The sequence below is a fragment of the Urocitellus parryii genome, unplaced genomic scaffold (genome assembly GCF_045843805.1).
Source record: "Urocitellus parryii isolate mUroPar1 unplaced genomic scaffold, mUroPar1.hap1 Scaffold_67, whole genome shotgun sequence".
Taxonomy (NCBI): domain Eukaryota; kingdom Metazoa; phylum Chordata; class Mammalia; order Rodentia; family Sciuridae; genus Urocitellus; species Urocitellus parryii.
Genome location: NW_027554122.1, coordinates 376,619 through 520,797, shown reverse-complemented (window position 1 = coordinate 520,797; position 144,179 = coordinate 376,619). Strand labels below are relative to the sequence as shown.

Sequence of the window (144,179 nt, the reverse complement as noted above, 5' to 3'; positions counted from 1 at the left end):
AGCCCCCTGCAAGCTAGGCGAACCTTTGACCCATCGGGAGGTTAGGCCCAGCAACCTGCGGAGTGATAGAGGTGCCCCTCGTGCCTGCTGGGTAGGCAGACCTTTGACCGACCAGCAGAGCAGACCTAGGGCCTGCCAGCGTGGTAGACGGATCACACCAATTGGAGGAGGATCACAGCCACTACATGCCCTGCAAGGGTGATTATTCAACTATACAAGAGCAATATAAACAAATAGAGGGAAAATTTCAAAACACAACAGTTTCAACAAGCAGAAAGAAACGCCAGCAGTATGAAAAGACAAGGAAAGAAAGGACCACAGGCAATGCAGGTCAACTCAACTTTAGAAGAGGTAATAGGTGCAACAGATGGAATGTCAGATAGAGAGATCAGGATATACATGCTTCAGATGATCTGGAGTCTCAAGGAAGACATGAGACAGCAAAATCAGATAATGAAAGATCACATTGACAAACAAATCCAGGAAGTAAAAGATCAATTTCACAGGGAGATAGAGGAAATAAAAAACAAACAAATAGAAATACTAGAATTGCAGGAAAAAATAAACCAACTTAAAAACTCAATTGAGAATACTACCAGCAGAGTAGATCACTTAGAAGAGAGAACATCAGACAATGAAGACAAAGTATTTCAACTGGAAAAGAACATAGACAGCTCAGCAAGTCTGCTAAGAAACCATGAACAGAACATCCAAGAAATATGGGACAATATCAAAAGACCAAATTTAAGAGTCATTGGGATACAGGAAGGCACAGAGCTCCAAACCAGAGGAATACACAGCCTATTCAATGAAATAATACGAGAAAACTTCCCAGACTTGAAGAATGAGACAGAATCCCAAATCCTAGAAGCCTACAGGACGTCGAATGTACAAAACCATAAGAGATCCACACCTAGACACATTATAGTGAAGATGTCCAACATACAGAATAAGGAAAGAATTTTAAAAGCTACAAGGGAAAGGAAGCAGATTACATTTAGGGGTAAACCAATCAGGATAACAGCTGATCTCTCAACACAGACTCTGAAAGCTAGAAGATCCTGGAATAACATATTTCAAACACTGAAAGAAAATGGGTTCCAACCAAGAATCGTGTATCCGGCAAAATTAAGCTTCAGGTTAGAAGATGAAATTAAAACCTTCCATGATAAACAAAAGTTAAAAGAATTCGCAGCTAGAAAACCATCTCTTCAAAAAATCCTTGGCAAAACATTGCAGGAAGAGGAAATGGAAAATAACATTGAAAACCAACAATGGGAGGTAGGACAGTAAAGGGGGGAAAGTAGTCAAAGAGGATAACAAATCAGGTTTAGTAACATCAACAAACAAATATGGATAGAAGTACAAACCATATCTCAATAATAACCCTAAATGTCAATGGCTTAAACTCACCAATTAAGAGACACAGGCTAGTAGAATGGATCACAAAACAAGACCCAACAATATGATGTCTACAGGAGACGCATCTGATAGAAAAAGATATCCATAGACTGAAGGTGAAAGGTTGGGAAAAATCATACCACTCATATGGACAGCGGAAACAAGCAGGCGTGTCCATACTCATATCTAATAAAATAGATTTCAAGCCAAAGCTAATCAAAAGGGATAAAGAAGGACACTTCATACTGCTCAAGGGAACCATAAACCAACAAGACATAACAATCATAAATATATATGCCCCAAATAATGGTGCAGCGGTGTTCATCAAGCAAACTCTTCTCAAGTTAAAGAGTCTGATAGACCACCATACAATCATCATGGGAGACTTCAACACACCTCTCTCACCACTGGACAGATCTTCCAAACAAAAGTTAAACAAGGAAACTATAGAACTCAACAACACAATTAATAACCTAGACTTAATTGACATATATAGACTTTACCACCCAACATCAAGTAGTTACACTTTTTTTTCAGCAGCACATGGAACCTTCTCAAAAATAGACCATATATTATGTCACAGGGCAACTCTTAGACAATATAAAGGGGTAGAGATAATACCATGCATCTTATCTGATCATAATGGAATGAAACTGAAAATCAATGATAAAAGAAGAAAGGAAAAATCAAGCATCACTTGGAGAATGAACAACAGGTTGCTGAGTGACATTTGGGTTATTGAAGACATCAAGGAGGAAATTAAAAAATTCCTAGAGTTAAATGAAAACACGGACACAACATATCGGAATCTATGGGACACATTGAAAGCAGTCCTAAGAGGAAAATTCATTGCTTGGAGTTCATTCCTCAAAAAAAGAAAAAACCAACAAATAAATGATCTCATACTTCATCTCAAAATCCTAGAAAAAGAGGAGCAAAACAACAGCAAAAGAAGTAGAAGGCAAGAAATAATCAAAATCAGAGCTGAAATTAATGAAATTGAAACAAAAGAAACAATTGAAAAAATTGACAAAACTAAAAGCTGGTTCTTTGAAAAAATAAATAAAATTGACAGACCCTTAGCCATGCTAACGAAGAGAAGAAGAGAGAGAACCCAGATTACTAGCATACGGGATGAAAAAGGCAATATCACACAGAAATACAGAAGATAATCAGAGACTATTTTGAAGCCTTATACTCCAATAAAATAGAAGATAGTGAAGGCATAGATAAATTCCTTAAGTCTTACGATCTGCCCAGATTGAACCAGGAGGATATAGACAACCTAAACAGACCAATAACAATAGAAGAAATAGAAGAAACCATCAAAAGACTACCAACTAAGAAAAGCCCAGGCCCGGATGGGTATACAGCAGAGTTTTACAAAACCTTTAAAGAGGAACTAACACCAATACTTTTCAAGATATTTCAGGAAATAGAAAAAGAGGGAGAACTTCCAAATTCATTCTACGAGGCCAACATCACCCTGATTCCGAAACCAGACAAAGACACTTCAAAGAAAGAAAACTACAGACCAATATCTCTAAGGAACCTTGACGCAAAAATCCTCAATAAAATTCTGGCGAACCGGATTCAAATACATATCAAAAAAATTATACACCATGATCAAGGAGGATTCATCCATGGGATACAAGGCTGGTTCAATATACGGAAATCAATAAATGTTATCCACCACATCAATAGACTAAAAAATAAGAACCATATGATAGTCTCGATAGACGCAAAAAAAGCATTCGACAAAGTACAGCATCCCTTTATGTTCAAAACTCTAGAAAAATTAGGGATAACAGGATCATACCTCAACATTGTAAAAGCAATATATGATAAGCCACAGGCCAGCATCATTCTGAATGGAGAAAAATTGAAGGCATTCCCTCTAAGATCTGGTACAAGACAGGGATGCCCTCTCTCACCACTTCTGTTCAACATAGTCCTCGAAACACTGGCAAGAGCAATTAGACAGAGGAAAGAAATTAAAGGGATAAAAATTGGAAAAGAAGAACTTAAATTATCACTATTTGCAGATGATATGATTCTATACCTAGCAGACCCAAAAGGGTCTACAGAGAAGCTATTAGAGCTAATAAATGAATTCAGCAAAGTGGCAGGATATAAGATCAACACGCATAAATCAAAGGCATTCCTGTATATCAGCGACAAATCCTCTGAAACGGAAATGAGGACAACTACTCCATTCACAATATCCCCCCAAAAAATAAAATACTTGGGAATCAACCTAACAAAAGAGGTGAAAGATTTATACAATGAAAATTACAAAACCCTAAAGAAAGACATAGAAGAAGACCTTAGAAGATGGAAAAATATACCCTGCTCATGGATAGGCAGATCCAACATCATCAAAATGGCGATATTACCAAAAGTTCTCTATAAGTTCAATGCAATGCCAATCAAAATCCCAGCTGCATTTCTTGTAGAAATAGATAAAAGAATCATGAAATTCATATGGAATAATAAAAGACCCAGAATAGCAAAAACAATACTAAGCAGGAAGTGTGAATCAGGCGGTATAGCGATACCAGACTTCAAACTATACTACAGAGCAATAGTAACGAAAACAGCATGGTACTGGTACCAAAACAGGCGGGTGGACCAATGGTACAGAATAGAGGACACAGTAACCAATCCACAAAACTACAACTATCTTATATTTGATAAAGGGGCTAAAAGCATGCAATGGAGGAAGGATAGCATCTTCAACAAATGGTGCTGGGAAAACTGGAAATCCATTTGCATCAAAATGAATCTGAATCCCTATCTCTCGCCTTGCACAAAAGTTAACTCAAAATGGATCAAGGAGCTTGATATTAAATCAGAGACACGGCATCTGATAGAAGAAAAAGTTGGTTATGATCTACATACTGTGGGAGCAGGCTCCAAATTCCTCAATAGGACACCCATAGCGCAAGAGTTAACAACTAGAATCAACAAATGGGACTTACTCAAACTAAAAAGTTTTTTCTCAGCAAAAGAAACAATAAGAGAGATAAACAGGGAGCCTACATCCTGGGAACAAATCTTTACTCCACACACTTCAGATAGAGCCCTAATAACCAGATTATATAAAGAACTCAAAAAATTAGACAATTAGACAACAAGTAACCCAATCAATAAATGGGCAAAGGACCTGAACAGACACTTCTCAGAAGAGGACATACAATCAATCAATAAGTACATGAAAAAATGCTCACCATCGCTAGCAGTCAGAGAAATGCAAATCAAAACTACCCTAAGATACCATCTCACTCCAGTAAGATTGGCAGCCATTAGGAAGTCAAACAACAATAAGTGCTGGAGAGGATGTGGGGAAAACGGCACTCTTGTTCATTGCTGGTGGGACTGCAAATTGGTGCAGCCAATTTGGAAAGCAGTATGGAGATTTCTTGGAAAGCTGGGAATGGAACCACCATTTGACCCAGCTATTCCCCTTCTCGGTCTATTCCCTAAAGACCTAATAAGAGCATGCTACAGGGACACTGCTACATCGATGTTCATAGCAGCACAATTCACGATAGCAAGATTGTGGAATCAGCCTAGATGCCCTTCAATAGATGAATGGATTAAAAAAATGTGGCATTTATACACAATGGAGTATTACTCTGCATTTAAAAATGACAAAATCATAGAATTTGGAGGGAAATGGATGGCATTAGAGCAGATTATGCTAAGTGAAGCTAGTCAATCTTTAAAAAACAAATACCAAATGACTCCTCTGATATAAGGGGAGGAAACAAGGACAGGGTAGGGACGAAGAGCTTGAGACGAAGATTTTCATTAACAGGGTTGAGAGGTGGGAGGGAAGGGAAACGAGAAGGGGAATCGCATGGAAATGGAAGGCGATCCTCAGGGTTATACAAAATGTCATATAAGAGGAAAGGAGGGGTAAGACAAGATAATTCAAATGGAAGAAGTGATTTACAGTAGAAGGGGTAGAGAGAGAAAAGGGGAGGGGAGGGGAGGGGAGGGGGGATAGTAGAGAATAATATAGACAGCAGAATACATCAGACACTAGAAAGGCAATATGTCAATCAATGGAAGGGTAACTGATGTGATACAGCAATCTGTATACGGGATAAAATTGGGAGTTCATAACTCATTTGAATCAAACTGTGAAATATGATGTATGAGGAACTATGTAATGTTTTGAACGACCAACAATAAAAAAAAAAGAACTCAAAAAGCTAAACACCAAAAAAAAAACAAAAAACAAAAAACAAATAACCCAATCAAATAAATGGGCCAAGGACCTGAACAGACACTTCTCAGAAGATGATATACAATCAATCAACAAATATATGAAAAAATGTTCATCATCTCTAGCAATTAGAAAAATACAAATTAAAACTATTCTAAGATTTCATCTCACTCCTGTCGGAATGGCAGCTTATTATGCATACAAACAGCAAGAAACATTGGCAAAGATGTGGAAAAAAAGGTACACTCATACACTGCTGGTGGGACTGCAAAATGGTGCAGCCAATATGGAAAGCAGTATGGAGAATCTTTGGAAAACTGGAAATGGAACCATCATTTGACCCAGCTATCCCTCTCCTCAGTCTATACCTAAAGGATTTAAAAACAGTGTACTACAGGGACACAGCCACATCAATGTTTATAGCAGCACAATTCACAATAGCTAAACTGTGGAACCAACCTAGATGCCAGTTAGTAGAGAAATGGATTAAAAAAAATGTAGCATATATACACAATGGAATATTACTCAGCAATAAAAGAGAATAAAATCATGGCATTTGCAGGTAAATGAATGGAGTTGGAAAAGATAGCCAAACCCCTCCCCACCCCCCCAAAAAGCCAAATGCCAAATGTTTTCTCTGATATAAGGAGGCTGATTCATATTGGGGTAGGGAGCGGGAGCATGGTAGGAATACACAAACTCTAGATAGGGCAGAGGATTGGGAGGGGGAGGGATGGGACAAGGGGTTAGAAATGATGGTAGAATGTGATGGACATCATTATCCAAAGTACATGTACAAAGACATGAATTGGTGTGAATATACTTTGTATACAACCAGAGATATGAAAATTGTGCTCTATATGTGTAATAGGAATTGTAATGCATTCTGCTGACATATATTAAAAAAAACAATAAAAAATAAATTCAAAAAAAAATAAATAAAACGTACATACTATTAAAAGATGTCAATAGATCAAATAATGAAGAATGATCCAAAAATGAGGGAGATCTGGAAGCCAGAAAGCAGGGAATCTAATATTACAGAAATGTGGGGATGACCCCTAGGATGAAAATAAGTCCCCAGACTTCCCTTTTACCATCATTCTTTGTATATAATAGGGAGCCAAGCTGCAATCCTGGAGCCCCAACAGCAGCAGAAAAAGGATCATGGAGAATTTTAGAAGAGATACTTCCAAGAAAAAATGCTAGGACATATTGAGATGAGGTTTACTTTTCTGGCAGACAGTTTGGGGGTGAATTAGTTATAGGTACACAGAAGACGAAGCAGGCACAAAATATTGGAGAACATAAAGGGTATTCAAAAAGGGCATATAATCATAGGAACTTCATATTTTTATTGGTACTTTTTATTTATACGTGACAGTAGAATCCTCTTGATATAATTATACAAGCATGCGATATATCTTATTCCAATTAGGATCTCAGTGTTGTGGGTGTACATGATGGTGAGATTCACTGTGGTGTATTAAATTCTATGCATATATAGGAAGGAATTCCATATAAATAGAGCTATATCAGGATGATGGGAAGAAGGGAAGACTTGTATGACTTTAGGTGGATAAAGGGAGATGTTCTTTTAGAACAAGAAGTCAGTAGATAATATATAAAACTGAAAATCCAGTATATATCAATATATAATTTAGAAATGTAGAGGAAAATATCAGTAAAATATTTTCCATCTAAAAGTGCTGAAACCAGGCATGATGGTGCATACCTGTAATCGCAACATCTGGTGAGGCTAAGGCAGGAGGATTGAAGATTCAAAACCATCCTCAGCAACTTAGCAAGGCCCTAAGCATATGGCTCAGTGGTTAAGCACCCCTGGATTCAATCTCTGGTACTAAAAAATAAACAAGAAAATGAATCAACAAATAAATAGACTAAAAATATTAGACTCTAAGGTGTTGGAATTAGGTATAGAAAGGTTAAGGCAGGGACACTCTGCTTTTTGCCATAAACAGTACAAACTATGTACATTATTTTTTTTGAATTTTATTTTCCTACTTAATTGTGAATCTGAATATCTCTTAACATGTCCAATGACTAGTTCTCTTTCTGCATATACCCTATTGGTAACATTTAGCCTATTTTTTGGAATGGTATGCCTTATTTTTAGGAGTCTATTATAATTTATAAATTTGTACATTAATTCATTTAACGAATATTCATTGAGCATCTGTTGTATGCCATGCACTGTGGAAGGCACTGGGGATACAGAACATACAGAAAATAAGAGAACAAGTCTGTTTAATGGGCCTGACAGAGAAGCAGTAAACAAATATAGACTCACTTTCTTTTTTCTTTCTCTTTTCTCTCTCATTTATTTATTTTTGTACTGGAGATTGAACCAGGGGCCCTTTACCAATGAGCCACATCCCCAGTCCTTTTTAGTTGTAATCTGGAGATGGAGGCCTTGCTAAATTGCAGAGGCTAGTTTTGAATTTGAAATCCTCCTGCCTCAGCTTCCCAAGTGGCTGGGATTACAGGCAGGTGCTACCATACTCCTGACCAGCCTCACTTTCTGGAACAGTTAGTGTTCTGAGGAGAATAAAAAGGAGTGTCAGGGTAGATTATGAAAGGTGGGGAATGGCTGCTTGTATTGGACTGTTAGGGAATGCATCTATGAAGAGATGAAATGCAAATCATTTACATCTCATGAGAATTAAAGTACAGATTCAGCATTTCAGACACTAGGAATAGAAATTTTACATGTGCTAAAGCAAAAATAAAATAAAATAAAGGGGGTGTTAGAGAAATGGAAGACCACCTGGATAAAAGTTGCCAATCATGTCTCCCAATCTGTCCTTTGTGTTTTAATTTTGTTTATGGTGATTATTGTTATACAGACATTTCAGAGTTTTGATGGCATCAAATGTATCAGTCTTTTCATTGAGATCTTTTTCACTTTCTATGGTTTCTTTAAAAGAAGGTTTTTCCCCCTACATCAATATTATAACCATACTTTTCAATATTTTCTTATCATAGATTCATACTTTATATTTTATATCTTCTGCTTTTAATTTGTCTGTAATTTCACTTTTAAATGGTGTGAAGAAAGGATCTAAATTTTTTCCCAAATGGATAGCCAATTGCCTCAATACTATTTATTGAATAGACCATTCTTTCTCTGCTTATTTGAAAAGCCGCCTTCATTAAACACCAGATTACCACATACACATGGATGTGTTTCTGGTCTCTATTCAGTGCCATTGTTCCCCATCTCTATCCCTGTGCTAGGTCTGATTATTAGGCCAGTAATCCTGCCTCAGGCCAAATTGGCTATTTAGGGCCCTTGTCCATTCTGATTGGTCTGAATTTATGGCATACCCATTGTTATCTCCTTTGAATAGAGCTCTAGCACACAGTTTTTATTCCTAGAAATGTATGAAATATTTGGATGTCTGGTCAAGCAAGTCTCCCTTTCCATTGTTCTTACCTTTCGAAATTGTCTTAGCTATTCTTGTGCATTTTCTCTCACACATGAATTTTCTAATCAATTTGTCAAGTTCTGTGAAAACTCCTGCTGGGAATTTGACTGTGAGAGAATTAAATTTATAGATTAGCTTGGAAAGAATTGATGTCTTTACATTATTGAGTTTCCCATCCAGGAACATGAGTGTATCTCCATATATTTAGATCTCATCAAGTGTTCTTTTGTAAAATTGTAGATTCTTCTTTTTATAAGCCTCTCACACTCCTTATTTTATTTTTCCTTAGCTATTTTATACTTCTGTTTAGCAACAGAAGTTTTTGGGGGAAAGAAACTCCTTTACCCGATTTACTTTCTAATTGCTCATTGCTGGTTTATCTTGATTTCTTTTACAAAAAACTTCATTTTGTAATAGTTTTAGATTTATAGGAAAAAATCCAAAGAAGGATACGGATGTAGCTCAGTGGTACAGTGCTTGCCTAGTGTGTGTGATTCGGTGGATTCAATCCCCAGCACCATTAAAACAAAAAATAAGAAGAAAAAGAAAGAAGAATTCATTTCAAAGACAATATAAAGATTTCTCATAATCCATGACTCATTTTAAAAAGTTTATAGTTGTAGATGGACAGCATGCCTTTATTTTATTTATTTATTTTTATATGGTGCTGAGGATTGAACCCAGTGCTCACATGTGCAAGGCAAGTGCTCTACCACTGAGCTACAGCCCCAGCCCTCTATGCCTAATTTTTATATTATGAACAACTTACATTACTATACACACTTAATGAATGAATCAATGCATTATTATTAACTAAGGTACATTGTTTATTCGTATTTCCTTAGTTTTTACCTAATGTCGTTTTTTCTGTTCCAGGATACCATTCAGGATACCACATTCCATTTAATTATCACATTTCCTTAGGCTCCTCTCAGCTGTGACAGTTTCTCAGACTTTCCTTGTTACTCATGACCTTGATCATTTTGAGGAGTACTGCTCAGGTACTTCCTGGAATCTGCCTTAACAGAGATTTTTCTGATATTTTTCTCATGATTTGACTGAGTTACAAATCTGGGGAAGGGAGATCACAGAGGTAAATGCCATTTCCATCACATGATAGGAATATATGATCAACATGACTTGTCACTGTTGATTTTTCTGTAATCAATCAGCTGAGGCAAAATTTGTCATAAAGCTCCTCCATTATAAAATTACTTTTTTCCACCTTCTATAGTGTACTCCTTAGGAAGAGTTACTATGGGCAGGTCACACTAATTGTTGTGGGTAGAATATTTTCATAAATTACCTGAAATTCTCATGCCCTGGAGATTTATCCATTCTGCTTGATTTGTGTCAGTATTGACTCATAAACATCTATTTTTATATTTCGGTTAGAATATAATACTCTTTTAGATTTGCTCAGGTCACTGGGAGCTCTTTCAAATAGATCCTATGTTCTTCATATCCCAAAAATGTGTTTTTTATTTTTATTTAATCATGTGTTTGGGTTTAGGTTGGAGGGGGTACTCCCATACTTTCTGAAACGATAGTATATTCCAGTCCTATTTTGTGCATTTCCTGCTCCAGTTGTCAAACCAGCCACTTCTTCAAGGATCCATGTTTCCTTTTATTGGAGAATGGTATGAGACACCAAGATCTAGGTACCAAGAGTGCTCACTGCTATCACGATGTACTTGCTTTTAGGCCTTAACAGCCAAAAGTACCAAAATGTTTGTGTGTATTGTAATCTATGTATATCTATAAATATTTCTGTATGTAACTATCTGTATCTATATAGTAAGCTAAACATGATGATGACTTCAACTCTAATCTGTAATCACGTGGATGATTCTAGTCTACTTCTCTTGCTTATCTATAAACTACAACAATAATGAATCAGGCTCCAACTATTGAACATCCATTAACTTAATTGTATTCTTCCAGTATACATGTATGGTGGTATAAGAATTGTTAACCATACCCCTGCAAAAAATAAATGTCTCACAATAAATCTCACTTTCTTTTACTTTCAGGTTTACAGATTGCAGGTTTTCAAAGTTACTTAGGTTAATCCCTCCTTCCTCTCACCACCCTACAATTTGATTCTTTGGTCACATTCTGCATTCCATCCTGGAATCCCCAATCTCCTAAAAGATTTTTTAAAATTTGCTTCATTAAGATTACTTCTTTATGCTGTAAAGTTCTGTGGCTTTTGAATAATGCTGTGTCATGCAGCCACAATTTCAATATTATACAGAATGGTTTCACCACCTTTAAGTCCCCTTTGCTTCACCTACCCATCTCTTACCCTCCTCACCTGGAGCCCCTGTGACCACTGCTATTTTTATTATATGGTCATCACTATAGTTTTGCCTTTTCCAGAATGTCATTTCCAGATGGTTTGGAATCATATAATATGTAGCCTTTCGGAATGACCTCTTTTGCTTAGTTCACACATATTGTTCTGTTTCTTTTTTTGTGGGGGTGAGGGATGGGTACTGGGGATTGAACTCAGAGACAATGAACCACTGATCCACATCCCCAGCCCTATTTTGTATTTTTTATTTAGAGACATGGTCTCACTGAGTTGGCTTAGTGCCTCACTTTTGCTGAGGCTGGCTCTGAACTTGCAATCCTCCTGCCTCAGCCTCCTGACTGCTGGTATTACAGGTGTGCACCTCCTCACCTGGCTTGTTTTGTTACTTAATAGCTCATTTATTTGTAGCATTGAATAATATTCCATTGTATGGGTGTTTTTTTTTATTTCTATTCACCTACTGATAAGTAGGTGAATGTATAATTGCTTACTAGTTTGAGCAATTATGAATAGGTAAATCAAGAACAGGTGGATCTATTGTTGCTTCTACTTTAGGGCAATTATGAGTACAGCTGCTATAACATCTGTGAGGAAGTTTTTGTGTGGGCACAAATTTTCAAATCACTTGACTAAGTACCTAGGAATACAATTACTGGATTGTATGTTCAGACAACACCTAACTTTGTACAAAATCACCAAACTGTCTTCTAAAGTTGTTGTACAATTTTGCATAAGCAATAGCCATGAATTAACATTCCCATTGTTCCACATCTTCACCATCGATTGATAGTATCAGTTGTTGGACTTCAGCCATCCTATACACATATGTGGTATTATTTAAATTTGCAATACCCTAATGGTAAATGATGTTGAGCATCTTTTCATGTGCTTGTTTGCCATCCATATATCATCTTTAATGAGCATCTGTTCTGATTTTTCACCTATTTTAATTGTGTTATTTGTCTTGTTATTTTTGTATTTTAAGTGTTCTTTCTATATTTTGGATATAAGTTTTCTACTGTATGTGTTTTGTAAATATTTTCCTCCTATCTTAAATGGCGTATTTTGCAGAGTAGATGTCTTCAATTTTAATTAAATGTAACATCATTTTTTTCCTTTTATGTATTGTGCTCTAGGTGTTATGTTAAAAATTAACTACAAACCCAAGATCACCTTGGCTTTCTCTTGTGTTTTATACAATTTTTACTCTTTTATGCTTTACATGTAGGTATATAACTCATTTTGAATAAATTTGGGGGAAAGGTGTAATGACTTTGTTTAGCTTTTATGAGTTTTGTTTTGGTTTTGCTTCTGGGCATCTATAAGCAAATGTTGCTAAATTATCCTTTTCCCACTGAATGATCTTAGTTACTGTATCAAGGAACAACTGACTATATTTGCATGGGTCCACTTCTGGACTCTGCACTGTGTTTTGTTGATCTTTGTGTCTATTTGCATAGATGTGTGTGCTATTTCACTAACACCACATTGTCTTTCACTACAGTTGCTTAAGAGTCAGTCATGAAATTTGGTCATGTGAGTTTCCCAACTTTGATTTTTCAGCATTGTGCTGGCCACTCTAGGTCTTTTGCCTTTCTATTTAAGTTTAAGTGTCAACTTATCTATACAGAATAGCTTGCTGGGATTTGGTTTAAGATTGTATTAAACTGGGTGCAGTGACACATGCCTGTAATTCTAGAAGCTCAGCAGGCTAAGGCAGAAGGATCATAAGTTCAAACCAGTGTCTGCAATTTAGTGATGTTCTAAGCAACTCAGCAAGACCCTGTCTCTAAATAAATTTTTAAAAAGGACTTGGGATGTGGCTCAGTGGCTAAGTGCCCCTGGGTTCAATCCCTGGTACCAAAAAAAAAATGAAATCTATATATGAAGTTGGAGAAGATCTGACATCTTAACAGTATTGAGCCTTCTAATCAAAGAACAAATTTGTACGTCATTTAGATCTTTGATTTCTTTCACCAGTTTTATGTTTTTCCACATATAGAAGCTATTTTGTCAGATTTGTATTTAAGATTTTATTTTTGTAACTATTTTGAATGGCATATTTTATTTCTAATTTCAGTTATTTATTTTCTTGCATATAGGAAATCAATTGACACTTGTATATTAACTTTGTATCCTACTACCTTTTAAAACTTATTAGTTTCAGGAGGATCATTTGTGGTACTAAGGATTGAACTAGGGCCTTATGAGTGCTCAGCAAGTGCTCTATCACTGAGCAACATCCCCATTCCTTCTTTTGGTCAATTATTTGGTGATTTTTACATAAATGATCACATCATCTGTGAACAAAGACAGTCTTATTTCTTATTTCCCAATCTCTCTACTTCTCATTTATTTTTATGTGTTACTGAAGTAGCCAAGACTTGCAGTATGGCATTGAATACAAGTGGAGGGAGAGGACATCCTTGTTTCCAATCTTAGGGAGGGAGCATCTAATTTTTCACCATTAAATGTAATGTGAATATAGGTTGGTGTATATTTTCTTTATCATGTTGAGTAAGTTCTCTGCTCTTCCAGGTTTACTGACAGTTTTTATCATGAAGGAGTGTTACATTTTGTCAAACATTTTTTTTCTGCATCAATTGATGTACTCATGTGATTTTTCTTTAACTTGTTGATGTGGTAGGTTACATTGCTTTTCAAATTTTGGACTAGCCTTGTGTACCTGGAAGAAATCCCAGTTGCTCACTGCATTAGCTTTTCATTGCTGTGACCAAAATACATGACAAGAACAATTTGGAGTGCAAAAATTTCATATTGAGCACATGATTTCGGAAGTCTCAGTCCATGGTGGGCCAACTCCACTGCTCTGGGCTTGAGATGGGGCAGAACATCATGGCAGGAGGGCACAGGAGAGGAAAGCTGCTCAGCTCATGGAAGCTATGAAGCAGAGAGAGAGAGTGTGTGTGTGAAAGGCCAGGAACAAAATATAAAACCTAAAGTCATGCCCCCAGTGGCCTACCTCCTCCACCACAGTCTACCTTCCTACACTTACCTGCCAACCTGGTACAGTAGTCCTTTCAAGTTATTAATCTATTAAATGAATTAATGAAATGATCAGGTTCCAGGTCTCCTCATCTAATCATGAACTTTTATGTCTACACCTCCTATCCTAACCCAAACACTCATGGTGCACAATTCCGTTTAAACATTATTGGCTTCAGTTTGTTAATATTTTACACAGAATTTTTGCATAAGAGATATCAGTCCATAGTGTCCCTTTCTTGTGACGTCTTTGTTTTTGGAAACACTGTAATGCTGGCCTCCCAAAATGAGCTAGGACATGTACTTTCTATTTCTTTTTCTGGAAGACACTGGAGAAAATGTGTATCATCTCTTACTTAAGGATTTAAAGTTTTTTTTTTTTTTTTTGGTAGCACTAGGATTTATTAGGATGTGCCTTAATACAGGTGCTGGGGCTTGCCCATGGTGCTCTTGATGTATAAAGCCCGGACATTCTGCCAATTCTTCTTGAGCAATGACACCAGGAAGTTGACAGCCAGGTGGATGTTATACACAAGCTCATCATCTGTCATCTTCACATGACCAACAGCAACAGCCAGACATAGCACCTTCTTCATCTGAAACTTGATTGTGGATTTCACCTCATCAACTTTGGCCACCATGTCTTCATTGTGTGTCAGCAGGGAAGGGAATTTGCCAGCCTTATTTAGGCCTGGACCCAGGATTCGTGGAATCTGCATTATCAAGGACTCTGAGGCCAAAAAGGCATCATACTTCTTGGCTAGCTTCTTGACCAACTTCTTATTCCTGTTGAGCTTCTTCAATGCCTCGATGTCCATGTGGGGGATATCCACAGCCTTGGCCTCGTCACAGTGTTGCTGGTCACCCAGGACGCACACAGAAAACTTAGGGCGTGGAGTGGACTTAAGCCTGACGGTGCCCGAGAAGCGCTTGTCCTTCTGGGGATCATAGTTCTTCAAGCTGATCTGCAGCTCCACTGTTTCCAGAAACTTGCGGAGCTTGCGCTGGTTCCCGTGCAGGACTTGTCGCGAGAGACTTTGCTGCTCATTGTTCCTCACGCCGCAGTACCAGAAAGAGAGGGATTTAAAGTTTTGAGAGCATTAACCAGTGAAACCACCTGGGCGTGGTGCTTTCTATTTTGGAAGGTTATAATGGTTTCATTTCTTTAATAGATATCAATTTGTTCAGATTATCTGTTTGGATTTCATAGTTTGTGTTTCTCAAGGCATTGGCCCATTTAATCTAGTTTATCAAATTTACAGGCATATAATTGGTCATAATATTTATTATAATGTCTAAGAGATCCGTAGTGATCATTCTTCTTTCACTTCCAATACGAATCATTTGTGTTTTCTTTTTTCTTCTTCTTTTTCTTCTTTTTTACCTGCCAATCATTAATTTCAAAGAACCAGTTGCTGAATTGGCTGATTTTTCTCTTTGGTTTTCCCTTTATTAATTTCATTGGTTTCTATTCTGTTTTTTTTTTCTTTTCTGCTGCTTTCTTTAGGCTTCAATTATATATTTTCCTATGCACCAAGGTGGAATTTTAGACTCTAGATTTTAGACCATTTGCCCTTTCTCCTGTATACATCCAATACTCTAAATTTCCCTCTACATTTCCTTTTTATTTAATTCAAAATACTTTCACATTTCTCTGAGACTTCTTTGATCAATATGTGTTATTTAGAAGTATGTTTTTTGAGGTCTAAATATTTGGGGACTTCACATTGATTTTTAATCCTGATATCTTGTCTCTTCAGTAGAGCTGAATTTTCCCTATTCTTGATAATGGCTTTTCTTGAATTCTTTGAGTAGACATTAATTCCATCTGCATATAATAATGATTTATATCTTATTTTTGAATACTTACAATAGTAGCATATTTCTCACTATATTCCCTTGATCAGAATCTTCAGTACAATGGAGAAGAAACATGGTGATGATGGGTACTCTCATCTTATTCTTGAGTTTGGTAAATAAGGCTTCTAATAATTAACCACTAAGTTTGATGTTTGCTGTAAATCTCTGATATTTTACAGTTTTCTAAGAGTCTATTTAAATGAGAAATGGGTATTTAATTTCTCATATTTTTTTTAAAAAAAATCTATTAAAATGATGGTGTAATTATCTCTTAAAGGCAATATAGTGAATTAATTGATAGATTTTCTTAATGGCAAATCAGCATAGTGAAATGGGTTCAAATCGCAGTTCTTCATCCATTTTTTTAACTGTGGACTTGTGTAACCTCTACTCTCCTCAGTTTTTAAACAATAAGAACTATCTCATGAGGTTGTTGTGCAAGTTTATATATATATATATGTATATATATATATATATTACATATATAACATATATGATTAATCTAGAACTTAGAGCAGAACATGACAAGTATGAAATAATTTTTTAAGTCGTTGCATTCTTGGAGGTGAAATATATTTGGTTTTGATTCCTTTAGTATGTCAGTAGATTTCATCTGTTAAATGTTTACTCATGCCTTTTACATCAGTGTCATTAGATTGTAATATTCTTTATGTAACCTGTTGCTTTCTGTCATCAGAGTTATGAAACTTTCTAAAGTGAGTTGGATATTTTCTCTTTTGGTATGCTCAGGAACTATTTATGTGACAAAGAAAATCTGAACTTGTTGCCTATATTTATATTAGTTACATATTGCTGTATAACAAATTACCCTAAAACTTAGTGAATTAAAACAACAGACATTTTTAAAAATACTTTTTATTTGTAGAGGGACACAATATCTTTATTTTACTTATTTATTTACTTATGTGGTGCTGAGAATGGAATCCAGTGCTTCACATTACTGAGCCACAACCCCAGCCCCAACAATAGAAACATTTCTGACCTCACAGTTTCTATAGTCAAGCCACCAGGCACAGCTCAGGGCTTATTTCTGGCTCAGGGTCTCTCATAGGCTGTGATCAAGGTGTTGACTGTGGCTGCTGTCCTCATGAGGTACAACTGGGAGCAAAGCCACCTCTTTGCTCACTCACGTGGCTGTTAGCATGATTCAGTTCCTGGTGAGTTTTTGAATTGAGGTCATCAATTTTTCACTGGATATTATCCAGAGGACTCTCTGAAGTTCATGTCATCTTGACCATTACATAAGTCAGCTCATGATATACAGTAATGTGCTTCATCAATGCCAACAAGGGAAAACCAGAATGCCACCAAGCTGGAAGTCAGTCTTTTTGTAACCTAATTTTGGAATGGATCCACAATTACTTTTGTTGCATTCAACTCACTCGAAGCAAGACACAGGATCCAGTCCACGTTCAAGGCAATAAAATTGAGGAAAGATGTGAATATGAAGAGGTAAAAACTATTGTGGGCCATTTTAGAAGCTGTATATCACCATTTTAAGGGTAGATATTTGATTAGGCTTCCAATTCCTTCTGTGGTTACTGGGCTAACCAGTTTTATACTAATTCTTTACCAGTTTTGGTATTTTATGATTTTCTAGAAAATAATTTTATTTAAGTTTTCAAATTTATTTGCCAAATGAAAAAATCTCCTCCAGGGCTATTAGTCTTATTATTAATTATGTCTTCTCTTCCTTTATCAGAAAGAACATTCATTTATTTCATTGTCATTTCAAAGTACCATTTTCACTTATTGATTAATTTTATTTTTATTCCTTTTATTGGTTTATGTTTTTTCTTTATTAACTCCTTTCTTTTATTTTCCTTTGTGTTTATAGTTTTTTCCTAGCTCTTGAAGTTTGATTTTTTTTGGCACTGGATCTAGAACTCAGGGGTACTCTACCCCTGTGTTATATCCCATGTCCATTTTTATTTTAGTTGGAGACAGGGTCTCACTAAGTTGCCTGGGAATTTATGACAGCCTTCTGAATAGATGGGGTTACAGGCACACATCACTGTGCCTGGTTTTCATGTTTGTATAAGTGCACTTAAGGCCATGAATTTTTCTCTGAGTGGTTATTTTGTTACATCCTACTAGTTTTGTTATATAGAGATTTGATTGCTTTTCATTTTTCATTGGTTTATACTTTCCATTTTAATCTTTCTTTTTTTATTTATGCATGACAGTGGAATGCATTACAATTCTTATTACACATATAGAGCAGAATTTTTTATATCTCTGGTTGTATACATAGTATATTCACACCAATTCATGTTAATTCTTCTTTCACCATATTACAAGTGTGCTTTTCCCCCTCTTTTTTCTGGGGGCATAGATTTCAAAGCATTATTTTATTTTTAAACCATTATATTATTGACCCAATGGTTACTATGTGACCATATGTGATATTATTATTTCAAATTTATTGAGCTTTCTATTTTGACTTAACATATCATTAATTTCATGAGTATTCAATATGTATTTAAAAAGTGTATGACTTTTCTGTTCATACAAACATACAAATGTTCAACTTTGCTAATTTGATCACTTTAATACTGATGTCTTTATGTAGTTAGCAGATTAGTAAGTTAGTACCTGATGTGTTGATTTCTGAATAAAGAATATTTTTGCCCTATGATTATAATTTTCTGTTATCTATGTTAAACCGTGCTGTAAAGGTTCATTGCTGTTTTATCTTTGTCATGGACTATTCCTATAAGGAACTAAATATTCTTTATTTATTATTTAAATCTTCTTCTGTCAGGCATGGGTATTACTACATTTCCTTCTTTTTAGTTAACACTGAGTATATTTTCAACCTTTTTGTGTTATTTTGTTTTATGTATGTCTCATAAATGGCAAAAGCCTAAGAGTCTTTATCTTTTAACAGGGTAATTTTAGCATTTACATTTACTATGATTGCTTATGCACTTAGACTAATTTCTGACATCTCATTTTGCATTTTTTAAATTTGCCTTCTTTCTCACTGTTTCCAACCCCTTTGCTGTCTTTGTTAAATGGAGAAAATTCTCTTCTTTCCATTTCATTTTCAGTAATGATTTCAAAAGTATACCTTTTAATTTAAAGCTTCAAAAATTTGCCCATACATTACACATATGCATTCTCTACCAGCTTTTAACATTAATCTGCATGTATTCTCTCTCCAAACAAAGCAAGAAGCTTGGTATATGGTTTTTTACCTCTGCTCCCTCTTTACTATACTACAGTCCACCCCTTGCCCTATGCTTCCACCCCATCACATCCTGTGTTGATACATTCTCTTATACTTCACTCATTTCTTTTTAAATTTTTTCCCCAATTTCTTTTGTAGTTGTAGATGGATAGAATGCCTTTGTTTTATTTATTTATTTTATGTGGTGCTGAGGATCAAACCCAGTGCCTCACATATGCTAGGCAAGTGCTCTGCCACTGAGCTACAATCCCAGCCCTCATTTCTTTTCCATTATTCTAATATCCCTCTTCTTGTGCTTGAATTAATCATTTTGTTTCTTAGTGTGATATATTTCTATCAGTTATGTCAGAAAGAATCTGTAACTAATAACATTTCTGAATGCTTGAATGTCTTAAAAATGCCTTTCATTCACCCTCTCTATTTTCTTTAATTGGTCACTAAGTGTATTCCACAATGGCTATTATTTAAAATGGAATTTTAAATGATATTTTACTATCTATCATTTGTACAGATTTGAGGTAAGAAAAAGGAGTCTATTTCATCTGGTAAGCCCATCATATTACTCCCATTATACCTGCATCTTAATGCAGGGCTCACTACCTATGAGTTGAGTTTGGAAAACTTCCTTTTATCACCCCTTTCTTTGCTCCCCTGTTCCCATCAGAAAGAGATGTCAAGTATCAGGACATTGATGGAACTACCTTCAATTAGCAAGTAAAGTCACTATGCATCAGCTGTCATAAAAAGGGTGTGAATTGCTTCTTTTTTTTATTTTGCCCATATGACCAGAGCTCTATGCAGAATTAGGGACAGATTTTCACTACCTATATACTTTCTTTTTTGTCTTTGTCTTCCATAAAGATGCTAGGAGGGAGACAGTATCCAGTATTGTGTTTAATCTTGTGATGGGAAGAAATATCTCAAGGCTCATGGCTAGGCTAAACTATCCTAGCGAGTATGAAAGAGCTCACATTGAGGTGTGAGGTCCAAAGTCCAGATAAGTGTGAAGGGAACCGTTGCTTTTCTTTGCTGTTGTTCTATGTGCATATCTGTCCCTTGGGAACCTTGGGGGAAGAGCTGGCTTTGGTCTAGAGCAATATTTTGGTACACCCAGGTCCCTTGGCCACCATAAAATACTCATTACACCAGATTTCCAACAATAGCTTCATGGTAATATTCTTGCAATTCCAATTCTGTAAAGGTAAAAAGATTAAAGATGAATGTGCCTTCAGTGATGAAGAATGACAAGAGTATCAATTGCAATGTGCTTCAGCCATAGATCAGCCATATAAGTTTGCAGAGGTTAAGGACTATGCAGCTAAAGGGAACTCACTTCTCAACATACACTTTGCCAATGGTACCCTTGGATTGGTGCAGAATCTGTACAATTCTATAAGGTGTCTCTACCTAGCCCTACCCTAGCTGCCCCTAAGGATGTCAGACTATCCCTTTGCCCTTAGCAAATGATGTGTAAATGTCTGTTGTCCTAATATTCAAAGGTGTATCCTGGTGCCTTATCCCATCTCTTGAGTTAGACATTAGCTTTTGTAATACTTCTTGGGTTAAACCTGAGGCTTTAGAAAGGAAGGTTTCCCATGAATGTGTGGGTGCTCACCTGTAATCCCAGCTACTAATGAGGCTGAGGCAGGAGAAACACAAATTTTAGGTCAGCTTGTCAACCTAGTGAGACCCTGTCTCAAAATCAAAAATAAATAAATCAGTTAGAGATGTGGCTCAGGGGTAGAGCACCCCTGGGTTTAATCTCTAGTACAAATGTTAGACCAGGATGCAAGAAAAGACCACTGACTCCAATTAAAATCAAATTAAAGCAAGCTTATTATTTCGACCAGCTGGGCTGCCTCTCCCTCCTAAAACAACGGGAACAAGACAGCACCCCAACTTTCCTTCAGCCCAGCTTTATAGCCCAGAAAGTTACACAAAGGGGGGTTACAGATTACAGAACTCTGACAAGCATCACACTAATGGTAGTTTACATTTTTTGCTGGCCCCAACATCAGAATTTATGAGGACCATTAGAGCCTCAGAGGGGGTCATTGTCTGGCCAGGGAAGGCCAAGATTTGTGAGGTGTCACTAAAGTTTCAGAGAGGGCTGCTATCTGGTCAGAGAGCCAGGCATGGGTGAGTTAAGGCACGGGAAGGCATTCCAAGCAGGTTCAGAATTTTCAGTAATTTATAGTAAAGCCAAAATTATCTTTTCATGGCTTTGTGGAGAGATGCCAAATTTTAAGAAAAGATCAGGTTGGGTCTATCACTAAGAAATAAATAAGGTTTTCTTAGATGATATAGATGGTAGATGCAAAAAACAATGTTCAAAGCAAGGTCTAAGCTTATACACTCTCTACTACAGGCAAGCCAGCTGGAAGCATTCAGCAGGCAAATGTCTGAGGTTTAGTGCCAGACCATGAAAAGCATGGTTATCTCAGACACTCATTTATTTATTCCTCACATTTTTCCTAAGTCTCTACAGGACAGTCACCCTAAGGTACCATCCAACTCTGCCATTCATGATATAGGATATCTCCAGTCTCTGTTATATCAGGGGGGCCTCTTTCAATTGAAAATGGCAGGACTCCAACTCAAACTGATATAAGCCAAAAGGGTATCTTCTTAGTTAACATAAATGAGAAGTAAAATCATGTGCCACATAACATTTTGGTGAATGACAGGCTGCATATACAATGGTATGTCCCATGAGATTACATCTCCTAGTGAGGGAGTTGTCATCTTAGTGTGGGTAAGCACACTATATGATGCTTGCACAACAAAAAAATCATCTTGTTAAGAGCCACAGCCAAGTCAGAATGACACCTGGCATTTTGCCAGACAGAATGGTTGAAAGATGAGGCCAGGGAATCATTGAGATGATTATTTTAGTTAAACTGTATATAATTGTTGTGATGCTGGATTGATTGAGTTGTATATGGACCCTGCTCTGGGGAATAGGGTGGCTCCGGGAATCTGCCTGGGCATTAAGCAATGTGTGACTGTGCAACGGTCACACTGGATCCTGGGCTTAAATGGGGTCTATTCATCTCCTGAATGCCTGCTGCTCTCGCAGGCTGGTTCTTCTCACAGAGCTCTTGAAACTCTAGGCTTAGGTCTTCTACTGATGAGTCTTCAATGACTCTTTTTTTTATGCCTTTATCAAAAGTTCCAAGGAGGGGGGCCCTGTGAGGTGGTACAAACCTGTAATCCCAGTGGTTCTGGAGACTGAGGCAGAAGGATTGCCTCAGCAATTTATTTAAAGCCAGCCTCAGCAATTCAGTAAGTCCGTAAGCAACTCAGTGAGACCCTGTCTCTAAATAAAATGTTTTTTTTTTTTTAATAGGGCTGGGGATGCGGCTTAGTACTTCAGTGCCCCTCAGCTCAATTCCCAGTACCAAAAGAGAAAGAAGTTCCAGAGAGGGCTTGTATTGGCCCAGCGAGGGTCACATGACTACACAAATCAATATCTCTATCTACTATGATCAAATGCTATGGTGGGCAAGAGTTGAGTCTTCATCTGTCAGCTCTTGGAGCTGACTCATATGGACTCACAGTGAGGGAGACGTGATTTCCTGAGAAAATTTTGGCAGCTGTTATAAAAAAAAAAAAGCAGTGGATGCTGAGCAAATGGAAACAATGATCTCTTGCATTTCTCATTTCACAGATGAAGAAACTGAGACTCAGAGAAGAATAGCCCATGATTACATGGCCCTTCTATCTGGCAACTTTTATGCAGTACTAGGGATTGAACCTAGGGGGACTCTACCAGCAAACTACATCTTCAGCCCATTGCATTTTTTGAGACAGTGGCTCATTAGGTTGCTGAGACTGGCCTCAAACTTGCAATCTTCCTGCCTCAGCCTCTGAAGCAGCTGGGATTACAAGTGTGCACCATTGTGCCCAGGTTATATCAAGCAATATTAAATGATTTATGTACACTGTACATTAAGAGAAGCCACCTCTGGCTTTTGTCCCAGCATCCACAGATGGTAGGCCATCTGTGGAGGCAATTTGACGATTTTAAGGCCAATGCTGCAGATGGGTGCTGTGACAAAAACACTGTAGAATGACAATCAGGACACTTGGGCCTTCATCCTGACTCTGCCATTAACTTGCTGAATGAATTTAGGCAAGACCATTCTTCTCCTATGCCTCAGTGTCCTCATGTAGAAGCAGAGAGTATTGGAGTAAATGGTCTGAAAACATGTTCTAAGTTGGTGCTTTAGTTTCACTCTTGGGGAAAGAGGGAAGGAGAGAGTCGGCAGACTGAGGGAGCCCCTCCTCTGTATCTGGACCCATGTGGAATTTCTGCAGTGGAGACATTTAACCTGACTTTAATTGGAGTTGAGACGCCTGATATTTCTGATAGTAATAACATGCCCTGGGTGGGGGCCAGGGGGAGCAAGGCCCCCTGAAAAAAACACTCAAAAGCCCTCTCTGTTCCTTCTCTTGAAGCACAGCCCCCAGCAGGCGGGGGTCCCAGCACCAAGGCCCAGGGAATTGGGGGTTCCTGAGAAGCCGGGGCTTTAGGAATCCATCTCAGGCTGGCAGGCGGCCATGCTGGCTGCATCGCGGGCTTCTGCACCTCCTTCTTCCTTCGGCCTGCCCCATCTTGCCCTGATAGGCCTGGGGGCTGCTTCAGGATGGGCCAGGGGCTATGGAACACCAGGGAGAAAGCCAGACAGTGGGTGGCATGTGAGGTCCTACCTGCAATGTTGCACAAGTGGCTTGGCTGAGCAAAGAGGCTTGGTGTCAGGGTGTGTGTGGTGGTGGGAGTTATGGGGTTGGCAGGACACTGCTGTGGTGGCCACGGCTGGGTGTGTTTGTCCCTCCCTAGATATCCATCACCCTCATTTTCCTCCCCCCACTGAGTCCATCTTTCCACACAAGCATCTCCTCCTCTGTGGGAGGTCCCTTGGCTGCCACCCCAGCTTCTCCTGCTGTGACACAGATGTTTCATCTTAACCCTCCCTTTGTCACAAAGTAAATCCTAGCCTAGATAGGTATGGGGGAGCAGGGTCACTCATTCAATAGGGATCCAGCTAAAACTTCTTAACTCTTTTCCCTAGCAGGCCGAGCACACTATGTGTTAGACAGTGAACTTAGATGTCCTGCCTGGTGTCTAGCCCCTCATACTGTATTTATTCTATGCAGGAGTTGGTGAACTGCTGGCCAACCACCACTATATAAACAGCGCCTGGAGTCAGTGACTAAGTGGTGCCCTTGCCACCACTCCTTTAGTTTCCCATCCCACCCCTGGCCTGTTTTCCCACCTTAATGATCCCTCTGTGATGGGGCAATGAGTGGGCAATGGAGAGCCCATGCTGACCACTAGCCCAGAGCAGGCAGCCCTCCCATTACCCACAAAGCTCAGGGGAGGGCCGGGGGTGGGTCGGGAGCTAGTGCTTTCCTCCCCACTTTAAATATATGTATATTCAAGCAAGGAAACAGACTTCACTTTCAATCTTCTCTCCAAGAGATTGTCATGAACAAAAGCAGGTCTGGGGCAGGAGGAGGAGGGGAAGAGAGGAAAGTGATTTGGGAGATGAAGGAGGTGGCCCTACAACGTCCCCTTTTAAACCTCAATCAGGTTGTTTTTCTTGGTCATTTTTCCCCTCCTTGTCCCTCCAGCCAGCATTACTTAAAGGAACATTATGTTATCCCAAATCAGATTTCCAAACATCACCTCCAGGTCACTGTGAACACTCAGCAATCTGGCTGCAGGTTCCTGGAGAAGGAGTCCCCTTTAAACTCCAACTCAGGAGGGAGCGGCCCCTATCACCAACGCTGTGGAAGCCCTCCCAGTTGGGCTGGGACAGAGAGCAGCCTGCGGGGGAGGGGGGTGCAGGGCAGGAACCGCTGTGCTGGGGTGGAGCCCATGCCACCCCAACTCCACTGTGTCCTGAGGGGCTGCTGGGGCTCCCACTGCCCACTGGAGGACACCCCTGGCTCTGCCGGATGGGAGCTGGACCCTGGTGGGGTGATGTGGGTTTCATTTTTCCGCTGCCATAAACTTGGGCTTGTCAATGTCACAGAGCTGCCAGGGGAGACTAGAGTCAGGGCTGGCGCCCAGGTGGCAGTGCACAGTGAGAGACCACACTATTCCAGCTGGGTTGGTGAGGCCTGCAAGTGATGAGAGTGAGGCTGAGGGTGTGGAACAGCTGACGGCTTCTGGAAGTATAATGCTCCCCCTATTCTGTTCCATCTGTCCAAGTGAAAGGCCACCCTTTGCCCTCCCCTCCTCCTTCCTCTGAGGACAGAGCAGGAGGTGAGGGAGAAGAGGAAAGAGAATACTGGTTAGGGGGTGGCAAGTTAGTACACATCTGAGTAGGAACCTCAGCAGAAGGACCTGGGCTAGACACAAAGCATTTCCAAACTGGAGATTCAGGTCCCATGGGGCAGTTTTCTCTCACAGAGAATTGGGAACAGAAAAGAGTTGGGGTATCTTGGCGTCTCACCAAATGGAAAAAGCTAAGTGACAGCATTTGGAACTGGGGTGCCTGAACATTTGGTGTGTCCTGTGTTGATGCAGAACTGAGCGCTGCCAAAACATTAAATTTCAGGTCCTCAAGCTGAAACATTCTTTCTAGGACCCTATTGCCATGAATTTTTGTGCACTTCCCAGTAGCCCCAAGGTGCAAGGATTTAAAAGTCCATTTTAGAGACTGGAAAACAGAGGTCCAAAGAGGACTTGAAAAGAGTCCATGAGGAGTAAATTGAGGAGTTGGATCTAGACATGAGGTCTTCTGACACAGGGGTCACCACGGAAGGTGCCCAGCAGCAGCACCCATGTCACCCTCAGTTTAGGGAGTTCTGGAACTTTGGTCATCTAGGTTTCTTACTCCAGGGGCCTTCAGATTCTCTGACCTCAGGAAGTGGACCCAGGAGCCCAGCAGACCAGAGATGGAAAATTGGGGAGCTGGGGGATAGGGATGGGGAGAGTCTCCTACCACTCCCCTCATCTCCACACTCCTCCCTCCTCCTAGGCTCCCTAGCAGTCCCTCCAGAGCACCCAAGAAAGGAGACACTGAGGAGGGATTCAACATTTTTCTCATGCTACTCGTTCCTGGGCACCTGGCCCAGGCACCCTCCCTTCCACGTTCCTCTGGGAGGAGGGTGGCACAGCACCCACTGCAACCTTGGGCAGACGGACACTCGGCACGCCACTCCCTCCACCAACAGGGGCCGATTCAGACATCAGCTCGGAGCATGCAGAGGCCTCTCCCTCACTTGTTTTATTTATCTTGGCCCAAGGACGACGAAGCCCGGATGGGGGGGGCAGGATGATGAGGCCATTTCCAATACTTCCTCCCGGCCTCTCCATGCCCCTTGGTACCTGGGAGGAGAGGGCAGAGGTCTATGGTCTGAAAACCATGACTTGAAACTGTAGGGGTGCAGGGATGAAGGGAGAGAGAGAACTCAGAGCCCACAGCTCTGTGGTGGACTTGCAGGTAGTGCACCACACCCCAGGGGGGCTGTGATCCCTGATGGGCCTCAGCCCCCCAGCAGGGCCCACCCCAGGCCCAGCCTCAGACAGCTGTGGATACATGGGGTAGACACTGGCCTGGTTCCCTCTGCCTTCAGGGTCAGGCCTGCACCAAAGTGTCAGCACCCCCAGGAAGCCAGGCCGAGAGCCCTCTGTTCAGGCCAGTGAGCAGAGGGCTGGCAGGCCTGTCTCCGTGTCCAGGGAGCTCCAGGTCTGTATCCCCAGAGCCCAACAGCCTCAGGAGAGCTCCCCCACCCTAGAGCTCAATGTCTCCCCCTCTTCAGCTTGTCTGCATAGCTGGAATCCCTATCTCCAGTCACCATGTCCCCATCACACCCAGCGCTGTCCTTCAGCCAAGCCACACACATGGTACTGCTTCCATCTCCCTCCTCAGCTAAGCCTGCCCTTCTCAAGGGCTCAGGGACTTGGCTCCTCTGAATTCCCTCCAATTTGTCTCCATCACTCCCATGCCCAGGGACGTTCAGCTGCACTGTGACCTGGACCTCAGAAGACAGGCAGGAGGCATGGGGGTGTGAAGACAGGCAGGAGGCATAGGGGTGGCAATGAGCTGGCTTGCTCCTGATAGATATCAAGGAGGGGAGGACATTTTTTTTCTTTCGCAGCCTCCCTCCTTTCTTCTGGATTCTGTAGGGCCAGGAGGTGTCAGGGGGTGGGTAGCCTTAGGCTCCATCAGCAAATGTGTCTGGACATCTCCAGGGTGGGTGATGAAAGGGGTCAGACTTGGTTCCTGCCCAGGAGGATTTGTCAGACCAGTTGCTATGGTTCCAATGTGTTCCTCAGAATTCATGTGTTGGCCCTAATATGGCAGTATTGGGAGGGGAACCCAGAGGGAGGTGTTTGGGTCCATGGGACAGAGCTGTCATGAACAGAAGAATGGGGTATCGTGGGAGGGAGGAGTTCTCACTTTCGAGGGTCTGGATTAGTTACCACAACGGGGGGTTGTTATAAAGAAGCCTGCTTCTTGTATTCTCCCCATCTGTCGTGTGCCTGCTTGCCCTTTCACTTTCTGCCATGAGCTGAAACAGCACAAGACCCTCATGGGTGCCATGCTCTTACACTTCCCAGCCTCCAAAACCATGAGCCAAAATAAAACTCTTTTCTTTACAAATTACCCAGTCTCAAGTGTTCTGTTATAGCAACAGAAAATGAATCCATAAAAGAGGCCATATTAGTAATAACAGCACTGATAAGAGTAATATGGTACTTTCCCCATGGCAGATACTATCCTAAGTATTGTACACAGATTAATCTTTTCATTTTCACAAGGGCCCTATGGGGTGGTAATTATACTTATCTTCAATTTACAGGCAAGGAAACTGGGGTTCTTGCTCAAAGGTATTCTGTAACTTTCCCTAGGAACTGGATAATGTTCCAGCTGGGATTCTGCACCCAGGGAGGCTGCCTCCAGAGCCTATGCTCCAAACCACTACATTCGACCTGATGGGAGCTAGGCCTGGTGGCACAGGCTTATAGACTGAGCTGCTCAGGAGGTTGAGACAGGAGCATTGCATATTTGAGGCCAGCATCAGCAATGTAGTGAGACTGTTCTCAAAAGAAAATCAAGGGGGCTGGGGATATAGGTTAATGTTGCACCCCCACTATTGCAAAAAGAAAACAAAACAAATAAACCAAAACCCCCAGCCAGGAAAGCTGGCAGAATGTTTGGAGGAGAGACCTATTCTTTCCAACAGGAGACTCGGTGAAGGCTTGCTGGAGGAAGCAGCCCTTGTGATGAGCCTTGCAGGCAGCTGGACCAGGCAGAGAGCTGGGAGAGAACATTCCAGGTGAAGGCAAGAGGAAAAGCCATCACCAGGGAACAGGGCATTGAAAGTCAGGTCCTAAGATCGTAGGGAGCTCAGAGGAAGGAGGAGTTCAAGGGCAGCCTTGCAAGTCAAGGCTGGAAGACAGAGGCTCCTGCAGGTCAGGCAGCAAGAGATGAGCTGGTTCTGTTCTGGAAGGGTGGCAGTGGAGATAGAGTGGTGTCAGGAGATGGCACAGATGACAGTTTGATATAATCTAGTCCCCAAATGGATGTCAGGTGTGAGGGAGAGTGAGGTGCTCAGCAAGGAAGACATGAATGCTGGCACTGGAGCACTGTGGAAGAGGGAAAGGTGGGTGGAATGGGGTGGTTTGTCGTGGATGTGGAGAAGTCGAGGTGCTTGTGGGCCATTCAGAAAGGCTCCCATTTTGGCAAACAAGGAGAGCCCTGTGTGCCCTGAGTGTGGGATTCCTGCATTTCCATAGTGGGAGATGTTTCTGGAAAGGAAGCTGGAGCCTTGAATAACAAGTGAATTAGGACTTGATTCAGCAGGCCACAGGGAGCCCATAAGGGCCCTTGAGGAGGGGAGTGGTGTAATCTGATCTGCCTTTCAGGAAGGTCGCTGTGGTGACACTGTGGGAGACAGGCTGCTCAGGAACAGAGAGTGAAGGGAGATGGTGGGGATGGGTATGAAGGGACACACAAGAGAGACATTTTAATGACAGAAAGGGCAGGACCCAGAGAGGGGAAGAGAGGTTAAAAATAATGAGTGATATGCCCTCTGTGGAGAAGGAGCAGGTATACTGGTCAGGGGGGAAATAGAGTGGCTGGCAGTGGGGACAGGGACCATTGAGGTCTGTGGCTTTCTCCCTACTTGTTTGCTCCCCTGGCCACAGGTTTTCATTTGAGGACAGAAGAAATGCTTCCAAAGATAGCACTCCCTCCTGCCAGAGGTTAGAGATCTCCAGAGCCAGGACACTGACACACACCTGCTGCAGGCCTGGGCTCCATAGCTGGGAAGACAGGGTTGGGGCCAGCACTTCCCAAAATATGGGACCATTGCCAGGTTCTGTTTCCAAAGGAATTCCTGGCTGGGGAAACACCAGAAAGCAGTGACTGTGAGGAGGGGAAAGAGCCCACCCATCCCTAAACAGGTCTCAGCATTTACAGAGGGGTGGAAGGGGCGTGTTTCAGGCAGCTTTTCACTGCTGTGACTAAAAGGATCCAACCAGAACAACTGTAGGGAGGAAAAGTTTATCTTGAGGCTCACAGTTTGAGGTCTCAGTCTACATACAGCCAGCAACATCATGGTGGAAGAGTATGGTGGAGGGAAGCAGCTAACATGATGTTCAGGAAGCTGACTCTACCTGCCCAATACAATATGTACCCCAAAGCCACACCTGCCATGCCTCCCCACCTCCTGATACCACTCAGTGAATCCCATCAGGGTATTAATCACTGATTGAGTTAAATCTCTCACAACCCAATCATTCCTTCTTTGAACTTCCTTGCATTGTCTCACTCATAAGCTTTTGGAGGACATCTCACATCCAAACCATCACATGGGGTCTTTCCCTAGGAATTAAGCCAGCCAGACTTAGATGTACCACTGTCAGTTACTGTCAAGTCTGGGGCCACACCCCCTCCATGCACACACATACTGAGACGGTCTCAGAGCAGGAAGGACCCTGGCAAATGCTTGAGTCTAGTACCAAAGTCGACCTTTGGGGAAGCAGATAATTCAGAGACAAGGCACAGGGATGAAGTGACAGAGCTGAGCCTTTATCTCCTGGTTTAGGACTTGCTAGCACAAAGCTCCACCTTCTACAGGGAGGACATAACAAGAGAGATGAAGAAAACGTGGGATGCATCTGTCACCACCTGGAGAGAAGTCATTTCTTCCCTCCTTTTCTGGAGATAGGACTGAGGACTAACTGCAGTCACTGTCATTGCCAGAGCAATTAGACTTTGGCAATCCTTGAGAAATTGAATTTGGCAAAAGTGAAGCAAGATTGAAGGCCAAGAGATAATTCTGAAGAGGCTGAAAGAAAGTGGTGGAACCCACTTAGAGAAACTGGGGTGCCAAATTGGAAGATTGCAGGACCTTGGCTGAGGGTGGAAGGGCTTCTGGGAATGGCTATTAGCTGGAGAAGACAGGAGACAGCAGAGAAATGGAGGGTTGGGGAGGGTGTGGTCCTTGTCTTGCTCTGATTTGGCTTCAGCCCTCAGCTTACCCCCTGGGTCCTATCTCTGTCTGTAGAGATTTCCCTTATATGTTCTAGTTCTAAAGCACTTTGTTCCTCCCAGGACAGCATCCCCTTTCTGATATCCCAATGCATGCAATGCGCACTCCATGGAAACTTGTTGATGCTATAACAGAAATTGACAAGACTGAGGAGCTCCTGATCCTAGGACCTCGACTCCTCCATCAGAAGTTTCCCTAGGGTCCAAGAACACACCCCCACCATGACCTGGCCTGGAATCCCTGAGAGAAGTTGTTGTTGGGCCAGATCCAGAGGATGAGGGCAGGTTGGAGAGCGCAAGGAAGGAACGAGTCACAGAGCAGCTTGCCATCTCCTGTTGAGCAGTAGGAGCCAAGGCAGAACCTCTTCCAACACTGACACTCTGTTTCCAGGTTGTCAACTCCAGCCCAAGGTTATACTCACAGATAGAGGCAACCACAAGCCCAGCCCGTCATCTTGCTTTGCAGTGTCAGACATTCTTTTGAGAGAGGTGACAATGCAGCCTTTGTCTTTCTCCTTCCTCTCTTATTCTCACTTTCCCTGTCCGCTAGCTCTTTAAGTGGTCATTTCCTGGCTTTCCTCCAAAAGGGGAGAAAAAAAGAAAAAAATAATAATAGGCCACCAAGAGAGGCCACAGAGAGCATTAGGTCAGACCTGTCCTTCTTGTGAACTGGCTCTCCTCTGGGGCCCTGAAGGGAGCAGAGGTGGTGGATATAGTTCCTCTCCTGCTCTCTCCTAGAGGAAGCGGGGGAAAACGGGTTCCCTTTCCAGTGCCCCAGGGCGTTGCATTTGCAGTAGACAACACCTGGACCCTGGGAAGTGTATTAAGGGTAAGTGAACATTGAGCTGGATTTTTGAAGGTGTCTACCTGCCCAGAAGCAGAAGGATGGATTTGGTGGCAACCCAGGTCACCTGTGAGGTCCAGACTATGGCAGGGGATTTTGAGTAGCAATTTCAAGAACTTAAGGTTCTTCCCTGGGACTCTGAACCAAAAATTCTGCAGAAGCTGTTACCCCATCCCATTCTATTACCCTAAGCTTTTAGTCAAATGTTCCTGTGCCTTTGAGGTTCTCCAAAGGTCACTTTATCCATCCCCCAGCCTCCAGGCTGTAAGCCATTTTTCTCCAGCCTGGCTAACTAATCCCTCCCTTGTAAGCTCAGGCATTCTGGTCTCCAAAAAATTTTAGTGGGTGACCATGGCATTGGCCTTGGGCCCTGGAAGCCATGTGTGCCTGCTTCTGAGTGCAGGGTTGGGGTGTTCCAGAGAAGGGGAACAAGGAGCTGCCTGGTAGAGTCAGCTGGGCAGCAGGGCCTTTGGGGAGCAAGTCCCCTCTCCTGTTGAGGATCACTTTATAGGAGAGCCTTTAAGTCTCCTTGGACTTTCCCTGCCTTCCTGGCTGCCTGCCTGCATCTCAATTTCTAAGCTGAGCCCAGGGTCTGGCCTCAGGAGCAACCTGAGTCCCAGCCCAAGGCCTTCTGAGAGCAGCAGAGTCAAATAGCTCCAATCAGCCTTTGGCTGCCTTGCTTCCTGCAGGTGGAAAAACCATCCTATTTAAATGGATTCATCTACTCGAACAACAGACAGACACAGAGACACACAAGGAGTTGTAGACATATGTGTAAGACAGTTCCATAGATGCACAGCCTCTCTCTCTCTCTCTCTCTCTCTCTCTCTCTCTCATCTCTCTCTCCCTGTCTCTCCCTCCTTTCCTCCAACTGTCACTGCCTCTCTCCATCTGTCTTTGTCTCTCCCCCACCCTCTGTTTCTCCTCTTTCTCTCCCTCCCCCTTTCCCAAGGCCCCCTCTGTCTTTCATTACAGTATTTATCAAAGTGGCCTGACCTCATGTTGTAAAAATATACAGCGTGTAACAAAATCAACCTTAAACTCTCTTCTAAATATATTAAAATAATAGGAATTTTCATCTTCCTGATTGAATTTGCTGCTTGATATTAGAAGCATGCCAGGCCTTTCTGGGCCCAGTCTGGGGCAGGGAGGGGTGGATATTCCCTGCCTGAATCCTCTCTGTTGGTCAAGGGATCAGCTTCCTTGGGTGGTGGGGTCCCAGGGAGGCAGTGAGGCTGTGTTCTAGCCAAGGGACCTTGGGCAGTCACCTCAGTCTGCAGCCTGCACAGTCCACTGAGCATGTGTAGACAAATATCAGGGCTTCTCTGGTCCACATAGCACCTCATCTTAGCCTGGAAATGGTGAACCTTTGTTTCCCATTCCCATCAGCACCAGGGTTCATAAGCCATACTGTGGTAGCTCTCATGCTTTCAAACATCCAATTTCTTGGCCTGTGGGATTACAAGCTTCTTGAGGGCAGGGGCCGTATCTTGTTCTTTCTGTCACCAGGATTCAAAATGGCCTGGTACAGAACAGAGGCTTGGGCGAACATGGGTGGAATGAGCAATTTTGTTCACTAATTTATTCAAGGGGAATTAATGAACACTTAGTATGTTCCAAGTGCTGGGAACCCAACCCAAACCAAAATAGATGTTGAATTCTGCCCTCCTATAGCTGTTATTGTAATGAATAAATAAATGGGCCCACTCAGCTGGTGAGAGGGAGTAATTGTTGCCCTAGATTGGGTTTCCCCTCAAAACCTCCTACTCCCTAGAAAAGCAAATGACAGAACTTGCTAAATATTAGACTCTGCTCCACAGAACTACTGTGTCTGCCTCATTGTGGCTTGCTTAGGCTTGCATAGGAGGCTGATGTCTTCTTGGGGCAACACTGTACAGGCAGAGATGAAGAAAGGACAGGGTTCTGACATAAGACTCCATACTCATTTAGGATTGCAGCTAGGAAATAGGCCTGGCAAGCAGTGAAGGATCATTTCCTAATGGGCAAAGTTCAGTGTCAAAGGGCAGGGACCTGATCAACAGTGGGCCCTGAGCTTCCAAAGAGATATAAATGAGACAGGACAATCCTGTGGCAGGAAGGCAGCTACAGGTGGATTTTGTGTCTTGAAGAAGCAATGGTTATCTAAGGAAGAGCCCTAGAGTGTCACATGGAGGTATGAATCCATTGGTGTAAGCAATGGTGTGCTGGGAAATGTTTAGTAAATTGCTCACTGAGAGAATAAAAAGCCCTAATTTGCAGTGTTTGCCAATTACTATAATATAAATACTCCCAAGATATCTGACTTCAACTTCTGAACATGACATCACTAAATGCCAATTTGGGAAGATCTATGCACAAAGGCCTTGCCCTGGGCTGGGGATTGGGATCAGGAATACCATTCTTAGGGAGGGACTTACACTAGGATGGGGATGAGTGTTTGACTGAGGTCATTAATGTCATAGAGTCTGTGCCAGCACTGGCTTGATCTATTGGCTGATTTAGCATTTATAGAGGCAGTAGGACATCAATGCAGTGGTTGGGTCCTAGGGATCAAGGATAGTTGCTGATGTCTGATCCTGAAAATTAAAGCATGCCATGATATGGTGCTTCCTCATGTAGCTGTATGAAATTTTCATGTATTCATTCTTTTGACCTCAAATATACCCTATAACATAACATAGGCAATTCTTATTATCACAATTTTAAGATGAAGATAATGAGGGCTGGGGATGTGGCTCAAGCGGTAGCACGCTCGCCTGGCATGCGTCCGGCCCGGGTTCGATCCTTAGCACCACATGCAGGCAAACATGTTCTCCCTGCCGAAAACTGAAAAAAAAAATGAATATTGAAAAAAATTTAAAAAAATATGAAGATAATGAGACCCAGATGGATTAAATAACTGTCTCATGTCGCTGACTCCATTCTGTTCTCAACCTCCATACTCTACACCTCTAGCCATGATTCTCCGATGTAATCTTCTTGAAATAGATCACTTGCTTTGGCCCAGAGTACCCAACTGAGCATTATGGCCTTGCCTGCTGCTGCTAAATACTTCTTCCAATTCTTTTTCTAGAACCCACCTCCCAGGGGCTATTCCTGGCCTCTTGAAATCTGTAGCCACCCACACCCCCAGAAAACTCAGTTCTAATCTTTATTTTATTTTGTGACTGTGAGATCTGGGATGATGATATGTGTGTTTTGAGGTAAGGGGTAGCTAAGCCTGGGTGGTCTTTAGGAAGAGGGAAGAACTTTCTAGAAGGGGGAAGAAAAGGAGGAGGGTGACAGCTCAAGTCCCACAATTGTCCTCTGCTGCTATTAGCATTGCTGTGACCCCTGCACACAATCAGAGCAGAGTGAGCTGTGACCTGCTGAAGTGTCAACAGGATAAGAGACTCTGAGCTCCTGGGAGTCGCTGCTGGAAAAGCTCATCACCTACAACATGTGTTCATGTGTGCGTGTGCACAGACATGCTTCCATACCCGGACTCAAATGAGAAACTGTATCTGAGTGTGGTGATTGGTTCATGGGGGAGATGCTATGATTGTGTGAGTGAGTGAGAAACATGGACATCCTGGACTCCTGGAATTTACCTGACCTTCTGGAAAACCCCCAGCAGAGGAGGCTTGGCAAGGTCTCCAGGGAAGCCCTGAGAGGGTTCCTTGGGGGGCATGCTGGCTCCAGGAGGGGCTTTCTTGTGACCCAAGGTCACTGGCCCTCTTGTGTCCCCTACTAGACATAAGTCATCAGTCTCCAGCAAATGCCTGGAGAGAGGGGAGGCATTTCCTCTGAATTTTTCTCCACAAAAGGAAGAGACATACAAATGAGGAAAAGCTTGTAAGGAAGCACCAGGGGTGGGCACCTGTCTCGGCCTGCCCTTGGTTGTCCCTGTGGTTGCCTGTGACAACATGATCAATCCCAGGGTCTCAGCTTTGTCACAGAAGCACAGTATAGAGGGAGGAGCATGGCTTAATGTTGGAGTAGGTAGCTTAAGTAGGCATAAGCAATGAGGATTAGGTAGAGGATATTCAGGCTTTGTCCCAGGGCCACACACAATGGACCAATGCACCACCTGGGGACCACCTTCATGCAGTCAGACATGTCCATGACAGTCTGGAGAAAATGGATATGGTATATGCTGAACAATTTCCAAGATGGCGAAATCTGCACACGTACATTAAGTCATCATGGGAAACTCAGGAACCACCCCAAATACATAATACATGAAAAGGGAGGTTCCCACTCCAAATACCAAAACTCTCCCCATGGGGACCCCAGGTCCTTTCCTCTTATGGAGATCATCCCCTCCACACACCCTGGAGCATTATTTCTATTTCATTGTCATAAAATCATTGTTGTTCGTGGCTGAGTAATATTCCATTGTGTATATTCACCACATTTTCTTTATCCATTTGTCTGTTGAAGGGCACCTAGGTTGGTTTCATAGCTTGGCTGTTGTGAAATGAGCTGCTATAAACATTGATGAAGCTGCATCCATCCTTGCTCCATTGAGTACCTACTCTAGTACTTCAGATGAACTCCCACATACTACTAAGCTTTGGTTTCCTCATCTATAAAAATGGAAATGATTTCCACCCTACAGAACTAAAGGATATGCAAACATCCTGCTCAGTCCTTATTTGTTCCCCTAATTTCCCCTCTGTATAGTCAGACACTAAAAGCAACCTTCTCCAAGGCAAAAATCCAGAGGTCCAGCTGTTCTTCCTCTCCCTAAGCAAGGAGGATGGGGAGGAGCCCTCTATTCAGACTTGAGTCTTTGTTGGTCTCTCCTTCCTTTACGTATCAGCAGATAGTTCACAGGCCCCAAACCCAATGTCTGAAATCCAGCCCTCCTTATTCATACCATACAGCTCAGATGAACTCAGCAGTTTCTTGTCCACAGGCCTGGAAAGATCTCTAGGGACTCAGGTAATCCCCTCTTCCGACATTTTTGCAATACAGGGATTTTTAAAGATACAATCTGTATATCCCACAAAGAAAGCTTAAGACATTTCATCATATATGTGTAGATGCTAGATGTAATCAAGTAGGAGTCCCAAGAAAGGGTGCTTTAGCTGGGCATGGTGGTGTGCACTTGTAATTCCATTGACTCAGGAGGCTGAAGCAAGAGGATCACAAGCTTGAAGGCATCTTCAGCAATTTAGTGAGGCCCTAAGAAACTTAAGGAGGCCCTGTCTCAAAATAAAAATTGAAAGAGGGCTGGGGATATAGCTCAGTGGTTAAACACCCTGGGTTCAATCCCCAGTACAGCCTCCCCCCACCAAAAAATGAAACAAAAAAAAAAACAGGGTATTTGTCTATTGTGAATTGGTTCTTCCTTTAAGCTTGCTGACATGAGGGACATTTTGTCCTATAGCTCATGTGAAATTTGATGAATTTATAAAAATGAAGCTAGGTCTAGCACAGTGGCACACACATGTAATCTCAGCAATTTGGGGAGCTGAGGCAGGAGGATCACAAGTTTGATGCCAGCCTAGGCAATAAGCAAGACTCAGTCACAAAGTAAAATATAAAAAGGGCTGGGAATGCAGCTCAGTGCTAAAGTCCCTGGGTTCTGTTCCCAGTATAGAAACAAATAGGACCTGGGAGGGGTCAGGTGGCTGGCTGGGAGTCTTGGGGGACTGTTGACATAGATAAGGCTGAAGGGTCCAGGACTGTACCTACAGAGAGTGTAGTAGACTGATGGAGGGTAGGGAGAATTGGAGGGCCTCAGTGGAAAGAGCTCCCATGAGCACCAAGGGGCCTGCAGCCTGCCACTCACCATCTGTACAACTTTGGGCAAGGTATAGAATATTTGGGGGCCTCCATTTCCCCACCTGCAACATGAAGGGTCTGGACTACTGTGTCAGACCGTCTGGGGCTATTGTGAATATGACATGACATGATGCATGGAAAGTGTTCCATGGACCATAAACACTGCACATGCGGAGACAGAGCTAGGCGCCCAGGATGCCTGGGCCTCTGCTCTGGGCCACCTCTTGTGCTGGGAGTGCAGTTCCACACAAGAGCTCCCCCTGGACTGCTGCACTGGGAATGCTTTGGCATCAGGGAGTGGATCTCCTACTTCTCTGTGTGCCCTTCAGTTGCCCTGCACTGGGCTTGGCCGTGCAGACATAGTCTAGCTACAGTCATTAGCCAAATATACAATCTCATCTGAATCCACACAGCACAAAATGGGACAGTCAGAATTAGGATCTTTTTTTTTTTTTTGGTCTGTGACTCAAATCCATTCTTGCTTCAAGACACACATCTGCTTTTCTCACTTCTGTATAACTCTCTGTGATGCCTTCGTGACCCACTCTCTGGCTTGGTGGGAAGGACATTGGGTCAAACAGAGAACTCAGAAAGCAGGTTGAAGCCAGGTGTGGTGGTACGCACCTATAATCCTAGCAGATCAGGAGGAGGATCATGAGTTCAAAACCAGCCTCGGCAAATTAGCAAGGCCCTAAGCAACTCAATGAGACCCTGTCTCTAAATAAGATATAAAAAATGGGGCTGGGGATGTAGCTCAGTGTTTAAGTGTGCCTAGGTTCAATCCCCAGTACCACCCTTACCAAAAGAGAGGGGTAGGTGAAAAAAGTTCTGGCCATCCCTGGCTCAAGCTGGATCCCAAATATTCTGTTGGTCACAGGTGACTTTATGTTTCAGATACTGCTAGTGGTAGGAAGGAATGCCTTAGGGGTGATAGGGTATTGAAAGAGGAAAAGGGCAAGTGTTGAGAATATCAGAGAGAGGCACTCACTCGGACCTCCCTTGGTTACCCATTGTACCTAAAAAGCCTTATTCTGAGGAAGTTCTTCCTAATGCTATCCCAAATCCTTCTTGCTGCTATCTAAAACTCCTTTTTTTTAAAAAAAAAATGTTATACTTGTTGATGGACAGAATGCCTTTATTTTATTTATTTTTATGCAGTGCTAAGGATTGAACCTAGTGCCTCACACAGGCTAGGCAAGCGCCCCAACACTGAGCTACAGCCCCAGCTCCTACAACTCATTTTTGTCTCATTTTCTTGCCTCTAGGTTTTCATACAAACAATTTCTCACAATCCTTCAGATAACTTCTTTTCAGGGGCCCTTACTAGCAAAGCTTTTATACTCAAGAGTGAGGAGAGTTTACCATCAACTCTACCCAAGGGAGTTAAGAGGGACCTGGGAACAAGAACCCCGGAGTCAGTTTCTGGCTCCAGCTGAAGTCTGTATCCTCTGGACATACTCCCTGTGCTTCAGTTCCCCCCATGGAAAGTGTTCCTCAGGGCCTAGCAAAAGGTTGGTGCTCAAAAAACAGAAGTATAGTCTAGTGATAACATTAACTGCAATTTTTGTTTCTTATAAGTACACAGTAGCTCATTCTGGACCCCCCACCTCAGCCAATTCCACTACAGTTCTTGCCCGCTGCACTTCTGCTGTCCTGCAAATTCTCAGAAACAACTGGTAGTTTCATTATCTGGGCAAACATCAGAAAGATGTTTTCTACAAAAACCGTTAACTTGTACTCTTGTTTATTTCTCTCATACTTAGTAATAAATAGGAGAAAATCTGGAAATAGCTCAAGCAAAAAGCAAATGGTCTTCTATAAACCAGAGAGGGATTGCTTTTCTATATGTGAAATGTAAATATTGGCTGTACCTGACATGTGCATTGGGACTGGTAGCATTCTAAGCTTTCTCAGATTTCTTTCTGTTTAATTTTCACAAAATACCCCTGTGAAGTAAGTAGAAATTGTTATTACTTTAACACTGAAAAAAATTAAATGATTTCATAGAAAAAACACAGCTAGTAAGTGAAGAATTCCAAATTGGAATCCAGAATATATTCAACATAAATATACAATATTAAATATTGTTTTTATTTCAAAATCATAAACTTAAGACACAAAATATTAATCATTTTTGTGCAGACGTACTTCTGAGCTTTTAATTTCTGCTTTCACATAATCATTAATACGAACCCTTCCTGAGCTCATGGGGTGTGGCAGAACCTGGAAAGTGATGTGTTTGTGGGCATGAACCTGAGCAATGCAAGGCCTGCTGCCTCTGGCAGGCCTAGTAGCTCTAGTCACACTGCACAGCTGGGCTGCTGTGGGCTAGGAATTTTCTACACCATGCACAGTGGCCACAGGACTGGTGTCATCCTCACCTGAGCAAAAAAATACAGACGTCCAGGAGTCACAGGTGAAAGTCACCAAGCATCTCAGAGAGCCCTTAGATGACTACGAAGAAGAAGTCTCAGAGCTGAGTACGATGTATGTGTGAAAAAACCTAGAGCTAGGCCCTGCCCTTGGCAAGGATACATTTTCTTATATGGGAGACTCTGTAGTTGGCTACACCGATGGATGCTGCTCCAGTAATGGACAGAGGAGAGCATGAGCAGCAATTGGCATCTACTGGGGTCCAGGCCATCCTTTAAACATAGGCATTAGACTCCCTGGATAACAGAAAAACTAAGAGCAGAAATCCATGCAGCCCACAAAGCCATGGAACAAGCAAGGCTCAGAACATCAGTAAATTGGTTCTATATATGGACAGTATGTTCACTATAAATAGGATTACTAACTGGGTCCAAGGCTGGAAGAAGAACAGGTGGAAGAGGAGTACAAGGAAGAAGGTGATCAACAAAGAGGAATTTGTGCAGCTGGAGGAGCTCACCCATGGCAGGGATATTCAGTAGATGCATGTTCCTGTTCATTCTGGATTTGTGGGCAATGAAGAGGTCGATAGGTTGGCCAGAGAAGGGGCTCAGTAGTCTCAAGACTGAGTGGAGTCACTTGGGTGCTCTGGAGAAGACTAGCAATGGCTTTTGTTGCTGTCATTTCCTGGATATGCATCAAGACCTTGCAGCAGGAGTGGCTGCAGGAGACAGAGCTGAGCCAGGAGTCACTGTGTCCTATGACGTCTTGGTAAAAAGCACTCCAGGAAGTGTCAGGAAGTGGATATCTTTGATTTCTGGTAATTCTGAGATCCACTGCTTACTGGGCTTAGTATATTTTCATGTGTTTTATTGCAGTTTGGCCCAAAGTGCTTGGGTGTTGCTTTTATAAGAAATCAATGAAACACTGGTTAAAAGATACAGACAGGAACTCAAAAATAATTGTGGAATAGTTCGTTGACCTTCTGATTTTCAAGGTGGAGTCACCTGCCCTTGTAGTCACTCTGTGCATGTGGCTCACAGGAAGAACTTCAGGTGCCTGATGCTGTGTACACAGGAGACCGTGGCTATGGAAGAATGGCCTCAACTCTTTCAAATGTGTGTGTGTGTGTGTGTGTGTGTGTGTGTGTGTGTGTGTGTGCAGGGCTGGGGATAGAACCCAGTACCTCACACATGCTCCACAATTACAATTTTGTGCATGTATATGTGTGGTGGGCACTTGGGATTGAACCCAGGGATGCTCTACCCTGAGATATTCCCCCAGACCTTTTTATTTTTTCATTTTGAGAGGTCTTGGTGAGTAGCTAAAATTGACCTTAAACTTGTGATCTTCCCTCAGCATGCTAAGTGCTGGGATTATAGGTATGTGTCACCACTCTTGGCTCAGTTACACCTTTTTTGGTACCAGGGATTGAATCTAGGGCACTTAATCACTGAGCCACATCCCCAGCCTAATTTTATATTTCATTTAGGGACAAGGTCTCACTCAGTTTCTAAGTGCCTTGCTAATCTTCTGAGTCTGGCTTTGAACTAGGGATTCTCCTGCCTCATCCTCCCATATTGCTAGGGTTACAGGTGTGCATCACTATGCCCGGCTCAGTTACAGATTTTAAAGACCAAGATGCATATATCTTTGAAAAGTTTCTTTGGATTTTTTCCTTAAAAATACTGTGTGGGTGCAGGTTAACTCTTCTGTATCTATTGATTTTCTATGTGAATGATCTGTACATGAACAAAAGCGGGGTGTTGAAGTCCCCAGCTGTTATTGGCCTGAAGTCCAGCCCCCTAGACCAAATGGACGTAACAGACATCTATAGAAAGTTCCATCCAACAACTGCCAGATACACATTTGTCTCAATAGTGTGAGGAACATTTTCCAGGATGATCTCATGATAGGCCACAAACAAGTCTCAATAAATTTTAAAAAATTAAAATAAAAATACTGTGTGGGTTTAAAACTAATGTTTGGCATGATCTTTTATTTTTAAATTTTATTTTCCATAAAATAAGAATACAGAAAATCATACACACACACACACACACACACACACACACACACACACACATACACATGAACCCTTACTCAATAACTCTCTTGGGTAAAAGATTCTAACAGGTAACAGATAGGAAAAGGACACAAATGTCCAAGATTTAGTCATGAGATAAATGTCTAGCATATATCCATGCCCATTAATTTGCTCAACTTGCTTAGTGTTTGTCCTTAAGATTTCAAAAGCTCAAACTATATTTTAATCTCTGAGATATTATGTTAAAGTAGTATTTCACTATTTAGCAGCTCAAAATATGAATAATTTGCAATAATCAAGAAATAATTAAAATATATGTTTCCACTTTTCTGCAATTTTTTGAATTTTTCTGAGCCTGTACTGATGTATCTATAAACAGTACCGAATTCTATCATTTTGCTTAATTTTATTAAAATTCTACAATGGAAAAAGATAAGAATAGTTCCTAACAAAATATCCAAAAGTATTTGTGTGTGTGTAGGGGGGGTAGGGATTGAACACAGGGCCTTGTGCATGTAAGTCTAGGACTCTACCAACTGAGCTATATCTCCAACCCCTTCAAAAGTATTTCTACCAATTTTAAATTTTAAATAGTGCAAGAAATGAATGGTTAAACATTTTTCTTACATTAAAACTGTAACAGAGAAATGAAAGAATTTTTAGGTAAAAGCTGTTATTAAGTTGCACAGAGATAATGTGTCCTTCTACTTTGACTAATATAAGTAAAAGAATAATGGGATGAGGTTGTGGCTCACTGGTAGAGTGCTAACCTAGCATGTATAATGCCCTAGGTTCAATCCTCAGCACCACATATAAATAAATAAAGTAAAGCTAGAAAAAAGGAAAAAAATAAGATTGCACATAGGCTAGAACTAAATGACCCTGACTTCCTTTCCTGAGGCTCTCAGAAATCCATGTTAGTGAGCATCAGAGACAGTGAGAAAGTAAGTACAGTACATATCCAAATGACAGAGTGTACAGGATTCCAAAGTGGAACCTTTCTGTGAAAGTGGTATACATTTCACTTTTTTATTCAAAAACATGTTAATACACAACCTTCAGATCCTTTAACACTACAGCATTCAGTCTTTCAGTATAGTGCAACTGTCTACTGTTTACCTTAAGTTGCAAAAGTTTGACTAAGTCACCACTCACCCACTGAAATGACAGAATTCAGGTTTAAGCTGTCAATATGCTTCTACCTACTGCAACCACTACCTAAAAGAACCCCTTCCCCCTTTTGTGTGAATTGTACTTGGGGTCCTATAAATATTGGTTCTAGAAACTATATCTTTAATAAGAAATCCAGCTCTAAATCAAAGAAATTTCAAATAATGATTATAAGATATTGCTAGTTACTTTATTGTAAAGTTTGATTAGCCATTAATAATTTTTTAATGTTTTGGTATAAATTATTGACACATAATAATGAGCTTCATTTTGACATATTCACAAATGCACACAACAGTTTTCTCCATTTTAATCATTAGTACTTCCTCCCTTCCTGCCTCCCCCTGATTCCCTTCCTCTACTGGTCTTTAATAAGTCAATTTTTCTTGTTTTAATAAAATATATCTTCCTTAAAATATTGTTTTATAAATTTTATGGCATTAAAATATACAGAGCACAGTTGCTAACCCCCTAAAACACAAATCAAATTAGAAGAGAGTAGAAAAAAACAAAATTCATTTCCAAAATTTGTGCTGTTAGCAAACTGTTTTTTAAGGTATGACTACACTAAATAGTGATCATCAAGGGCCGGTAAAATATGTGACACTACTGGAACAGGATTAGCACCTTAGAGCTGCTACCGACAAAAAAAAAAATTGTACACAGTTAATGAAAAATTCCTTGAGTTCAAAGAGGCTGTGACCTTATTTCCCTTCCCCATCATGTCATGACACTACTTGACATCATCTTACAAGGAAATAAATTTTGCCTATAAGTACTGCCCAGTGATGTGTACTACCCCTTGAAGAGACTATCAAAATCCAGAGCTAGAAAAGTGGCCTCAAATTATATAAGAGAATAGATAATCTAAGTTCACCTACCTATCCACTGTACCTAACTATCAAGGACATAGATGCAGTCACTCATTTCATTTCCTGTTTCACATTCTCAATAAATCAACTGTGATTTCATAGAGTAGATTGAGGTCACATTCTCATGAGGCTTCACAAAGGTGACTCCAGTGTCCCTCAGGCACACTTTTTACTTCATCCATCCTTAAGTTAAAAGAAGCATGGTCCTTCATGGCCCACAACTTCTTGGGATGGGTCTTCAGTTAATTCATTCCTGATTGGTGAGTGATTTTCCTTCTACTCATAGTACACACCTGGAACCATCCTTCCAATCAAGTCCAGGTTCTCATCTTTAAGTGACAGAAGGACATTTTCTTTGATTGCTTTCTAATCACACATATCACTCCTTCCTCCCAGTTATACCCCTCCCCACACTCAGTTGCATCCATTACACTTTCTGTCCATGATCTTGCAATTCTCAATCATCTTACTCCCCATTTTAGACATATTCTCTAATTCACTAATTTTAATACCTCCAGTCTAACTCCTCCACCAGGCCTGTCAGACCTCCAACTTTAATTTCATTAATCCTCAAAAACATCATTCCACTAACTTTCCCATGAATCCCCAATCACTCTATCTATGAATAAGTCTAGCCTCTGACTTTCACACAAATTACATTCTCCCCTTGCCAAGAACATGCTTATTTCTCCTGGCAATTGAAACATGCCTTCAGGAGTCACATCTGGTCACATTTTTATAAAAGATTTCCCTTTCTTCCCATTTCATCCTAGATAAGTATTCTGTCAGAACTCCATCTCATACCTATTACTCTCTGTATGTTTAGCTGAAGAACTTATGGTTCAAAGACTAAATACACATTTTAAATCTTTCTTAGTAACTAACTGTAAAATTTGAGTGGTTATAAGTTTATCATAGAGGAATACATATTTTAGTCATTAAGTGCAGGTAGGTTTATCACATAAGATTTCATATTGTCCATCTTCTCAAAACCTCACAATCATTCCTATGTTAATTTCCATCAAAAGTATTTCTCTAGACAAAGAGCATTATTATAACAATAAGAATAGCTGGCACTAATGAGACATACAGAAAGGAAAAAAAAGAGTTGACTTAAAGAAGTAGATTTAAATGACAACTTACATTTGGAATATAGGTTTAGGGTCTATCTCCAGAGTAAAGGACACATTTGTTTCCTGGCCAGGATAATAAACATACTCTCTCTCGCTGAAGGGTAAAAATTAGACTGCTTTGCTAGTAGCCCCTTAAGAGTAGAGAGTTTTCTAAACTCCAAGTTTCTCAGTTGTGACACAAATACACTGTGTATAAATATCTACAGAGTCACTCAGCACTGCCTGAATCATGGATCTCATAACAGGGGAACTGGTGACAACTTGAAGCTCATACTGTTATGCCCTGAGTCCTAAGTATGTTTTCTCTGATCCAGGAGATTTCTGTCTTTCACCAGCATCTATGTTAACTGTGGCAACCTCTCTAAACTGTGACAGCAGCAGCGGGCGCACAGTGCATGAAGGCAACCAGGAGGACTCTGGGCAGCAGCCGGCAGGGCCGCCTCCATAAACCGGTGCCCCATTCACGGAGGCCCCTTCTGATTCTGGAATGTGTGGAAGTTTGTGACACACGCTTCCGCCTTGGCCTTGGTGCTGTTGCGTGCCCTGGAGGTGGTGTGGCTCTGTGAGGAACAGGAAAAGATGTAAGAAAAACAATAAATGGTTTAAAAAAAGTGATGGAAAATTTTTGAATCCAGAGTTAAATTCACAGAAGATTTGGGAAAATGAGTGATGCTGCAGGTGATATTGCTGAGATTAAAAGTGACTTTGAGTTTAAAGCCAAACAACGAATTTCTCAAAAACCTCATTCCAAACAAAATCTTCAAATACTTTTGAAGCAAATTTTGCAAATGAAGTAAAATCTGAGGATATACTTGCTAATAAGAAACTGTGGGCTCGACTTGAAGAATTATAGAGATAAGAATTGCTGGGTGAACTTGATAGTAAGCCTGATACTGTGACTGCAAATGGAGAATACCCAGCCTCTTCTAAAGTGGAGAAGGAAGATCAAAACACAAATGTGAATGTGATACATCAAGAAACAAAGTCCCTTGCCCCCAGCAGTAATCATTAGGATGTTACACATTTAGAACAATTCAATGGACAATTGACTAGTCAGTTGAACTTTTCAGTAAATGGTTCAAGTTTTTGTCAGAGTAATGAAGAAGATGATGAAGACAACAGTCATGATGGTGATAATGAAAATGACCATAATGCTTTAAGGATTGGAGATAATTCTGTACCAAAAATATATTTTTCTCATACGGTTGAACCTAAGAGGATTCGAATAAATACTGGAAAAAAATACCACTTTAAATTCAGTGAAAAGAAAGAAGTCGTCAAACGTAAAGGACAACTCTGGAAGAGTGGTCATTCTGCTCAAGAGCTTCCTACAATCAGGACTCCTGCTGACATTTACAGAGTCTTTGTTGATGTTGTGAATGGAGAATATGTTCCTTGTAAATCTATTCTGAAGTCTCAAAGCAGAGAAAATAGTGTTTTTAGTGATATCAATGAAAGTAGTGCTGCTGAATTTGATAAGAGGATTTTTTGAGGAGTATTAGCTGTGAAAAAGCCAATTGCAGTGACACCAGTGAAAGCATTTTAAAAGAAGAACCACAAGAAAATCATCAGAATAAACTTTTCCCATTATCAGGAGCACCTGAGGCTTTTTCTGGAACTGTAATAGAAAAAGAATTTTTATCCTCTTTAACACCACACCCAGTCATTGCTCATCCTGTACTACTCACCATTCTGGAACAAAAAGAAATTCTGTCAGAAGTATCAGAATGAACTGCCAAAAGGGTTTCAAAGTTCAAAGCTGCCATATTTCAATAGAAAAACTAGGAAATGGGAGTTTACATCCTAAAACCTAGTTGTGAATTTTTAGAATGTATAAGCAAAATATGTTACATGTACTTTGAAATAAGGTGTTTTGAATTAGTTTGGTAGCAAGCTGTCATTCTTATCAGTGATATTACAAAAACCAAAGTAAATGTTGGAATATAGTAATATTCAGCTTGTTTTGTTAATTCTCTTACTACTAAGTTGGCCTTACAATTTTGAATTATTTTTCAAAGAACACAGTTCATACACATTGCTTTTGTGTTTTAAACTAAACACAAGCAGTTTTGTACCAGCTGTGATACTGTGTGTACCTAGCTGCTCCCCAACCAACTTTTTGACAGCATCACTTTTTAGGGCTTCAGTGTGAGTTCACAGATGATAGTTCCCTTGACTTTGACTTCCAAACTTTTCTAGCAGGTATAAATACCTAATTCCAATGTTAAAACACTCACACCAGAAAACATAAAGTGGATTCAGTTTTCCCAAGTAATTCCAGATATAAAATGCAGTGTTTTCTCTGCTGCAGTTCTAAGCCATTACAGGTGCCTGACACATTGCTGATAAAGAATTTGCTTTGAGTTGGTGATGGTTTCCTTGATACCTAAAAATTTGGAATGCTAATGAGAACATCCACCCAGTAAACACATTTTACCTCACATTTAACCATTCCTATAGTACTCCAGCCTGGGCTTCCAGAAAGCTACTTTTTGGAGAAAATTAAGATGAATCTGTGGCAAAATGCATTTTAAATTGACTAAAAATGATTTAGTTTTACTTATTATATTTCCTCAAAAAAGAGATTTATAAAACTAAATTCAACTCTTATATAATTTCTTGAATTGTAAACTGAAGTTTTCTGTCCTAAAATGGCATTTATAAAGAAATTTATCAAAATTAATGTGAAAGTTTCAGTCTAAAAACTGTGTCATATATTCTAACAGGTTACAAAAAATGCAAAAAAAGCCAACTCAAAAACAGTTTATACCAAAGAATAAATAGCACAAGTTTTTGTATTATATGTTTCCAGAGTTCAAAAATTATGGTGATATGATTTGCTCAATATAACACCTAAATTTACACTTTGAAGGTTATGAGAAAAGAATTCCTGTTTCATTTCAATAGACATCCTCATGAACATATATAATATTTTAGATTTAAGTGTACATAATTAAATTGCTGCCCATGAAGGTGCAAAAATATTTAAAATGTTGTATTTAAAACATTGATTTGGGTTAATACATTATTGGTATCCAGAAAATAATATGTTTTTACTTTATTACTTGTCTGAATTAAATAAATAAAAGAATGTACACATATGTATAATGTCTCAGCATAACAGCTACTGAGTATTAGCTTAGTTTTTAAATTCTAAATAAATGTGAAAATAGAAATGCATAAATAACTATTTGGGAATACCCATAATAATATTTTTGATTATATTTAACAAATGTATTGTGTGTAAAAACCTGGAAGAAAAATTCACTAAAAAAATATTTTAACCTTAATATAGACCATTTTCTTTAATCAATACATAATATTTGTATAACTGTAAAACAAATTAGCATATTTGTGCTGTTCTTTACCATTTAAAATAAGTAATGATGTATAGGTATTCTCAAATGTTTGGATGTATCTTTTAAACTCCATTAGTAAATTGAGTCTGACATTATTCAATTAAGCCAGTATTTTAAAATACATTCAGGTTGTGGATGATGGGAAGTCATGGTGCTCAATGCAGAGCAAGATATTGTATTGGATTTAAAGTTAATTAACATACTTTTGTGACAGAATTTATATAATATTTATCAATTTAGCAGCAGCATGAACCAAAATATCAAGTAGAATTGGGGAGAGAAAAATAAAATTGAAATTTAAAAATCCATAATATTTTCATTTTATTTTCTACAATATGGGAAATAAGACCACTATTTGCACCAAAACATTGCCATTTGATTCCTGAACAGGAAATTTCAAAGGCAGCAGCTGACCCAAGTGGCCCTATTGAGGACTGAAATGCCCACTTCCAATTTTCCAAGCCAGGGCTCTGGCTAGGCTAGACTATGAAGGGTATGTTTTTCTAATTTGTTCACCCCAGCAGGTGCCTTTTCTTATTTATCCTCCAGAGATAGTGCATTTTCCTAATTGGACAGTCCAGAGTGTATGCTTTTACTATTTTGCACAGAGCACTGGATGCTTGGCCATCCTGCCTCTCTACCCATTGGACTAGGAGCACTGTGAGACCAAGGAGACCCATCTTCAGGGAAGTGATACACACACAAACTGGATCAAAGCCGACAAACTCAGGTTAGAAGGCATGTAATTGAATACGGCATGAAGATGGAAACTGATGAATTGTGCCCATTTTCCATGGAGTCAGCTGAATCTGCAGAGGTACCTTTGTTTTTATAAAACTCTCTGTAAGAGGTCAGTTCCATTTAGAAGTGTTTAATCAATGAGAATTTATTTAAGAAATCACTTATTGTAACATGGGCAGCATTCAAGAAAGTAACAAGTGATGAGTTTACCCAGACACCAGCATCAGTGGAAACATTACCACTATTCTATTGAAGAGGACCAGAAAGAGCAGAGCAGTAGGAAGAGGCTGACATCATGAACTGAATGAGTCATAACCAAAGTGAAGCGCCAGAGAGGATGAGCAGGAAAAAATGCCCTGATTTTTCTCCTTTTGCCCTCTGTTCCTCAGTTTCCTTGCCAAACCCCAAAAGAAGACAGGACAGGGGAGCTCAGGCAACACAACCTTGAGGATCAGACTCTTGGGGCACAGAGGAGAGCAATTGCAAGGTGAGACATTACTACCACAAGATGCAAATTACAACACGGACAACCATTATGTTGGGGACAGGTAGATTTAGTGAGCCTTAATCTATGCTAAGGATTTACCCTCAACCTTATGAAGTCAGTTCTCTTATAATCCTGGTTATACAAATGGAAAAATTAAGGCAAAGAGAAACTAAGTTACTTGTCTTCTATGGTACACAGCCAGTAAGTACACTTTTTGTGGTACACAGCTAGTAAGTACTGCTCTGGGACACATGTTACATAGTATAACATAAAACTAGTGGGACCTTGTCACAAAATGAAATTTAAAAGGCTGGAGATGTAGCTCAGTGGTAGACTGCTTGTCTAGCATGCAGAAGTTTTAGGGTTTGATCCCTAATAGTATCCCCCTTCCCCAATAAAATGGTTTCAAAATAAATTACAAAGTTAGCCCTAAGAAGGCTTTGCTAAGGAGCATTTTCAACTGAGATATTCTAGTCTTTATTAGAGTTCAGCTCTGATCGTGACCTTATTTTCAACAGAGGGTCATGGTCTGTGCCATGTGTGAAATCCATGAGAGGTACCCCTAAGCCAACATGTGAGGCCCCTGAACTGAAATCTTGGCTTCACTTAGTGAATATCCTCACCTTCATCCCCCTTTCCTCCAAGTACATACTGTCATGTTAGGTGGCAATACTTAATATTCACTGGGCATTGGGCACATCTTGGGCACTATGCAGAGTATAAGTTGTGCTACTTCTCAATAACTCTCTGAAATGAAAGGCAATTTTATACTTGAAGAAACTGAGTTTTAAGGAGATTGAATGATGCAGCCACAAAAGTCCAGCTAGGAAGTTGATCTGACACAAATGGTTTCACTCCTGCACTTAGTCTTTAAGCTACTAGTTCTCTGAGTATAGGAAACAGATGAAAATTTTAAACCAGCCTAGAACTTTGGATAACTCTTCAGGAAAGCTACAGAATAAAGGAGATGAATAAATAGTGTGGGCAAAACAGTGGGGAAGATTTCTCCAGTGGCTCAAGGAGTAATAATTATAAAGGACTCTGGAGAAGAAGTGGGCCAAAAGAGTCATGTAAGGATAATGTAAAAACAGTTGGATTAAGGAATACTGTGTGGAGAAGAATAAATACTAAACTGCAAAACTCAAACTGGAATCTCTGTAAATGGCAGGGACTGGGAATAAAATTTTTGGTTATCATTTTTTTATTTCTTCAATCTCCCAAACTTGTGATGGTTATTAATCTTCTCATTTTTTAAATCGGGATATAACATACAAAGAGAGAAGTATATAATCTTAAATGTTTGACTTAAAGATATGATTTAAATGTTTAACATGTAAAGAAAGCACAATTTTTTATGTTTATATTTGGGCATCCACCATATACATGAATACAGAATATCCACATGCCCCACAGTCTTCCTGGTGGACCTTCCCAGTCAGTTTACTCCAACACCATCCCAGGAAACTACTATTCTAGGTATCTTTTACTGTGGATTGCTTGAGATTCATACAAATGGAAATATAAATATCCTCTTTGTGCACAGCATCTTTTGGTTTTATCTGTGGGGTTATCTGTGGTTCTACAGGGAGCAGTCCATTCTATAACCGTGCTCCATATCCCATGCTGGACATACCACAATTTGTTTACCCACTCTATCATCGATAGACTGGAGGTTAGTTTCCATATCAAGATTATAAATATCCTTGTTAATATCTATGTGGATATAATGACTGCTTTCCATGGGCAGACATCTAAGTTTTGGGTTAGTCATATGTTGAGCTTTAGTATATGACCAGCTTTTTCAAAGATGACTGAAAATGTAGGCTCCCCAAAACAGCATGCAACAGTTACAATTTCTCTACATTCTTACCAACACTAGCATTTTCTCTTGTTTGAGTGGTACTTTGTATTTTTAATTTGGATTTTCCTGATAAGTAATCATATTTGTCACTTTTTCATATGCTTTTTTTCCCATTTGCATATTTTTTGAGGTGTGTTTTCAAGTTCTCCCATTTTTTAAATTAGGTTTTCTTTCTTTTTAATGGATATATTAGAGGACTTAATGTTTTGGATGTGCAAGTTTTGTTGTTTGTATTGCAAATATTTCTTTCCAGTCTGTGACTTGCGTTTTCAATTTCAAAGGGTATATTTTGATTATCAAAGTTTTTGAATTTTAATAAAGTATTATCTTTCAATCATTAATTGTGTTGAATAAGGTTGAATGATTTAAAGAGATCTGAACTGGTACTATTCTTTGTGTAAAAGCTTATTTTTAAATTTAATTGTTTATCAAATGTGTTTAACACATTAAAAATGTACATATTTATGGAGTACCATGTGATGAATAGTTAAATGTATATGTTGTGTAAATACAGATTAAATTTATTTAACATTTATAAAGTGCTTCAGATTTTTCTTTCTTCTTTTGTCAGTCTTGTTGTGCTTTTCAAGGGGTGTTTCCATGTTAGCTAAATGAATTGACATAATGTGATTTAAAATGTTCTTTTAAAATAAATAATATTAAATTAAATGTCCTTTTATGGTATGCCACACAAGTTTTATCTTTTTAAAAAATCATTTTTACCAGTGGTTTATAAATTATATTAATCTCTATTTTTAAAAATTAACTTTGGTTTTCTGTTTCTTCTGTTATTGGTGTATTTTTAATTTCCATTGATTATTCTCTTATCTCCATCAATCTTTCTTTGGCTTTGATCTATGTTGTTCTTTTGACTTCCTGAGAAATATTAAATCACTGATTTTCAACCTTTTATTTTCCCAATATATGTGTTATGGAACAAATATCCCTTTAAAGACTACTTTGGCTATATCTCACAAGTTTTGATGTAATGTTTTTTATTTGGTTAAAACTATGTTCTAATTTATTTTGTGCTTCACTCTTTGACCCATTGGTCTTTGATGTGTATAACAGTCAACAGTCAAGCATGTGGGGATTCCCCAATTACCTTCCAGTGTTGATTTCTAGCTTAATTCCAGTGTGGTCAGTGTGAAAGAAATCCTTATATGATTGAGTATGTGGATATACATTGAGAGTGAGTTTTTGGCCCAGAATATATTTTATTTTGATAGACATTTCATGAACACTGGAGGAAATAGTATATTATTCAATGGCTGGGTGAAGATATGTCTGCAAATCAATTAATTTCAGTCCTTTAATATTGTCACAAAAATAATTATATCAACACTGTGCAACAGAATTATAATATAAGCTACATGTGAAATTTTAAAATATCAGTGGCAATATTTAAAAAGATAAGACTGAAAAATGAATTGATTTAATAATATATTTTATTTGAAACAATTTACATAAAATGTTATCATTACTGTAATTATTCAACATTATATATGAACTACTTTGAATTATGTTCATACAGTCTTCAAAGTCCAGAATGAATTTTATACTTTTAGTGTACCTCAATATAATGCTAAATTTTCATCTGAGTTATTTGATCTAAATTGATTTCATATTATGTCACTTGAAAAAAATATATTTGTATACCTAAGATGCTCAAAATATACTTTAAAATTTTCCAGTAACTTAATTAACTTCTAAATAATTATCTTTCTTTAATTTTCTCACTTACATTGACAAAACTGGTTGAAATTTTCTGAGTTGATTTGAGTTTGAAGCAAAAATCCTGCCATTCAAGGTAAGCAAATTCACTAAATCTTGAGTCAAAGTATTATTATTATGTATTATATACTTTATATACTTTTTAAAAAATATTTTGCAAATTGAAAGATGACTTTATGAGTTTCAAAAATACAACTTTCAATCTTTTCTTATAGGTTTTGAAATCAATTTTCATAATGCTGTTAATAACAAGTATTTTGTATTTATGTTTAGAATAACCTATAAAATCATATTGCTGATTTGTATAATGAAAAATTTCAATTTCCACATAAATTCTTATTTCAATTCCCTTATGTCACAAGTAAGCTCTTCCATTGGAACTTCAAATTTAATTCACTTGCATGCATTGTGATATTAGTGAGTAAAAATAAGTCATTGTCAATTTTGTTTTGTATTATTAAATAATTAGCAAGTATTTTTTTGTTTTAAAACAAAAAAGAATTGTTTTAAAACAATTTTGAATTGAAGTTAAAAATCTAGGAAATCTGTAAAACTTTCCCATGATTCAACCAGTGAGCACTGGAAAAGAACACAAAATCACTATCTTCAATTTCTTCCTACAGTTCAAAAAACTAATAAATGGGTGATTCATGTCTTCTACCACCCCCACATGCATACATTTTAATAACCATAGAAATAATATTTTCATAGAAATTGATATTTTGATATGCATCACACAGCAGAAAAGAGCAGTTGAGAAACTTCAGGTATCTGCTTGGAAAGGAAAGTGAACTTTTAGTTTTGACCTAAGAAATGGAAAATTGATGTCTACAATGTGAGGGGGGAAATTAGTTATTTTGTATCTATGTGAAATCCTTCTTTTAAAATTTAAAGTATTCAAAAACTAATGATACAAATTTGTGGTTTGGGGATATAAATTGATATCTTTTTAAAATAGTAAGGTGCTTGTGGCTGGGCTTGTGGCTCAAGGTTAGAGCACTCACCTAGCACAAGTGAGGAACTGGTGAGATCCTCAGCACCACATAAGGATAATAAAATAAAATTTTTGTGTCCATCTATGACTAATTTTTCTTTAAGTATTAAGGTGGTTTTGTCTTACAAAATGTTAATTGTGCAATGTTTTATATCATGCACATTTATCTGAAACTTCAAAAACTCGAAATTGTTCAATTTTGAATCAATTGATCTTTGCCATTGTTAACGGCATCTTGTACATTCCCAACAATCCTTTGGTGGCTTAATTTGAGATACTAATTTGTTTTGTGAAATATCTCCTTGGGTGTCTGCCGCATACTTTTTTTTAACAAAATGTATAAAATGAAAAAAATAATTTATTTTGCCACTTCATGAAACATAATTCTGTCTCTGTGTGTTTGCAAAAGTTTAAACTTCTTTATAGCTGATCAATGTTATAATCACAGATCCTGTTAAAACACATTTTTAAATGTTTTAGATATTTAATTTTGATTTTAAGTGATTGGACACTTCCCTTATACTGCAAGAAATTTATAATAGGTCAAATCTATTTTAGTTGTTCTTTGCAATAATCTTAACAGTTTATCTTTACATACATTTTAACCTATGCACTGTAATATAATTAATATTTATTTAGATTGGTCTTTTGGACTGCTCTTTTTTTCTTTTCTGCAGCATTCTCTAAGGTTTGGTTTTTTTGTTTTGCTTTTATTTTGTTGGTCTAAAATGTTTGCATTCATTTTTTAAGGATATTTTGGCAAGATATAGAATTCTAGGTTGAGTTTTTCTTTCTTTCATTACTTTAAATATATTACTACTATTGTCTTATCTTCCATAGTCTCTTAGTCAAGTCAGCAATATTCTTATTGCTATCCCCCTAATAGTGATGTGTCTTCTTTACTGGGACGGATTTTATATTTTTTTCATAGTGTTTTATTTTTCTTCAGTTTAAATAGAATGTGACTAAAAGTGAGTTTCTATTTATTTATTTTGCTTTGGCTATCATGAACCCATGTTGATGTATCAACATATTTAGAAAATTCTCCACAAGTTCTTTTTAATAATTCTTCTGGTTCATCATTTTTTTTCTCCTTTTAATCTGAAACTCTGATTAGAATTTTTTTTTTGCAACTTCCCACATTCATTTTAATTTAGTGTGTTTGTGTGTGTGTGTGTGTGTGTGTGTGTGTGTGTGTGTGTCTGTATGTTGCATCCTTTCTTCTTTCTGTGTGGCAGTATGGAAATTTTCTTCAGACTTGTCTTCCAAATCACAAATCCTCCCCCACCTAGCCAGGAGCGGGCGGGACTGCGGGCGGGCTGCAGGCGGCCTGCAAGGGTGCGATGCCCCCAGCGCTGCTGCAGAGCTAGAGAATCCGCATCCCAGGGCGGTTGCTAAGCACACTGCTTCAGTGGGCCCGCTGGCATAGCCGCCTTGCGCAAGCCGCTTGCCAGGCGGGGCAAACTGAAAGCGCTGGGAGCACAGGGCCTGGGGCCTGAGGCGCTGCTCTGGGGCCTGAGGCACTGCCCTGCCGCCGCCTCCGACCCCCACCCCGGAGCCTCCCCTGCGGCACCACCCCTATTCCCAACCCCCTCACGCACTCACCTTCTGGCTGTGCTGCGCGTGAGGAGGAGCAAGGCGCCCATGGATCTGAAGGGGCTAGAGCCTGCCCTGGCTCTGTGGCTGACTGGAGGACCACCGGGGCTGCGCTCCCCAGCCGCCAGGCCGCGCAGCTCCGCGCCATTCCCGGGCACAGACCCTCAGCGGGGCGTTGGAGGGCAGCGAGGAGCTCCCGGAATGGCAGGCGGTGCAGACTAGCTGCTCCATTCTCACCAGAGACCTCAGGGCCAGGGGCTTGACCCAGAGGTGCAGGGAGCCCCTCAGAGTGCAGAAGATATTTGACTTTGAATATTTAATATTCAAGATTATGTTAAATAAAGAATAAGAAATTTGTGTCTTGAGTTTTAGAAGGCTAAAGCAGGTTGTGGGTGCACTAAATGAAAAATTTCTGTGCTGGGGATTTAACCCAAGGCCTCATGCATGTTAGGCAAGTGTTCTGCCACTGAACTATATTCCCAGTTCAGGGGTTGGCAAACCATGGGCCACATTCAGCCCATTATATATTTTGATATGGCCTGCAAGTTAAGACTGGTTTTTACATTTTTCGATGAAAAACAAAATCAAAAGAAGAATACTGGAGCTGCGGGTGTGGCTCAGTGTTGGAGTGCCTGCCTTGTATGTGCGAGGCACTGGGTTTGATTCTCAGTACCATATAAAAATAAACAAATAAATAAATAAAACTAAAGGTATTTTGTCCACCTTAAAAAATAAAAATATAGAATGCTTTGTGTCATGTGAAAATTACAGGAAATTCAGGTTTCTGTGTACGTAAAGACAGTTTTATGGGAACCTAGCCATGCTCATTTGTTTGTATATTGACTGTGGCGGTTTGGGGGTACAGCAGCTGACTTGAGTAGTTACCATTGAGACCATATGGTCTGCAAAGCCTAAATATTTACCATTTGGCTCTTTACAGAAAAAGTTTGCTGGTTCTTGGTCTATTACGCAGTCTGTGCTCATTAAGTACTTATTGAATATTATGAGCTGTAGCTACACCTTGTCCATTGAAGGATTTGCAGGGAATAATTTCATTTATTTATTGAGAGAAAATTGATCACCTTGCCTTAGTATGGGTTTTTCTGACAGACCCCTATTGAGCCCTGTTATGATACTCTTACTATGTCTAACTCTGAAGAATTCAGTTTCTGACAAAATGTGTTATTAGATTCTATTCCTTTATCAAAGAAGTATCCCAAGTAAGAGGTTAGAGCACAGCATGAAAGAACATTTTGCTTTACTCAAATTTAAGTCTATCATGTATTTTCCACACAAAAAAAGATTGTTGTTATATTTTTAAATACTGGATTTTGTATAGTAATTTGTTACACAGATACCATGTGTAAGGTATGAGTTGTTGAAGTATTTATATTGAAAAAATTGGGGGATTATATATGGAGTATATTAATACATTCCCTTACTTGATATTTATTAACCACATATTATGTACAAATTTCACTACTGTTGTATTTGGTTTAGGATAAAAATGGTATATTCTTCCTTGAATAAAAGCTAAAATTGTAATTCGGGGGAAAAAAAAAAAGAACAACAAGTCACAAATCCTTTCCCATGGTTTCAATACTGATATTAACCCCATCAACTGAAAATTTAATTTCAATTATTTTATGTCTCATTTATAGAGGTTCAGTTTTACTCTTTTTATGAATTCTAGGCCTCTGCTCAAAATTTTTATCCTCTGTTCTATTGAATATATTAATAATAGTTATTTTAAAGTTCCTATCTGAAAGCTCCAATAAGTGAATCACACAGGGTCTCTTTTTATAGTCGGTTATTTTTCTTGGATCTCATTAAATTGTTTCTGTTATATATCAGGATTTGCATTTTTTTATCAGTTTCCACATTGTGTAGAAAATTTTGGAGAAACTCTTAAGATATGTATGGTGTGAAACTATTAAGACATGAATGGTGTGAAACTATTAAGACATGAATGGTGTGAAAATACATTGTGTACAACGACTGTCTTTAAAAATTGTGTTATATGTTTGAAATATGAAATGAATTGCATTCTGTCATCACTATGAACAAATCAGGATAAATTTTTAAAAATTTAATTGAGGAAACTCTACGTGCTGCTATATTTCTGGAAAAACAAAAAGGAAAGGTTGTGGGTTGTTTTTATTCTGACAGGCAGAGAGATACTATTAGATCATTTTAATCCTTGTCCTTCTGATGTCATAACTAAAAGTCTCAGTTTTTTTAAGTCACCCCAAATTTGTGTATCTTGAATAGCCATCTGCTTCCCAGCACTAGGCAGATGCAAAAATCTATGCTTACATATTTAGTCTTTCACTCTATGCCTTCTACTAATCTTGCATCTTAGATTTGAGTATATCAGATGACATCCCTGACTAGCAACAAATTCGTATACAGATTCCTTGTTCTTTCCTATGTGGCTTTTGACTCTGTGCAGCTGCTCTCTGTTGAACTCCTATTTATAACTCCTCTGTGCAGACAACCTATTTTGTTTGGATTGCATTTATTCATAACATGGTATAACTATCAAGTGTCCTCAGTGCAAAGTTGTAAAAAATGTGGATCTTACTCTTACTCTTTAAAGAATGCATTCCTTTGAATTTTCTCCGGTGCCACCTTTATCATTTTTTTTTTTTTGGCTTGGATTTTCTTCAGCTTTTATAATTTTTGTTAGTAGGTTAATCCAAGCAATATATGCTGCTCTGTCAAATATTCAGCAAACTCTAGTTTCCTTCTCCTTAAGAAAGAGATACCCAGTAATGCCATGATCACTTTTGTCTTAGCACTTTGTTCTTTCATCTCCCTAGATTTCCAATGCAATATTTATTAATTTTTATTTTTATGTGCTTTGTAGATTATTCAAAGAAAGATCTAAACAATGTAATTTTAGTAAGAATCAAGACAACATGGTACTATCTAGATATAGTTTGGTAATTGTGAATATGTATTATAAATGAAAAGTAACTCAAATTTAGAAAATAAGTTTCTTGAATTTATGACAATTTTTATTCCTCCTCTGTTTCCCTATGTACCTGCTGGCATTTCATAAGATTTAGGCTGTTATGGTAGATGAGAAGAATTTCAATGAGGTATGTGTTTATGAAATGAAGAGAGGCTTAATTTACACAAAAAAACTTTTACATTGATCGGGGTATGGTGGTGCACACCTGTAATCCAGGCTGCTCAGGAGGTTGAGGCAGGAGAATTGCAAGTTTGAGGCCAGCCTCAGCAACTTAGCAAGGCACTAAGCAACTTTGCAAGACCCTGTCTCAAAATGAAAAATAAAAAATGGCTTGAGATGTGTCTCAATGGTTAAGCATCCCTGAGTTCAATCCCTTATAAAAACAAGTAAATAAAGGGCTGGGACTGTGGTTCAGTGGTAGTGACCACCTAGTATGCATGAGGTATGGGGTTCAATCCTCAGCACCACAAAAAATATAAAATAAAATATTGTGTTCACCTAAAACAAAGAAATAAATATTTTTAAAAAACAAATAAAAATAAATATTTTACACCGAGAAAATAAATTATTACCCATAGAAGTTATAAGAAATATTTAGTAGAATATCTAAAAATATTAAAATATGACTTTAGTAAGGTCTCTGAATTAAAGGTGAATAGGGGCATCCCACACAGAGGATATCCAAATAATTAATGAAAACGTGCTCAAAATCATTATTAGCACTTAAAGGACTTTGAGATATACACATCCCCAAAACGTTTAAATGATTCTGTATTACTGTCAAAATAAAACTACAGAAATTCAAGAAAATAGCAACTGGAGCATCCATACACTAACAGGGAGTGTGATTGTAGCAGCTTTAGAACACTGTCTGGTGGTATCAGCTAAAGTGGCACATGGTACACCTGTGACCCAAATGTTTCATATAGACACACAGTCTGAAGAGCAATGTATTTATGTGTTCTCCAAAAGAGATGTGCAAGAACATTTATAACAGTACTGTTTGTGACAGCATCAAACAAGAAGCTCTCCATATGGCCATTAAGTTAAAAATGAACACATTTTTGCTATATTCACACACTGCAATAGTATGTAGCAATGACAATGGAAAACTACAAGTATGTTCATGTGAACATTTACATGAAATTCACAAACATACTAATGTTCAAAGGAATACTAAATAATCACAAATAGCTCACGCCATATGATTCCATTTTACTAACATCAAAAACTAGCAGAACTGATCCATTCTGTTAGAAGAGAAAGTAATTTGTTTTAGTCAGCTCTTTTACTGCTGCAACTAAAAAATCTGACCAGAACAATTTTAGGGGAAGAAAAGTTTATTTGGGGGTTCCCAGTTTGGGAAGTCTCAGCCCATAGACACCAGGCTCCATTCCTTAGGGCTCAGAATGAGGCAGGACATCATGCTAGCAGAGGGAATAAGCTCATGTGCTGATCAGAAATCAGAGAGAGGTCTCCACTTTCCAGATACAAATATATATCCCAAATGCCCACCTCCTACAGCCACACTCTACCTGCCTTCAGTCACCACTCAGTTAATCCATATCAGAAAATTAATTCACTGATTGGGTTAAGACTTTCATAACCCAATCATTTCTCCTCTGAACCTTCTTGCATTGTCTCACACATGCGCTTTTGGGGAATAACTCATATCCAAACCATAACAGTATTTTATTTGGAGGAAGTAATGAGAAGGCATCTGAGGGTGCTGGAATGTTCAATTTCCTATCTTTGCATGTTGCTTACACAGGTATATGCATGTTTTGAATATTCATTGAACAATTCTGATGTAAGCATTCTCTATTTTTGTTACATTTCAATTAAAAAACTATAATAAAAACAAACAATAAGAAAAGCCCTCCCAAGCCTTGTGTGTATTGTCCATTCAGCAATAAATGCCCCTTTTTCCTGCATCTTGCACCTATATTGGAATCTTTATTCTGAAGCCAATGCAATAAACTGAGTCATCATACAGAAAGAACCATTCTTTGCATAGTTGGTTCTTGAAACACAGCTGGCCATGGGAATCAGCTTTGGGTGTACAAACAGGAACAAACAGAGCCTGAGGAAGAGCCATGGTCCAGGATAGATTATTATTCCAAGGAATATTTGCTGAATACTATTACCTCGTAAATATCTCATACCTGCTCAGAGAGTTCATATTGGAGGGAGAATGGAGATGATCATGCCTGACATAGCAAGATGAATTTCATCAAACCAATAAAGCAAACTAATTCTAGTGGAAAAGACACCTTCATGAGAATGGATCTTTTTTAAGAAGTATTTTGGTCTCGGATTTTCATTTATATTTAAACATGAGCATATTTAAACATCTTGCTCAAAGGGGAGAATATACAAGTAGGCCAGTTTTTCGTGTGTTTAACAGGAATGGTGATGATGATAACTAATTCCTACTATGCATCAGAAACAGTACTAAGTGCTTTATATGCATCAATTATTTAAAATTTCAATAATATTATGAATACTATCTTTTTCCTGAAAAGAAAACTGAAGTTTGAAGAGAATGTTTCCCCAGGTGTTCTGTAAATGTCTATGTGTACTTGAGAAAATTGTATGTTACCCTCTTAGTATACACACTTTAGATGAATCTGCAACATGTACTAGAACAATCTATAATTAGATACACACAAGTTTATGATTTACAGTTTCCTGGAAACTTGTTCTTTTATAACTGTTGAGCTTCTCACTTTACCTTAAAAGTTTTTGCCTGAAGTGTTTTTTTCTCCATATTAAAATGGCTACAGTGGTGTATTTTTTAACTTGATACTTTTATACTTCGTATTTTTTACTGTTTTTCTCTTATTTTCAGCCTCCCTCTGTGGTTTTATTTCAGGTTCATCGATCCTGTATGTAATAGGACTGTATTTTATTCCATATAAGTAGCTTTTTATTATGATTACCTTAGTTTATCAGATTTTGTGTTTTGATTATGTAATTTCTTATATGCACATATATTGAAATACTAATGAATTTAGAAATATTTCTATCAGGTTGTTTGTCTTTATTATCCTTTTATGTATGATGTTTTCCTGCCTACCATTGGATTCATAAAATGTCTGTGTTCTCTTTTATTGCAATTATTTGCAATAAAGACAAAAGACATACATATTTATCAGGAATGTATTCATCATGGAATGACTAAATCAAAATAATCATGTATATAATTCACATTCTTATTTTTTGTGTTGAGATCATTTTAAAAGTACTGTTGCCAATTGTCAAAAATGCAATATGTTGTTATTAACTATAGTCACCATGTTGTACAATAGAGTTCTTGAACCTATTCCTTCTCCCTATCTCTTATGAAGATTCTCTACACAATGACTAATATCCCCCAACACTTACTTTCCAGTTCCTGGTAACAATCATTCTCTTTTCTGCTTCTGATTACAGACTTCTTAAATCCCATGTATAAGAGACATCAGGAAATAACTTTTTTTGTGTCTAGCTTATTACACTTAGTGTAGTGTCTTCCAGCCTCATCTATGTTCTCATAAAGGATAAATTTACTTCTTTTTTAAAAAAATAGTGCAGATGGACACAATACGTTTATTTTATTTACTTATTTTTATATGGTGCTGAGGATTGAATCCAGTGCCTCACATGTTAGGCAAGCATTCTATTACTGAGCCACAACCAGACCCCTGATTGCCTTCTTTTAAAAAGCTTAATAGTTTTCTATAGCCTACATATACCACATCTTCTTTATTCATTTATCCTTTGATAAAGAATAAATTGATCACATATCTTGGCTTTGTGAACATAAGAGTGCAGATGCTTAGACATCCTGATTTGATTTCCTCTGGATATATAACCAAGAAACAGATTGTTGGATCATTTGTTAGTCTTATTTTGTAATTGGTTGAAAATTTTTCATTCTATATTTTTCAGTTTTGTTGATTTTATTTTTTTAAATAAATGACAGTGGAATGCATTACAATTCTTATTACACATATAGAATGCAATTTTTCATATCTTTGTATATAGAATATGTTCACACCAATTCATGCCTTTATGCATGTACTTCCTTGTATTTTTTGGCATTACAATTCTTATTACACATATATACCACAATTTTTCATATCTATTTATATATAAAGTATGTTGACACCTAATTTGAGTCTTCATACATATACTTTGGATAATGATGTCCATCACATTTCACTACCCTTGCTAATCTTCTGCCCCCTCCCTTTCCCTCCCACCCTCTTCCCTACCTAGAATTTATCTAATCCTCCCATGCTCCCCATTCCTACCCTGCTCTGAGTTAGCCTCCTTATATTAGATAAAACACTCAGCATTTGTTTTGGGGGGATTGGCTAACTTCCCTTAGAATTATCTTCTCCAACTGCATCCATTTACATGCTAATGACATGATTTTATTCTCTTTTAATGCTGAGTAAAATTCCATTGTGTATATATGCCACATTTTTGTTATCCATTCATCCACTAAAGAGCATCTAGATTTGCTCCACAGTTTAGCTATTGTGAACTGTGCTGCTATGAACATTGATGTGGCTGTGACCCTATAGTATGCTGTTTTAAAGTCCTTTGGGTATAGGCCAAAGAAAGGGATACCTGGGTCAAATGGTGGCTCCATTCCCAGATTTCCAAGAAATCTCCATACTGTTTTTCATATTGGATGTACCAATTTGCAGTTCCACCAGGAATGTATGAATGTACATTTTCACCCACATCCTCACCAACACTTATTGTTATTTGTCTTGATTGTCTTCATAATAGATGCCATTCTGACTGGAGTGAGATGATATCTTAGAATAGTTTGGATTTGCATTTCTCTGATTGCTAGAGATGATAAGCATTTTTTCATATATTTGTTGGTTGATTGTATATCCTCTTCTGAGAAGTGTCTGTTCAGGTCCTTGGCCCATTTGTTGATTGGGTTATTTGTTTTTTCAGTGCTTAGCTTTTTGAGTTCTTTATATACCTTAGAGATGAGTGCTTTATCCAATGTGTGAGGATTAAAAATTTGCTTCCAGAATGTGGGCTCTGTTAAATTCACAGATTTTTTCTTTTGCTGAGAAAAAACTTCTTAGTTTGATTCCATCGCATTTTTGATTCTTGGTTTTAATTCTTGTGCTATAGAAGTCTCATTAAGGAAGTTGGGGCCTAATCCCACATGATGAAGATAAGGGCCTACTTTTTCTTTTGTTAGAAACAGAATCTCTGGTTTAATTCCTATGTCTTTGATCCATTTTGAGTTAAGTTTTGTGCATGGTGAGAGATAGGGATTTAATTTTTTTTTGTTGCATATGGATTTCCAGTTTTCCAAGCACCATTTATTGAAGATGCTATCTTTTCTCCAGTGAATGTTTTTGGCACCTGTATCTAATATAAAAATAATTGTAATTTTGTGAGTTAGTCTCTGTGCCCTCTATTGTGTACCATTATTCTACTAGTCTATTATGGTACCAATACCATACTGTTTTTGTTACTATTACTCTGTAATATAGTTTAATGTCTGGTATAGTGATGCCACCTGCTTCAGTCTTCATGCTAAGGATTGCTTTAGCTGTTTTGGGTCTCTTATCCTTCCAGATAAATTTCATGATTGCTTTATCTAGTTCTATGAGGAATGCCATTGGGATTTTGATCAGATTGAATAATGGCTATATTAATTTACATTATACACCAAAAGTGTGCAAAAGATTTTTTTCCCCACATCTTCTATAACATTCATTATCTGCTCCATAACAGGTATACTATCAAGAATAAAAGTGATATCTCATTGTGGTTTAAAAATGCATTTTTCTCTAATGACTCATGTTGAGCATTTTTTATATGCCTATTGTCCACTTATGTCCCTTCTTTTGAGAAATATCTATTCAGATCCTTGCTACTAAGTTATGTGGATATATTTTTATATTAACAGATGTGAGAATGACAAACTTCTTTCATTCCATAGGTTGTCTGTTCATTTTGTTGATTGTTTCTTCGTCTGTAGAGAGTTTTAGTTTGTTGTAATTCCATTTTTTAAATTTTATTACCTTTGGAGATTTTCCACTGTGTTTTCTGCTATCGGTTTTATAGTTTTAGGTATTATGTTTAAGGTCTTAACCTATTTTGAGTGGATCTTTTTGTGAGATAAGAATGCAAGTACAATTGCATTCTTCTTCACGTGATATCTGGTGTACGAACATCTCTTAGTGCAGAAATTGTCCTTGTTCCATTAAGTGTTCTTACCACCTTTGTCAAAAAATGTTGGCTCTAAGTCCCTGGGTTTATTTATGAGCTATCTATTCCATTCTATTGGTCCATTCATCATCTATTTTGTGCCAGTACCATGCTATTTGTGTGCCTAAAGCTTTATACTATGTTTTGATGTCAGGTAGTTTAATGCCTCCAGCTTTGTTCATTTTTTTCAAGATTATTTTCACTATTCTTGGTCTTTTATGAATCTGCACGAATTTTAGAATTTTTAAAAATATTTCTGTGAAAATGTCATCAGGATTTTGATAGGGTTTTCTTTAAATCTGTAAATTACTTTGGTCAGTATAAAAATTTTAACACTAGTAAATTTTCTAATCCATGAATACAGAATATGTTTCAATTTATTTGTCTTCTTCAGCTTCTTTCACCAATGTTTTATGAATTTCAGTGTGATGACTTTTGCCTTCTTAAATTTACTTCTACGTATTTTCTTTTGTGTCCATTATAAATGTGATTGCTTTGTTGTTAACTCTTTCAGTTTCCTATTAGGGTATAGAAATTCTCTAGACTTCTGTGTGTTGACTTTATGTTCTGAAACTTTATTGATTGATTTTTAATATTTTTTGTGGATTTTTTAGAATTTTATAAAAATAAAATTGTGTTCTCTGTAAATAGAGAATGTTCATCTCCTTCTTTTTAAGTCTAGGTGCCTATTGTCTCCTTTTCTTGCCCAGTGGTTCTGGCTAGAACTTTCCATCACTATGCTGAATCAATCTCTCTCTCTCTCTCTCATTCTCTCTCTCTCTCTCTCTCTCTCTCTCTCTCTCTCTCTCTCTTGCTCTAGGCTTCAGAGCCATAGGTTGCATTTTTTGTTATTTTTATAGTTTAAAATTTATATATATATATATATATATATATATATATATATATATGTCAGACACCAGATAGCACACTCAAATTAGACATCAGAATTTGAAGATATTTTAGTAATAAAAATATGTACAGGGGCTGGAGCTATGGCTCAGCAGTACAGGGCTTGCCTCACACAAAACAACAACAACAACAAAAACTAGACATCTAGATATCTTACTTTTTTTCATTTATCTGCAGATGATGGGTTGTTCCTCCTTTTTGGCTAATGTAAATGTCGTTGCGAACATTTGTGTACAAAAATCTGTTCAAGCCTCTGCTTTCCATTCTTTTAGGCAGCAGAGATAGATTTTTAAAAACATTCTGTAGGGAAAATTTGGAACTGTTATGGAAACAAAATAATTTACCTCATTTAATGATTCATAGAGGGAGCCATTGTTGGGTTTTTCTGAGTTGACATTATAAAAATTTACCTCATCACAAACTTTGGAAGAAAAAAATAATAAAAGACTTTCTGGACTCTGATTTATTATGAGACTATGCAAGTGGCAGTGATCTAAATGATTATCAGATTTTAAGCTTTTCATTAATGTGTTTAATAAAAAATATAGCTTTAGTTCTCAAAGTTGACTAAAATAAAATGAATATGTGCTCATTGGATTTCTTAGACATGTTATGCTATGGTAACTCCATACATATATAATAAGCCTTTTTAAAAATATTGCCCACAGCAACATGTAGCTCTAAGGAATACCATGATTCAGGAGATAAGTTGGTTCCTGTGTTTTATCAAACACCTATAAATAAATCACAGTTTAAGGGAGCCAGGGCCAGTATGCTCAATGGCTAAGGACCACCTGAAGAACAGCTTTTGGAAAAAATATTCCTTGTTATTCAAATAGTCACCTGCTAATCATTTAATTCACCAATTCAGAGATCCATTCTTTGAAATGTGTTTGGAAGCAGGGACAACTCTTCAAGTCTGAGAACTGAAGCCCCACGTTGATTTACCAATGTAACCTATCATGTCATTCCTGAGGCTCATAGGTCTAGACTGCATCTTTAGTTCTTTTGAGCATAATGAAAAGTAGAAAATAACATCATTCAAAATTGGGAAACACTATGAAAGGGCAATATTTTCAAAGCCTCATGCCCTAATGGCCACCTGGTCATCTCCACATCTCCTACCACAGGTCATCTTTGTTTTTCATTTTTTTGAAGGCAAACTCCTGTCTCATTTCAGGGTCTTTCTTGCCTCACCCCCACCCCCCTGTCTACTTTCTCTGAAATGCCCTCATTGATTTTAAAGACACTAACAATTTTCATTTGGTCTATTTCCTCCAGTCTCTCTTATCCTACACTCTCATGCTTATCCTTGCCTCTTGATATCAAGTCCATACTCCTCAGCTGGATATATAAGACCTCCCATACTGTGACTCCAATCTTTCTTCCCAGTTTACTGGTACTCATTGCCTTAGGTTTTGAAGAAATCTACCCAATGGGTTCAGTCTACACTGTTTTCCCTGTTGGGAATCCCCATCCCTTCCAATTTTACCCATTCCCAGCCTTCCTCATTTATCAAGTCTTTTCTGGTTCTTCTCCTTGGAAAAAGCATGCTTTTGTTTGGACTTCCATTGAGAGTTACCCACTTACCTCTTAAAACGCTTGCCACTTTCTACCCCATGTATCAGTTACTTGCGTTTCTATCTCAGTTCCCATAGATTCCCAGAAGCTTTCATAGCAACTCAATGAAAATATAAGAATGATTATAGGATACCAAGTAATATCAGTAATTTTGGTTCATAATTGCATTACCTTTATAAGAAGTCAGAGTTTTGAGTTATGGTCAACAATAACAATATATTACATACACATTGAGCCTTCTAGGTCTATAATCTATTATCTGAAGACCCCTAGGAAAAGTGGAATCCCCATTCTCATTTGACAAGTGAGAACAATGAAGCAAAGAGCTGGCAGGAAGCAAAGTCAGTGTTGCTGCATCAGGTGAGCATAAATTTCTGAAAATGCTCGAAGAACATAAATCCATCACAAAAATGCAGCTCAGCCCAACTGTACACCTTGGCTGTGGTCCCCAGACGACACTATCTATGGGGCCAAGAATGCCTCAATTAGTGTGGATCATCACGAACACACTTGATACACAGATTTCAGATAAGAGCAAACAGGGAGTGAGTTCCCTTAAACAGAAATCACCATGAATCCGTACTGTTGCTGCTATGTAAGAGAGTTTCCCTATCTTGATACAGAGGAGTCATTCATCAGGCATCCTCTGGATCTGCCAGCTCCCAAGTGCATCTCCCTTCTAGCAGGGATTCTGTCACGGGGGTAGCTGTGCATGGACTCAGGCTAGTGGCAAAGTTTTCCAAAGAGTGTTTACCTGTGGGAACTCATACTGTGACACTGTGCACTTCAAGGCAATTCATAGGTTAATAAGTTCATTCAGTATCCGACTTTGGTTATGTCTTTTGGGACTGCTAAATACATATAGAACAATTTATCTCTTTTTTCCCTTGGTTTTTCAATCAAGTGTGTGTAAAGCATTAGAAAGCAGCCCTTATTTATTTTTAAAGTATGGGGTCAGGGAACAGCCTTGTGGCATGCAAATACCCACAGGTGGAAGTTAGAAAAGTCTGCTAGGGAAATGCTCTCTCATGGGCACCTTTCCTTCCCTCTGCACTGTGCACATCTCTCTGTTGGATTGCTCCATAGCACTCAAAAAATGCAGTCATTTTTTCCCAGCATCATCTGGAATCCTTACAAAGAGAGCATTTTAGTATACAATTAATCGAATGCATTTGAGATAAGCTAGACTTTTTAAAAAGATGATTACCCATGAGCACATCTTCCCTTTCTGGAGAAAGCCTGGTTATGGGCTTCCCAGCTGCAGCACGTATTTCTTCAATATGGATATTTCTAGCCCGAGGTGCTTATGCACAGCTCAGCTGCCAAGATCATGCCAGCCCTCCTTCTTCTGGGACCCAAGGCCCAGCATCTCAGACATCAGTGTGGCTTCCCACAAGATCTTTTTGGCTGGAGGCCCTTTGCCATTTTGCCTAATCCCCTCTGCTGGCAATGGCAGTAATGCCGCTGAGGGCCGTCTGCATTAGTCAATAACTTGCTTATTGGGTACTTACTTAGAAATGCCTCTGAAAGCATTTTCTTAATCTAGCTAACAAATACTATGGTTGAGTTGATATTAGTTTCAACAGCCAAATATCACCCCAGTTGTCTGTGTTGCTAGGTGAGAATAGTGGTAGGAAAAGCCTCAATAACCATGAATGGATTGACTCACAGTTTTTGGTTTCTTGTTTGTTTTGGTGCATACTTGAAGCACAGGCTCAGCCATGGAGCTGCACTCCCAGCCCTGGCTTGTAGTTTTAGCTCTTTCTTGACTCCTGGGACTTACTCTTCTACAGCTTCTGCTTAAGAACTGGCAATGGTATAGTTGCCTGGTTATACTGAGTACCAAGACTAGAATTTCAGAAAGGCAGAAGTTGATATCCAGTTCTGCACTATAGAATGGTGTGTGTTGTCTAACCTGTTTCCTTCTTTGCCAAAGAACAACAGGATGACCCCATCAGCCCTGGGTAATATCCTGGCCACTGCTGCATCAGATGAGCAGACACATGCCAGGGCCCCTGGGTGAGCAGGAAGCACTAGAAAAAGGAGCTCACTGTTGCTGCCTGGGTGATGGAGGAGGCGTGATGGGGCACAGGGCTTTGCTGCAAAATATCTAAACCAAGTGCAGCAGCTACAAATAGTCACAAAGCAGAATGGGAAGGATATTACCCAGCAAGAGGGGCATATGTAAGAATGATCTTTTACCTAATTTTTTAAAAAATGCTTTATGTCCACTTGTGTACAATTCTAACTACCTTAGGTACCTTCAGTGTCCAAGGTATTTTCTTGGTGCTGAAAACACCAGAACAGTAAGATACAATCCTTGTTCTCAATGAGCTAGTGATGGGTATGCACACACTATGTGTAGGTGTGCAGGGACGCAGCCACATGAAGGTGCCCTGTGGCTTGCTGTTCTCTGGAGCACAGGGCATCGGGGAGTCCAGGCCAACTGGCAAAGCACTGAAAAGGCAGCAGAGGTGAGTTTGCTTTGAAGGGACTTCAACAGGCAGGTTTAGGATAGAAGGTGTTTTTGAAGGAAAAATACTTGAGAGAAGGCAAGGAGGGGGTGTGAGGCACATGCCCCCATGTGCTGATATGTGTGGAATAGGAAGTGGGGAGCTGTGAGGTCCCTGTGTGGCTGGGAGGCATGAAGGAAGGGCAGGAGGGAATTGGTACATTTACAGTAGCCACTCAGGTCTGCTCTTATGATGTTTGGGAACCAAAAATGCCACATTGAGACAAGATCTTAGCTGCTTCTTTTTTGTGGGGAGGAGGTACCAGGGATTGAACTCAGGGGCACTCGACCAGTGAGCCACATCCCCAGCCCTATTTTGTATTTTATTTAGAGACAGGGTCTCACTAAGTTGCTTAGCACCTCACTTTTGCTGAGGCTGGCTTTGAACTCACGATTTTTCTGCCTCAGCTGAGTTGCTAGGATTATAGGCATGTGCCACCATGCTCAGCTCTGGCTTCTTCTTTTTTATTCTGTCCTTTTCATTCAGTTTGGCAAAGAAATGGCACCTTCCTGCAGCAACCAGACCCAAGGACAGACTCCCAATGGACAGTTGTGTATATAGAAAGACTGGCAGAAAAAGAAAGGTATTCTATCTTCCAAAATATTTGTTGGTTTTGTCCCCAAACTTATAAATTGATTTTTCAAGTCACATAATTATAAGAAAACTACAAAATCTTTCAACTTCCTATAAAGTGAAAGACTCAAAGGAATTCAATGAAATTTTTCTCCAAGTTCATTACTAACAATAGCAAGAAAGTTCATCATTTGTTCATTTAACAAATATGTCTTGAGCTCCTATCATGCACCAGGCTCTGTTCTAGGCACTGGGGATGCAACAGGGAACACATAGATGAAAATCTCCACCTGCGTGGAACTTATCGCTTAGCAGCAGAGACCAGCAATAAATGAAATAAAACAGACAGTGAGGCAGGGGACCAGAGATGCTGTGGAGGAAAAGTACAAGGAAAGATGTAGATGGCATCTGTGACACTGGAGCCAATGCCTGAAGGAAGGGTGGGGTGACATCCATGCAGACACCTAGGAAGTGAGCCATGGGGCAGAAAGCTGAAATGTACTTGGCAGGGCAGAAACAGGAAGGAGGCCAGGGTGTCTGGAGCTGAGAGATGGAGAGAGAGGAGCAAGACGTGAGAACAGAGACATAACAGAGAGCCTGAGGCAGGAGCACAGCGGATGAGGAGAGGGTGTTTTTTGGCAGCAAGAAGAAACCGTTTCAAGGTGGAAGAATTGATCAATACTAGCTAATGCTCTGAGAGGCCAATTAGGATGAGAACTGAGAACTGATCCTTGAAGGTTCATACCTTAGAGGTCATGAACTCCCCTGAGGAGAAGGGTGTGGGTGGAGTCATACGGGCAAGGCTGGCCACAGTGAATTCAAACAAGAATGGGAGAATGGACAGGGTTTTGCTGTAGCAAGAGCAGAGAAATGGAGTGGATGCTGGGAAAGAGAAAATGGTAAAAAACTATTTTTATTTTGTTCTGTTCTTTCTTTTTTTCTTCAAATGACAGAAATCACAGCCTGTTTTTATGCTGCTAGGAATGGATCCAGCAGAAGGAAAAAAAATCAATGTTGCACAAGAGGAAAGGGGTAGCTATCCAAAGGTACCAGGGCGCTAGGTGGGAGGGAAGATTTAGTGCAGAAGGGAATGGGTGACTGAGGCAGCATCAGGGACAGTGATCTTCAGAAAAGGCAGGAAGGCAGAGCATCCAGGCACTGAGGTTGGGAGATACAGATGAGTGCTGGCAATTCATGGAGACCCTCTTGTGACAGCTCTGTCTTCTCCATGGATCAGCGCAAGCAGGCAGGGCACTGGTGAGGAAAACAAGAGCCATCATGCAGGGGCTGTCTCTGAGGGAGGAGACAGTGGGACATGGCCTGACTTACATTTGGGGAGCTCTCTCTGGCTTCCAGCTTCAGAATGTACTGAAGGGAGGAAAGCGTGGAAACAGAACAGTTAGTTAAGAGGTCACTGCAGTTGGGGATAGAGACTTTTCATTTTTTCAAGATGAGGATGGTAGCAACAGAAATGGAAACACAGTCAGCTTCAGAATGTATTTTGAACATAGCTGAATGTGGCAGAGTCAATGAAGTACAGGATGTTTTGTTTTTCCCTCCAAAACCAATACAACCCACCTCAGAGATGTTATTACATGACTGAGACCCAACTCAATAACATGGCAGTGCTTTTAATGACCTGATCCAGTTTTTTTTGGGGGGGGGGATTGGCTTGTTTTGCTGATCCAGTTTTTAACTAGCAATGATTATTCCAGAACAGTGGTGATATCCATAAGTGATGCCAGTGAATACATAAATACCTGTTGGTGTTGTAAAGTGTTATGGAAATGGAAGCTGTAGTTAAGAGAGGCATTTGTGTCTGCTCCAATAAGCCAATAGGCAGGGAGGAATAAATACAGCATGAAATTAGTGTGGAAAAATATTTTAAGCTTTCCAAGATCAAAGAAGGGATAGTAAAATATTAACTTGATGTCCTTTTAACTTCCCTTTCTCAATATTTATTAATGTTTGGCCTCCCTTGAAATGAGAATTCCATTATGAGCTCTTTTGGTAAATGGATTGAAGGTTGTCTCAAAGCACTCCAGCTTCTCTTAAGTATTTTCTATTCTCTGGTAAAATACTATTAGTCTGTATTTTATTGTGCTCAGCGTATCAAAAACAAGCATCTCTATTCAGAAGAACTAAGGGACTGCTCTGTTCTTCTCCCTCCCCTGCCACCTGTGACTACAATTATAGACATTCTTACAATGAGGGTATGTACAAATATAACTGTCATGGTAAAATTGTCATTATAGCTGGGCATTGGACCCACACCAGTAATCTCTGGAACTTGGGAGGCTGAGGCAGGAGGTTTGCAAGTTTGAGGCCAACCTCAACAACTCAACAATCTCCTGTCTCAAAATAAGAAGATAAAAAGAGCTGGGGAGGTAGCTCAGTGTTACAGTGCTAGCCTAGCATGTGCAAGGCCCTAGGTTCAATTCCCAGCAATGCATACAAACATACACAATTATAAAAAACACCAATCCCTGGTGATTCATGAAGCCTACTTTAAATATACCTAAAATATAGGGCTTTGAACAACCAAAATATATGAGAGGCTCAGTACTTTTCAAATTCATAGCTGGGAAAAATGCACACAAAATTTCCCAGAGAATAGAAGACAGAAATCCCTTCCTTGTCTTTTCCTCAGTTCAGATTGTGAGAAGCTGCAAACTTTGGCCAGCTAAATATTCTGTGTCTTACTAAAGAGCATGTGAGGTAAATCCTACAAGAACCATGGCAGTTTTTAAACTAAGAATTAAACTTCTAGGATTTAATACTAAAGAAATAATTAAGAATGCATAAATCTCTGGCTATAAGAATGTTCATAACAGCACAGTTTATTAGAATAAAGAGAAACTGGAATCAATTTAATGCCTAACAAGAGCTGGCTAGTTTAAAAAAAAAATCCATCCATGCAATTGAACTATTAGCTGGGTATAAAATTCTAGGTTGACTTTTTCTCAGCACTATCAAGATATTAACTCATGTAATTCTTCTTTCAGTACCTTTTTTCTCCTGATGGATTCATTTTTATTATTCATTTTCTATACATCACAATAGCATAAATAAATGTGGGTTTACTTTTTATATATTCTATTTGCACTCGATGTGAACTTTCAACCTAAGAACTCATGACTTCATTACTGGAAATGTATATCATTCTTTGTATCTTTTTCTCTTGGAACTAAATCAGATGCATTTTGAAGCTTCTCAATCCATTCCCCATGACTCTTAACTACCCATCACATGTTTACAAGTATGTATGTATGTATAATTTCTATTGTGTTCATATTTTGTTATGGGCCTACGTTCTGTTATCCTATAGTAATAGAATTCTACAAAAAAATAGGACCAATAAGATATATATGTCTTCTTGAGAGACAGGGAGTCCGAAAGAAATTTATTATAAGGCATTGTCTCATACAATGATGGAGACTGTCCAATCCAAGTCTGCAGTCTGGCTGAGCATGCGTAGGACAGCCAATGATGCAGATGCAGTCTGAAGGCAGTCTTCCCGAAAATTCCCTCTTAGTTGAGAGAGCATGGCCTTCTTGTTGCAATCAGGCCTTCATCCACCCTGATTGGCTCACTCACATTGTAGAGAGCAATCTGCTTTTCTGTACCAATGAAAATGTAAGTTTCATCCAAACATACCCACGCAGAATCACCAGCATAACATCTGAGCAAATATTTGGGCATCTCGTGGCCCAGGTAACACATAAAGTTAATTATCACACCCATTATTTTCTTTCTTTTCTTTCTTTTTTTAATGTGTTAGTTCTAAACTGTAGATAAGAGTTTATTTCATCTGTTAGCAGTTCTTCTTGATGACTTTATTTTGTAGTATCACAATTTACTACTGTTACTTTAAATATTCTCTTATGTGCATACAATTTTTTATTTCATCATTTTTCTTTTTACTTTTATTATAGTTTGTCTTTGACAATCCTAAATAGACTTATTTTTCAATTTTCAGGTTTCTCTATTATTGTAATGTCCCCAGAGTTAAGTTCATTTTCCCATATTTTTTTTTTTTTAATTTCATTAGTGCCCACTTTATTCTTCACGTGTTTCTGGATTTGGGCTTCCAGGTTCATCTTGTGTGAGGCCACTTAAATATACACAGAGGCCACTTGGGATTTCCGTCTGCATGTGATATTAGGAATAATATCCAAGCCAGCAATAATCTTGACCTTGGCCTTTGCTCTGGGGCTTTCTGCCATTTTCCATCTCCCAAGATGTGTGGTTCTAAATAAGCCACAGACCAAAGCAGAATTTCTCTGAAGCCTCTTCATGGCTTTACAGAAAGGACTGTGATGGGGTCTTCTATACCCAATTGTAGACTAGTAGAATTGAATGTGTAGCGGCCTCTGGTGCTTTTTCAACCTAGGACCCACAGGTCAGTAGGTTTACTCTACCAATTAAAATCTTATCCAGAGACATTGACACAGAAACTCCCAGAATAATATTTGACCAAATATCTGGGCACCTAATGACCCCATTCAAAGTGATTCATAAAACTAATCATCACACCCTCTTTTTTATTGCATTTAGAGCAGCAGGTAAGAGGTCTGGAAGGAATGGAATTTTCTATAGCAAAGACACACAGAAAACTTGTCAGAGGTATCTGCTTTTAAAAGCACATAAATCTCAGCCTTTGATCAACTCTCTTTTCATTTACTATGACCCCTTCACCCAAAACCACTTCCTCTTCACTTTAGAGCACCAGTTTGCAGCTCAGAACAATATCAGTTGACAGCACTCCATCCATCAGGAGAGCAGAACTGTGGGACCCCAAGCAGAGACAGGACTGTCCGTAAGGCCTGTCCTGACAGGCTGCAATCCCACATGGAGAGGTGAAAAGAGAAAAGGAGGTGGAAGAGAAAGAGGTGCTCAAACTGAACAGGCAGGTGGGATTCAGTCTTTTTTTCCAAATTAAAGAGATGTCTTCTCTGCCAGGGTTTCTGGGCCCTGATACAGCAGTAAGTCAAATACCAGCATTCATCTTCTTGCAAATGGGAACCACTTCCCCTCCTTGGAGCCCAGACAAAATGCATTTGAGAAGCCCAGTGGAGAAAGCTGAGTATGGCTGGGCTGCCACACAGAGGCCTTTGCCTCTAAGTTTCCTTGAGTTCCCTCCCCAGGAGGGACAAATATGCAGGGCTAAGAGGTGTCCAAGGAATGCAGCGGTCTCAGCCATTCATTACGGAGGCTCAAAACCACTGAGGCAGGAAAAGCAGACAGAGAGCTGGGTAGGATCTGTCTCTGGTGAGGTTTGGAAACAGGAGATACCCCTGGCTGGGCAGGCTGAATTGATGTGGTCTGGCCTAGGGGCAAGGGAATGGGAAGAATGACCGTCGCAGCGCTCGGCCAGCCCAGTGGGTCTATGAAAAGAGACGTTTGATTCATTCTCAGGCCCTACCCAAGTGACTCTGAAATATTCCTAGACAGTTGCCAGGAGAGTCAATGGTGGATGAAACAAAGATCCAGAAGCCAAATACTGGGCTTCCAAGCCATTTCCTTTCACATTTTTTAAGTGTTTTCCTTTCTGTCTGCTTACTGATTCTCCTTCTCCAATAAGCTCTAAGACCCTGAGGACAGAGCTACTTTCTCCTGCCACCTTCTTCTGCCTCCTCCTCCAAGCTAGATTGGGCTGCCTCAAAAAGAAGAGTTTCTGATTGACTTGGATCATTTCTTGACCTGACAAGTGGCAAGGGCTAGGGAGAGGAAAAGCAAGAGCCAGGGCAGCAAGAATGACAAGGAGAAATAGCCCTGGCATCATGATGGTTACTCATTTATGGTCTTCCAATTTATACTCTACTCTGATGCCCATGAAAGAAAAAGGAAGTTATTTAAATAAAATGTAGACAAATTGCCTGCCCACTCCCAGGCCCAGAAAAAATTAGTTTCTTACCTGGAAGAAATTCCACCAAGCATGAAGTTTAAGTGGGAACCCAAAATCTGATACCTACTCACATCTGGACACATTTGGATCCTATAGATACAGCTGTGTGCAGACAGACAGATTCATCAAAGGGATGTCTGGAATTAGGTACTAAGAACCAGAGAGAGTGAGTCAGGAAAGCCCTCTCACAAGAAGTTGTTTTGAGTAAAGATTTGTGGATGAGGAAGAAATTTGGAATAAGGAGAGGTAGGTACATCCTCTAGGGGTGGTGACGGGCCAAGGATTGAATGAACGGGGGGCTTGGGCATGCAGACAAGGATCAGGAAACATTTTAGGAGAGCCTGCAAATAATAGGAAGTGAGTACATGGTAAGATTGGGCTGGGGAATGAAGCAGTGTGGAGTTGGGGATAAGAAGATAAGAAAACTAGATTGAATCTAGCACAAGGGACCCAGGGAGACAAGTTGGAAACCCATCCAAGCATCTGTGGAGACATGTAAGAAGTTGTGATCTCTCTAGTCTCTCAAAGAGAATCACAGGAGATTCTTTGATAATTGTAAGTTTCCAGTACAGGCAGATCAGGGGAAGGAGAGAAGCTTTCCCAGAAAAGCTGAGAAGCTAAGCAGAGGGGGGATTAGCAGTCAGTGAGTGAAAGCATGCATTTTTGATAAAACCTTTTAGAGGAAACTCCCCCATCCTAGAAAAAGAAAACCACTCTTTGATTGGTATGGATATAAATGAGCTTAATTTAACATCTGAGGATTACTCAGTTACATCAAGAGAGCAGAAATGCTGGCAAGGATGTCAGGAGAAAGGAGTAACTGCATGAGTGTCCTTCACTTACCAGACACCTATGACTGACAGCCAACAGGAGGGCTTGTCCCGGATTTTGTAGCTGCCCTACACCCCCATGACATAGAACCAGCTAATTTCAAAAGTTCATCTTCACTTCACTTTAGTTCAACAAAAGATTTTTGAATATCTATTTCAAACCAAGCACAATTTTGACACTGGGATGTGTAAGAATAGATGCTTCTGTTCTAGGAGACATGCTTGCATCCCGACGCAAAGAATGCAAACGAAACAAACAAATACACAACTGCAATCGCTGAGTTGGTGCTCAACACTGAGAAGAAAATAAGACATCCAAGCCAAGCACGGATGGAAGTGGCATACGAGAGGGTGACACGCAGCACAAGCTGGTGAGAGAGGACTCTCTGAGGAGTTGATGTTTGTGCTCAGACAGAAAAGGCAAAAAAGGCAGCCAGAGGGAGAGCTCCCTGTACAGAGGAAGAAATACATTCAGCAATCTGATCTCTGGAGCTGAGATTTATAAAAAGGAAACAAAGAAGATGTTCAATACTCAAAGTGAGAGATGGACTAAGATGTGGTATGCACAGACAGAAAGGGAGATAAGAAAAGTAACATGTTGGACATTTGAATGGGACATAACAGAGGTAAAAATTAAGAAAGAAAGACAACCAGAAATACACAGCTGGCCAGCAACATGTTTCCTGTACATGCCTCTCGTAGTTGATTGTGTGTGCACACAAAGCCTATAAGTGTGTGACCACAGAGCTCACATCTCTGGGACACTGACAGAGGCTGATAATCTGTCTCCAGGAAAGTGAGTTAGAGAACCAGACAGAAAAGCTCAGTGAGCAAGTGCTCTGGGTCTCCCCAGTCTCCCAGGTAGTGATGACTGCCCATGTCTTCAGAGTCTGCCTTTCCACATGATTGTCAGAGCCTCAAAGGCACATGGCTATGCTCAGCATGTGTCCACAGTGGCCCTATAAAGCAAGAGCAGAGATTCCACACTCTTAACCTTTGTTATTATTAGTCAAGAAGATTGGAAGATGGTTGGCACTGAATGCTGGACTAACTTTAAAGATTCCTGAGCTCCAATCCTGACCAATAACTTCCCTTTTACTTTTCCCTGTGGGTTTTACTTTCCCCATATATAAAATTAAGGAACTGGATATTAGTATCTAAGGGCTATTCCAGCACTACCAGTCTTAAAATTATGGAGGGAGTATAATCAAAAGAGAAATAGAAAACATTAGCAAGTACAGCATGACAACATCAAAAATCAAATGAGGGGGCTGGAGTTGTGGCTCAGTGGTAGAGCACTTGCCTAGCACGTGTGAGGCCCTTCGATCCTCAGCACCACATAAAAATAAATAAATAAAGATATTGTAACCAACTACAACTAAAAAAATAAATATTTTTTAAAAAAATAAATGAGAATTGCATTTACTCTATAGATGACTTTGGGTAGTATGACTATTTGCACAATATTATTTTTTTCCAGTCCATGAACATGGGCTGTATTTCCATTTAACCATGTTCTCTATAATTTCTTTCACTGCTATTTTATACTTTTCATTTGAGAGATATTTCATTTCTTTGGTTAAATTTAATCCTAAATATTTTTACTTTTTGTATCTATTTTGAATAGGATTGCTTTTTTAATTTCTTTTCCAGCAAGTTTATTATTTGTGCATAAAATACAATTTTTTTGTATGTTGATTTTCTTATCCTGCAATTTTATTCCATCATAAAAACATAATGAAATCCTGTCTTTTTCTACAACATGGATGGAACTGGAGGTCATTATGTTAAGTGAAATAAGCCAGGCACAGAAAGATAAATATCACATATTCCTACTCATCTGTGGAAGCTAACAAGTCAATCTTGGAACAACAGAATGGTAGTCACTAGGAAGGGCAGGAAAGAGAAAGATTGGAAAAAAATTAATAAAGGACACCAAAACACAGAGTGGAATAATTAATTTTGGTTCTTCTTTAACACAGAAGGGTAACTATATGCTACAATAATCTATGACATTTTTCATAATGACTGGAAAAGAAGAGTAGGAAATTTTCAACACATAAAAATGATTAATGTTTAAGGAGATGGAAATGCTTATTACCTTATTTGATTGTTGTACATGTAATTGAATTACCATAAGGTAACCCATAAAGATATACAAATGTTGTGTCTCAATAAAATAATAAATTAAAAAATGAATAATAAATAATGAAATCAAATGGACCAGGGAATTCTGGTGCATTGGTTAGTCAAGCATTTGGCTTCATGTAATAGAAAATATATCAAACACTAGCTTAAGCTAAGTGAAGGTTATTCTCCTCTTATAACAACAAACCAAATTGCTTTAACTCAAGATCTATGCTGAGTATGAGAGAAGCAAAGCTGGATTGAGGGTGATTGGTTAAATGCAAATGTCCTTGGGGATAAAAGGAAAGTGATGACTTCAGAGGTATTGCTCAAGCAAAGGAGGGACAGTCATGGGAGGTAAGAGTGGTCAACAAGGGGACCAGGAGGTTCCAATATCAGAAGAAGGGTTTGGGCAGTTTGGGGAGATGAGAACACCTGTGTGTAGCCTTGACAAAGGATTTCTAACCAGCAGCTAGGAAAAAGAAGAAAGTAATGAGATAATAACTTATATGGACGTGGGTAATTTCTTAGCATCCCCTGGAGGCCACCTTTCTGCCTTACCCAACAAATCCCATCTAGAAAATTAATAAAGAAGTGGCAGATGTGCAGAGAACAAAGGAGCACAGCCAGCAGGGACAGCCTGCCCAGATGGAGGAGATTGGAGGGAAAGGAGCTGGAAGGATTGAATGTCTGCACCTCCAAGGAGGAGATGTGAGGAGGAAATGTGGCAGAACTGTAAATGGCCTGGAAGTAAGGGTGAGAACCAGGAACTGCTTCCTCCCTGCTGAGGGGCTCTCTAAGCCCCAAGGACCTTTCTCATTCTGGCCTCGGGAACTTTGAAGCACCTGCCTATCATGATGGATTTGAGTGTCTATTTGCCCTGTGAAAATCTTTTTTGCTTTGCTGTCTTGGGATCTTAAGTCTGATGGCCCCAGTCACTCTAGCTATTGAATGTCACCAATCTCATGTTTTTTAAAGAGCCTCCAAACAGGGCAGCTTTACTCTTCACACTGGGATGTCCCTAACATGTAAGGACATATGATGTGAACCCATACAAATCATTAGCCCACTAGACTGTGTGCTCTAGTGAGCCCAAACTCCACTGTTTGTCCACATGTTGATTTTTCCATAATAAAAATATGTAGGTGCCTAACAACTATTTCTTGAGTACTGCATATGAGCAGCAGTGTCAGGGTGTTTGAATGGCACTCCAGCGTGACACCCAGTAACATCCTGCACTGTCCAAAATCAATCAGGCTGCCAAAGGCCAGGTGGAGTTGCTGTCCACCTGAGTTGAGGAGGAGAGCTCACTCCCTCCCTCTTCACGGCCCCAGTTTCCTGGAAACCTTACCACTCATAGAACTGGTCTTGGTTTCCTCAGGGTCCCACTGTCTGGGGCCCAGCACATCAGCCTGCAAGCATGTTTACTTTGGGGCCCAGAAGACACCACACTTGTCTTCTGGGGCTTGAAATCACTCCAGAACCTCAGTAGCCGGCTCTCTCAGGTTTTCTCCAGCCCCCTCCCCTTTGCCACTTGCTAGCACTTTCCACAAAGCTTGGCCATGACTCATTTGGTGAGGCAGAAAGGGGTCAAGGGGAGGAGGTAGCTCAGAGCCCCAGGTCGCCAGTGTCTGGGCAACTCAGAGGAATCAAAGTCCAGGCAAATAATCATTATCATCTCTCCCCAGCGCTCCCACTCCCCCCTTTCCTGATGGAAACAAAGTGGATTTGAGGTGAAACATCTGTTTTGCTGTGAACCAACTTCATTTGTCTTTTCTTTCTCTGTTCAGTTTTAACCCTCTTTCTGCCATGAGATAGCTTGCTACATCCACCTAATTTAATTCATCTCCCCGGGGACAACCAAGGCACAGTCTACGTAATGGACATTATTTAGTTTATAGAGTAGGTGAGGTGACTTGTCCTTCCTTTTATCCCTTGGCTACAATGTGTCTGAACTGAGTTCAAAGTATGAAATGATATCTGCCTACTTGATTCATCTCCCAACCAACTATTAAGAGAAAGTACATAGCAGGCACTGTGCTACTTAATGGAGACACAATGATCAAAAAGACATGTACAATCCTTTGAGAGCTTATGTTCCAGGGGCAAAGACAGCAAACGAGCAAGTCAATAAATGAAATTGTCACAACCTGTGATAAATGTCTAAAAAGTCAAAAACTAGGGTGTCATGAAAGATAAAAATGGGTAAGAGTCACAGGGGGTCATGGAAGATCAGGATAGTCCCTTCCATAGAGAAGACAATTAAAATGGGACATTGATGTTGGCAAGCTATGGAAAGAAAGGGGGAAAGAGGACTTGGAGAAGAAAAGTGGATCATGTGTTGAAGGAACAAAAAAAGAGTTTAGTGTTTTCTAAAAATTGTGTAACAACATATCTTTCCTATGTTCATAGAAGACAAGCAAAACTTCACATTATATACAATCACAAGAATGGACCCTAATTAGAATAAGTAATAACTCCACGTATGTATAATGTCAAAAACCATGTATACCATTCTAAAAAGAACAAGTTGAAAAAAAAGTGAGTCTAAAATAAAATATTTCTAAAAAAATTTGCACTGATTTTTTTATAAGGACAAAAGCTTTCCAATAATGAAAAATATGCAAGCAGAAACTTTTAAAAAAAAAATTTAACTAGCATTGACATAAAATAAAGCTTCTGATGCTTACTGAGTGGGAAAGAAAATAATGACACAAAGGTGTTAGAAAGAGAGGCAGAAGCCAGCGTGGTCAAGCCTGGCCACCTAGAGAGGGACTTTGATTTTATTCTAGGTCCTCTTGGAAGTAAGGCATTGAAAAGGAAAGTCATGGATACCCTGAGATACACCTCTAGGGAAAAACTAGGATAACTTCAAGACTCACCCCAGCTTCATCCCCAACCTCCATTCTCAACTTCCACCCCTTGCCCAGCACCAGCAACCAAAGGGAGCTAAAACCATGTTTAATTATTTCAGTTTCCTCACTCCTCTGATAGGGACAATAAGATACAGTTCAAATCAGTCCATTTGGCAACCTCTCAGCATATTTTGGTCAATGATCAACTCTCAACAAAAATGAGATTTTTGAATTATTGTGAGAAGTTTCAAAGATCCAGCCTCTCCCTGTCCCCCATGACTGTGAAAAATCCCAAATTTTTTGTAGGACAGTGCAAGCTTTCTTAGGCCAGAGGATGTTTGCCAGATATTTCTACTCCGGGTGGTTACAAAAGATGGTATCCAATAACAGCCCAGGCCTCTTAGGTTTGGACGCTCACTATACCCAGATGTGCAGAGAAAGTGTGATTTCTTCACACTTCTGTAAGTGATCCTCCCCAGATTCTCATATGTGATAGGGGAAGCAAAAGATAAATTCAAATTAATGGATCATTTCAGTCAAATACAATAATTTCAACAGTGCTTTTAGGTAAAATGCTCACATTCTCAGACTTTATTACTCTCCCATTGTTTCCTTTTCCATTATGGTTTGTAAGAATATGAAGACAGCTTGAAGTGTCCTCAAAGCCCAGGGGAGGGGCCTCATGGCACCCTCTGATCAATGCTGTGGGGTAGGACCATTTAGGAAACTGATTCTCTCTGGGCTAACCTGACATTGGCTATTGAGGTGCTTGGGTGACACAATTCAAGGTCTAATCTCTCTTTTGGTTTGCTGTAGCCCAGTAACCGACAGTGTTTGACCCAGTCTTGCCACTATCATTGTGGATGATGCTCAGGACTGAGTCATACGAAGGCTCTAGCCTAGGTGATCCATTCCAGAATATAATGCTCTTTACCCCTGCCCGGAAATCCTCTCCTACTGCCCCTCAGCCTCTTAACCAACTTCTCATCACTAGGTCGACATCCTGCCCAAATTGCACAGGAACCCAGGCAGCTCAAGAGAAAAAAAATAATGCCTTCCATTCCCCAAACTAGGGGGCCCATCAATTTTACTTTGATGTGGCCAACAGTAAGCTGGTTATTTTCGGTCGAGCCCCTCCAGGAGGTAAATGAGATGTTCCCAGCCTTCAAACTCCATTTTAAGTAGTTATTTATGATGCTTCTTGCATGCTTGATCCTACACACCATCCCTCTTCCTCTGTCTTCTTTATTTTCCCCATGATCCCCTGAAGTGTGAACATGGGAGGCCTTTATGCTAGTTGATTCTCTATATTATATACTCCTCCTATCCTTGTTAATCAACTCAGAGATAAGACAGGATTCCTTATGTTATCCCCTTTTTTATTATCATCTGTGTTATAATTTTAAATAATCAGTGAAATTTACAAGGAGCATTTATTTGATTGTGACCTTTAAGTATTTTCTTTTAAGTGACAACATGCAACCTCTACCCTTCCTTTTCATGTCCAAATATGCTAACATGTTTGGAGGAAGTAATATTTTTCAAATACCATTTATTGGTTTTCAATATTTATATTGCCATTTAAAAGTTTAAAAAAGACTTTCAGAATACAAAATTACATGTAAATGCTATACACTTGCAAATTTCAAAAGAATACTCATTACTTGAAAGGAGGATGGGTCAGAGAAAAGGTAGAGAGAAGGTATTGGATAGTGAATCCATTCTTAAATACTGGAAACATGAAGACTTTTTCAAATTTTTTTCAATAAATAGAGTTTTTAATATATTATTTAAAATAATAAGTAAACCAATGGAAGGGATGCTAGTAATAATCTAAATTTCTCATCTGTAATAGCATAAAATAGGCTGGTACCTTGATGCATGTCTGTAATCCAGTGACTTGGACTTGGAAGGCTGAGGCAGGAGGATCTCAAATTCAAAGACAGCCTCAGCAATTTAGCAAGGCCCTAAACAATTTAACTAGAGCCTGTCTCAAAAAACAAAATGGGCTGGGGATGGGGCTCAGTGGTTAAGTGTTTCTGGGTTCAATTCCCAGTACCAAAAAAAGTATAAAATAGTACTATTTTTTTAAAAAATGAAATGGAGGTTAAAAACATGTTTTTTTACACATATGTAGATAACCAGCAGAAGTTTTAAAAATAGAAGTAACTCTGAATGTTTACATCTGAAGAGTGGTGCTAGTTGGGAAGAACCCCACTTACTTTTTCTTTGAACATTTCTCTACATATATTTCTTCCCACACAAGAAAGCCCTCAATGAAAGGTGGTAGATGATGTGGATCCCAAAGATCAAAGAGTGCTTCACAGGAGACAGGAAGTAGGTGTTGGCAATGAGATAGGGAAAATGTCCTCAGACACAGAGGGCTCACAGCAGTGGCCAAAGCAAGAAGAAAATAAAATGGTCACAGAAGCCTCCAGTCTTAGAACAGATCTTGGGGGTGTACCATGAGACCCCACAATGACACTCAGCAAGGTTGGTGTAGTTCTGTCACCTGGAACAAAGCATAAGCAGCCACCAAAGGCTTGGATGGCCATCCTATTTTCTCTATGCAGAGAATAAAGACAGGTTAGAAGAACTTGAGGAACTCAGACACTTCTGTGGGTTGAAGAATCAAAGTCCCCAGAGAAGAGACAAGGTACACCTGGAGTTGTCAAGGGTATTCATGTCAAGAAAGAGCAGCAGATGAAGGAACCCAATAAAGGAATCCTATAAAATGAGCATCAGAATCTGGCACTTCAGGATTAGAAAATGAAGAGCAGCTGCAGTAATGACCTTCTCTGTCATTACTGTGAGGGAAAGACTCTAGATTGAAAGCAGCACCATAAGTGCCCAGTAGCCTCTATGGATAATCCTCCACCTGGCTGAACTGAGGAGGGAGGAGATGTGTTGTTAGCAGGCCATGCTTAGGACTGAACTTTTTACAAATTTATGTCATCAAATCCCGCACTTTGAGAATTACCACTGTTGGTTTGGGCTTTTATAAGAGTTCCAACCCTTTTTATTATTTTTTTCCATCCTATTTTATTCTCCTTTTGCTTTTGGTTTCCCAACATATTTTGGCCTGTTCCCCCTCTCTTTGAACCAATTCATTGTTTCTCAGGAGAAACTAAGAAGAAATCCTCTCTGGACATGAGTTCTTCTCGTGGGGTTTCCATACTCAGTAACAAGTTCTCTCAGGCTTCTGCAGTAAGATGAGAAATATCACTCAGGCCTTCATTTTGAATGGGACTAGAAAGAGGTCCAGAATTATGGGGGGGATTTCAGAGATCCATGCTATCACTGAATGGAGAACCATCAGACAGCTTTCAGTACCAACAGTGTCAGGAGCATGGCCTTCTGTGTTCAGGCAGGAATCACTTTAATTCACTTATCCCAGGGCACACATAAGAAAGTGGGGAGTCAGTGACTAGCTTACTCCCACATACCTGGCAGCTGTCAGATCAGGGTTCACCTCTTCCACCTACAAATACAGACTTTCCCTGAGACTGCTGCAGTCTCTGACCACCCCCATCACTGGTTCCATTGGAGGAAGACACTGAAAGCCACTGCTAAATGACCAATAATATTTACAAAGAGAGGTACTATGATACAAAGCCAGCTCAGTCATTTAAAGCTGAACTCTAGAAAGTAAACTCACTCTAAAAGTCAGAGCAGACCCATAGAAAAGGAGATATAAGTTGAGCTGGGAGAACATCTTGGGGTTTACGTAGCTCCACCCCCATCTTTTTACATTTAAGCAAAAATGAGTCCCAGGGTTATCAGTGCTATTTCAAAGTTACTTACTGATAGAAACAGGTAAACTCCCTTGCATATGGGGTCCTAGTCCATGGAGTCTATTCATAGAGGCATGCCATTTTAGAACTGGAGTTCTTAGGAATGAGGGTCTTATATCAATATCAGGCATTTCAAAAATTGTGGCAGTATTTATACCTATTGGGAAGAATGACACAAAAGAGACATGTGTTTCAGTTACTGGTGTGTTACACCACCCCAAAATTGGACAGCTTGAAATCACAACACTTCTTTTCCCTATGAATCTGAAATGTGAACAGGTCCCAGTGGAAACAGCTCATCTTTGGTCCAATCAGCTTCAGCAGGGGCAACTGGAAAAGGCCACACATAAGAAAGTGGGGAGTCAGTGACTAGCTTAAAGCTTTGCTGACACTTGATGCTGGCCAGCAGCTAGGCTTTCAGATGGACCTGTGGCCAGAGCCACAGTGCCGCAGCCCATCTGGCTGGGCAAAATAACCAGGGGGTGACGAATAACTTGTGTAGATTGACACAGCAGGAGTAGGAGCCATTTATTGTAGGACAACAGACGTATTTATACATTTTGCACAGCTTATCTTAATTAGCATAAACTAGATACATCAGTCGACCAATAAGGAATCTCCACACTTAATGGCTTGCTTTTGTTACTTCTCAAACCACTCCCTCTGGCATTTTGCCAGGCACCATACAGACTTGTTTACAAACTCTAACATTCCCCTGGCAAAATGCCAGGTGTTATTTTGACTTGTTTACAGACCTTAACACCACAGGACTTTGTGTCCTCTCCATGTTCCCACTAAGAACATGGTGTCTTGGTTCTCATAAGAGAGAACCATGAACCAGCCAAATAGTCTGTCTGATCAAGCTCTTGATGCACGGAGCATAGTATATGCCACATCCACAGAAGGCCATGCTCCTGACACTGTTGGTACTGAAAGCTGTCAAGCAGTCATAAAGCCTGAGCCATCTGAAATGGCAGGGGAATCCAAATTTTGATGGAGGACTGCCAAGAATTTGAAGACAGGTTATAAAAACACCATAGTAGGTAAATTTTCAAAGCTGATTTCAGGGGTTCTCCCAACTAAATCCTGAGCACTTCTTGAGTCGAGATGTTGGAGCTTCCAATAGATGAAAACCACTTGTAATTCTCTTGGTTTTTGGAATTCCTTAGTCACCCAACTCACCTCAGATCCTGTAAGACTGGGGTGACTCAAGAATTGAAAACAAAAAAAGAGTTTGCTAATGTTTCAGCTTCCTAAAGCTTAGAATTCTATTAAGTCCATCAGAATAAGAAGTCAAACAACTAGCTAGTGACCCTTTTGATGAGGGAAAACTATCACAGATACTCACAAATGGAGTAAGAATCTGAAGGTTCTATGGCAACATGGTTTCCTAATAATCTACTAGGGGATGCTGGATGGGTCCCACCTTCTCTGACTACTTATTGGAAATCTATGAACACAAAAATGACCTTTCCCTCCCACTTTTAACAAAGCAAAGTGAAGTGCTCTCTGAATTTTGCAGGCAAGTTGTAACTCAAGGGGGGCTTGATTTCTAATTGTTCATATTTTCCTGATGAATTCTCTTAAGTACCTAAATTTCCTGCCATAGAGCATTCTTTTTTTGGAAAAAGTAAAACATCTCCTGTCTGCCTTGTGTGCAAAAGGCATCACATTAGCCTCTTAGCCCTCGAGTCACACTAACAAAACACTGGACTGACTGTGGAGATACAGGATGCTTAGGCAACACAGAAGGGATGGGGTTTTTAAAGTGTGGAGGCAGGGCAAGGCTACAGGATAAGCATTGTCTGCATGAGGGGAAGAGGAGAGGAAGACAGACATGGAGTGTATGGGTGGGGAGATGGAGGAAAGCGAAAAGATCACTAAAAAGGTGAGGGATGCATATAAGTAGAATAGAGGAAAGTGGAAGAGCCCTGATACTGCACATGGGTGGCCACAGTTCTTTTGGGTGGGACTAAGGTGCTGCATTCTCTTTGAAGATCAACTGATACCTACCTTTTATGGGCATTCACCTTCCAAGGGACTGATGTGTCAACAAAGAGATGAGAACAAGTAGCACAAAGGAAGAAGAGTCTCACCACTGATCACATGAATATCTCTCCATCTCTCTCTCTTTCTCTCTCTCTCTCTCCCTCCCTCCCTCGCCCCTCTCACACACACACAACTTAGGTATCTTATTATGCAAGTGTTCTGCAAAAATCACATCCTTTAGATTGCACAGACTGGCCCCTTAGGAAGCTGAAGTAGGATTTCATCTTTCAGAAGGCTCAAGCTCAGCCCCTGTGAGTTGTTCAAGAGGACTTTGAGGCCATTTTGCAGGTTTTCAATACAACTCTTTCAACATAAGGAGCTCCCTCACTTCCCAGGGGTCAGTGCTCTCCAAGCTGCTCTTAAGAGAACTGTGTCCTAGGAGGGAAAAATCAGAATGCCAATCCATTGGATGTGAACACTGAACTCAAAACCAGGGGAAGACGGAAGATGAGGAGAGACAGACAGAGATAGAGAAGCAGAGGAGAGAGGAGGAAAGACAAGAGAGGGGGAGAGAGAGAAAGCTAGCAGAGGCACATCTGTGTATGTGTGTTTAGAAGGACAACAAAGAAAGAGGAGAGAGGAAGGGAAAGAGAAAAAAGTTGACACTTGAAAAGTCTTTACTGGTGTTGAAGCCACAGTAAATCAGAGGATAGTGAAATTCTGCACAGATTAAATGCCCATCAACAGAAATCTTGGATGTAAATGATGAATTTTATCACAAAACCTCAGAGTCATATGTTAGTGGGCAGGGTTATCAAAATGGAAGCAACAATTACATTCTTCCTATAAACAAAGTGGTTCTGAAAATGGAAGATTGAAGAAAGAAGAATGGCAACAGTTCTGTCAATGATTAAATGGGGAGCAGGGATCATGCATAGGGGGAGCTGGGGAGAGAGGGAGGGGCTGGGTGGCAGCGATAAATATAGAAGCATAATTTAAGAGACAGTAGGAAACTGTGTGTGTTAATTGGAAATGCTTTCTAGAGGCTGCAGTTTGCTCACCATGAATGTCATGATCTTGGGTTCCTTGAGGGAATGTGGACTCCACCCTGTCCCCATGGTGAAGGGAAGAAGCGAGAAACCATGTCATTCAATGGATGAAAGGACTTCCAGTTTATTGGTGGAGGAACCATTTTTTTGTTGTTGTTTTTGTTTTTCTGTTTCATTCTTTGGATTAAAGAGAGAAATGCTGTGGGATCACCACAAAGCCATCCTGTTTGCCAAGGAAAGAGACTCAGATGGGAAGGTTTGAGAACGGCCACACCCCACGTTAGAGCAACAAGATGGATTCTCCTTTCTGCTCTTGGCTGCCAAAAATTTTGGTTAATCAAGAGAGCATTTGTTCCAAAGGAAATGGAGGTATTGGGAACCGGCTCTGAGAGGAAGATCCCTCCAGTTTATCTGGGACAGTTCTTTTCCCAGAGCCTGACTCTGTGTCACATGATAGAGCAGAAGGGGCCATGCTCGCTCATCAGAAAGCTCACTCATCAACTGAGAGTTGAAGCCTGTTATACATTTGGTATAAAAATGCTTGATTTTCTTTTTTTTTTTAATAAAAATGGCAAAAGGTGAACCTTCAGGAAGTTTCTGCCAACCAGCCCTTATTCTGAATTTTTGTGATTCAGATCATTTCCTCCTTCCATCACTTCCCACACCATTGCTATAGAAGCAGGGTATTTTATGGTCTCAAAGATGACCTAGGATCCTGATGTCCAAGTTCTGGCTGTATCCCAGATGAAAATAAAGGAAGCACTGAAAAACAAAGCTTAAACTTGAATCAACACATGCTCCTGAACCATCTCAGGCCTACCAAATATCTGGCAGGTGTTAGGAGGAGACAAGAAATCTGATTTTATAATGAGCACCAAGGTTTATCTCATGTGGTCATCCCACATGGAAGCCACTGAAAACCAAACCCTCTGTGTTTTATCTGTGTAAACTAAAACTGAGAGAGGGAAGAGCTTCCAAAGCCACACTCAGCTGAGACCAGAATGTAAACATGGCACTTCTCAATCCAGAACATTTCTTGTATATCAACAATTTCCCTCAAAGCATAAATAAGATCTGAATCTTCTCTACCACCTAAGTTAGGACTGATGTGAGCTTACATCTGGGAACTCTACATTTATGATGATGAGGAGGAGCCAGCCTTGGTGAGGGTGACAACTAATTGTCACTTATGTGCTTGGTGTTTTATGAAAACTTACTTAATCTTCAAAACAATCCTATAGGGTAGGCAGTACAGTTGAATTTAAATAGGGAAGTTATTCAAGATCCACATGGCTAGAAAGATATGGAACTGGGATTTAAGTTTGGGATAGACAGAGCACAGAAGAAGCGTCCAACATCCTCAACATGCCTGTGCATTTTAGCATTTCACCTTTTGGTCACACAGGACATTCTTAGCCTATGGTGCATTACCTCTCTCCATCTTACTATTTCCCCTTCTGTCCTCCACACCTGTTGTAAGTACAATAGAGCGTGGTATAATGAACCTGGAATGAACAGGAAGATGACTGGAGATGGAGGGAAGCACTGGTGTTCAAGGAGGTAAGTGCTGAGAAGGTTTGTAGGAGTGAGCATGACAGGAGGGACCAAGCACAGAACCAACTCATGGCACACTTCTTTCCCCAATCTCATACCTAGATCTTACAAAATTGAAAACAGGACTTAGATGAAGATCAAAGTAAGCACTGGCTATGTTCCCCAGCCCCCAAATACAGGGGCTCTGGTTTTACTATGTGAGGATGTGATTTAAGGCTTCTTGTTTCAGAAAGACTATAGGAAAGCTCCTCTTTACCATCCTCTCTGCCTCCTCCCACTCCTGTCTTTTGGATTTAAGTACCCATCTTGGGAAAGACACAGCAAGTTCTGAGCTACTTACTACAAGAGAAGGCCCACCAAAGTGGTGACCTTGGACATGGTCTCATCAATAAAATGTGCTATTTCTTCTCCTTGCTTGGTGGGCTGGAGGTGTGGGAGGCTAAATAGGAGAGAGGAGAAAAGAGAAACCAGAAGTAGACCTCTGATCCTATACCCTGATGAGGAATAGAAGTCCTTTCTCCTATACAGAAGCATGAAAGGTGGGATGGTGAGTGTTGACTCTGATATGCTCCATGACTATCCCTACTAACTACCCATAGAGCAGCGAGCTCTATGTTTCTCCAGTGGAGCTGATTTGCCTTCATTCATTCATGCTCTTCTTTATTCCACTCTTGTATAAATGATGGACTAAAGAAACCCAGTCCTATAACTTAGGAATTCAATCATGCCTTTGTGACCATATGGATCAGTTAATTCAATTCTGCTTCAGGCCTCCAATCACCATGAAGAGTCAATACAAAGCATCAACCCATTGAAAAATGGCATTATCTTTGTTTTTGTCGCTTGCTCCAAAAAAGAGCCAGTACCCTTAAATGGAGAGAGAAATGAGGCAGGGAGATGATAGAAATAAGCCTCTCAGGGAAGGCTGAGGATTATGACCACCCCTTGAGGCTAGAGCCCAACCCATAGGAGGTGCTGCTGATCTCCAGGGATGCCACATCTGCCTTCCCTTCAGCATCTCCAGCAGGAAGCTCTTAGCTTATGATCCGCCTCCACAGCCCCCTGGGAAAGCTATATCATGAGCATTTGAGATCATTTCATATTTCATAAATGGGCTTAACTCAGACTCATGAGGTCACCAAGGAGGCCTACTGGATTTAATTATGCTGGAAAGGGAGCAGCCAGAAACATCTCACATGGCTCAGGAGAGACGCAGCTCAGAGAAAATCAAAGGGAGATCTGATGTGATATGAGTTACTCTATTCAGGATGAGGGGCTAAAACCACACAGGAATGCAAGGAGAAAGAAACCCACAGTTACTGAGCCAATAGCATCCAAGTATATTCTGGTCCCAACCCATTCCTAGGAAGGCTTTGGGAAGTAAGTTGAGTTCATGCTACACTGATAAGTACATGATAAGCTTTATGGCACAGGCCTGCATGCCCAGATCCTTAATTTAAAAAAAATATCTGATAAAGTTTCAACAGGGGTTAATAGACTTGGTCTCTTTCACTATTAGTTCCAACCAAGTTCTGACTCTACAGTATGAAGCTGGCAGGTTTTGCATAAAGTTGATTCAAGGACAATTTTGATGGGACAGACAAGAATCCATGGGAAAGCACATGAGAAAGTGTTGACAGAATATTAGGTGAGGAAGAATACGTTAAATCTCATATCATATATAATGTAATCATGATTTTAATTTACATGCAGTATTTATATACACATATATGGCATTTATTAAAATCATTGCAAATGCCCACTGTCTCCTGGATGTTATCAGTTTATTCCTTTGAGATTGATTCAACTGGTTGGATCACCAGAGGACTGTTTCTTTCATTATTTACTGACATGTTTCATCAGTAGTCTCAGGTTCTCAAGGATTGGAATTGTACTATAAATTTATATAATCATGTATAATATATTATATATTATGTTCTATATAATAATCATGTTGATGTTGTAGAACAAATGAACTAACAAATCCTCAGAGCAGAAACAAAGTTGGCAAAGTTAATCTTCCCTCAAGTGGTCCCAGTCTTAGGCCCCTACCATTGGATGACTTGAATGTCATGTCCATCATTCAAATTCCCATGCTACTTGCAACATTTCCTGGACAGGATTTAGCTGCTGTGATTCTTTTCCTTTTTACTAAGATGCTCTTATAGCTTTTTTGTTACCATAATAGTATTGTGTAGTTTAGAAGCACCTGTTAGCTGGCAGTCATTCTTGAATATAAGTCCAAGAAAACAAGATGACAAACTCAGGTTTTATTTCTTCCCAAATAACCCAGTGAAAAATCAGAAAATATCAAGCATATTACACATAACATGTATATTAAATAATATTATTAAATTAATGTCACCAGAAATAATATAATATTAATAGCTTTTGGATCTAAGTGGTGACTCACAGATATACATTATACTATTCTTTCCAATTTTTAAGATTAAACATATCCAAGTTTGGAACATTAAATTGAAGGCAAAAAAATACACAGACACGACCCCCACACATATAAGCACACATGCGCATACTCAGGCACACGGGTCAGTTAGGCTACTAACAATTGCATTGTGTTTGCTTATTAATTCATTTAAAATTCATGGGTTTGCACATATTTATTGAGGGGCAACTGAGTTTAGTGCGAGCAGCATGTATTTTGAAGTCAGTCAAATAGAAGGCAAAGATGAGCTTGTCCTGTGGGGCAGCTACTTGAACTCTTGGAGTTCAACATCATCCTTTCATCATTAGAGATGCTGATCATTGTATCAATATCTGTGAATTATTATTATTATTATTATTATTATTATTATTACTAAAATGTGGCAGTCATATTTTAGATCCATATTTTAAAATACTTTCATATTTTGTTTCTCAAGATCTCTTAAGTGAATAAATACCATGCATTTAAGATGGCATTTGGCCATGTAGAAAATTTGTTCTCAAACACTTTAGTAAAAACACACTATTATGAATATACATAGTTATGCATGGTTATGTATATGTGCTATAAATATTTCATACTGCATACACATTATACATGCATATGTGCATATGTTAGAGAGAAATTATGTGTTTGCATATGCAGGGAGAGAGAAAGAAAGGGTTTATAAATGATCAAGCAAATTGAGTAAGATGTTAGCTGTAGATGGTGTTCAGTAGAATCTCCATTTATATGTGCTTTATGCTATTTTTCAATTCATTTGTATAAGATTAAAATTATTTCCAAATAAAACATTTTTAAAAAAAGATGCTTGGTGGCTAGGAGGAAAAGGAAAGCATTTATGTCTATAATAGTCATCTTTTCCTCAAGGTTCTTGAATGAAATATGTACAAATAGAGCTTTGTCTGAGATTCAGGTGCTTCATTTTCAGAGACTAAACCCCCAGTCCTGTATGACTCCCTTAGGGTTGTATGCATAATACAACAAAGCCTTTGATTTAGGCTAGTCACGAGCCTGTGGCTTACAATAAACTTTTTTTTCTCTCTACAAAATGAAACTTAATGCAGTAAAGAGTCATGGTTAGGCTGGTGGATTCTGAAGATGGATTGCTTAGGTTTGAATTCTGTCACTTAAAGGAATAATGTTGCAGATAGGGATATAGCTAGGTAGACTATTTACCTAGCATACATAAGGCCCTTGCTTCAACCACTAAAACTGTGGGGGAAGATAAAGAATAAAAGTTATTATAAACATTGAGTTTGGGAACTTTTGCAATGGTAGGGATTGAACCTAGAACATCCCCAACCCTAAGCTACATCCCCAACCTAAGAAGAAGTTCTTTTAGAGTATGAGCCAGATGAAGTCATCAAGGGGAAGGAAGGAAGGAAGGAAGGAAGGAAGGAAGGAAGGAAGGAAGGACGAAAAAGATTGGAAGGAAGGAAGGAGGAAATAAATAGAAAGGAAGGAGAAAAGAGGAAGTAAGTAAGGAAGAAAGAGGTAGGAAGAAAGAAAGGAACAAAGGAAGAACAGAAGGAAAGACGGAAGGAAAGTAGAAAGGTAGATCAAATGGGACAACAGATGCTGTGTGTTAGACAGTACCATGCTTATCCTCTTGCTTACCCCAATTCTAGAAACCATAACCATGTAGCTGTTTTCTACCCCCTTGGAGAATAAGAAAATGCGTAAATACAGACCCGCCCTTGGTGAAGTCTGATATCTAACTTGGGTGAGTGAGCAATAACAACAAAATTAATTGGTTTATGCTAAAGACCTTAGTATTGATTCCAGAAAATGTTTTCTGAGAATAAGTCAAGAGCCTCACAGGTGACAGTAATTTCTCCTATCACATTATGGCAAGTCAGAAGCATAGGTAATTTCTTTGTCTTCCCATCACCATAAAATGCAGGATTTTTTTTCAAAGTTAATTGTCATTTGGTTAACTTCAATGGGACAGAGTGAGAACTCAGTAACTAATAGTGACAAATGTTTAATGAAATGCAAATGTATTATGAATTCATAAAAATGCCATTTATGATGGAACCTTTGCTTTTTCACTTTTTAATTAAAGATTATAGGGTCCCTAAGTAAATATCTCCACCCAGAGAATAAGAAAAGAGTGAAAAGACATCAATAGATAAACTCTATTCAGGTTACATCAGATACACATTTTAACCTCTCTGAATCAATGGTTATGAACCTATTTTTCAATAGCAGTGGATACTTCTATTGATAGTAAGTGCACTGCTATAGCTACAAACACAGATGAAAGAAGTTTCCTGGTTGTGTTGGGCAGGGCCTCAAATTCTCAGAGCTCCTAAGTCAACTCCAGGTACTCAAGGCTCTGCACAGTCCAGATTAATATCTTGTTATTAGCTGAAAGATTCACAATCCTTTCACCATCCAGGATTCTGTGTTATTATTTTTCTTCCAAAGCTTCTAAAACTTCCTATTATGTCATCAAAGGTGAATTACCTATACCAGATGCTTTACATATTATCTGCTTTAATCTTCCCAAATACCTTATTAGGTAAGTTCTATTTTACCTACCTAGTATAGGGAAAAATATCTATTTTATCTAAGTTCACCCAGAAATTGTGGAACTGAGTTCTGAACCCAGTTCTGGTTCCAGACACTTAAGCTACTCAGTTAAGCTACTCAGTTAACTCGCAATAATTATGTATTCATTAAAAAAATTTTTTTTGTGGGGCCAGGATTGTGTCTCAGTGGTATGGCACTTGCCTAGCATGTGTGAGGCACTAGGTTTAATCCCCGAAACCACATAAAAATAAAATAAAGGGCGGCGCGGTTGGCACACATGGAAGGCCGTCCCACGTGCTGTATGGTTGGTACAGATGGAAGGTGGCACAGAATTCAGAGGCTTTGCTTGTGGGTCACCAGTCAGAGCTCTGAACACAGCACAAGGTAACCCCAGCACCCCCCACCTCACCAAACACCCTAAGCAGGAAACAGATGGAATCCATCTTGGAAAACCTTACTCACCATCTATCAGTTGGTGTGGCTACCAGTGCAGTTCTGTGGCTGACCAGAGAGATTTTGGAACTATACAAGAGCAATATAAATATATAGGGGAAAAACATTAAAACAACAGTCACACAGAGCTGGAAAGAAACATGAGCAGTATAAAAAGACAAGGAAAGAAAGGAACATAAATGATGTAGAGCAGTTCAACATTAGATGAGGTAATATCTGCAGCAAAAGGAATGTCAGATAAAAATTTCAGGATATACATGGTTCAGATGATCTAAAGTCTCAAGAAAGACTTTAGACAGCAAATGAAGACAATGAAAGATCACTTTGACAATGGATTTATATAAACAAATCCAGGAAGCAAAAGATCAACTCTACAGGGAGATAGAGGTTATACAAAAACAAAACAAAACAAACAAAAAAACCCCCAAAAAAACCCAAAAAACAAAACACAGAAATCCTGGAAATGAAGGAAAAAATAAACCAAATTAAAAACTCAAATGAGAGTATCACCAGCAGAGTAGAACATTTAGATGATAGAACATTAGACAACAAAGTATATCATCACAAAGAGTGTAGACAGCACAGCAAGATTGATAAGAAACCATGAGCAGAATATCCAAGAAATGTGGGATAGCATAAAGAGACCAAATTTAAGAGTTAATGGGATACAGCAAGATATAGAGGTCCAAACCAAAGGATTGAGCAATCTGTTCACTGAAATAATATTAGAAAACTTCCCAGACATAAAGAATGAAACAGAAATCCAAATCCTAGAAGCCTACAGAATGCCAAATGTGCAAAATCACAAGAGATCCACACCAAGACACATTGTAATGGAGATGCCCAATATACAGAACAAGAGAGAATTTTAAAAGTCACAAGGAAAGGAAGCATATTAGATTTAGAGGTAAACCAACTAGGTCAATGGATGATCTTTCAACACAGACTCTGAAACCTAGAAGATCCTGGAACAACATATTTCAAATGCTGAAAAATAATGGGTTCCAACCAAGAATCTTGTATCCAGCAAAATTAAGCTTCAGGTTTGAAGACGAAATAAAAAACTTCCATGATAAACAAAAGTTAAAAGAATTTACAGGTAGAACACCAGCACTTCAAAACATCCTTGGCAAAATATTTCATGAAGAGGAAATGAAAAATAACAATGAGAACCAACAGTAGGAAGTAGTACAGTAAAGGAAAAACTAATCAAAGAGGAAAAACATATCATGTTAAATAACAAAAATAAACAAATATGGCTAGAAATATAAACCGTATCTCAATAGTAACCCTAAATGTTATTGGCTTAAACTCACAAATCAAAGGACATAGGTTTGTAGACTGGATTAAAAAAATCTAACAATATGCTGCCTACTGGAGACTCATTTGATTGTAAAAGATATACACAGACTGAAGGTGAAAGGTTGGGAAAAATTATACCACTCACATGGACCTCAGAAGCAAGCAAGGGTGTCATATCAAATAAAATAGACTTCAAGCCAAAGTTAATCAAAATGAATAAAGATGGATACTACATACTGCTCTAGGGAATCATACACCAACAAGACATAACAATCATTAATATGCCCCAAACAATGGTGCAGCTATGTTCATCAAAGAAAATTTTCTCAAGTTCAAGAGTCAAATAAAACACAACACAATAATCCAATATAAGCGTCTCACCACTGAACAGATCTTCCAAACAAAAGTTGAATAAAGAAACTATAGAACTCAATAAGACAATTAATAATTTATACTTAATTGACATATATAGAATATATCAACCAACATCAAGAAGATACACTTTTTTCTAAGAAGTACATGGATCCTTCTCAAAAATATACCATATATTATGTCACAGGGCAACTCTTAGCAAATACAAAGAAGCAGAGATACTATCATGCATTTTATCTGATCATAATGGATTGAAATTTGAAGTCAACAATAAAATAAGAAAGAAAAATTCTTACATCACATAGGGAATGAACAATATGCTTCTGAATAAACAATGGGTTACATAAGACATCAAGAAGAAAATTTTAAAAATTCTTAGAGGTAAATGAAAACTCAGACACAACATATTGATATCTCTGGGACACTATGAAAGCAATACTAAGAGGAAAATTTATTGCATAGAATTCATTTCTTAAAAGAAGAAAAAGCCAACAAATAAATGATCTCACACTACATCTCAAAGCCCTATAAAAAGAAGAACAAATCAGCAGCAAATGCAGTAGAAGGCAATAAATAATTAAAATCAGAGCTGAAATCAATAAAATTGAAACAAAAGAAAAAATTGAAAAAATTGACAAAACTAAAAGTTGGTTCTTTGAAAAAATAAATAAGATTGACAGACCCTTAGCCATGCTAATGAAGAGAAGAAGAGAGAGAACTCAAATTACTAACATACTGGATGAAAAAGGCAATATCACAACAGATACTACAGAAATACAGAAGACGATTAGAAATTATTTTGAAAACCTATATTCCAATAAAATAGAAGATAGTGAAGATATCGATAAATTTCTTAAGTCATATGATTTGCCCAGACTGAGTCAGGAGGATACACACAATTTAAACAGACCAATATCAAGCGAGGAAATAGAAGAAGCCATCAAAAGATTACCAACCAAGAAAAGCCCAGGACCAGATGGATATACAGCCGAGTTTTACAAGATCTTTCAAGAAGAACTAATTCCAATACTCTTCAATATATTTCAGGAAATAGAAAAAGAGGGAGTACTTCCAAATTCATTCTACGAGGCCAATATCACCCTGATTCCAAAACCAGACAAAGACACCTCAAAGAAAGAAAAATTCAGACCAATATCTCTAATGAATATAGATGCAAAAAATCATCAATAAAAATCTGGCAAATCAGATACAAAAACATATCAAAAAGATTGTGCAACATGATCAAGTGGGATTCATCCCCAGGATACAAGGTTTGTTCAACATAAGGAAATCAATAAACATAATACATCACATCAATAAACTTAAAGATGAGAACCACATGATCATCTTGATAGATGTAGAAAAAGCATTAGACAAACACAGCAACAGCATCCCTTTATGTTCAAAATACAAGAAAATGTAGGGATAACAGTAACTTACCTCAACATTGTAAAAGCTATCTATACTAAGCCTCAGGCCAGAATCATTCTAAACAGAGAAAAAATGAAGTCATTCCCTCTATAATCTGGAACAAGACAGGGTTGCCCTCTCTCACCACTTCTATTTAGCATAGTTCTTGAAACATTGGCCAGTGTAATTAGACAGATGAAAGAAATTAGCACTATTTGCTGATGATATGATTCTATACCTAGAAGACCCAAAAAAACTCTACCAAGAAACTTGTAGAATTAGTAAATGAATTCAGCAATGTGGCAGGACATAATATCAACACCCATCAATCAAAAGCATTTCTGTGTATCAGTAACAAATCCTCTGAAAAAGAAATGAGGAAAACTATTCCATTCACAATGTCCTCAAAAAAAAAAAATAAAATAAAATAAAATACTTGGGAATCAACCTAACAAAAGAGGTGAAAGACTTTTACAATGAAAACTATAGAACCATAAAGAGAGAAACAGAAGAAGACCCTAGAAGATGGAAATATCTACCTTGCTCATGGATAGGCAGAATTAATATTATTAAAATGACCATACTACCAAAAGCACTATACAGGTTCAATGCAATTTCAATCAAAATCCCAATAGCATTCTGCATAGAAATAGAAAAAGCAATCCTGAAATTTATCTGGAAAAATAAGAGACCCAGAATAGCTAAAGCAATTCTAAGCAGGAGGAGTGAAACAGTTGGTATCATTATACCAGACCTTAAACTATACTACAGAGCAATAGTAACAAAAACAGCATAGTACTGGCACCAAAACAGGCTGGTGGACCAATGCTACAGGATAGAGGACACAGAGACTAACCCACAAAACTACAACTACCTTATATTAGACAAAGGTGCTAAAAGCATTCACTGAAGAAAGGATAGCATTTTCAATAAATGGTGCTGGGAATACTGTAAATCCATATGCAACAAAATGAAATTAAATCCATATCTCTGACCATGCACAAAAGTTAACTCAAAATGGATCAAGGATCTATGGATTAAATCAGAGACTCTGTATCTAGTAGAAGAAAAAGTAGGCCCTAATTTCCAACACGTGGGGCTAGGCCTCAACTTCCTTTATAAGATGCCTATAGCACAAGAATTAAAACCAATAATTAACAAATGGGATGGATTCAAACTAAAAAGTTTTTTTTTCTCAGCAAAAGAAATAATATGTGAGGTGAATAGGGAGCCTACATCCTGCAAACAAATTTTTACCCCTAACACATCAGATAGAGCTCTAATCTCTAGGGTACATAAAGAGCTGAACAAGATAAGTACCAAAAAATAATCCAATAAATGAATGGGCCAAGGACCTGAACAGACACTTCTCAGAAGAGGATATACAATCAATCAACAAATATATGAAAAAAAGTGCTCATCATCTCTAGCAATCATAAAATGCAAATTAAAACTTCTCTAAGATACCATTTCACTCCAGTAAGAGTGCCAGCCATTATGAAGACAGACAAGAAGCGCTGGAGAGATGCAGGGGAAAAGGTACACTCATACACTGCTGGTGGGACTGCAAATTGGTGTAGCCAATTTGGAAAGCAGTATGGAGATTCCTTGGAAAACTGGGAATGGAACCACCATTTGACCCAACTATTCCTCTTCTCAGACTAAAACCTAAAAATAGCATATTACAGGAACACAGCCACATCAATGTTTATAGCAGCACAATTCAAAATTGATTAACTCTGGAGAAACCTAGATGTCCTTCAGTGGACGAATGTATTAAAAAATATGGCATTTATTCACAATGGAATATTACTCAGAAATAAAAAAGAATAAATTAATGGAATTTGCAGGGAAATGGATGGCATTAGAGAAGATTATGCTAAGTGAAGTTAGCCAATCCACAAAAATTGAATGCCAAATGTCTTCTCTGATATAAGGGGGGTGACTCAAAATGGGTTGGAAGGGAGAGCAAGAGAGAAAGATTAACTTTAGATAGGGAATAGGGGTGGGAGGGAAAAGAAGGGAGAAGGGGAATAGCATGGATGATGAAAGGAGATCCCCATCATTATACATAATACATGTATGAAGATGTGAATTTGGTGTCAACATGACTTATATATAATATATAATTAAATGATAAATTATTATATAATTGTGTATAAAGAATTGTAATGCAAGGCTGAGGATATGGCTCAAGCAGTAACATGCTCGCCTGGCATGTGCGGGGAACTGGGTTCGATGCTCAGCACCACATAAAATAAAATAAAGATGTTGTGTCCACCAAAAACTGAAAAATAAATATTAAAAGAATTCCCTCTCTCTCTCTCTCTCTCTCTCTCTCTCTCTCTCTCTCTCTCTCTCTCTCTTAAAAAAAGAATCATTATCATTATGCAAATAAATAAATAAATATATTTTTAAAAATAAAAATTTATATATAATATATATTAATAAAAAGAGATTTCAGCACCTAGCCAACCCACAAAATTTCTTCCCCAGCTTAAATGAAGTACAAAAGAAATCCCTATCTCTAGCTCTCTAGCTGGATTAATTTGCTCCTGTTAATTCTTTAGATTTTATTTCTCTTTCAACATACAATCTCTGTTTCATTTTGTGAAGTCCAGTGTGTTCCCTGTCTAAATTTTTCCATTCACTTGACAGTCAAAAGAACTGGTTTCTTCAAGGATTAAGTCAGGAAGCAGTTTTTAACTACAACAAATTGAAGCATTTGCACAAGGAAGTGTTGCTTTTATAAGGGATGGGAAACTTCAAATGTGATTACAATCAACCTTTGGCTTCCTAATCTGTTCAACAATAGGCCATAGCATTAAGGGCAATTTCAATGCGCAGCATGTGGGTCCCATTTTTTCATTCTTAGACATAGTTCTTTACTGTTCAGCACAGTTTATGCATTTTAATCAGGCTTTTTCAGTCTCCCTTAATAAATCACTACAAAGGGAATGTATCAAAACAAGAACTATTATGCAGTACCCTTACTCGTTATTTGCCGCACTAGAGTTTCACTAAGTACTGGAATTCAAAAAATAATAATAATAAAACAAAATAAAGTTATTATATCCATGTAGAGCTAAAATATGTTTTAAATTTTTTTATAGTTATAGATGGACATAATGCATTTATTTTATTTTTTTATCTTTATGTTGTGCTGAGTATTGATCTCAGACCCTCACATGGGCTAGGCAAGCATTCTACCACTGAGCTACAACCCCAGCCCCATGTTATAAGTTCATTTTTAATTCTCATGACACTTATGATCTTAATCATCCTCATTGTGCCCAGTTGGGTGTCCACCTTTCTTATCCTTCCAGATCTCTTATTGGCAGGTCATAGTCACACAAAAGGAATATGAAACCCAGACTTTGGGGATTATTCATGCTGGTTATACTCCTGTCTAAAACTCTGAAGAGTTCCCTTCATATCCCAGTGTGGATCTGTGGTTCTACAACCTCCAGTTGAACTCACAGGCTGTTATAAAACTATTTACTAGAAAGTCATTCTCTTTCCCTATAAGAAATATTAAATTATGATTAACTGTAGAAGGGGCCACATTGCCAAGTGGTAATTAAATGTTAGGCTCAGTACACCATAAGATCAATAAATCTAAAAGTAATTTCTTCAGGTTTACTTCCCCAAAGTTTGTCATTGCTGTTATTGTTGTTTGTTTGTTTGTTTTACTTTCATTTCTGTAGCTCTTAATCACAGAATGATTCACAAAACTCTTCTGAGATGTGGTCTTTGACTAGACAGCTCTTAAATGAAACACAAGGGGTAACCAAGGTGAAAGTCAAGTCCAGTAAGACTAAAAGTGAAAACAATAACATTCATATATATGGTTCCTAGGCTGTTCAAAGCATTGCTCTGTTTCTTAGATGTTAACCTCATTTAGTCCTCACAAGTCTTGAAGTTAGCTATAATTATTCTAGAAATCTTTTAGTCCCAGATTGTTTACCTAACTTATCCAGGGTCAGTAGGCTAGAATGTAATACCTTGATTCCAGCAAGGGTGAGTGGTCTCAAAGATGTTTACCTAATCAGCATATTTATATAGATTCTTTCTTATTTTGTATCTATTATTTCCTTGAGAGAATGTAGGCCATGCTATCATATCAAAGAAGGGCAAGAATCTCAACAATTTAAAATAAAATTTCATTTTTCACTTTTTTTTCCCATTGAGGGTTGATTGAGAGCTCTGCTTGAAAATGTGCCCATTCTAGGTACCAGGCAAAATATCAAAATTGCAGGTCATTGTGCCAGAGGGTAAAGACTTGTGCTCTGTGGATACGAAGGGTTATGACTACAAGTAACACCTGCTATTGTCCCAAGAAGGTCACATGATCATCCCTAACTTCAGGTGAGGTGCCCAAGGAAAGAGCAAGAAGTGGAAATACTTTGTAAAGAGTTCCATTGACTCAGTTCTATTTCAAGTATAAACCACTGGTAGAAAAAAGGGAAGATATACAGATTTACAGGCAAGCAACTTTCTGATACAATTAAGTAAAATTTAAGCAGAATTATTCTATGGGATTGCAAGGAAGCAGTTAGTGAGATAAGTTTAAATTCAACAACTGTTAAACTCAAGGCAGATCCTGCTTGCAAATAAAGTGCATTTTGGTCCTGGTCCTTTGACAGTTTTCACTAGCTGCCTGACAATTATAACCATGTTTGTGGGTGGTAACTTCATGCTTTCCTTGTGGTTCTGACCTGCCCACTGCACTTCTCTCCCAAATAATCACTAAGTGAATATTCATTGGGTAATTGACTTATTTGTTCACTTATTAATTCATCTACTTGTTTATGAAACATGCTTTGAGTAAGTACTTTGTCATTGACATTAGGCTATGATCTGGAGATACAAAGATAGAGAAAGCATGGATTATAGTCTCAAAGGGTTCACAGTCTACAGGGACAAAGCATACCTAATTTACCCTCCACCTACAACTTTTATGGCAATGGAGGACGGAGGAATGTTGGTAAGTCCTATGGTGATGACCCAAACACTAAGTATTTTCTACTTGTCACAGCTAAAACTACCTTTAAGTAGTAGTGGAATCTGTGCCTCCCTCACAATTTGTTATCCAACGTGTTTCTGAAGTTTTAGCCAATTCTTTCCATACAGAAATTCCTCAACTAGGGATATTTTTCATGTGGATTTTTTTAAGAGAGAGAGAGAGAGAGAGAGAGAGAGAGAGAGAGAGAGAGAGAGAGAATTGAGAATTTTTAATATTTATTTATTTATTTTTAGTTTTTGGCAGACACAACATCTTTGTTTGTATGTGGTGCTGAGGATTGAACCCGGGCCGCATGCATGCCAGGCCAGCATGCTACCACTTGAGCCACATCCCCAGGTCTCATATGGATTTTGCATCATTGTGTTTTATATATCATATACTCCAGAGAAGAGGCAATATAGATCTTTAGGCAGAGTAGTTCAGATAAATAAGCAAAAGTAAAAAGGTAGATTAGAAAGAAGTGGTGGATTTGGAAATCCAAATCCTTAGGAAGCCATTGTGACAGGCCTAGGTTGGAGAGACACAGGAGTCAACATTGGGTCTTTATCCTGTAGGGGACCTTGAGTCCCTGGGGCCACTGCTTTCTAGGAGGTATACTCAAACAATGTCATTTTGAGGTTGGAGTCATGAAAGTGAAAGCAGTCTGAGTAGGTGCTGATCTACTTGGTGGTCTACTCTGATCTGTTGAACAAGGGTAGAACCAATGTGCCCATATCCCCAAACACGCATTGTACCAAATAAAGAAGCCAGAAGCAAAAGAAAGGACACAGTTATCCTCTTTTCATATATAATGCTCCATTCCATATAAAAGTACAGGGATTTGATTTTTTTTTTTAAATTCACAAAGACAGAAAATGACAAGTACTCAGGACCAGTAAGTTGTGGAGAAATTTTTTTTTTTAATCTTATTTTTTTTGGTGGGGTTCTTTTTTTTGTCTTTTTGGAACTGGGGGTTGAACTCAGGGCTTTGTGAATGCAAGGCGGACACTTTGCCACTGAGCTACATCCCAGCCCAGTTGTGGAGAAATGAACAATGAGGTTCATGGATATGGATGGGGTTTATGAAAGTGTTCTGAAATTTATTTTGGTGGTTTTAGAGTATATAAAGTCCTGAAGAAATAAGAAGTAGCTAAAAGCCAATAAATAGGAATATTTCTCACTCTAATTTTGAGAATATGGCTGTGACAACTATGTTGAACAATGGAGTTTCTTGCACATTTGATTTAGATGAACTTACTGTCATCATTTTTTACAAAATTCCCTTGTTTCATGGGGACTTGAGGTTATCTTTCTGATGATTAGGAAGAGGAGGGAAAGAGTGATATGTATGGTTGACTACAAGTATAAATAAGAAAAAACTGAGCAATGTCTGTGGCTGTGCTAAAAAAAAAGGTGCCACAGACAAAAGAAATACAGCATATACTGGGGTAAGGAGTTCCTTATTCTTAGGATTTTCATAAGACTTGGAGAGAATTTTATTTGATGTCCCAAAAGAATGGAGAATCCTAGAATTGGTGAAAGACCTATCCATATATTTCATAAATATAATTTTTAAGTTTTAATTAACAAATACAAATTGTACATAAGTGTTCTTATCATAAAAGATAACAAGAATGTGGGAGCAATACACATGTCAATTAGCTCAATTTAGTCATTCCATTTACAATGTATATGTATTTCAGAAGATCATTTGTATGCTGTTTTAGTCATCTATTCACTGATGTGACCAAAAACTTGACAAAAACAATTTTAGAGGAGAAAAGTTTATTTGGGGGCTCATGGTTTCAGGAGTCTCAGTTCATAGGAGACTATCTCCATTCCTTAGCATTTAAGGTAAGGCAGAACATCATGGCAGAAGAGTAGTGGCAGAGGGAAGTATCTCACATGATCAGGAAGCAGAGAGAGACTATATTCATTAGGTACAAAATATATACCCTAAAGGCATGACCCCCAGTACCACTTCCTCTAACCACACTCTACCTGCCTTCAGTTACCACTTTGGTGATCCCATCAAGGGATTAATTTACCAGTTGAGTTAAGGCTCTCATAACCCAATCATTTCTTCTCTGAATGTTCTTGCATTCCTTCACACATGAGCTTTAGTGAGAGAATGAGACACTTAATATCTAAATCATAAAATATGATAAGAACACTTAAATTCTACTCTCTCTGAATTTTCAAATATACAGCACAATAGAATATTCATTAATTTTTTTTTTTTTACACAGGGAACAGTTTGATTGGTTTCTCCAGGTCTTTTAAAGAAGTGAACCTGTGCTACTATAAACATCAAAATACAATATAAAATTTCCATTATCAATGCATTCAAAAGTTTCTTCCAACCATCCCTTGCTTCTTTGTGTAACTAATCCCTGCTAACAAGATTGTTAGGCCTACCCACAGCTTTTTTATATTGTTGTAGGAATTTTAACCAGGAGACTAGAAATTTCTACATTGCAGACAGTTAGATGGAGGGGCTTCTCTTTGCCTTTATTCTGTACATAAACCTTACTACTGTGAAGAGAATATAGACAAGAGATTGACAATAGCAGTAAAAATAGAAAGTAGCAGAGAAAACTCAGACCCAAGATGTCAGTGACAGGAAGCAATAGAGATGGTCAATGACAATGTGAAGAAAGAGAATGCAGAGTTCTCAGGAAACCCTGAAATCTTGATGACAGGAGGCATGGTGCATGTGTGCACACACATATGTGAACACACTGTGAGTGAATACTTGTCAGGGAGAGATGTTAAAATGAAAGGTGAAGAGTCAAAATGGGAACAAAGTTCCAGCTGATTCAGAAAGTTTAATTCCTTACAAAGGTGGATGTCTATATATGCGTAATAAAATTTAAGTTTTCAAGAGTTTTGAGATGCCCATATAATTATATTTCTAAAACACAACACTGTAAGTTGAGTTGGTTTATATAATTGGATGTGTTTTCTATATTTATTGTCTTATTCATTGACTTGCTTCTTTATTCCTTATTTATTTGTTTATTCAACTGAAAGTTAAGTACCTAAGAAGTGCTCCACACTGTGTGATTGATAGACAGCAGTCATGGGCCCTACCTCTGTAAAATGTAAAGAAACCAAAAATATGTTTTCCACAATTAATAGAGTACAATCATAGTAAATCCTAAGATGGAAATATAGACAAATATAGAGTATATGTTATAAATAAGTGATTTATTTTGTGTGGTTGAAGTAGGATTCCTTATGAAACTGGTATTTAATGGAGTATCTGAAAGATAAGTAAGAACTAGGTAAGAGAAAAGGTGAGGGTGGGAGAATATTACAGACAAATGGAAACTCAGACTCAAAAGACTAAAATTCTGGATTAGAATATGGCTTTGGCTGGTGGGGTCAGAAAATACAGAAAAGATAAGCAATGTTGGTTATAATTTTGGACTCTAGAGATTTGAAGGTATGATATCATGAAGAACTTTCAAAAATGTTTATTTTAAGGTGAGCTAAAAGCTACTAAAGGAATTTAACCAAGTGAATTACATGAAGTGTTGTATTTTAAAACAGCTTCCAACAAGGAGTTAGGAATTCATTGAAGAAAGAATAATAATGTGAAATAGAGAAGATGATACAGAAGTTCAAGTGAGAGGTGATGGGTTTGGATAATGTGATGTCATCAAAGTTAGAAATAGGTGAACTGAGAACAGAGTTATTAGAAGTTATGTTGATAAATTTGATAAATTTTTGTATGTGAGGAGATTACATAAATTTTAAATATCACATCAATATTTGCGTTAGTAGATATTTGCTACTTCAGTCACATTACCCTTTATATCAGTAGTCAGCAAACTTTCTGTAGCAACTAGCTAGTAAACATTTTAGGCTTTAAGGGAAACACAATTCCCCCTCCATCAATTCAGTAAAAATGTAAGAAAAATAATTCTTATCTTATAGGCTCTAAAAACACAGACCATCAGCCAGAGTTGGTCTGTGGCCAAAGTCGGCCCAGCCCTCCTTTTACCTTGAAGTATTTATGATTCAATTAGAGTTTTTTTTGTAATACTCCATCGTATTCATATATATATATATATATATATATATATATATATATACAATATTACTTTATAATATGTTTAACTTGAGTGGTTTATGTTGAAAGTAATTAAAATATCTTTCAAGAGATCATTTTATATCACAAAATTTCCCTTTTTATTTAGAAATTGATCAAGATCATCCAACAAAATATTAAAAGTTCTAGGCTTGACATGGTGGTGCATGCCTGTAACCTCACCAGAGCCAACATGTCCCGGAGAATGAGCAGGCCCTGCCACTGAAGCGATGGAGAAAAAGTGGTGGACAGCTCGCAGGTGGACCTGAAGCTGGTGGCGCACCCTTGCGCCAAGAGCAAGATATGGAAGTATTTCAGCATCAACACCAATGTCAAAGGATGCATCTTGTAGTGGAAGAAGATCTACTGTCACATCTGCTTGTCCCAGATCGCCTATTCCAAGAACACGTCCAACCTGTCTTACCACCTGGAGAAGAATCACCCCGAGGAGTTCTGTGAATTCATCAAGAGCTACACGGAGCAGATGCTGGAGGCTTTTGTCACAGCCTTCTCCAAATTCAGTCCTGAGTCGTCCTCATCATTGCAGCAGCAGCAGCTGCTGCCACCTGCACAGAACGCACTGGCCTGAAACCTGGCCATGGCTTCTAGGGCACAAGGCAGCAGGAGCTGATGGGCACAGTTCCGTTGCTAATCTGCGAGAGGCTGTGCATCGTTTCCATTGTGGATGAGCCCATGTTCTGTGTGCTGCTCAGGACCACAGAGCCTAGTTATGAGCTGCCCAGTAGGAAGTTCTTCTGCAGCAAGGCTCTGCCAGAGCGCTACAGTTCCATGTGGGAGGCTGTGCTCAAGGAACACCTGGACACCGAGTGATGCGGCATCTCCACCGAGCTGTGGCGCAGCAACCACCAGAACCACGCCTATGTGACTCTGGCCATGCACATCCCGGGCCTTGCGTCCTCTAACTGCCTGTAGGTGGCCTCCAGGTGCCTAAAGACCTTCGAGGTGTCCAGGAGAATGCAGCTGAGATCATCACGCACGTGCTCTAGGAGATGTTCATTGAGTGGGGCATCAGCACCAAGGTCTTCAGGACCACCAAGGATTGTGGGAAGGACAACGCCAAGGCTTGCTCCCTGCTGGATATCCCCATGCAGATGCTGTGTCTGGGGGGTGGATCTTCAAAGCGGGCATCCAGCAGGCCTTCCAGCTGCCCAAGCTGGGCTTGCTGCTGGTGTGCTGTCTCAGGCTGGTGGCGAACTTCCAGCAGTCCTTGGTGGCCAAGTACATGCTCCACAAGAAGCAGAAGCAGCATGGTGCAGAGCACAGCATGCTGGTCAGCAACCAGGTGGCCTGGTGGGGCAGCAGCCTGGCCATCTGCAGCGGCTCAAGGAGCAGCAGTTCACCATGGCGGGAATCCTGGTGGAGGACAGCAACAATCACCATCTCATGTTGGAGGCCACCAAGTGAGCCACCATTGGCAGTGTGGTGGACCTGCTGCAGACTTTCAAGCAGGTGGCCAAGATGCTGTCCATATCCAAGCATCCAACCATCAGCATGGTGAAGCCGCTGCTGCTGAACATGAAGCTCAACATCAAAGAGATCAACTGCAAGGAGATGAGAATGGCCAAGGAGATCATTTCCAAAGAGCTCTCCAAGACCTCCCAGGAGACGACTGAGATAGACATATTTGTTCCTCAACGTGGCCACCTTCCTGTACCCTTACTACAAGAGATTCCCCTTCCTGTCCGCCTTAGAGAGGCAGCAATTGGAAAACCGAGTGGTGGAGGAAGCCAAAGGCCTCCTGGAAACGTCAAGGACAGCAGCTTCCCGCTGCTGCCGCCTGCGGAGGACAAGCTCTACGCAGTGTCCAAGGGGCCAGTGGCCAAGAAGCCCAGAAGCATCATCAACAGCATGCTGGCCGAGACCTTCTGCCAGATAGGTGGCGCCGAGGAACAGGAGGAGTTGCACTAGCAGCTGCTGGAGGAGCTGAGCAACTTCAAGTCGCAGAAGGTCCTCAGCCTCCAGGGGAACCCACTCAAGTGGTGGTCCGACAGCCTGGCGCTCTTCCCGGAGCTACCCAAGGTGCTCCAGAAGTACTGGTGCATGGCCGCCACCTGCATCTTCCCTATGCGCCTCTTCAGCTCCTCAGCCAGCATGATCAGCACCAAGAGGAACGGGCAGGCCTCGGTGCACGTGGACCAGCAGGTCTTTCTGTACAAGAACGCCAGGAAAACCGCCGAGACCAAGCCCGAAGAAGAAGAGTAGGGCCAGTGGGGGCTCAATCAGGAGCACATTTTCCCTCTCTGGTATGCACTCAGCTGCGGCTTCTTTGGGCTCAGGGTCTGGGGCTTCCTATAGGGACGTGTTTGCTGATGCTTTGCTGTAAATAGTGGGTTTTGTCTGGAACCCCAAAGACCAGTTAAAGCTGAAAAGGAAGGATAGAAGGCTGGGGGTTCCCAGGGGCACAGAGTCTTGGGCCTGCCCTGTCCTCTGCCATCTTCCACAAACCAAAGGCCATAACTTCATTAAAAGACTATCAATGGCTGATATTTAATTTTCCCCAAGAACTGGACATGGTGGTCCATGCCTACAATTCCAGCAGCTTGGGAGGCTGAGGCAGGAGGATCACAAGTTGGAGGCCAGCCTCTGCAACTAGCGAGGCCCTAGGAAACTTAATAAAACCTATTTCTAAAATTGAAATATAAAAATGGCTGGGGATGTGGTTCAGTGGTTAAGTATCCCTGGGCTCAATCCCCAGTACCAAAAATAAATAAATAAAAATAAAAACCAAGGTGGCATGGGGAGAGGCTGGGAGACACAGGCTTTCAGATGAAACTCTTTCCCCTTCCTTTCCCCCTCTTCCTTTCCAAGGACTGACTATAGGTGTCTCCAGAGAGGGTTCTGAAACAATCTGGAAAATTCCAATCAGGTCTGGGTGGAAGACAGATGCCTCCCAAGCAGCACATCACCTGTCCATCAAAGCCCTGGGTTTTTTTCTATTTCAGGTGAAGCAAAGGTCTCCCCTTGGGGAGTCTGGTAAAATTATTTAGCCACCATACTCTGCTTGAAAAGGGATGGGTTTTATCTCGCAGAGGGGGGGTGGAAAGTATGGGAAAATGAGTATCAGTTCCAGACACTTGGAAAAGTAAATGGAAAAGATTAAAAAAAAAAAAAACAGGGGTGTTGCTCTCTGGCTTTCAGGTTGCACCTATCACATTGCAATGTGTCTCCTACAATTCTGCCAAATTTATCTTTGCTTTCTATTTTCTTGTTGGTACACAAAATACAACAAAGTCCTTTTTTTTTGAACCACATATTGAACCTAGAGTGGTTTGAGCACTGAGCCCCATCTCCAGCCCTATATTGCATTTTATTTAGAGACAGGGTCTCTCTGAGTTGCTTCATGCCTTGCTGTTGTTGAGGCTGGCTTTGAACTCCTGAACCTCTTGCCTCAGCCTCCCAAGATACTGGCATTACAAACATTCCCTAGCAAAAAAAAAAAAAAAATCCACTTTTAAAGTCCCGTCCAATCTAGGTAGTTCATGCATATTGCAGTTCTGTGTTTTATTTGTGATGCATGAACGGAAGTGAACTATTTTTATTTTTCTTGGGGAGAATAAAAGGCTCCTATTTTTTCCCCTCTTTTTTTAAACCTACTTGAGGCCAACTTCCCAGTATGAAGACTGGAATTTGAAATTCCTGGATGGGAGAAGACGTTTGAATTCCTGTGAAGTCTTTTAAAGCTCAAGCTCATGGAGGGGCATTTAATTTGCAATATATATATATATATATATATATATATATATATATATATACACACACACACACACACATATAGATGGATATAGATAGAGAGATAGAGAGATCAATAAACTGTTCTGTGTGTGTGTGTGTGTGTGTGTGTATATATTTTTTAGGGGGGATTGGTTTACTGGAAGTGTCCTTGGGGAAAATGGAATTCTGTTTTTAAATTGTAGGACTGTTTTTCAGGTTGGAAGAATGATGCTCCCTTCTTTAAGCAGCTGAACGTTGAGCTCTGTGGTTCCCAGGCTTCACAGCTCCTTGTACAGGTTAAGAGAAGCCAGACTGCACAGGATGCAGGGCAGGAAAGGGGCTGGGTTTAGGAATGAAGGGTAAAATCAACATTATCATTAGTCTCTCTAAATTAAAAACCACTCTGCATTCTAGAAGCACAGGGAATGTCAATACTTTACTATTCATTGAGGACTAAAGTGAACTGATGCAAACCAACAAGGAGAGCTGTCATTTGCCTCAAACACATGCTATAAAGACAGACAAGAGGGTCCCATGATACCCTGGTTTCCACAATGCTACCTCAGGTACTGGTCGCCAGCTATTCTGACAAGTGCTACATGATTAAGATCTAAGCTCCTTGTCCATAGAAACAATTATGCAACAGATACACCTTGACCTCTTCCACATGCAAGGCTGCACTGGGACATGGTGCGAAGTACATGCTGGGTTAAAATCCCCACTGTCACAGAGTTGGTAGACCAGGGGCTACTTGGACTTAGAATACTCATTATATGATGCTTTCAGAAGACATTTCATTTAGAAGTCACTGGAACTTTAATATTGGATGAGGTCTTTAGGATTCTGTGTGTTTAAAATTATAGACCTATTAAGGGTACTGTTAATTGGTGCAGCCACTTTAGAAAATAGTACAGCAGTTCTTTAAAACTTTAACTACTAGCAATTCTATTTCTGGTTGTATAGCTGAAAGCCTTCAAAAAATGAATTGAAAGAGATGCACCTATGTTCATGGCCCCAGTATGTTCACAATAGCCCAAAGATGAAAGCAACCCAAGCCCTTGGATGGATAGATGGATGGATGGATCAATAAACTGATCTGTACATGCACCGCATGATCTGTGGACACATACATTGAAATACTACTTGGCCTTACAAAAAACCAAGTCCCACTCTACAACATCGACTGTGGGAGACCATCCTTGCACATGACTGAGATTCTTCCCCAGCTGGGTGTGATGTGCTCAGTCACTTTTAAGGTGGCAGAGCCTTCCCCACCCTTTTGGGTTTGAAAGCTTGTCCATGTGGAGGCGTGTCTCACCACTGCCCAAAAGATTCAATCATTGTACCTGACCTTGCCACACTGCCCCCCTTGACCTTCATTGGATTAGATTTTCCCCAGAATCTTTTGTTCTCCAATAAAAGCCCTCTCCCTAGCAGTCTCTCTCTCTCTCTCTCTCTCTCTCTCTCTCTCTCTCTCTCTCTCACACACACACACACACACACACACACACACACACACATCTTCAGTAAAACCTGGTTGCCCCCCTTGGGGAGCTTGAGACTGAGGGTTTGAGGCACCATCCAGGAGCTGGTTTAAAAGTAAAATGGTGTCTGTGTCTTTAATTTAAACTCCCTGAGGATTTTGCTACATGACCGAACCTTTCAGAATATCTGCGCTGGCTGGCCACAGACTAAAATGGATGAATGTTGAAGTCACTGAGTTAAGTAACATAAGACAGTTGCAAAAGGCCAAAGGCTGCATTCAGGCAATTATACCTGGCACCTTGAGTAATCAAGTTCATGAAGCCCAAGTAGGATGGTTGGTTGCTGGGTGCATGGAGGGGGAAAGAATGGGAGAGAGTGTCTAGTGGGTGTGGAGCTTCAGTTTCTTAAGATGAAAGCATCCTGGAGATGGATATTGGTGACAGATACACAATAGTGTAAGTGTACTCAATGCCACTTAAACTGCACACTTAAAATGAGCAAATGATTACTTTTATGTTATGTGGATTTTATCACAACAATAACAGTTAATTGATGAATTGTGCACTTCAAGTGGGTGAATTACATGGTATGTGATGTATTCCCCAACAAAGCTGTACAGTCCCAAAACTGTACACACACACACATACACACACACACACACAGACACACATGCTCACACAAAAATCCCTGCACTTGAAACACTAAATCTTTCACTAAAGCTGACCAAAAATATCTAAAATATTCATAGAGGAAAAATAAATGTTATTAATCAGAAAAATAACCAAATAAACCATCTGTAATCAGTAACTCACTTTCGACTATCTGGTAAGATTTATTAAACTATTTTATTCATTGGAAAATAAAAGCTGAATAGAAGCATTACACTGGCTATTCTTACTGTTAGAAACTCATACCTGAAAATTACCTTGGGATCACAGCCAGTTTATTCTAGGTGGCCCCTGAATGATAGCCCTTGAGATGTTCAGCTTCCCATGAGGGTGATTCCTTAAAAAGAGAGAAAGAGAGACATGAATGCTTCTATGCTTAATTATTGTGTTTTGAAGAAAAATCTTTAGTAAAAGGGAGGGGAGACAAATTCCAGTATTAGGCATCCAGAAATGAGATAAAGAATCTCTAAACAATACATTTTAAAGGAATTATTGCTATAACTCTCTATCAACTGCTGAAATAATTTCATAAGTTTTAGGCCCCATTTGTCTTACAGATTCTCCTTCATTTTTCCTTCTTTTCTTAATATTCACAGAATAATCTTTGGCATGACCTAGCATCTTCATGCAGTAGTTGCAATCACTCATAACTGTTTTCAATTCAGAAAGGAGTAATTTTTTATACTTCCTTTAAAAAAACAGAGAGGAGAAAACAATATAACTCAAAACTATTCAGTGTTGCTTGAAATTTAAACGCAGTACTTTTTTAAAAAAGTCTTCTTTTTGACATTTCATACCCATCTCTTTAGTCTGTCAATAACTATTATTAATTTCCAGTTCAAATTCATGTTCACTTACCACACAGTTTTAATGGGACCTTTGCTAACAGCTCATTAAATATTTATGAAGATATTCAGAAAACTCTGCAGTCTCAAAATTTAAGACAACATGCATCTTAAAAAGAATTTGAAAATGATTGTCAATAAGTAAATAATATAGAAAACATACTGAAAATTATATTGATTTCAGTATATAAACAACCAACTCTTGTTAATTAAACTGCATCTGCTTCTGAAAATGTGTAAGCTCTGCTCTGCAACTCCTGCAACCTGCTTCTTGACTTAGAGAACCAGCGCTGAACCTACAAGAGCCAAGTCCTCCTAGCAGTGCTTCTTCTGCCTCAGTCCTACATTAAGAATCTGGGAAATAAAATCCAGGACTACAAAAGACAAAGCAATCAGGTTAGAGGACAGCTTATTCTGGAGCACATAATTTATTTATATGAGTAAAACACAAAGTAGGAGCAGGATGGAAGTGTATTCAGAAAGTAAAAGAACATCCTGCTCTTATCAACAAGTATTTTTACATGTTTCATCAGATCCTAAAGCAGTGAATGACCTTAAGGGAAAATAAAACCATAGTTTTTTTGTTTTTTTCCAAAAAAAACTAAGGTGAAATTGATAAGATGGTCACCCAAACATCAGTTCAACCTACAGGTACACGATTTTATCTCAGTGCTAACAAAGAGTGGATATTCTCATTTCTACATGCACTGGTGTATCAGATCTGGGTTTATTAAAGCACAAGTTTGGAAAAACCATGAGGTTCAGGAAATCATACTGCAGAGCAAGAGAAAACTAACAATATCCAGACCCTGAACACTTGGGCACAGCATTCTTTTGAAAGTCCACTCCTGCAGACCTCAGAAGAAAATTTATGAGTAATTAGAACATCTAAATACAGTTCAAGATAACATAGTTACTAAAAAAAGGAAAAAGTAGCACAAGAAACAACAGACACAATGAAGCAATCACCAATTCCCTTTTCTCTGCTCCCTCCCCAGCACCTCTTATTTTTCAACTTTTGGGTAGTGACCATTCTAACTACAGTGAGGTGATGGCCCACTGTGGTTTTAGTTTGCATTCTCTGATGATTAGTGACATTGTGCATCTTTTTTCATTCGACATGTACCTATTCGACATGTATAGGTCTTCTTTTGAGAAATGTCCATTTCAATTTTTGCCCCTTTTTAAAAAAATATCAAGTTATGTTTTCTTTCTATTGAGTTCTTTATACATTTTGGGTAATACACTTGTCAGATGTATGGTTGGCAAATACTTTCCCCCAATCTGTGGCTTCTCTCTTTCACTTTGTTAATCATTTTCTTTGCTGTGAAGTTTTTTTTTTTTCCCTTTGATGACATTTCATGTGTCTCTTATTTTTGGAATTATATCTGAAAGAATCATTGCCCTGATCAGTGTTATAGAACTTTTCCTCTTATATTGTCTCCCTGTGGTTTTATAGTTTCTGGTACGTTTATCTTTAGTCCCTCTGGAGTTGATTGTTTTACCATAATATTTGTAATATGAAACTGTAATGTATCCTTGTTTGAAATTTCAAAAGGAGATATATTTTGCAGAATTTCCCAAATTTTTGGCTATGTGAGTCTATCTTGACTAGTGCATATTCAGTATATAGCATAATAGGATTCCTTGTGGCATATTCACATATATGTCACCTTTGAGTTGATCAATGAATGTATTGTTGATGAGGACCCAATTCATCCTTTTGTGTGTAGATACATAATTTTCCTAACAGCATTTATTGAAGAGATAGTCCTTCTCCCCTCTGGGTGCTTGGTACCTTTGTCAAAAAAAAAGACTGTAAATATGTGAGATTTCTATTCTGTTTCATTATTTGTTTTATGCCAGTTTTATACTGTTGTGCTTTGTAGTACTTTGTAGCATATCTTGAGGCCAGGTAATATGATGCTTCCAGATTTGTCCTGCTTACTCAGGACTTATTTGGCTGGTCACAGTTAGTTGTAGTTCTAATTGAATTTAAAACATTTTTTTCATTGTGTAAAAATGCAAATGGAATTTTGATAAAGATTGTGTTAAACTTGTAGGTTGTTTGGAGTAGTATACTTATTATTCATTAAGTCTTCCAATCCATGAATGAGGCATGTCTATTTGTTTGTGTCTTCTTCAATTTCTTTCATCAACATATTGCAGAATCAGTGTACAAGTCTCTTGCCTCCTTAGTTTATTCCTAGATAATTTATTCGTTTTGATGCTATTGTAAATGGTATTATTTTTCTTTGAGATAATTTGTTATTAGTACATAGAAATGTGACGGCTCTTTGTTTATTTGTTTTTTAATCCTACAACTTTCCTAAATTCATGTATTAGTTCTACCAGATTTTTGCGGTGTATGTGAGTTTTTTTTTAATATACTTATTTGTTAGTTATAGGTGGACACAATATCTTTATTTTATTTGTTTATTTTTATGTGGTGCTGAGGATAAAACACCATGCCTCACGCATGCTAAGTGAGCACTCTACCTCTGAGCCACAACCCCAGCCCAAAGTTTTTTTGTTCCTTTCTTTTTAAATAGTTTTTTTGTAGTTGTAGATGAAGAAAATTCCTTTATTTTATTTGTTTACTTTTATGTGGTGCTGAGGATCAAACCCAGTGCCTTACAAATGCTAGGCAAGTGCTCTGCCACTAAGCTACAGCCCCAGTCCTCAAGGGTTTTCTTTCAGGTTATATCATCCCCAAACAGGAACAATTTTATCTCCTAATTAAATGTCTTTTTTTCCCCCAACCCCCATTTGCTCCCACAAGGACTTCTAGTATTGTGTTGAACATGAATAGAAATCATAAGAGTGAGCATCCTTTGCATACTGTTTCTGATATTAGAAGAAAACCTAATTTCCAGTTTTCACAATTGAATATGATATTAGCTGTGGACTTGTCATATATAACCTCTAATTATGTTCTGATCCTAGTTTGTAGAAAATTCTTATCATGAAAGAATATGAACTGATTTTTCTGTAGCTATTGATAGGACCACATGACTTTTATCCTTCATTAAACCTGACAAGATTACTGTTATCAAAAAATCAAAAGACTAGCACTACTCACAATAGCCAAATGTCAAATAACCTAAATGTCAATCAGTGGCTGAATGAATAAAAAAATGTGTATATATACAATTTAGAATATTATGCCACCTTCAAAAAGAAAGGAATCCTAAAATATCTGAAAACATGTATAAACCTTGAAAACAATATATTAAGTGAAATAAGCCAGTTACAAAAGGAGAGGTACTACATGATTCACTTATATGGCATTACTGAAACAGTCAAATTTACAAAAGTACAAAGTAGAATAGTGGTTTTTAGGATCTGCAGGGAGAGGTAAGTAGGGAGCTGATTTAAATAGGTACAAGGTTTCAACTGAATAAGTTCTAGAGATCTGCTCTATAACATTATGTCTAGAGTTAGCCAGCTTTTATATAAATAAAAAAATCTGTTAAGAGAGTGCACCTCACGTTGCATTCTTAACAACCTTAAAAATGGGTAGGAGTGGGGTTGGACCAACATCTAGCAGACAAGGCAGTAGGGGATAATGAGGGAGAGCATATTTACAAAACTTCAAACCTGACACAGAGTCTGGAGCGCACAGAGGAAGGGTAGATAGTACAAAAATGGAGAAAATTGCTGAAGTGAAGCTGGCAACATGGGGAAGTTCAGGTCTTCCAATACAATTTATAAGAAACACCTACTATATCCTATAAGCAGTTGGGAATCAGAATTGCTTAGCATGCATTCAACTCCCAGTAGAGAAGCCCCAACTAAGAGAGATTTCAACATAAGGAGTTGCTCAGAAACAGGGCTAGTCCAGAGTTGGATAATTCTGTGTCATGATGATGCATGTGGTTAAAGACCCAAGAGCCATCTATCTTCCCAACCTGCCATCCCCATCATGTCAGCACGTTCCCTTATGATCCAGGTGGGGCAGCAACAGTTTCCAAATACTTTGCAGAATTGGGTGAAATGACAAAAATCTATAGCCCAGATCTGTAGCCTCATACTTGACAGTGATGTCTAGATCTTGGGATTTTGATTTTGCACCTAAAGGAGACTTTGGATCTTCAAAGCAGAAACATCCCCAACAGCTGCCTCACACCAACAAACCCATAGCAAGACAGAGAAAAATGATTTATGCAATGCCACTATGGGTCTATGAACAATATGTAGGGCTAAAGATATATGTTTAAAAATAAATAGAATTCATCACCAATAAACATTTAATGAGCATTCCTTAGGTGCTAGGCCCTATTTTTAAAATATTTAATAGTGACGGTGGCTGGCGTACCATGAACCCCACAGGAAGATCCTTGCAAGGGGCCTTCCACTTAGTCCAGGGCTGCTAGCCATTGTGGCAGCTGCCATGGACTGCAAAGGTCAGAGGAAAGGAGGGAGCTGGCCCAGCACACGGAGGAACAGCCAAGCAGACCCAAGACAACACGTCTTCCCTGACCTAATTGATTGCCCACCGGCATGCCTCATTTTCAGGGCAGCGGGGACAGCCACTGTACTGCCGATCTTGGCTCAGAGTTTGGCTCCGAGGTGCCAATGCCGCCTGGCTTCCCGGAAAACATGAGCAAGCTGAAAAGCCTGCTGATCCAGGTTCATGCCAAGGACTCAACATGGCCCCACATAAGTCCACGCCGCAATCGCTGTCGCACAACCTGCTGCCCAATCTGCAGCCGGTCACCTACATGCATGTCTAGGAGACAGATGGCTTCAGCCTTGGAGTGTTCCTGCTGGAGAGCTGAACGTCCATCCCGGTGCACGACCACCCTGGCATGCACGATAAGCTCAAGGTCCTCTATGGCATGTGCACATCAGCTGTACTGACAAGTTGGAGGCGGAGAGCGGGCAGCAACCACGGTCCCTGCTGCCAGAGCAGTAGTTCAAGCCCCCGCTTCAGGCCCTAGAGTGGGAGGCGGTCGGCCAGGAGTGCTGGCACTTTATGGCTGAGTATACTGAAGTCAGAGGCCTCTGCATCCTCACGCCTCACAGGGCCAAGCTGCAACAGATCTATGTGGTGGACAGACCCGCTGCCTTCCTGGACATCCTGGCCCCACCCTACAACCCGGAGGGACGGCTGTGACTGCCACTATTACCAGACCCAAGGAGGCCTCTGGCTCTGAGAGCGACCTGCCTTGAGAAGTGTGGCTCCTGTAAACCCCTCAAGCTGAAGACTTCTTGTGCTAGGGAGAGCCCTATTCAGGCCTCCAGGTCTTCCCTTGAAGCAAATTGCGCCCTGGAACGTTGGGCAGAAGACATGCCATACCCTTATCAGCCTGGATGGCTGTGGCCCTGAACAAAAGCTCTCTTTCTCCCCCCCATCCTGATTATTGGATTTACTGAGGTGAGCAGCAGCTGATTCCTCTGCAGGTTGTGAAGCAGGGGCAACTGGACTACAGACACCTGGTATGGTTTTGGGGGCAGGGTAGGAGGGAGGCTAGGTTTCCTGGTACTTTCATTGCCACTGGGGCTTTGATTTGTGGGAGTGGGCAAGGGACTTTGAAAGGCCTTCACCGTAAAGCCATAATGAAAATATTCTTCCTTGGTAACCCATTCTGTACAGAAAATACTAAATGATTATCTTAATCCCAACCCTTTGGTAAATAGGATTTGTCTTTCACTGCTGCCATTATAACCTTTTGATCCTCATAGTTTTATCTCATTGACTGAGCATGATCCAGTGTTTTGAAGTGTTTGTAGTTCAATTCATTGTAACAGAGGAAATTCTAAGAGTTGAGCTACTTTGAAAGTGAGTTGTCTTGTCTAATTAATTCCCTGTAAAAAGTCAATCATCTTGCAGACCTTCTACTAGGCATCCCACACACTTTGATCTTTGTGCTGGGCTCCTGTTGAGTGACCTGATTTCCAAGCACCCTCTCCTTATTTCCAACTTCAGGCCTCCAGCTCCTCATTTCCACCCTGCTCCTCAGCATAAGCAAGGCCGGTATTTTAAATCACACCTTGACATCTGCATTTTTCTTCTTCTTTTCTCTCATCAGAAACAAAAATGAATGAGGGGGAGAACATGGCCGCTGGCAAAGAGGCAGCACATTCTGGTAAGGGGATCAGAAAGACTCATTAATACACCCACAGGCGTCAGGCTGAGAAACTTCAAGCAAAATACCACTGAAAGCAGACCTACCGGGACCCAGTAAGTTTAATTGGAGGGGTCTGCTTGTCACAGACTACTGAATCTCGGCAACGCAGAGCAGGGGCACAGCCCCGCCAGCCGCTGCCAAATGGCTGCTGCTCACTCGTAGCAGCAATCTTAGGAGCGGGCGTGGCCTGTCTGGGCCCACACCAGCCCGGCTCCGAGATCCACCACCGGCCGCTGCCGGGTGGTTGCAGACCACACGTTACAGTGAACGTAGGAGCTGATAGTGACCGCCTGGGCCCCCGCCACCCGGCTCTGTGAACTGCCGCCGCCGGGCGCTGCCTGCCAGGGCCCACACCCGCCGCGGCTTTGTGAACCGCCGCCGGCTGGCGCCAAGCAGCCGCTGCCTGCAACCTTGCAGTGAGTGGGGGACCGGGCGCTGCTTGCTCGGCCCCGACGGCCCGACTCTGTGAGCCTCCTCTGGTGGTTTGGAGCTACAGACGACCGACCGCCCCTCACCTCACCTGCCAGCCCAGTGCTGCAAACGACCCCCCCCCACCAGCTCTGGGAAAGGCCCCGCCCACAGCAGGAGTGGAGACTCGCCCAGTCCGGGAGGAAGAACTGCTGCACAGTGATTGACTCCCGCCTACTGAGAGGAGAGACTTGGCCCGGTAGGCATAGCTCCATCTACTGGAAGAGCAGTTAATCGAACTCTAGGACTACATTTATAATTTTTTTTTTGCTGTCCTCCTTTTTAATGTTTTTTTAATCCAGCTTATTTTATTTTATTCTATTTTTTTAATTTCATTTTTAATTTCTACTATTATTATTTTTTTAAATTCTTTTAAATTTTCTATTCTGTTCTTTCCTTCTCTTCTCCTGCCTTTACATTTCTTTTCATTTCTCTTATTCCCCCTTCCTTGAATTCTACCTGCTTACTCTCATCCTCTTTAGTGACTTCTTCCCATCCCTTCTAATACCTTTCCTCCCAAGCATCAAATAAATTTATAGGAGTAAACAGTAACTCAGCAGTCAAACAGAACAAGAAACAATATGAACAGCATGAAAAAGCAAGGAAGAAAAGGAGTGCAAACAATTCAGGGCAGCCTAAATATTCAGGAGGACATAGAGTCACCAGAAAAATGGTCATATAAAGAACTCATGGATCACCTGAGACAGATGGAACGGAACATTAAAGAGGATACGAGACAGCAAATTCAAGCAGTGAAAGAACACTTTGAGAATGAAGTACATAAACAGATAAAAGAAGAAGTTAAGCATCTTTGCCAGGAGATAGAGACTATTAAAAAGAATCAAACAATGATCTTAGAAATGAGGGAGATTATAAACCAAATTAAAAACTCAAATGAGAGTATCATTAATAGAGTGGAGCAAGTAGAAGCCAGAACGTCAGATAACGAAGACAAAATATACCATCTGGAAAAGAGTCTAGCCAACTCAGATAGGCTGGTTAAAAATCACGAGAGAAACCTACAAGAGATATGTGATAATATAAAAAAAACAAATTTAAGAGTCATCGGGATAGAAGAAGGGATAGAGATTCAAACCAGGGGAATGAGTAATCTACTAGATGAAATAATTGCAGAAAACTTTCCAGAAATAAAAAAGGAAACAGATATACAAATTGTAGATGCATACAGGACACCGAGCATACAAAATCACAGTAGACCAACGCCAAGACACATTGTTATGAAGATATCCAATATACAGAACAAAGAGAAAATATTAAAAGCTGCAAGAGAAAAGAGAAAGATTACATTCAGGGGTAAACCAATAAGGTTAACAACGGAATTTTCAACTCAGACGCTGAAAGCAAGAAGATCCTGGAACAACGTATTTCAAACACTGAAAGACAACGGATGCCAACCAAGAATTCTGTACCCAGCAAAATTAAGCTTCAGATACGACAACGAAATAAAAATCTTTCACGATAAACAAAAACTAAAAGAATTTGCAGCCAGAAAACCAGCGTTGCAAAGCATCTTGAGCAAAACACTTCACGAGGAAGAAATGGAAAACAATAACCAAAGCCAACAGTGGGAAGTACCTCAGTAAAGACAGACGGAATGGGGAAAGCTAATCATGGAGAAACAAACGAAATATTAAAAAAAAGAGATAAATAATCAAACATGGCTGGAAGTACAAACCATATATCAATAGTAACTCTAAACATTAATGGTTTAAACACTCCAATAAAGCGACATAGGCTGGCAACATGGATTAAAAAAACAAATCCAACAATATGCTGTCTCCAGGAGACACACCTGACTGGAAAAGACATACACAGGCTGAAGGTGAAAGGTTGGGAAAAAATATACCACGCACACGGTCCGCGCAAGCAAGCAGGTGTGGCCATCCTCATATCAAATAAAATCGACTTCAAGACTAAGTTAATCCAAAGGGATAAGGAAGGACATTATATACTGTTAAAAGGAACCATTAAACAACAAGATATAACAATTATCAATATTTATGCACCAAATAACGGTGCTGCGAAATACATAAAACAAATTCTCATCAAGTTCAAGAATCAAATAGATCACAACACAATAATTATGGGTGACTTCAACACACCTCTCTCACCATTGGACAGAACCTCCAAGCAAAAGTTGAATAAAGAAACTATAGAACTCAATACCACAATCAATAACCTAGACTTAACTGACATATATAGAATATACCAACCATCATCGAATGGATATACTTTTTTCTCAGCAGCACATGGATCCTTCTCAAAAATAGACCATATATTATGCCATAGGGCAACCCTCAATAAGTACAAAGGGGTGGAGATTATACCATGCATTTTATCTGATCATAATGGATTGAAACTGGAAATTAATGACAAAAGAAGGAAGGGAAAATCCAATATCACATGGAAAATGAACAATATGTTACTGAATGATCAAGGGGTTACAGAAGACATAAAGGAGGAAATCAAAAAATTCTTAGAGATAAATGAAAACTCAGACACAACATATCGGAATCTATGGGACACAATGAAAGCAGTTTTAAGAGGGAAATTCATCTCCTGGAGGTCATTCCTCAAAAAAAGGAAAAACCAACAAATAAATGAGCTCACACTTCATCTCAAAGCCCTAGAAAAGGAAGAGCAAAACAATAGTAAATGCAGCAGAAAGCAAGAAATAATTAAAATCAGAGCGGAAATCAATGAAATTGAAACAAAAGAAACTATCGAAAAAATTAACAAAACTAAAAGTTGGTTCTTTGAAAAAATAAACAAGATTGACAGACCCTTAGCCATGCTAACGAAGAGAAGAAGAGAGAGAACTCAAATTACTAACATAAGGGATGAAAAAGGCAATATCACAACAGACGCCACAGAAATACAGAAGATAATTAGAAATTATTTTGAAAACCTATATTCCAATAAAATAGAAGATAGTGAAGACATCGATAAATTTCTTAAGACATATGACTTGCCCAGACTGAGTCAGGAGGACACAAATGATTTGAACAGACCAATATCAATGGATGAAATTGAAGAAGTAATCAAAAGACTACCAACCAAGAAAAGCCCAGGACCGGATGGGTATACAGTGGAGTTTTACAAAACCTTTAAAGAAGAATTAATACCAATACTTTTCAAGTTATTTCAGGAAATAGAAAAAGAGGGAGTTCTTCCAAATTCATTCTATGAGGCCAACATCACATTGATTCCGAAACCAGACAAAGACACTTCAAAGAAAGAAAACTACAGACCAATATCTCTGATGAACTTAGATGCAAAAATCCTCAATAAAATTCTGGCGAATCGGATACAAAGACACATCAAAAAAATTGTGCACTATGATCAAGTAGGATTCATCCCTGGGATGCAGGGATGGTTCAATATACGGAAATCAATAAACGTTATTCACCATATCAATAGACTTAAAGATAAGAACCATATGATCATCTCGATAGACGCAGAAAAAGCATTCGACAAAGTACAGCATCCCTTTATGTTCAAAACATTAGAAAAACTAGGGATAACAGGAACTTACCTTGATATTGTAAAAGCTATCTATGCTAAGCCCCAGGCTAACATCATTCTGAACGGAGAAAAATTGGAGGCATTCCCTCTAAAATCTGGAACAAGACAGGGATGCCCTTTATCACCACTTCTATTCAATATAGTTCTCGAAACACTGGCCAGAGCAATTAGACAAACGAAAGAAATTAAAGGCATAAAAATTTGAAAAGATGAACTTAAACTATCACTATTTGCAGATGACATGATTCTATACATAGAAGACCCAAAAGGGTCTACAAAAAAACTACTAGAACTAATAAATGAATTTGGCAAAGTGGCAGGATATAAAATCAACACGCACAAATCAAAGGCATTTCTGTATATTAGTGACAAAACTTCTGAAACGGAAGTGAGGAAAAACACTCCATTCACAATATCCCCCCAAAAAATAAAATACTTGGGAATCAACCTAACAAAAGAGGTGAAAGATTTATACAATGAAAACTACAGAACCCTAAAAAGAGAAGTAGAAGAAGATCTTAGAAGATGGAAAGATATACCCTGTTCATGGATAGGCAGAACTAACATCATCAAAATGGCGATATTACCAAAAGTCCTCTATAGGTTCAATGCAATGCCAATCAAAATCCCAATGACATTGCTTGTAGAAATAGATAAAGCAATCATGAAATTCATATGGAGAAATAAAAGACCCAGAATAGCAAAAGCAATTCTGAACAGGAAGTGTGAATCAGGTGGTATAGCAATACCAGATTTCAAACTATACTACAGAGCAATAGTAGCAAAAACAGCATGGTACTGGTACCAAAACAGGCGGGTGGACCAATGGTACAGAATAGAGGATACAGAGACTAATCCACAAAGTTACAACTATCTTATATTTGATAAAGGGGCTAAAAGCATGCAATGGAGGAAGGATAGCATCTTCAACAAATGGTGTTGGGAAAACTGGAAATCCATATGCAACAAAATGAAACTGAATCCCCTCCTCTCACCATGCACAAAAGTGAGCTCAAAATGGATCAAGGACCTAGATATCAAATCAGAGACTCTGCTTATGATAGAAGAAAAAGTTGGCTACGATCTACATATTGTGGGATCAGGCTCCAAATTCCTTAACAGGACACCTATAGCACAAGAGTTAACAGCAAGAATCAACAAATGGGACTTACTTAAACTAAAAAGTTTTTTCACAGCAAGAGAAACAGTAAGAGAAATAAATCGGGAGCCTACATCATGGGAACAAATTTTTACTCCTCACACTTCAGACAGAGCCTTAATATCCAGAATATACAAAGAACTCAAAAAATTAGACAATAAGACAACAAATACCCCAATCAACAAATGGGCCAAGGACCTGAACAGACACTTCTCAGAGGAGGACATACAATCAATCAACAAATACATGAAAAAATGCTCACCATCTCTAGCAGTCAGAGAAATGCAAATCAAAACTACCCTACGATACCATCTCACCCCAGTAAGATTGGCAGCCATCAGGAAGTCAAACAATAACAAGTGCTGGAGAGGATGTGGGGAAAAGGGTACTCTTATACATTGCTGATGGGACTGCAAATTGGTTCAGCCAATTTGGAAAGCAGTATGGAGATTCCTGGGAAAGCTGAGAATGGAACCACCATTTGACCCAGTTATTGCCCTTCTTGGTCTATTCCCTGAAGACCTTAAGAGAGCATACTACAGGGATACTGCCACATCGATGTTCATAGCAGCACAATTCACAATAGCTAGACGGTGGAACCAACCCAGATGCCCTTCAATGGATGAATGGATTAAAAAAATGTGGCAGTTATACACCATGGAGTACTACGCAGCTCTAAAAAATGACAAATTCATGGAGTTTGCAGGGAAATGGATGGCACTAGAGCAGATTATGCTTAGTGAAGCCAGCCAATCCCTAAAAAACAAATACCAAATGTCTTCTTTGATATAATGAGAGCAACTAAGAATAGAGCAGGGAGAAAGAGCAGGAAGAAAAGACTGATATTAAACAGAGACACGAGATGGGAGGGAAAGGGAGAGAAAAGGGGAATTACATGGAAATGGAAAGAGACCCTCATTGTTATACAAAACTACATAAAAGAGGTTGTGAGGGGAGTTGGAAGAAAAAACAAGGAGAGAAATGAATTACAGTAGATGGGATAGAGAGAGAAGATGGGAGGGGAGGGGAGGGGGGATAGTAGAGGATAGGAAAGGTAGCAGAATACAACAGTCACTAATAGGGCATTATGTAAAAAGGTGAATGTGTAAATGATGTGATTCTGCAATCTGTATTTGGGGTAAAAATGGGAGTTCATAACTCACTTGAAACTAATGTCTGAAATATGATGTGTCAAGAGCCGTGTAAGGTTTTGAACACCAATAAAAAAAAAAAGTCAATCATCTTTTCAGAATTTGGGTATCACTCTAAAAACAACTATGCATATCAAGGACAAGATTTATTCTCTTTCTTAAGCTTTCCCAGTAGCCACATCTGGTTTACCTTGGCAGGCATCTACTAAGTAATCACCTGTATATCTCAGTGACAGCTGGTCACCTAGGGCTCATCTTCCCCCAAGAATCTCCAGATCTGTGAGTTGAGCAGGTCTCTTATTGCAGATTCACCTTAAATGCAAAGACCATGTTATACTCAAGTGACTTTTTTTCTTGGCTCAATATACTTTAAGAGTTAATAATGTAATCCTGTATTTTCTAACCAGAAGATTCAGAGAACCTAAATTGGTTATGCTTCCAAACAACTGAATGTAAAACACCTCTAGCCAACTGTTGAATTCCATGCCCCTGTTTATTTCCAGTATCTTTCTGTAAAAGTTGGCAAATATTGTTTGGATGGCTGTTTCATGTTCTCCCTGGAACTCTACTGTTCCAGAAGGCTGTGGTTCTAACTGGGTTGCTAGAAGTGTTGCCTTAGCCTTTATCCTCAAATAATAGTGTGCTATAAATTTGTTTCATTTGATGTGGATTTCTGTAGGAAGGAGTAGAATGAAAAGGTGGAAGGAATGGTTGATCTAGCCTAAAGAAAAAAATAAATAGCTGCATTACTAGCTATTTAGGGCAACAAAACTTAGAATGAAGTATTTCATGCTCCCAACTCTTGATACAAACAGTTTTGCTATTTCTAGCTTTTTTGTCCTTTTTGTAGGCAGAGAAACTTTAACTTATGTACAAATGTATTAACATCATTTACTTAAGCCATAGAGCACTATTTGCCTCATTTTACTATTTATAGGATTCTTTTATTTCACATAACTTTTCATAAAAACAAGCTGTAGAAATAAACACATTAAAATTTGCCCAGCTGTTATTTAAGCCCTCTTGATTGACTTGGTCATGTGGCAGTAGAGTTCTAATATTCATAATAAAGTGATTTACTACTATTTTTGAAAAGTGTTGCCTCTATAAGGGAACAATATGAGCCTTTCCCTCTTGATGCAGACTAGGTTACAGAGACCGAGAGTAAATAAGCATTTTTTTTTTACAATTTTTAAAAATAGTATGAAAAAGCAAATTCTTGAGAATGATTTTCCCCTTAAACAGAAAAGAGGCCACACCACATGCCACTGAAAACATTTTGTAAATCCTGACACAGGCATAATACCATGCATTTCCTCCAGGGCTGCAAAAATTACCTTATTGTATTTTTCCTGTTAGTATGGGTTAAAAAGCCTTGAGGGCAATCTGAAGCAGCTCTTCAGGCCTTTCAGTTTGAAATAAATTTTACGTATGCAAATGCTGATTTTCTTAGAAAACTTCACTAAATAAAATTTATTCATAGCACAATAATGTGTGTAATTATCAGTCACATATTCTTGTAAAATACATTGTAGCAAAAAGTTGATTAATATACAAGGGCTGTTAATAGTATTGTAGTGTTGCATGTGTTACAATGCAATCTGGAGTACATTAACCTATAGAAACACATCCTGGAAATTGAACAGCAATAAAGAATTATGAAAGACTTAATTACAAAAAAGTATTAACATTCTCAATTATAAGCAATTTGTAAGAAAAAAGCTTAAGGTACTTTTCAAAGGAATAAATTATTCCAGTCCAAAATGGCAATATAATCTATATGTGGTTTAGTTTAATGAGAAAAAGAAAACTTTTCGTTCACTAATAAATTCTGAGTAAATTAATGGTGAAAAATATAACATTTTGATGAGACATTACAGAGAGAATATGCTCATTACAAAGGAAATGTGGTGCAGAAAAATTCTTGCACCTCTATGCAAGACTGTTAGTCAAGACTGACTAAGTGTGCTGCTACTGTATTTCCAAATAATTCTGTAATATAGACTAGTGAGCAAACAATATTAATTGCTTTTTTCTTTTGAATAGTAAATGCAATAATTGCTTATTATTGATGAGAGGTATCTAAATACTTTTGAAGATTTAAAATTCCCTAATCTTTGCAGTGACTGGTTATATGAATGCAGAATATTATGTACCTTCATAGGATTTTGAGGTTTTCTTACTATGATTTGATGGGTTGAATTACACTTGCTGCTTTTAATTAATGGAAATGAAAATATGTTTTATCAAGAAGAGTGAGCATTCCATGTCTCTCACTATGCAATGCCTTGTATCATCTTTAGCTCTACAATCAAAAAGGCCATAAACAAATGTGGGCCTTTGAGTTGGACTTTTATAACCATGAACCAAATTAAACCCTTTAAAAAAAGAAAAAAAAAAGAAATACTGCTATTAAGGTGTATTGTTTTTAGGATAACAGGAAATGATTACATGTACAGTCCAAAAAAACCATATCATTATATAATAAATTATATAAAGTATTAGATATTATAACAATTAGTAATACATTAAATTTATAAAAATATATACACTAATACACCCAATCAATAAAGAAATAAATCACATTTTCCCTCAAGTGTACACAAAATATTTTTTTAGGACAGATTGTGTGTTAGGTTCCCCCCAAAATGTAAAAAAAAATTATGAACATTGACACTGTATATAGAGTATGTTTTTTGACTACAGTTGAATGAAACTAGAAATTTATAAAGAAAGGAAAAATGGGAAAATTTATAAGTATGTAGAAATTAAACAACATACTCCTGAACAACAACAACAAAAAAATGAAGCAAATAAGAAATCAGAATGTATAGTAGAATGTATCTTGAGAAAAATGAAAATCAAAACCCAACTCAGAAACTTAAGAGAAGTAGCAAAACCAGGAAGTGTATGGCAAATTTTGTAAGAATAAGTAAATTCAATAAATTTACAAAAAGAAATGAGAGCTTACACAGCCTACCTAATGTAACTATTATGATCTGCTTTTTGCAGTGTTGGTGATAGACCCGAGAGCCTCACATATTCTGGAAAACCACTCTATACTGAGCAACATACCAGAAAAATAAGCACAAGGTCATTAAAATACAGAATAAATACAATCAAGCACTAATAAATAAAAGGGAGAATTATAAAATAATAGAGAAAAAGTCAACAATCTGTGAGATTTTTTTCTTAGAAAGGTAAGCCAAATTAATAAAAATTACTTAGATTAAAATAAAAATCAGAAAAGAGAACACTCAAATAAATTAAATCATAAATTTAAACAAGAAAACATTTTAATTGATTCCACAAGGGAAAAATCATGCAGCAGAGATATCTATGAGGTTATGGAAAATATGCAACTAAACAGATGACCTAGAAGAAAATGATAAATTTCTAAAAACATACAACTTACCAATATTGAAGTATTAAGAAATAGAACATGCCTGTAATAGGTAAGGGATCTAAATAAGAAATGGCAACCAGTTAAAAACACAAATCCCAAGACCAGACCAATTAACAGGTAAATTCTCCTGATTTTTTAAAATATGCCAATTCTTTAATTTAAACTCTTCTTGAAAAGTGGAAATAAGATATCACAATTAATTTTATGAGTACAGCATTATCCTGATACTAGTATTAGACAATTGTATTAAAACAATATTAAATTACAGGTTAATATCCCTGATTAAAATAGATGTGAATCTCTCAAAGAATAACAACAGCAAGTTATCTAATAGTATATTAAAAGATCACACAAATGCTCAAATCAATTAACATGATATATCACATTTAAATAAATACATGATTAAGAATGTATCTAAATAAGTGTAGAGAAAAAAATTACAAAATTAGCACATTTTCATGGCAAAAAATCTCATAATAAACTTAGTAAGTAGGACTTCAATTCAATATAATCAAATCAATATATGAAAAGCCCACAGCTAATATTATAATCAACAATAAAAAATAAAGCTTTTCTTTTAATGTTAGAATCAAGACAATGAGGAAAACCTTTATCACTTTTCTTCCATATAAATCTGGTAATATGATTCAGAGAAATAGTGGATGAAAAGGAATAAAAATATCTGCATTGTAAAGAATTGAGAATATCTATGTTTTCATACGACTTAATCTTACATGTAGATTCCTCCTAAAGGGTCTACAAATAATTTTGTGAAAATAAGTAAATCCAGTAACTTTACAAGATATGAAATCAACAAACAAAATTCAGTTACATTTCATATGCTAACAATAAACTTTAAAAGCAAAAAAATAAATAAATATCATTTACAATAGCATCAAAAACAGTAAGATAACTCAGAGTCAACTTACTTAAAATGTGAAAATTGTACACTGAAAACTATGAAATATATATAAAAGAAATTAAAGCAGATACAAAAAAATAAACATCCTGTGATTATGTGTTAAGAGTTGATATGGTTAAAATATCTCTAACACCCAAAGTAGTTTTTAAATTCGATAGTATCCTCCGCCAATGACCTTTGCTAGAGACATAGCAAAGACAATTTTTATTTTTACATTAATCCATATGAAACCACAAAAGCTACAAGTAGCCAAATTAATTTTGACAGTGAATAATGTTGAAGGAGGCATCACAATTCTTGATTTCAAAATATACTACATAGTTTATTAAAATGTTATTTTCCTTACATAATGACAGACATATGGAACATTGAAACAGAGAACTTAGAAATAAAATACACATATATGCCAAGTGAACTTCACCAAAGTTTTCAAAAAGACACAAAGGGGAAAGGACAATATTTGTAACAAATGCTAATAAGGAAATTGAATATACACTAGTAAAATAATAAAAGTAATTTTTTATCTTATATCATACCAAAAAACAACATCAATAGATATTAAAGACTTAAATATAATACCTGCACTGAAGGACACCAAAAATTAACCACTGTAGAAATTAGGAGCTTTTTATCAGTAACTTTTCTTGGATATGATTTCTTGGTTATAAAACCAAAAGCACAGTCAACAATAACTAAAATGGAGAAGTAGAACGAAAAAGCTTCTACACAGCAGAGGAAACAATCAAAACAATGAAAATGCAATTACAAAATTAAAGAAAATAACTTCAAAACACATACCCAAAAAAGGATTAATATCTAAAATATATTTTAAATATTCTACAATAAGAATAACAGCCACTCAATAAAAATATGTGCCAAGCTCTTTTTTCTCCAACCTATGCTTTTGGCCCCTTTGTCAAGAATCAAATGAATGTATACATGTTGTTTTTTCTCTGTGACTTGAATTCTAGTCCATTGATTTCTGTGTACACTTTATGTGATTACCATGCTTCTTATTCTTGTTGTTGATTTATGTCTCTTCAGTGTAATTTGAAATGAGTAATGGGATTCCTCCAGCATATTTTTTTTTGCTTAAGATTTTTAGACTATTCTTGAGGATAACATCAATTTAGATTGCTTGAGCTTCACATGTTCTCATCCTTCCATAGGCTAGCTTGTCCAGGCTTGCAATATTCTAAGGGTCAAGGTGAAAATTAAAGCATAGGAAGAATTGAAACGAACTTGAAACTAATACCACATTAAGTTTCTTGAATTATGGGGTTTAAACATTGTCACAAGAGCAGATAGAGTGGTTATTTTCACCACAAGAATCATTATTTTACAGTCAAAAATATAACCGAACTCAAAGTTTGTTGAAAGGATATTATAAAAAAGGACTTAATTGCTAAGTGGTGACATGGCTTCTTTCACTTAGCAAAATATCTTCCAAGTTCATTCGTATAATTATAAATGGCAAGGGACCTCATCAGTCATAGACAGCCAAATGATCACATCGCCACTATCAGATTATGGAAAATTATGCAACAAAACAGATGACCTAGAAGAAAATGTCAAATTTTTAAAAACATACAACTTACCAATACTGAAGTATGAAGAAATATAACATGCCAGTGATAGGTAAGGGAACTAAATAAGAAATGACAACCAGTTAAAAAGACAAAGCTGGCAGCTTTGCCCCTGCCAAGTTTGGCACAAGTTATTTAGTGCCCAGCAACGCATTGGCCAGAACTGCAGTCCTCTCACGAGTTGAAGCCAGGAGGACTGTGAGCACTCTCTAGGCTCCAAACAGCAAAAGGTGTGCATCAACCCCAACTGCTACCTCCAGGGGACTCCAGGGCTGCCTCCTGCAGAGACAGGGAATGTTTCCAACAGCACCGCTGCCTGGGCAAGTTCTGCTGTGCTTCCCTGCAGTGGAAGCAGCTCCTCAACACGAGCCATCCTTCCATCTCCAGGGTGCTCTGTTTTCTGCTCTGCCACACTACCCACATGGCCTGGCCCCAATATCGATGAGCACAGCCCCACCCTCGACTCACAGTTGCACGCAGCACACACGCACAGACGCACGCACGCACAGATGCACCACAAACTGCTTCTGCAGAGTGGGTTTCCCGTGGCCTAGAAGTGTCTGGCAGATGGTGGAGAAGCACATGTCTTCAATTCGGCGAGGTCCTTCCTGCTGAAGGATGCTTGGGCTGCTCTCTCCTGGCCATACAGCTTTGTCGCCATCAGAAGATGTCCCTGCCATCCTTTCCACATCCCAGTTCCTAGTGAGGATGTGGGGCCTCCCATAGGGGCAGCCTGGTGCTCACCACTGCACTCCTGTTGGCCATCATGGATCCGGGAGGAGAGCCTCAAGTAGGGAGAGTCCCAGTATGTTCAGCAGCTTGTGGGGTGCAACCCTGCCTGGAGTGGAATCCTGGGACCAGAGCTGGGTGGGGTAGTGCATGGGGCGGAGGCGCACTGTGTCTCTCCCTGTAAGGCCATTCATGGAGGGGTGACCTGCTTAGGCCTGTGGGGGATGGGACCCTGGCTGAAGAGTTCTTAGGGAACCAGGAGCAGAGTTGGGTAGGAACTCATGGGGAAGGAGGTGGTTGAGGTAGGAACCCCGTGGGGTAGGAGCTTGGAAGGGTAGTGCAGGGTAGGGGACACACTGTGCTTGTCCTTAGGAGGCAGTGACTGAAGGGGTGACCATGCTGAGGCTTGTGGGGGAAGGGCCCTTGCTGGAGATTTTAGAGGACCTGAGCTGGGTGGGGTAGTGCCTTGGAAGGAGGTGCAGTGTGCCTGTTGCTGCTAAGCATTGCCTCCTAATATCTCTGCACAAAGCCCTTCCCTGATGCACAGAGGCATGCATGACTCACACAAGCTTCGGCGGGCATTTCGAAAACTGCTTCTGCGCCATGTGTTTCCAGGTATGCAGAATTGATGAGCAGACCATGAAGAAGCATGTTCCTTCAAGTCCTGGAGATCCTTCCTGCTGGACCCTGGAGGAGAGCCTCAGGTAGGGAGGGCTTCAGTGTCCTCAGTGGTATGTGATGTATGGCCTTGGTTGGAGATGTGTTGGGGAACCGAAATGGATGGGGTAGGTGCTAGGTGAGGGAGGGTGTGAGGAGGGGGCACACGTTGCCAGTTGCTGTGAAGTGGTGCCTGGAGAGGGTGCTCATACTGAGGCCTGTGGGGGCACTGCCCTGCCTCAATAGGCTTCAGGGGACTGGAGATTCAAGGTGGGGGTAGGAGCTAGGTAGGGTAGTTTGTGGGGAGGGGCTGCACTGTGCTTGTACTTGTGAGGAGATGCTTAGAGAGAATGCTCTTGCTGAGGCCTGGGGTGCAGAGTCCTCACTGGAGAGGTGTGGAGGCATCAGGTGCTGGAGGGGGTACTGCATGAGGAGGGCACACACTGTGACTTTCCCTGTGAGGCAATGCCTAGAGTGGATGCTTGTGCTGAGGCCTCTGGGGGTGAAGCCCTGGCTGGAGAGGCATTGGAGGACCAGAGCTGAGTCGGATATGTGAAATGCTTTGAGGTGTATGTTGTCCAGTGTGTTGTACTCATGCCTCATGGAAACTTGATTATCAGTTGGTTTTGTCTTAAAATGGAAAATACACTGTGTAGCTGAAATAGTCAGGTTTTTAAGGCATTTGTCTGATGTATTCTGATGACATTTTGCTCTGTTGAGACATGCATTTATAAGAACATTTCTTTGTAATAACATATATTTCATGTCAATTTTTTATTCATAAAACCAGTTATAGTCAGAAAAAGTTTTTTTTTTATTTTTTCACTTCATCATTTGTAATGTTTTCCAGTAAAAGTGGAATTTTCTGAATATTTCTCTATGTTGTGTGTTTGTATACATACAAATGTATGATTATGTGTGTGTGTGTGTGTGTGTGTGTGTGTGTGTATATATATATATATATATATATATATATATATATATATATATATATTTAGAGAGAGAGAGAGAAGGACAGAAAGACTATTTTTATATTAGGTAAATTAATTTGCATTTGTATGGGTACTCTGGTATTTTTGCTATAAAATTTAAACTTAAAAATGAAGTATCTGATATTAAGTAGTTAATAAACAGAAAAATGATATATCTGACAATAAACCAAAAAATGAAAGTTGTGAATGTATAGTCTTATGCTACACTCATTATTATGTAACTGAACTTTGAATATCAGCTATTGATCAGATAATATCAGTAACAGAGTGAGCCTGATGATGTGGGCAAGACCATCACTATGAAATGTATTTGAGATGTTCAGATTATCAGCTGTGTTTACCTTTTTGTTTTTCTTTTATTCTTTTAATCTTAGTTTTTTTTCACTCTTTGTAAAGTATAAACTATCACAACCTTCTTTTCTCATCTACTATAGCTACCTAAATAATTTGTTTAGAAAATTCATAATGTATTTTTCAATAGGTTACATGGTCTTAAACGTTTGAGAAAAATGTTTTCAACTGTTTTATGTTACTTACATTTCTTTGATTTTTTCATTTTTAATTAGAATACATGTAATGGGAGGTACTATCTCTATATTTCAATGTTGGAAATTTTAAAGGTCTTAATCATAGTACTTGTTTTAATACAGAGCTATATTCATACCAAAGAATAACATTAATTTGAAAAGATAGAACATAATGACAATTACACAGGAGGATTGCAAGTTCAAGGGCAGCCTCAGAAACACTGTGAAACCCTTTATCAAAAATTGTTCCATCTGTATCACTGAAATAAAATGTTGTGGATCTATACAGTGGTATAAGTCCCCTGGGTTCAGTGTCCAGTGTTAGAGAAGAAATGAATAAAAATAAATGAAAAAAGAACCAATTAGTTGATAACAGTTTCATGAAATAAACATGTATTTTCTAAGGTAACCTATTAAAGGTTGTTTTTTATTTAGGTGGAACAAATAAAAGAATGAGGTTATTTTGTCCTAATCATAATATTATAAAACTCATAGGACTTATTTTGATAATTTTTATATTACTGAAAAATTGGAATATTACTTTGAATATTTATATTTCTGTGTGTTAATAACTAGTTACCAGCTAGTTCTATAAAGTGTATAGTGGGCATGGTTCTGCCACCATTCTTTGATAATATCAATTATTTAATCATAATGATAACTAGTTTCCAGCTAATTATATCTACTGTATAGTGAGCATGGTTCTGCACCATTCTTTGATAATATCAATTATTTAATCATAAATATGGCTTAAGAATCCTAATCTTTGGAGGTTTACTGAGGCTGTGGTATTAGTGACAAATATTGGATATGAAAGTAATAACAAGGACTTTTGAAAATGTTTATTTTTTCTCTCTATCTGATTAATGTGGGAATCTATCTTTATGTTATCCATTTATTTAGAAACAGGTTTGATTGGATATTGAAAGGGCAACTTGATATTATTGATTTTTATATGACAAGAGAAGAAATAGTCCCCTTGTCCTCTATGAAGGACCAGAAGATGTGTTTTCTTTCATGTCATGTCATCAAGATCTGAACCATTTGATATTTGGGAGCTGAGGGAATTTACTTATTTTCTTTCTGTTCCTATTTCTCTATCTGAAAGGTAGCAATAAATATAGCAGCTTGTTTATAATATTTTCCAATAGTTTTAAATAAAACTATATTTTGAGTGGAGACAGCTGTAGACATATGTAGACAGTACCCAAGAAAAATAGCAGCGACTCTTGCCACTGTCATTCATCTCATGGTCCTTTGTTGTCATATTACAACAGTGCTGGAGGATCATGGAGATTTAATCCCTGACAGTGTCATTGATTCCCTGTGATCTAAATGGTGACAGCTAATCTTTCTGGGTTGGTTTGTCATAAATCAGTTGGTGATGAATGGTTCATTTCCTGCACAGATGTTTGAAAAATTTTATTCATTGTCTATTCACTGTTGGGTGACATTCTTAGAATGCATTCAGCTGCAGTTATTTTAAAGTTATTACTAATAGCCTCCCAACACCAATCTTCTGAAGCTTTTCCTGTTATTTTCAGTTACATCAGAAATTTCCTTCTAAAAATAAATTTACTATTGTCACGTTACTTCAGATGTACCTTTAAGATAAAAATAAAAACAAATAAGAAACTAACATAAATACAATGAATTTCTTTTGTTAGTCAATAGCTAAAATACTATAGAAGTTTCCTAATTTAGTTCTTCCAGTGATTCTTCAATAGAAGTGATTGTTTTTCCCAATTTTAAATGCTGAGGAGACTGGCAGAAGTAAGATGAATCATGTTCTAAAAGCATCATCTTCCCTTTCTTATTGAAACTTAATGAAGAATCTATCAGTGATTTCTGCTCCTTGAAACTTAGAACTTAACATGCTTTTATGCACTGAAAATAAATACTAAAAACAAACAAAATGTCATGTTAAACATTTTTGTTAACGTAATAGTATAATAAAAACCCTATGTATCAGCAGACTGATATAAGGTAAAAATTATTTTTAATATCTGCATCAATATTTCTGGAAATAATTTGAAAAAGTGATCTAAGGTATTTGAAAAAAAGCTATGACACTTCACTGAAATAAATAGCACTGTTATTGTTTTTGAGGAAATCAAAATATCAGGATATTGTGAATTAAAAATAATTTTTAAGGTTAAGCTATAAAGGATATACTTAAATAGTTTAAATTTAATGAAAACATTTGTATAGGATACATAAGTATGATCAAGCATAACTAATCACAATAGAGATACCTGGAAAATAAAAGTGAGTAGTTCTACCAAATATTTAACTGTATCATGATAGTATAAAACCATTATAGTGTGGACACAAGCTAGCAGATCTATTATATGAGAATAACAATGGAGAACTAGAAAATTTCTAATTCTTTTGAAAATGAATTTGAAAAATTAATTGTAGAACTTGAAATTTTTTAGTATTAAGTTCATTTCTAGAAATCTTGCCTGAAATTACATTAAAAAAGTGTGACATTTTATAATGAGCACATATAAGTTAAGCAGTAGAACACATTGTGTGTTCAAGTTCTTACAGGCATGACATTAAGCACTTTGCAGCAGAAGAACAAGTTGTAGGTAAATTCTTCTCAGTGACATTATCACCTGTATCTTTAGTAGAACTGCATAAGCATTTCAATAAAGTTTAGAATCAATACACAATTAATGAAGGCTGCCAGTAACTTTTATGTAATTTTTATCTACCATCTTTAGAAGCGTAATTAATATATAATTTGCCTACAATAAACATAATATTAACATTTCAACTATTTTGCTGAAATATGGTTCCTGTCTCATCACAATGAAAACTTTAATAAATTTAGTATAGTCCTTAAAATATTTATTATAAATATTATGTTAATTCATTATTAATAGAGATCAGTCTAGTTTATACTCTTCCCTAAAATTGGCATTTTAAACAAAAATTGCATATTTATAGATACTTCCGTTTTATTTTCAGATGTACATCTATAAGAAAAGCGGATTTTTGTGAAAAGTAATTAAAATTACTTTTTGATTAGCTACAATGTATATTATAGAATCTTCTAAGAACACTGTGAACTATGTATACATTAAAAATTTAAGGATATATGTAAATATTTTAGTATATACATATGCACATGTATGCAACATAATGCAGTTTTTTTGATGTTCTAGCACAGAAGTATTGGAATAATAAAAATTGGAATATTTTTATTATTCTTTCAGATTCCATTACACTAAATTCTAAACTGGCTAGCTGGAATGGATATATTTCTCTCAATACAACATAAACTAATAGAAATAAAGAAAACTATGATTTTTAAATTAATTTAACAACTACCTGTTGTGTTAAAAGATAGTGAGGTCCTGGAATTAGAATACAAATTCAAATCTGTATATATTTTCAAATATTTGAATACTCATGTATTTCAAATACATGAGTCCAAAATAACAATGAATATATCTAAATCCACACCTTAAAGGACCAAATCTCCACAATAACTAATTACATACCTATTCTATCCCTATTCCATGGTAACTCCTGGAAATGACTAGAAGTTTTTCTAGTAGTAGTAGTAATAGTAATAGTAGGTAAATGTTAATGTTTTTAACTACCAAAATTATGTTTTCAATTTGTAATCTCTTTATGGTTTGTTTATTATTTCTGCCCACGAGTGGTTAAGTGATATGTGAGAGGGCAGCCCTGAATGGGGCTATGTAAATTTCCTGGAAGTTACATAACAAAATACCACAAACTGTGTAGCTAAGAGAAATTTATTCTCTCAAAATTCTAGCAGTCAGAATCGGAAATCAAGGTGTGAATAAGGCTGTGCTCCTTCTGAGACTCTGGATAAAATCCATCCATTCCTCTTCCTAGTTTTGGTGATAACCTTTAATCCTCCTTATTTTTGTCAGCTTGCAGCTGCATCATTCTAATCTGCTTCTGTTCTCACAGGTCCCTCCATTCCCATTATCTATTATATATAGTCCTTCAAGCATATTGGTTAAGGGGCAACATTAATTTCCTCATCTTTACTGTGTGTGATATAAACCTATTGGATTTTACCATCTTGGTCATTTTTTTAAACTCACAGATTAATTTTGTTCAAATTATAATTTAAAATAAACAAAAGAATGACAGGTTTATTGTATGTTTTATTTTACAAGGCCAAGCACTGTTAAATACCCCATTTTGTAATGGCATTTGAACATTTTTAAGTTAGATATGTACATAGTTATTTTGTATTAAAATATGCTGGCATTTTAAATCTATAATTTTCATATAAGATTGAATTAATTTAAATGACATTTAAGAAAAATCATTAATAATTTCTTTAAAATAAGATTTCAGACATTTTAAGTGTGTAATAGAATAATATTAACAATTCACATTGTTGGGACAACCTACCTACCCTTTAAGAGATGAATCAATGAAGAAATTATGGTGTATACATACACACACGATGGAATATTACTCAGCCTTAAGGAGAATGAACATATGGCATTTGCTTGTTAATTGATGGGACTGAAGTTATCATGCTAAGTGATATAAACCAGTCTCTCAGAAATGTGGATGCTAACCCATAACAAGGATATGGGAAGTATAGGAGTTCACTGAATTGGACAAAGGGACTAAAGGGGATGGGAATAGAAAAGACAGTAGAATGAATTGCACATAATTTTTCTATGTTCATATGGGCACATGATCAGTGTACCCACACAAGAATGGAATAAAAATTGGAATGGCTTGCACACCATGTATGCATAATATGTTAAAATACACCCTAAAGTCATGTGTATGTGAAAAAAATATATAAAAAAGGAAAAAAAATATATGGGTTTGTATTCAAAATACCATTTCATGCTGTCAGTGATGAGAAATAAAATTATGTTTTCTGATAAATAAAAATAATCTGGATAAATAAAAAAAAATCTGTATTTGCATATTTTCCTCTCCCAGAATGTTTATATGGTCATTTGCTTTCTTATTATTGCCTAGCATTCTTTTGTTTCCATTTGAAAGACTCACTATAGCAATTCCCATAAATTAGGTCTAGTGATAATTAACGCACTCACTTTTTTTTCCCCAAGAAAGTTATTTTTTCTTAATTTTTAAAGGAAAGTATTGCTAGTGCTCTCTTCTTGATTGTCAAATTGTTTTTAATTTGTGTGTGTGTGTGTGCATCTTTTTTTCTTTGAAAAAATTAATATATCATCTCTGACCTAAATTTTGTCCATAATATCAGCTGATGATTTTCTGGAAGCTCCATCATATGAGATAAATCACTGTTCAGTTCTTATTTTCAGAATTTTGTATTTTTATTTAGATTAATTTATTTATTTTAGTCACTGATAGGAACTTATTTATTTATTTGTTTATTTATATGCAGTACTGTAAATCGAACAGCCTTTCTTTATTTATTTATATCAGGTGCTGAGAATCAAACCCAGTGCCTTACACATACCAGGCAAGTGTGCTACTGCTGAGCCCCAGCCCCAGCCCCAACCCATGAACAATCTTGATTTTAAAATTTTGATAGTTACAATTTGCCTTACTGTGGGTCCTTTGTGGATTCATTTTAATTATTGTTCTTTGAGCTTCTTGAATTTGGGTATCCATTTTCTTTCTCCAAATTTAAAAAGAAGTCTATTATTTTTTCAAATGAGTTCTCTTTCCCCTTCTCTTTCTCTTCTTTAGAGATGCATGCAAAACACATATTGGTCATTGTGATGTTGTCTCATAAGTCCCTTAGAGTTTCTTCACATTTAATTTTTTTTTTAAATTTTCTTTGTTTCTATCAATAATTTCAAAAAGCCTGTATTTGAGTTCAATGACTCACTCTTGTGCTGGATTAAGTCTGTTACTGAACACTTCTAGTGAATTTTTTATTTCATTTATTGTTTTATTTAGCTTTTTGTACTGTCATGTTTGCATTTTACATCTTCCATGTATTTTCCTGATTTTGTGTAGTTTTCTTTTTTAATATTTATTTTTAACTTGTAGTTGGACACAGTATCTTTATTTTATTTATGTATTTTTATGTGGTGCTGAGGATTGCACCCAGGGCTTTGTGTGTGCTAGGGAGTGCTCTACGGCTGAGCCAGAATCCCATCCCCTTTGTGTAGTTTTATGTGTGTATTCTCTCATAACACATGTAGGTACTTTTAAGAGGGCTATTTTTCATTTCATGAAATTATCCATAGACCTTCAATGTCTTAGGATTGGTCTTTGGAGAGTTGTTCTGTTTATTTTATTTATTTGTGTTTTTATATTTCTTCATGTGTCTTGTTATTTCTGTTATAATTTTTTGTTGTTTTTGCATTTGAAAAGACAATTATCTCTTCCAGACTTTGTGTATTAGTTTTGTATGGGGAAAAAGTTTCATAAATTAGTCAGAAATTTTGGAAGCCCCTTGAATATTTTATTGGAGTGCTTCTTTTCTGGACTTGAAATATGATTTCTGAATTAGACAGGTTTGCTGGTTTCTTTAGGAAGCTTTTGTACTGTCTTCCTCCCCTCGGTGTATCACTGTAGTACTGTAGAGTCTGATGCTTAGACAATCCTTTTGAGCTCTCTCTGGTTTTCAGCTCAACTCAGGTATTGAAAGTAAGAGATTTCCTCATATGAGATTTGAGACAAGTGAGTCAAATCATTTCCTCAGACACCTGTCTCTCCCTAAACAAAACCTAGAATATTGGAAGCATATCCACTCTTCCTCCTAAGAAAGTAGTCATGAATTATGTTTGTCCTGCTAGGTTGGGCATGGAGTTGAAAAAAGGTGAAAGGAAGTGGCTTTTTCCCCATCTTTAAAAGAAACTGTGTATTCTCTGGAATACCTCAGTTTCATAACTGGCTCTGATATGTGCTATGTCAATGTTTGTGATGTAGTGAGGTCTGGGACTTTCTACTCTGAAAAATTTCAGACACCACTCATGAAAAACATTTTATTTTAATAAAAATGTCAGTATTAGGTTATTCGTATTATAATGTAACTTTAATTCAAGTATAATTTCTTAAATGTGAGCTACATTGTAGCTTAAAATTCATTTTATGGGAAAGTTTAAATACATTCAGCCACTTTTATCTTGTGACCCATTGAGTTACAATAAATAATAACATTATGATATTTGTGGTATTGTTTAAATATACTAAACCTGTTGGGTTTTTGAAGTTGAAATATTCTTGTAAAATATGTAACATTTAAATTATTTTTCAATGATGGATAGCTGAATATATCCAATTAAAGTCATATGCAATCTCCAAATTTATAATCCAATTTTCTCAAAAAAGTTTAGTTAAATAGCATTTTTTTCTGAGCCCTAAAATAAGGGAATCTGATGAGCACATTTAAGGTTTAGATTATAAACCAAATCTGAAATGAATAAATTATGAAAATTTGGGGAAGATAAAAGTTGAGAATCTGGGCAGAACAAGAAGAGCTTTCTGGTGCATTCCCAAAACATCAGATCAAAAGTGAAGTTTTTGTTGATGCTTTTGTTGACATTTTATTCCTTTCATTTTTTCCCCTTAACAGCTTTTACATTTTATACCTACCCTTTCCATTTAATAGAAACTTCATTATTTATAGTTCCTCACTTATTTTTTCTTCTTCCTACCTAAAACTGTCATATAATTTAGATATTGATCTTTATTTTTCTAGCATACTGACATATCATG

At 38.6% G+C, this 144,179-nt stretch overlaps 5 pseudogenes; 4 read left to right on the top strand and 1 right to left on the bottom strand.

Annotated features, from left to right (window-relative positions):
* Positions 1 to 14,790: 14,790 nt before the first annotated feature.
* Positions 14,791 to 15,356, bottom strand: LOC144252921 (large ribosomal subunit protein uL1 pseudogene; annotated as a pseudogene).
* Positions 15,357 to 39,860: 24,504 nt separating this feature from the next.
* Positions 39,861 to 40,600, top strand: LOC144252897 (ribonuclease H1 pseudogene; annotated as a pseudogene).
* A 5,186-nt stretch (positions 40,601 to 45,786) lies between these two features.
* Positions 45,787 to 46,981, top strand: LOC144252896 (unconventional prefoldin RPB5 interactor pseudogene; annotated as a pseudogene).
* Positions 46,982 to 70,021: 23,040 nt separating this feature from the next.
* LOC144252895 (E3 SUMO-protein ligase ZBED1-like) lies at positions 70,022 to 110,811 on the top strand (annotated as a pseudogene).
* An 8,917-nt stretch (positions 110,812 to 119,728) lies between these two features.
* LOC144252894 (2-aminoethanethiol dioxygenase-like) lies at positions 119,729 to 120,484 on the top strand (annotated as a pseudogene).
* Positions 120,485 to 144,179: the final 23,695 nt, after the last annotated feature.